At 44.8% G+C, this 143,466-nt stretch overlaps 4 protein-coding genes and 2 pseudogenes across 9 annotated transcripts; all 6 read left to right on the top strand.

Moving 5' to 3' along the window:
• Nucleotides 1-8,972: 8,972 nt before the first annotated feature.
• Nucleotides 8,973-33,428, top strand: LOC137340160 (interferon-induced protein with tetratricopeptide repeats 5-like). 3 transcript variants are annotated; one of them, XR_010966721.1, is made up of 3 exons: nt 8,973-9,058; nt 24,623-26,571; nt 30,236-33,428. XR_010966721.1 is itself a non-coding variant. In XM_068002512.1 (2 exons), the coding sequence occupies exons 1-2, from the start codon at nt 9,054-9,056 to the stop codon at nt 26,061-26,063; spliced, it is 1,446 nt and encodes a 481-aa protein (XP_067858613.1). In that variant the 5' UTR covers nt 8,973-9,053; the 3' UTR covers nt 26,064-27,202. The 3 variants fall into 3 exon arrangements, 1 of the variants encoding a protein (XP_067858613.1); XR_010966720.1 differs by lacking the exon at nt 30,236-33,428 and adding an exon at nt 26,823-27,202; XM_068002512.1 differs by lacking the exon at nt 30,236-33,428 and having other exon boundaries at nt 24,623-27,202.
• Nucleotides 33,429-41,783: 8,355 nt separating this feature from the next.
• LOC137340244 (interferon-induced protein with tetratricopeptide repeats 5-like) lies at nt 41,784-43,087 on the top strand (annotated as a pseudogene).
• An 11,096-nt stretch (nt 43,088-54,183) lies between these two features.
• LOC137340158 (interferon-induced protein with tetratricopeptide repeats 5-like) lies at nt 54,184-59,911 on the top strand. The gene is made up of 2 exons (XM_068002507.1): nt 54,184-54,297; nt 57,958-59,911. Exons 1-2 carry the CDS (start codon nt 54,194-54,196, stop codon nt 59,405-59,407), a joined length of 1,554 nt encoding a protein of 517 aa, XP_067858608.1. The 5' UTR covers nt 54,184-54,193; the 3' UTR covers nt 59,408-59,911.
• Nucleotides 59,912-67,605: 7,694 nt separating this feature from the next.
• On the top strand, nt 67,606-107,133 carry LOC137340159 (interferon-induced protein with tetratricopeptide repeats 5-like). Of its 3 annotated transcripts, none has more exons than XM_068002509.1 (5): nt 67,606-67,780; nt 75,395-75,457; nt 78,468-78,589; nt 96,051-96,175; nt 105,191-107,133. In XM_068002509.1, exons 4-5 carry the CDS (start codon nt 96,171-96,173, stop codon nt 106,641-106,643), a joined length of 1,458 nt encoding a protein of 485 aa, XP_067858610.1. In that variant the 5' UTR covers nt 67,606-67,780; nt 75,395-75,457; nt 78,468-78,589; nt 96,051-96,170; the 3' UTR covers nt 106,644-107,133. The 3 variants fall into 3 exon arrangements, with proteins under 3 accessions (XP_067858610.1, XP_067858609.1, XP_067858611.1); XM_068002508.1 differs by having other exon boundaries at nt 96,038-96,175; XM_068002510.1 differs by lacking the exons at nt 67,606-67,780; nt 75,395-75,457; nt 78,468-78,589 and adding an exon at nt 94,123-94,366 and having other exon boundaries at nt 96,038-96,175.
• LOC137340335 (interferon-induced protein with tetratricopeptide repeats 5-like) lies at nt 88,560-90,569 on the top strand (annotated as a pseudogene).
• A 5,747-nt stretch (nt 107,134-112,880) lies between the features above and the next one.
• On the top strand, nt 112,881-133,992 carry LOC137340156 (interferon-induced protein with tetratricopeptide repeats 1-like). 2 transcript variants are annotated; one of them, XM_068002506.1, is made up of 2 exons: nt 112,881-112,900; nt 132,049-133,992. In XM_068002506.1, exons 1-2 carry the CDS (start codon nt 112,896-112,898, stop codon nt 133,496-133,498), a joined length of 1,455 nt encoding a protein of 484 aa, XP_067858607.1. In that variant the 5' UTR covers nt 112,881-112,895; the 3' UTR covers nt 133,499-133,992. The 2 variants fall into 2 exon arrangements, with proteins under 2 accessions (XP_067858607.1, XP_067858606.1); XM_068002505.1 differs by lacking the exon at nt 112,881-112,900 and adding an exon at nt 121,691-122,999.
• Nucleotides 133,993-143,466: the final 9,474 nt, after the last annotated feature.

Raw genomic sequence — 143,466 nt, 5'->3', positions numbered from 1 at the left:
AGAGGATTAGGATATCATATCATCACATCATATTTAGACCTAATGAAAAAGCAGCACCTGGCAGGGGTCAGGCTTTCTGTGGAGGTGTTGTCTCAGGGACATGCAATGTTGGAAACTGGTATAGATGTATTGCAGGCTGTCCAGTGCCCATGGAACTGTATCGCTAATGAGTCAACACCTTCAGGAGAAGAATGGAAAAATAGGCAGAGGATATTAAATTAGAAACGAAAGTTTTTGAGGTTCTTGGGTCCTTCCAGGCACCGTATCCACCTCTAATCAGGAGGTCACTGAGTGTTATATATGTTTGATGCTCACATGTAGAGGTACAGGAACCATTAGACTTTTGTCTCCTCAATGTACATTGCAATGTAATGTCAGAAAGTTAACCTAATGCTGAATAGACAATGCACAGCTCCTTCACCCTGAGGCAGTAACGGGAGAGTGGTTTGTTTGAATTTTAACTTCTGGGAATCAAGATTTGCTCTGACTCCATGGCCTGTGGTCCCAGTAAGAAAACCAAAAATAGTAACAGAAGAAATGGGATTACACAAAGCAATGGAAACAATTATAGAATAAATCTTTTGTGTTCTCAAACAGTAATACCAAAATACGAAATTGATGGGCAGGAAAAGACCATCTGGTCCATCAAGCCTGCCCCACACCATGATGGCCGGGCCATCATGACTAAACACTTCTTCCCTCCCCCGACCTCTGCCCTTCACCCCCACCCCCACAGGCTTGTAATCTCCTGCCAGAGGCAAAAAACAGAAAAACCCAGGGCCAAAAATACTCTGTAAAATTCCTCTCCGATCCCCTCAGGCGATCAAAACCAGTCCAGTAGATCACATGGACCAAGGGTTATCTATAAATCCATATGATGCGATTTCTTCCCCTGTCAGGAACCGGTCCAGCTCCCTCTTGAAGGTATGCAGAGAGTCAGCACTCACCACACCAGCCGGCAATGTATTCCAGAGGGTCACAATGATCTGGGAAAAGAAGAACTGCCTAACACCCAGTCTATTCCTACTTTCCATGGTTTAAATTCATGTCCCCTGGTCCTCCCCAGTCTGTTAAACTGGAATAATCTATCAATAGAGACACTATCCAGCCCTTTAATTATTTTATAGACCTCTATCAGGCCACCTCTAAGTCTACGCTGCTCTAAAGTAAATGGACCAAGGTCCTTGAGCTTATCTGAGTAGCTGAGATTCTTTGAGCTAGGAATCAGTCTTGTAGCTCTCCGCTTGACCTTTTCCAAGGCCGCCTTTGTCCAAAAGAGCATTCTGCTGCTGACACCAACTTATACTGTCACCCCTCCCCTGTTGGTTGATGATACATCAGGTGGGGGGCAGGGAATTCGGCCTGCTTCCTACGCCCTGCCCTCCACCAACATATTAAATGCAGGAGGGCGGCCAAGTTGATGATGGTGGTTGGTGGGGGGGGAGGGATCTTTCCGGTGGTGCTCTGAGGAGTGAGGATCTGATGGTTGACTTCCTCTCCCCATTTTCATCCTTCTTCCATTTTCGGATGGTGAAGCAGAAGTAAATCCAGACCCTTGTTTCTCACTCAGTGGTGGATGTGTGAGTTGACTGTTGTTTCAATGTTAATTCTTTTGTCACCATTTCTAATTCTACCAATCTGGAGATCAGTGTGAGTGATATTACAAGCACTTAATGTGTTTCTATCAAATTCCTCTCCACTATTTTAAAATAAACAGGTTAACGCCTCTATTAAAATAATGGAGAGGATTTTGTTACAAGTGCGTTCAATGTTAGTGGAATAAAAACATTCAGACTAATTTCCAGGCTCTTGTGTTTTTTGGTGCCAAGGCAACGGAGACGACCTGAACCTCTTCATTCGATCAATCTCTCAGTGCAAAGCTCCTTTTGTGAAGAGGGTTCAAGGAAATAATTAATCCTTTTTAGAACAAACAACATGATTGATTTATGTCACCTACTGGTTCAGATATTATTATTTAGCACAGTGTGAGCTTTAATACTGTATTCCAACATTTATCTATTGTTATTATTTATCTTCTGGTCGCTTTCAGTTGGTTTTGATTCCTAGACATCTCATTGGCTCATAGGAATCACATGACCCACAACTCAGTTATTCTTCTGCCAATTTCTTTGGTCCATGGGATCATGTGACCCAAATCCTTAATCCTGCTCCAGTGATCTGATTGGTCTGTGGGAACATGTAACCTGCGGGTGGGGTCTGACTGGTTTCTTTTCTTTCAAGTAACATTCGCGCCAGACAAGTGCCAGGCAATGTCCATCTCCAACAAGAGAGAGTCTAACCACCTCCCTTTGACATTCAACGGCATCACCATCGTCGAATCCCCCACCATCAACATCCTGGGGGTCACCATTGACCAGAAACTTAACTGGACCAGCCATATAAATACTGTGGCTACGAGAGCAGGTCAGAGGCTGGGTATTCTGTGGCGAGTAACTCATCTCCTGACTCCCCAAAGCCTTTCCACCATCTACAAGGCACAAGTCAGGAGTGAGATGGAATATTCTCCATTTGCCTGGATGAGTGCAGCTCCAACAACACTCAAGAAGCTCGACACCATCCAGGACAAAGCAGCCCGCTTGATTGGCACCCCATCCACCACCCAAAACATTCACTCCCTTCACCACCGGCGCACAGTGGCTGCAGTGTGTACCATCCACAGGATGCACTGCAGCAACTCACTAAGGCTTCTTTGACAGCACCTCCCAAACCCGCGATCTCTACCACCCAGAAAGACAAGAGCAGCAGGCACATGGGAACAACACCACCTGCACGTTCCCCTCCAAGTCACACACCATCCCGACTTGGAAATATATCTCTGTTCCTTCATCGTCGCTGGGTCAAAATCCTGGAACTCCCTTCCTAACAGCACCATGGCAGAACCTTCACCACACGGACTGCAGCTGTTCAAGAAGGCGGCTCACCACCACCTTCTCAAGGGCAATTAGGGATGAGCAATAGCCCATGAACGAATAAAAAAAAATAATGACAGTCACTCTGATTCCTTGTTTTAACCGGGCCCTGTTCCCACCTTGACCTCACCAGTCTGGGGCCGGAAGTGTCCCCCTCGGGGGCTTTAGGCTGTTGGTCTCACGTTCACAGCCCTTGTTACTGTATCAAGGTAATTTTGTATATTTAAATTTTTTGAATACAGTTGTACTGAGCAGGCTGTAAAGGATCAGGAACTTTGGTCTTAGGGTTGGGGGGGAGGTGGGCGGTGCCCTGGAAGCATCCACCCCCTTTATACTAATGGCCCTAACCCCGGGATTGGGGATGGTGTCAGTGCTGGGGCAGACTGGTGGGCGGGAAGTCCTGCCACAGCCCAGTCCCAGTGGCTCAGCAGCCTGACTCGAATTTCCAGATTTCGGTGTAACAGACACTTAGATCATTTTATCATGGAGATGTCTTTGAAGCATTTCGTCTAAGTGGATTCCAGAGGTAGTGACTGAGGAATATGTTGAGAAAGCAGAGTTGAGATCAACCATGCAGGTTGGGTTTGTTGGGTCTTTCTCTGATGGTGAACAGGCCGATGTTGGTAATGGGACCATTGGAGTTCTGTGACATCATACACTGCTCATGTTCTGGCACCACTCCCCCTGGAGAGCAAAACAGTGGTGGTTAGTTTCGATTATCAGGTTCAGTTTCTAGTTTCACATTCAGGGAACAGATAAGCTGGAAATGATAACACACTGAGCTCTGTTCTTGATCAACTCACCATTGGTGGCAAATTTGACGAAGGAATTTGTCAAATTTTCTATCCAATCAGCATTATTAGGTATAGATCATTGGAATTCCTCCTGTATTTAAATTTACATGTAGGCTATTGAATAAGGTGCTTGTTTTTGTTACAAAGCAGTTGAAATGCATGGAGCTGGGACTGTTTGTTCACAGTAAGACATACAGATAAGGGTATACTGCTTCACCAAGACTGGTGATTGTCCGAAGAAATAAGAGACAAAAGGCAGATCTGCTTATAGTATTATATCAGGTAATATTTCAAATACAATTAAAATTAGTTTCCAATCTGACTTTGTCAAAAATACAACGTTCAACTTAAATTTTATCCTGTCATAATGTTGAATCAAGTATTCTGTGTGTATTCTCAGGCAGATATTGTAGCTCATGGATATCGACTAGGGATTTATTAATGTCAAACGGTGAGTTTCGGCACATCCAGCACAGCAAAGAAGGGGGTGGTATAGAAATTGGATAGGATAAAAATAGATCATAGAGTCACAGAATGATACAGCACACAGGAGGCCATTCGGCCCAACGTGCCTGTGCCAGCTCTTTGAGCTATTTAATTAGTATCATTCCCTTGCTCTTTCCCCATAGCCCTGTAAATTATCCAATATTTATCCAATTCCCTCTTGCAAGTTACTATTGAATCTGTTTCCACCACCCTTTCAGGCAGTGCGTTCCAGATCATATCAACTTGGTACATAACTTATTTTTTCCTCATGTCACCTCTGATTCTTTTACCAATCACCTTAAATCTGTTACCGACCCTTCTGCCACTTGTAACAGCTTCTCCTAATTTACTCTATTAAAACCGTTCATGATTTTGAACACCTCTATCAAATCTCCTCTTAACCTTCACTGTTCTAAGGAGAACAACCTCAGCTTCTCCAGTCTCTCCACATAACTGAAGTCCCTCAACCTGGTCCAGCATAGTAAATCTCTTCTGCATCCTCTCTAAGGTTTTGATATCCTTCCTAAAGTGTGGTGCCCAGAATTGAACACAGTACTCCAGCTGAGGCCTAACTAGTGTTTAATGAAGGTTTTGCATAACTTCCTTGCTTTTGTACTCTACGGCTCTATTGATAAAGCACAGGATCCCATTTGCCTTTTTAACAGCCTTCTCAACTTGTCCTGCCACCTTCAAAGACTTGTTTACGTACACCCCCAGGTCTCTCTGTTCCTGCACCCCCTTTAAAATTGTACCATTTAGTTTATATTGCTACACCTCATTCTTCCTACCAAAATGCATCACTTCACATTTCTCTGCGTTAAATGTCATCTGCCATGTGTCTGCCCATTTCACCAGTCTGTCTATGTCCTCCTGAAGTCTGTTATTATCCTGCTCATTGTTTATTTTACTTCCAAGTTTTGTGACATCTGCAAACTTTGAATTATGGCCTGTATACCCAAGTGCAGGTCATTAATATATATCAAAAAGAGCAGCAGTCCTAATACCGAACCCTGGGAAATACCACTGTATACTTCCCTCCAGTCCAAAACAACCGTTAAAGAGGAGGTACATGGTTGGCAGTGACCAAAGTAGAAAAGTTACCCAGTGGGAAAGGTTCGAATCGGATGCATCCCAGGTTGCTGAGGGAAGTAAGGGTAAAAATTGCGGTGGATCTGGCCACAATCTTCCAATCCTCCTTTCGATATGGGAGTGGTGCCAGAGAACTGGAGGATTGCAAATGTTACACCCCTGTTCAAAAAAGGGGATAGGGATAAACCCAGCAACTACAGGCCAGTCAGCCTAAAGTCAATAGTGGGCAAACCTTTAGAGACAATGATCTGGGACAAAATGAATTGGGACTTGGAAAAATATGGGTTAATTAATGAAAGCCGGCACAGACTTGTTAAATGCAAATAGTGTTTGACTAACATGATTGAGTTCTTTGATGAAGTAACGGAAAGGGTTGATGAGTGTACTGCAGTTGATGTGTATATGGACTTGCAAAAGGCGTTTGATAAAGTACCACACAACAGACGTTAGCAATATTGAAGCCCATGGGATTAAAGGGGCAGTGGCTACGTGGATATGAAATTGGCCAAGGGACAGAAAGCAGAGAGTAGTGGTGAGTGGTTGTTTTTCAAACTGGAGGGCGGTGTGCAGTGGGTGTCCCTCAGGGGTTGGTGTTGGGACTCCTGCTCTTTTTTATATTTATTAATGACCTGGACTTGGGTATACAGGGCATAATTTGAAAGTTTGCAGATGACATGAAACTCAGAAATGCAGTAAAAAATGAGGAGGATAATAACAGGCTGCAGGAGGACATAGACAGACTGGTGAAATGGGCAACCACGTGGCAGATAAAAGTTCTCGCAGAGAAGTGTGAAGTGATACATTTTGGTAGGAAGAATGAGGAGAGGCAATATAAAGTAAATGGTACAATTTTAAAGTGGGTGTAGGAACAGAGAGACCTGAGGGTGTATGTGCACAAGTCTTTGAAGGTGGCAGGACAAGTTGAGAAGGCTGTTAAAAAAGTATACGGGATCCTTGGCTTGATAAACAGATTTACAATTGTCAACCCCAGTCCATCACCGGCATCTCCACATCTTGATAAACAGAGGCATAGATTACAAAAGAAGGAAGTTATGCTAGACCTTTATAAATCATTGGTTAGGCCCCAGCTGGATTATTGTATCCAATTCTGGGCACCACACTTTAGGAAGGATGTCAAAGCCTATTAAAAAGGCATATGAGATCCTTGGCTTTATTAATAGAGACATAGAGTACAAAAGCTAAACCTTTATAAAACAATGGTTTGGCCCCAGTTGGACACCTATTTTAGGACTTAGAGAGGGTGTAGATGAGAATTACTAAAATGCTACCAGGGATGAAAGACTTCAGTTGTGTGGAGAAACTGGAGAAATTGGGATTGCTCTCCTTAAAGCAGGAGGTTAAGAGGAGATTTGATGAAGTTGTTCAAAATCATGAATGGTTTTGAAAGAGTAAATAAGGTGAAACTGTTTCCAGTGGCAGAAGATTTGGTAACCAGAGGACACAGATTTAAGGGAATTGGCAAAAGAACCAGAGGTGACATGAGTAAATAAAATTTTAGGCAGCGAGTAGTTAAGATCTGAAATGCACTGTCTGAAAGGGTGTTAGAAGCAGATTCAATAATGGCCCAGAGAAGCCTCAGTCGCTGACATTGTGAGTCTGAAATTCAGACATGTGCCGCCCATGATTTTCTGACCATTACAATGAAGACTCATCAAATTAACCCTCTACAAACAGGCTTCTCCTTCTCAACCCCTCTGCCAACCTGTCATCGATGGGCAGCCCCTTCACAAAACAAATGCCCCCATCAGGTGAAAGGCTTTCCATATATGACAGTTGAGAAAGGGTCAACGAGCACTGCAGGCCCTTCAAATAAATCATCAGCCCCAACAGGCTGGGCCTCTTTTCTCTAGAAAAGAGAAGATTGAGGGGGTGACCTGATGGAGCTCTTTAAGATTATGAAAGTGTTTGATGGGGTAGACAAAGAGAAGATGCTTCCATTTGTGGGGGAGACCAGAACCAGGGGCCATAAATAGAAGATGGTCACTAATAAATTCAATGGAGAATTCAGGAGAAACTTCTTTGCCCAGAGAGTCGTTATCATGTGGAACTCGCTACCGTAAGGAGTAGTTGAGGCGACGAGCATAGATACATTTAAGGGCAAGTTAGATGAACACCATAAGGGAGAAAGGAATAGAAAGATATGCTGATGGGGTTGGATGAAGTAGGGAGGGAGGAAGTTCGTGTGGAGCATAAACACCGACATGCGTCTGTTGGGCCGAATGTTTCTGTGCTGTAAATTCTACGTAATTCTGTTGCTCTGAAGCTTTGCTGTCAGGCGATTGAACTCCCATCCAGAGTGTTTATTCGGATCTCAGCCTCTGACACTGGGAGTCTCTCTGCCCTGTAACCTGTCAGATGCACCAGGTCTTCATCAAACCTTCTGAGTCCCTCGTTGGCCAACACCAGGCAGCTTGGACAATAACTGAAGAAGTCCATTTTCTTGATACTGACACCATCTCAGTGAAGGGAAACGCAGAAGAGGGAGGAAGGCATCAGGATATAAAAATGGTTATAAATAATAAAACTTTATAGTTGCAGATACAGATTTTCCAAAGAGAAATGTTAAATTACTCTAATATTTGTGTCTGAATGTTCAAAAGACCAATAAAAAGAAACTGTAGCTACGATTTTATTTGAGTCATTGATCTGTGCTAATGCTGACAGTAAGTGTCGTTCATAGTCCAACCTTTGAGATGGTGAACTGTACCAGCTCTGTAAGGAACATTCAGACCAACCTTTAACATTGGCAGTAAACTTAACAGCTGCTGCTTGTGGAGTGGAACATGACACTTGCACTGCTCGCAGTAGCCATAGTGCCATTAGAGAGAGGTTGGAAAGGAATGGTTTTGATGGTCCAGAGGATTAGGACAATGAGGGAACGTAACATTGGGAGAGGCTGCAGAGGCCTCACATCATATTTAGACCTATTGGAAAAGCAGCACCGGGAAGGGGTCGCCTTTCAGTGGAGGTGTTGTCTCAGGAACGTGCAATGCTGGAAACTGATTTGAAGAAACCACTGACACTCCAACTGCACTAACTGAACCTGTGAAGCTGACAGCAGCCATTAACTCTCTGAAATAAAAACTATATACTGCGAGTGCTGGAAATCTGAAATAAAAACAGAAAATGCTGGAAATACTCAGCAAGTCCCGGACACCTGATTATTGTCCAGCCCAATAAGACACCCTTGGGGCATGGGAGACAGCGCTGGGAAATTGATGCTTTTTCCCTCATTATATACCTGAAAAAATGGCTGCAGTGGGGTCCAATTTCTACCCGAATCACTACTGAAAGTACATTGATGTCTGTACACCTGGGGAACAGTTCATGGAAATGATCTCATCGCTCCCTGACCATTGTCATCCCAAAGCACTTCACATGTAATTAATTCTTTTATGAAGTTCAGCCATAGTTGCTATGCAGCAGAAGGTAATGTAAACAGAACAGCCAATATACACACAGCAAGTTCTAAACAACACATGAATCACAAATAATCCAGGGGGGTTCTTCTGTTTTGGTGACGTTGATTAACACATTTTCTGCAGCAGATAAGTTATCTGCTGTTTTTAACTTCTAATCTCAAGTGCAATTCTGCAAAATCACCTGACGAAAAAGGGTGTGGATGGTTTATAAATGTCTTGGAAGAGCCAAACGCAATTAGTTCTGTTTATCCAGCTGATCAGACAACGTAAGTGAAAATAAACAAGAAACTGGCCTATTCATTCAGAACATCATGAGGTAAGAGAGATTTTCCTGTGTAAATAGCATGTTTGATATAAGTGTCTGCCGTGGCTCAGTGGTGGCACTCTCGCCTCTGAATCATTTATGATTCAGAGACTATCTGTAATCACCATGCATTGTTCTGTGATTTATAAATGCGTAGGCTTCGAGGAGTTCCTGACATTTACCTGAGGAAGGAGGAAGCCTCCGCAAGCTTGTAAATTTCAAATAAAATCGTTGGACTATAACTTGGTGTTGTAAAATTATTTACAATTGTCAACCCCAGCCCATCACCGGCATCTCCACATCATGGCCTCTGAATCAGTGAGTTGTGAGCTCAAGTCCCACTCCAGAGAGTTGAGCACAAAATCCAGGCTGGTGTTCCATTGCAGTACTGAGGGAGTGCTGCATTGTTGGAGGTGTCGGATTTTGGATGAGACGTTAAACCGTGGCCTCTTATGCCCTCTCAGGTGGATGTAAAAGATCCCATGGCACTATTTCAAAGACGAGAGGTGGTGTTCTGGCCAATATTTATCTCTAAACAAAAATCACTAAAACAGATTATCTGGCCATTATCACATTGCTGTTTGTGGGACCTTGCTGCCTGCAAATTGGCTACCACGTTTCCTATATTACAACAGTGACGACAATTCAAAAGTACTTCATTGGCTGCAAAGAATTTTGGGATGCCCTGAGGTTGTGAAATATGCTATATAAATGCAAGTCTTTTCTTTCTTGATAAAATACAATTCTTTATATTACACTAATTAAACCATAGAAGTCCATGTCCTAAAGTCGCTTGCTCCCTCAGCTGATGAATCAGTCCTCCTCCATGTCGAACACCACTTGGAGGAAGCATTGAGGGTAGCAAGGCCACAGAATGTACTCTGGGTGGGGGACTTCAATGTCCATCACCAAGAGTGGCTCGGTAGCACCACTACTGACCGAGTTGGCCGAGTCCTGAAGGACATAACTGCTAGACTGGGCCTGTGGCAGGTGGTGAGCGAAACAACACGAGGGAAAAACTTACTTGACCTCGTCCTCACCAATCTACCTGTCACAGATGCATCTGTCCATGACAGCATTGGTAGGAGTGACCACCGCACAGTCCTCGTAGAAATGAAGTCCAGTCTTTGCACTGAGGACACCATCCAACGTGTTGTGTGGCACTACCACCGTGCTAAATGGGATAGATTCAGAACAGATTTAGCAGCTCAAAACTGGGCATCCATGAGGCGCTGTAGGCCGTCAGCAGCAGCAGAATTGTATTCCAGCACAATCTGTAACCTCATGGCCCGGCATATTCCTCACTCTACCATTACCAAGAAGCCAGGGGATCAACCCTGGTTCAATGAGGAGTGTAGAAGAGCATGCCAGGAGCAGCACCAGGCGTACCTAAAAATGAGGTGCCAACCTGGTGAAGCTACAACTCAGGACTACATGCATGCTAAACAGCGGAAGAAACATGCTATAGACAGAGCGAAGCGATTCCACAACCAACGGATCAGATCAAAGCTCTGCAGTCCTGCCACATCCAGTCGTGAATGGTGGTGGACAATTAAACAACTAACGGGAGGAGGAGGCTCTGCAAACATCCCCATCCTCAACGATGGCGGAGTCCAGCACGTGAGTGCAAAAGACAAGGCTGAAGCGTTTGCAACCATCTTCAGCCAGAAGTGCCGAGTGGAAGATCCATCTTGGCCTCCTCCCGATATCCCCACCATCACAGAAGCAAGTCTTCAGCAAATTCGATTCACTCCACGTGATATCAAGAAACGGCTGAGTGCACTCAATACAGCAAAGGCTATGGGCCCCGACAACATCCCAGCTGTAGTGCTGAAGACTTGTGCTCCGGAACTAGCTGCGCCTCTAGCCAAGCTGTTCCAGTACAGCTACAACACTGGCATCTACCCGACAATGTGGAAAATTGCCCAGGTATGTCCTGTCCACAAAAAAAGCAGGACATATCCAAGCCGGCCAATTGCCGCCCCATCAGTCTACTCTCAATCATCAGCAAAGTGAAGCAAGGTGTCGTCGACAGTGCTTTCAAGCGGCACTTACTCACCAATAACCTGCTCACCGATGCTCAGTTTGGGTTCCGCCAGAACTACTCGGCTCCAAACCTCATTACAGCCTTGGTCCAAACATAGACAAAAGAGCTGAATTCCAGAGGTGAGGTGAGAGTGACTGCCCTTGACATCAAGGCAGCATTTGACCGAGTGTGGCACCAAGGAGCCCTAGTAAAATTGAAGTCAATGGGAATCAGGGGAAAAACTCTCCAGTGGCTGGAGTCATACCTAGCACAAAGGAAGATGGTAGTGGTTGTTGGAGGCCAATCATCTCAGCCCCAGGACATTGCTGCAGGAGTTCCTCAGGGCAGTGTCCTAGGCCCAACCATCTTCAGCTGCTTCATTAATGACCTTCCCTCCATCATAAGATCAGAAATGGGGATGTTCGCTGATGATTACACAGTGTTCAGTTCCATTCGCAACCCCTCAGCTAATGAAGCAATCCGAGCCCGCATGCAGCAAGACCTGGACAACATCCAGGCTTGGGCTGATAAGTGGCAAGTAACATTCACGCCAGACAAGTGCCAGGCAATGACCATCTCCAACAAGAGAGAGTCTAACCACCTCCCCTTGACATTCAACGGCATTACCATCGCCGAATCCCCCACAATCAACATCCTGGGGGTCACCATTGACCAGAAACTTAACTGGACCAGCCATATAAATACTGTGGCTACAAGAGCAGGTCAGAGGCTGGGTATTCTGCGATGAGTGACTCACCTCCTGACTCCCCAAATCCCTTCCACCATCTACAAGGCACAAGTCAGGAGTGTGATGGAATACTCTCCACTTGCTGGATGAGTGCAGCTCCAACAACACTGAAGAAGCTCGATACCATCCAGGACAAAGCAGCCCGCTTGATTGGCACCCCATCCATCACCCTAAACATTCACTCCCTTCACCACCAGCGCACAGTGGCTGCAGTGTGTACCATCAACAGGATGCACTGCAGCAACTCGCCAAGGCTTCTTCGACAGCACCTCCCAAACTCGCGACCTCTACCACCTAGAAGGACAAGAGCAGCAGGCACATGGGAACAACACCACCTGCACGTTCCCCTCCAAGTCACTCGTCATCCCGACTTGGAAATATATCGCTGTTCCTTCATCGTCGCTGGGTCAAAATCCTGGAACTCCCTTCCTAACAGCACTGTGGGAGAACCTTCACCACACGAACTGCAGCGTTTCAAGAAGGCGGCTCACCACCACCTTCTCAAGGTCAATTAGGGATGGGCAATAAATGCCGGCCTTGCCAGCGACGCCCACACCCCATGTACGAATAAAAAAAAAATCACTCTTGGTCCATTTGCTTTCTATGTCTTCGGTCGTGTCAATGTAACATGTTGGAAAAAAGCTATTATTAATGCTACCAAGGGTTGTTAATCCTTCTTAATAATAACTTCCACAATGCTTTGGGCCCGAGTGTGACCGAACATGCAAGCTTTATTATAGACACAAGAACAACGTTCTAATGCATTTATACCAAACAAGAAAGTTCTCTCGATTCAGGAACTGTCCCTCTAAATTGGAAAATTGCACATGTCACTCCACATTTTAAGAAAGGAGAGAGAGGGAAACCGGGGAATTATAGACCAGTTAGCCTAACATCTGATGTGGGGAAAATGCTGGTGTCCATAATTAAGGATCGGGTGACTGAACACCTCGAGAATTTTCAGTTAATCACAGAGAGCCAGCATGGATTTGTGAAAGGTAGGTTGTGCCTGACAAACCTGATTGAATTTTTTGAAGAGGTGACTAAAGTAGTGGACAGGGGAATGTCAATGGATGTTATTTATATGGACTTCCAGAAGGCATTTGATAAAGTCTCACATAAGAGACTGTTAGCTAAGATAGAAGCCCATGGAATCGAGGGAAAAGTACGGACTTGGTTAGGAAGTTGGCTGAGCGAAAGGCGACAGAGAGTAGGGATAATGGGTAGGTACTCACATTGGCAGGATGTGACTAGTGGAGTCCCGCAGAGATCTGTCTTGGGGCCTCAATTATTCACAATATTTATTAACGACTTAGATGAAGGCATAGAAAGTCTCATATCTAAGTTTGCCGATGACACAAAGATTGGTGGCATTGTAAGCAGTGTAGATGAAAACATAAAATTACAAAGCGATATTAATAGATTAGGTGAATGGGCAAAACTGTGGCAAATGGAATTCAATGTAGGCAAATGTGAGGTCATCCACTTTGGATCAAAAAAGGATAGAACAGGGTACTTTCTAAATGGTAAAAAGTTAAAAACTGTGGATGTCCAAAGGGACTTTGGGGTTCAGGTACATAGATCATTGAAGTGTCATGAACAGGTGCAGAAAATAATCAATAAGGCTAATGGAATGCTGGCCTTTATATCTCGAGGACTAGAGTACAAGGGGGCAGAAGTTATGCTGCAGCTGTACAAAACCCTGGTTAGACCGCACCTGGAGTACTGTGAGCAGTTCTGGGCACCGCACCTTCGGAAGGACATATTGGCCTTGGAGGCAGTGCAGCGTAGGTTTACTGGAATGATACCCGGACTTCAAGGGTTAAGTTACGAGGAGAGATTACACAAATTGGGGTTGTATTCTCTCGAGTTTAGAAGGTTAAGGGGTGATCTGATCGAAATTTATAAGATATTAAGGGGAACGGATAGGGTGGATTGAGAGAAACTATTTCCACTGGTTGGGGATTCTAGGAGTAGGGGGCACAATCTAAAAATTAGAGCCAGACCTTTCAGGAGTGAGATCAGAAAACATTTCTACACACAAAGGGTGGTAGAAGTTTGGAACTCTCTTCCGCAAACGGCAATTGATACGAGCTCAATTGCTAAATTTAAATCTGAGATAGATAGCTTTTTGGCAACCAAAGATATTAAGGGATATGGGCCAAAGGCAGGTATATGGAGTTAGATCACAGACCAACCATGATCATATCAAATGGTGAAGCAGGCACGAGGGGCTGAATGGCCTACTCCTGTTCCTCTGTTCCTAATAAGTATTTATATAACAATGTTCTGATACAGTTATATCAAATAAACAAAGATGGTACAACCTGTCCCTGGAAAGTTTCAAGCTGATCAGGTTTCGTAGGGTGTGTGTGCCTCCGTCACCCCAGAAGCTGCTCCTACCTTTCGCGGGACAGTGTTTCAGTTTATATAACTTTCTGAAGCATATTTGCTTCTGGTAGCTTCACGACATTAGTCCCATGATGGAGTCTGTCCCAGACATCTCCTCTCCCCCAGGGTGCTCAATTTTCCAGACATCTTTATCCATTCTATGGTGTTAACTGTAGTCCATTCTATCCATCTTATTGGGAGGGACATGCCCTTATCTTTCTGTGTATTTTGATTGTTCCGATGCAGAAATTTAAAATGTCTCATCCTGTGTACCCCAATCGCTAAAGTTACCTAATTATCTGAACAAAGCTCCTGCAATTAACATACAGGATTAGTCTGTGTCCAAGCCCTGAGTCTTTGATTGTGCCTTGGGACATTTTGTTATCTGTTTCTGACAATTGGCCTTCAATGTGTCTGTTTCATGGTTTTATTGTCTGCAATATTCTCAATCACTTTGCCTGGTGTCAGGCATATCATTTCCTGTGGGATGCTGGCTCCCTCTGTATTCTCACAGACGCAAGGTCTGCCCACAGTCTCGCTTTTTAGCCAAGCGCCTAAAGCTTTGCAGGATGGGATACATGATTATGTCAAATTGTAACTGTAATTAGTGATACTTACAGTCACGGTCTGTCTGTGATTGAGTGGAGAGGAGGGAGAATGCCCGGGCACAGTGCCCCATGCTCTGGAAGTAGTGTGAACAGCTGCAGTCCGTCACTTCAGAAGGTGGAGTGTGAAGTGGGCAGGGGGGTGAAGTCAGCCAGAACATGGGAAGACAGGAGGGAGGGGGGGCAGTACATGCAGGAAGGGAAAGAGAGGCAAAAAAGCCCCGAATGCTGTTTGGAGAGGAGAAGAGTTCAAAAGAGAAACTCAAGAGAGCAGCGTAGAGATGACAAGAGCCCCGAGAGCAGCCTGGAGAAGGACAGGAGCTGAGAAGGAGAGAGGGAGAGAGAGACTCACAGCAGGATCAAGGCAGCTGAGCTGAATAGCCCTGCACTAGTCATTTGCAATAAAGCAAGATATTACCAGCCTATCCCTCCCCCTTCCCTCTCACTTTTTCTCTCACCATTTCCCTCTTTCTCTTCAAAAGCAGCTCTGACAGGAAAGGGAAGCGAGCGAAATGGAGGGCAATGAAGAGAATGTTTAGGGAATCGAGATTCCGCTCTCCATGTTCTCTAACATTTAAATCTGTAACTTTTGTCAGATAGCTCTGACCGTGGTAACCGGGCATGCACCGAGCTCTCTCCTAAACAGGACAGTTACAGCCAGGCGGTAGCTAATCAACGTAAACTGGGCTCTGCCTGACTGTAACTTGCTTCAGTTTAAAGGCACTCGAAGTGTCAACAGTCTCACTTGAATACTTTAACCTGCACTGACTAACTGTAGACCTGGAGCTCTGAGACACCAAGGGCCCGATTTTACCAGGGGTGCGGGTTCCCGGCGGGTAGGCCTGCGGGCGCGTTCAAAACGTGCCCGGTGAAATTAGTGGGTTGTCCGCGCGATCGCAGCAGGCAACACACTAATTACATAAGAACATAAGAACATAAAAGAACATAAGAAATTGGAGCAGGAGTAGGCCAATCGGCCCCTCGAGCCTGCTCCGCCATTCAATAAGATCATGGCTGATCTGATCCCAACCACAAATCTAAAGAACACAAGAAGTCGGAGCAGGACCCGGCCACACAGCCCCTGGGCCCTCTCCGCCACCCACAGGGCATTGACCGATCCGAACTCAGCTTCATGTCCAATTTCCTGCCCGCTCCCCATAACCCCTAATTCCCTTTACTTCTAGGAAACTGTCTATTTCTGTTTTAAATTTATCTAATGATGTAGCTTCCACAGCTTCCTGGGGCAGCAAATTCCACAGACCTACCACCCTCTGAGTGAAGAAGTTTCTCCTCATCTCAGTTTTGAAAGAGCAGCCCCTTATTCTAAGATTATGCCCCCTAGTTCTAGTTTCACCCATCTTTGGGAACATCCTTACTGCATCCACCCGATCAAGACCCTTCACAATCTTATATGTTTCAATAAGATCGCCTCTCATTCTTCTGAACTCCAATGAGTAGAGTCCCAATCTACTCAACCTCTCCTCATATGTCCGCCCCCTCATCCCCGGGATTAACCGAGTGAACCTTCTTTGTACTGCCTCGAGAGCAAGTATGTCTTTTCTTAAGTATGGAGACCAAAACTGTATGCAGTATTCCAGGTGCGGTCTCACCAATACCTTATATAACTGCAGCAATACCTCCTTGTTTTTATATTCTATCCCCCTAGCAATAAAAGCCAACATTCCGTTGGCTTTCTTGATCACCTGCTGCACCTGCATACCAACTTTTTGATTTTCTTGCACTAGGACCCCCAGATCCCTTTGTACTGCAGTACTTTCCAGTCTCTCGCCATTAAGAAAATAACTTGCTCTCTGATTTTTCCTGCCAAAGTGCATAACCTCACATTTTCCAATATTATATTGCATCTGCCAAATCTCCGCCCACTCACCCAGCCTGTCTATATCCCCTTGCAGGTTTTTTATGTCCTCCTCACTCTACTTTCCCTCCCATCTTTGTATCATCTGCAAATTTTGATATGTTGCACTCGGTCCCCTCCTCCAAATCGTTAATATAGATTGTAAAGAGTTGGGGACCCAGCACCGACCCCTGTGGAACACCACTGGTTACTGGTTGCCAGTCCGAAAATGAACCATTTATCCCAACTCTCTGCTTCCTGTTCGATAACCAATCCTCCACCCATGCCAGAATATTACCCCCAATCCCGTGATTTTTTATCTTAAGTAATAATCTTTTATGTGGCACCTTGTCGAATGCCTTCTGGAAGTCTAAATACACTATGTCCACTGGTTCCCCTTTATCCACCCTATACGTTATATCCTCGAAGAACTCAAGCAAATTTGTCAGACATGACTTCCCCTTCATAAAGCCATGCTGACTTTGTCCTATTAAATTATGCTTATCTAAATGTTCCGTTACTGTCTCCTTAATAATAGACTCCAAAATTTTACCCACCACAGATGTTAAGCTAACTGGCCTATAATTTCCAGCCTTCTGCCTACTACCCTTTTTAAATAACGGTGTTACATTAGCAGTTTTCCAATCTGCCGGGACCTGTCCTGAGTCCAGGGAATTTTGGAAAACTATCACCAAAGCATCCACAATCCCTACTGCCACTTCCCTCAAGACCCTAGGATGGAAGCCATCAGGTCCAGGGGATTTATCCGCCTTGAGTCCCATTATTTTACTGAGTACCATTGGATCCACTTACCTGCTCCTCCGGGTTCCCCGACGCTGATCTGCGCGTCGGGCGGGCTGCGCATGCGCAGTACGATCTGTCAGCTGGAGGCGCTCTATTTAAAGGGGCAGTCCTCAACTGACAGATGCTGCCACAAACAGTAAAAATTACAGCATGGAGCAGACCAGGGGGAAGGCTGCTCCCAGTTTAATGATGCCTCACCCCAGGGATCATTAGATGGGGTGAGGAGGAGGGAGAGGACAGAGATCATCCCCCCAGCGGCCGGGAGGAAGTGGCCTGCCTCTGCCACCAAGAAGGCCTGGCCCGAGGTGGCAGAGGGGGTCAGCTGCGCCACCAACATATCGCCCACCTGCATACAGTGCAGGAGGCGCACCAATGACCTCAGTAGGTCAGCCACAGTGAGAACACGTAGTCTTTCCCCTACACTCTCTCTGCCACAACACTGCCCCCACCCCACATCTCCTTCAGCACCGCCAACACTACTCTGTCACATCACCCCTCATACCCACTCAAACCCCATCCTCATCTTACCTGCACCTACTCACCTCGCGAGTACTCATCCCGCCACTAACACGCAACCCAATCCTCATACAATGTCATGGCTCTATCCCATACTCACCCTCTCGTGCATCTCTCTCACGGCCAGCCTCACTCAACCTGCCACCACCTGTGCTGCAGCCACAGGGCATGCATCGCATATGTGCAGTAGGCAGCGTAAGGCAAACGTGTCGTGAGCATGAAGGGGATGCACAAGGGTGTTTGAGGGTTTGTCATGGTTCCTACTTCTTTTGAATTGAAGAACAACTCACATCACACATTATATTGGCGCCACTAGTGCCATGTCTTCGCGAATCCTGTCCGGTTTGTGCAATAATGCCCGCTCCTGGGTATCCCTATGAGGACCCACCACTGATGCCACCCAGTGTGTCACTGCAGAGTGGGTGTAGGTGTATTTGCCGGGCCCATCTGCGCCGACGACTGAGAGACACTGGGGATGTCCCCGGTTGCAGCCTGGAAGGCTGTGGAGGTGCCCTCACGGGCACCGAAACACAGGGGGCGTCGGCCCAAAGCATCTCCCAGGTCAGGGCATGAACAGGAGCAACCTGCCACCACCTCTGCTGGAACCACAGGGGTAGCACCACGTAGGGGTACCAGGAAACGAAAACCCAAAGTTCCGTGAGCACACAGGGATTGCACCAGGGTGTTTGTCTATTTGTTATCTTTTTATTTCCAGTCTTTGAATGGCAACACGAAATAAAGTCACTTTTTCTCACCAATGCTGCCACCTCTTGTCCATACTTCTGCAGCTTGTGCAATATGTCCCTTCCGTGCACCTCATCATCATGACGACGACCACCCTGTCCCACCCATTGGGTATAATCCAGTGGGTGCAGGTGTACAGGCACCACTCTTCTGTGGAGGGAGCCTGTATGGACCCTCGTCTGTGCACGTTATGACATGTGAACGCCTCACACAGTGTGATGTTAGGAGAACCGTTGGCATATGAGTGCCTCCCTGGCCTGACGAGCACGCAGGTGAGCCGGTGTTTGGCCCATGGGTCGTTCCTCCTCCTCTCGCTCGTACTCCTCCTCTTCCTCCTCCTCCTCCTCCTCATTGTCGTCCTCAATGTGGGTGGCGGGTGTGCACGGGGCCTCCTCCAGCGGCACCCCTCTCTGTAGTGCCATGTTGTGCAGGGCACAGCAGACAACTATAATTCGTCCCACTCTGAATGGCGTGTATTGGAGCGCTCCCCCAGAACGATCAAGGCACCTGAAGCGCATCTTGAGCAGCCCTATGGCCTGCTCAATTGTAGACCTGGTCGCAATGTGGCTGTCATTATACCGACGCTGTGGCTCAGTAATGGGGTTCCTCAGAGGTGTCATAAGCCACGTGTGCAGGGGATATCCCTTGTCGCCGAGGAGCCAGCCGTTGCCGGTGTTGGGTGCGTGGAAGAGGGGCGGGACGGTGGACTCCCTGAGGACAAAGGCATCGTGGCAGCTGCCAGGGTATCTGGCGCATACGTGTAGGAATCTCTAGCGGTGGTCACAAATGTGCTGGGCGTTCATGGAGTGATACCCTTTCCTGTTGATGAACAGCCCTAGCTCATGTGGAGGTGCCTGTATTGCGATGTGGGTGCAATCGATTACACCCAGCCACAGCATGGAATCCAACCGCCCTCTCCGTCTGGCTGCGCTCATCCATGGCGAAGTTGATGTAGGTCGAGGCCCTGCGGAACAACCCATCGGTGACCTGCCTTATGCACTTGTGTGCAGACGACTGAAAGACCCCGGTGATGTCCCCCGTGGCACCCTGGAAGGATCCGGAGGCGAAGAAGTTGAGGGCAGTGGTGACTTTGACGGCGATGGGTAAGAAGATGCTGCTTGGTCCATCCGGGAGCAGCTTGTCATTGAGGAGGCTGCAGATGTCGGCGACTACCTGGCGAGTAACTCTGAGCCTACGTATGCACTGCTGCTCAGAGAGGTCCATGATGCTGAGCCTCGGTCTGTAGACCCTGTGCGGAGGGTAGTGCCTCCTGCGACGCATCTCTCTCTGCGGTTGCCCTCCATCCTGCTGTGCAGGTGGATGTGCCACAGCACCGTGTTGTGGGGATGCACGTCTCTGAGGCGGATGGCGTGGACTGCGAGGCTGCTGAGGCTGGTCATGCTGTTCGTCCTCCGAGGAGGTCAACGCAGCCCCCATCTGGCAGGTGTCGGTCTGCGGGGTTGTGCACGGTAGAAAAGTGTGTCCTCGCACAGGGGTTGCACTTCCACGCCGGTGAATCTTCTGGCTTGGAGGAGGGTGGTGGAGGGCAGGCGTTGCCCAATGTTACGGAGTGTCCTCCTGCGTTGGGGAAGGCTCTCCCCCTCCCCACCTGTGGAGTGCACCTTGGCAGCTGCCACAGGCTGCCCACTGCAACACGTCTGGTTGGAGTGAGAGTGTTTCCCCCAGTATGTGAAACAGTCTGGGTTGAAGGTAAAATCCCACACTTCCTAATAAGACAGCTGAATCAGGTCATTTAATGACCTGAACAAGCAAAGTAAATACACTCAAGTGGCATCCCGCTGGCTTTAATTGCCTGCGGGATTCCCACCAGCGGGGGCTGCGCACGCACCCCCGCACGTCAGCGCGGAACCCGGAAGTGGCCGGGATCGAGGCGCGATCCGGTCACAGACCTGGATATCGGGATTTTTGAGGCCCCCCCCCCCGCCGAGAACGCACTGGAAACCCGGTGCTAAAATCTGGCCCCAAATGTTGGTTTGCTGCCAGAACTTAATTTGCACATTTAATCAACAGACCAATATTTAATCAGCACACTGTTCAAACTATACAACATGCAGAAGGTTGACAATTCAGGTTAGGTAAAGAAAGAATGACTTGCATTTATATAGCACCTTTCACAACCTCAGGACATCCCAAAGTGTTTTACAGCCAATTAAATACTTTTGAAGTGTAGTCACTGTTTTACTGAAGGAAATGTGGCAGCCAATTTGCACACAGCAAGGTCCCAAAAACAGCACTGTGATAACGACCAGATAATCTATTTTTAGTGATGTTGGTTGAGGGACCCATTGGCTCATCTTCGAAAACAGAATATATTTGGTTAGAATTAAGGAATAATAGAAGAGCTATTATTCTGCTGGATGAGTACAACGGGCCACTAAATAGTGGGAAGGAGATAGAGGAGCAAATTTGCAGGCAAATTACAGAACGATGCAAGAACTTTGGAGTAATGATAATGGTTGGATTCAATTATCCTACTACAGGCTGGGCTAATAAGAGTGTAAAGGACAAAGAGGGGGAGAAATTCCTGAAATGTGTACAAGAGAACTTTCTTGATCAGCATGTCTCCAGCCAATTGAGGAAGGAAGCAGTGTTGGACCTAGTTCAGGGGAATGAATTTGGGCAAGTGCAGCATGTTTCAGTGAGGGAGCAATTAGGAAACAGTGATCACAATATCATTAGGCTTAGAGTAGTTATCGAAAATGATAAGAAATATACAAACGTGAAAACACTCAATTGGAGGAGAGCTATTTTCAGTGAGTTGTAAAGGGATCTGGCCATGGTCGATTGGAATCAAAGATTGACAGGTAAAACAGCAAATGAGCAATGGGAGGCTTTCAAAGAGAAGATGGTACGCATACAGACTAGACACATTCCCAGGAGGGGGAAAAGAAAAGCATCCAAAAACTAGAACTCCCTGGATGACTAAAGATATAGAGATTAAAATGAAACAGAAAAAGGAGGCTTGTGATAAATGTTTGGTTCATAATTCAGTAGAGAACCAAGCAGAATACAAAAAGTACAGGGGAGAACTGAAAAAGGAAATAAGACGGGCAAAGATAGTGTGTGAAAATAGATTAGCGGGTAACTTATGAAGGCACCCAAAAGTCTTTTATAAACATACGAATAGTAAAAGGAATGTGGAGGCAGAGGGCATGGTTGAGGTACTAAATGAATACTTTGCATCTGTCTTCACTAAAGAAGAGGATGCTGCCAATGGCACATAAAGGAGGGGGTAGTAGAGAAATTGGATAGGATAAAAATAGATAAAGAGGAGGCACTTAAAAGGTTGGCAGCGCTCAAAGTAGAAAAGTCACCCGGTCCAGATGGGATGCATCCTAGGTTGCTGAGGGAAGTAGGATGGAAATTGTGGAAGCTCTGGCCACAATCTTCCAATCCTCCTTGGATATGGGAGTGGTGCCAGAGGACTGGAGGATTGCAAATGTTTCATCCCTGTTCAAAAAAGGAGAGGGGGAGAAACCCAACAATTATAGGCCAGTCAGTCTAACATCGTTGGTGCGGAAACTTTTAGAGACACTAATTCGGGACAAAATTAATTGGCACTTAGAAAAATATGAGTGAATAATTGAAAGCCAGCACGAATTTGTTAAAGGCAAATCATGTTTGACTAACTTGATTGAGTTCTTTGATGAAGTAATGGAGAAGATTGATGAGCTTAGTTCAGTTGATGTTGTGTATATGGACTTTCTAAAGATGATTGATAAAATATCACACAATAAAACATGTTAGCAAAATTGAAGCCCATGGGATTAAATGGGGAGTGGCTACATGGATAAGACATTAGTTAAGGGACAGAATACAGAGAGTAGTGGTGAACGGTTGTTTTTCAGACCAGAGGGAAGTGTGCAGTAGTTTCCCCCACTGCTCTATTTGATGTATATAAATGACCTTGGGAATATGGGGCATAATTTCCAAATTTGCACATGACACAAAACTCAGAAATGTAGTAAACAGCGAGGAGGATGATAACAGAGTTCAGGAGGACATAACAGATTGGTGAAATGGGCAGACACATGGCAGATGAAATTTAACGCGGGGAAGTGTGAAGTTATTAATTTTGGAAGGAAGAATGAGGAGAGGCAATATAAATGAAATGGTACAATTTTAAAGGGAATGCAGGAACAGAGAGATCTGGGTGTACGTACACAAGCCTTTGAAGGTGGCAGGACAAGTTGAGAAGGCTGTTAAAGAGGCATACGGGAATCTTGCCTTTATAAATAGAGGCATTCAGTTCAAAAGCAAGGAAGTTATGCTAAACCTTTATAAAACACTTTCTGGGCACCAGCTGGAAGGTTGTGTCCTATTCTGGGTACCACACTTTAGGAAGGATGTCAAGGCCTTAGAGAGGGTGCAGAGGAGATTTACTAGAATGGTGCCAGCGATCAAAGTCTTCAGTTACGTGGAGAGACTAGAGAAACTGGGGTTGTTCTCCTCAGAGCAGAGAAAGTTAAGGGGAGATTTGATAGTGGTGTTCAAAATCATTAAGGGTTTTGATAGAGTAAATAAGGAGAAACTGTTTCCAATGGCAGAAGGGTCGATAACCAAAGGACACAGATTTATAGAACCAGATGCGATGTGAGGAACCATTTTTTACACAGCGAATTGTTATGATCTGGAATGCACTGCCTGAAAGGATGGTGGAAACAGATTAAATAATAACTTTCAAAAGGTAATTGGATAAATACTTGAAAAGGAAAAAGATGCAGGTGATAGGGAAAGAGCAGGGCAGTGGGATTAATTGGATAGCCCCTTCAAAGAGACAGCACAAGTCCAATGGGATGAATGGCCTGCTTCTGTGCTGTATCATTCTATGATTCTATGAAGTAGTGCCATGGGATTTTATGTTCACCTGACACCACTGACAGTACAGCACTCCCTCAGTATTGTGCTGAAGTGTCAGCCTAGATTTTGCACTCAAATCTCTGGCATGGGACTTGAACCTCACAACCTACTGACTCATAGGCCACAGTGCTACCACTGAGCCATGGCTGACATAGGTACTAGTTCAATTAAATGAGTTTGGTTTACCCGACGGCTCATCTGGTTAAAGCAATGAGTAGCTCAGCCATGTAAGCAGAAAGATCCCAGGATCCGATTCTGAATTCCTGCTGGCTGCAAGTTCTCTGGTATCAGCGGCTTGAGCCTTTGCCGATCTTTGCTGTGACCCTCCTGTGCTCAGCTCCTCTCCTGCGATATCCGACTCCTGCTGGCTGCTGACTTTGCTCCAGGGACAACCGTCCCAGCCTAAGATGTTCCCCTTGCCTCCAAACTGCACAGCAACCACCAGCTGCACAGAGGAAAATACTGAGCCATAAGATCCCCTCTGGAAACAGTCTCTAGGCACGACAGAAACAAACAGGTAACTCTATTCCATCTTGTGATCAAATCATAGGCAAAACCTTTAGGTTTTGTTTTCCACAGAAAAGGGGTCTAAATGATGAAATATGATCCTGAAACAATAGTGAAAATTCTGGACTGCCTTGTAATAAAAGAGAATTTACCTCATTCCGTTACTGTAAAGTAGTGGCCTTAATCATAAGCTTATTTTCGGGGAGGCTGCGAGGCTGGCTGGTGGGGAGGGGCAATGAAGGTTGTGGTGTTAATTTGCACCATGACAGTATGGGACAGACTCCATGGTCCAGCTGGTCTTTTCCTGTCTGTTATTTTTGTATGTTCGTGTGTTTGAACTTCTGGTTATTATTTGAATTGCCAGCTTTTTTGGGACTGCTTATTAGCTTTACTGAGTTTCTTGAGTTTCTATGTTGGACTGTACATAATAATTTCCCCATAGCTATTTCTTTCTGAATGTTTAACAAAACTATTAAATATTTAAACATATTTCTTACAGTGATACTGAAAGGAACTCCCTGAAAATGAAATTACTTCAGCTACAATGTCACTTCACGTGGAATCTACAGATGGAAGATGTTGAGTGGGATGATTTGCAGGAACGGCTAAATTATATAATAGAGTCTGATATTGTGAAATATCAAGCCATGCCTTACAATCTACTCGCTTTTGTAAACTGTATGAAAGGAAACCGCGAGGAGTCAATCAACAATTTATGGGAAGCTGAAGAGATTTTGATGAAGAATCACAAACATGAAATTGGAAAAAGAAGCATCATCACATATGGAAACTATGCCTGGGTATATTATCACGTGGGTGAACTGACAGAGGCCCAGTCCTACCTCGACAAGCTGGAGATGATCTGTCAACAATTTCCTAATGGTTCTCGGTACACAGCAATGATACCTGAAGTATACGGAGAGAAGAGTTGGTCGCTGTTGAAATTTAGCAGGAAATATTACGAAGAGGCAAATGAGTGTATTGAGAAGGCACTGGAGGGGGATCCTGATGACATTGAATGGAATGCAGCTCATGCAACTGCTCTGTTTCGACTTAAAGAAACCTTTGGAGACCCACAGTGTCCTGAACACTGCAAAGCAGTGAATCAGTTACACCGCGCCTTAGCACTGAACCCAAATGACACTTTTGTCAAGATCATGTTGGCTCTAAGACTACAGGAATTCAATCAAACTGAGAAATGTTGTAGATTAGTTGAAGAAGTACTGCTGAAATCTCCTGATGATCCATATATAATTCAGTATGCAGGCAAATTTTTAAGAAAACAAGGGTCTGTTGAATATTCCTTACAGCTATTGAAAAAGGCACTGAAGATTAAATCGTCTTCAGCACTCCTTCACCACCAGATTGGCTTATGTTACAAAACTAAGCTGATTGTACTGAAGAAAACACGTCCGAAATACATTAATCATGAAGAAAGAAAAGAATTGATTGAACTTTGCAAATACCATTTCCAAACAGCGTTTGATCAGAAACCCTCACTTATTTTTGCAATATTTGATTTGGCAGAAATCTTTGCAGAATCCGGAGAATATTCCAAAGCCGATGACATCTACGTCAACCTACTTAGAAATGAAGATTACAGCCTTTTGAATAAACAATTAATACGTTGGAACTATGGACAGTACGAGCTGCATGAGAAGAGATCCCAGCTGAATGCCATTCATCTTTTCAAGGAATGCTTAAAACTCAAAGTTAACACCAAGAAAAACGAGAAATGCCGTGCAAAATTGAAACAAATTGCTGAAGATCGAATGAATAGATATTCAAGAGACAGTGTAGCCTTTGGTATATTGGGGCTAATACACCAGGTTGATGGCAAGAAATCAGAAGCCATTGAATTCTTTAAGAAAGCCCTGGAGGGTGATCCTGAGAATGAAGAATATCGAAGTGCTCTACGAGAGCTGCATCAGGTTACATAGGGCAATGTTAAAATGTGTCTCCGATTTACCTGAGGAAATTGAATCCCGTTTTCAATGTGTTGTTTTGCAGTAAATAGTTCAAAAATAATCTTAACATTAGTTGACAGACTTCCCATTTGACATAGGGTTGTGTTGCTACTCATCGACCCTATCATGCTGCATTCACGTTCCCACTTGCTATGGTTACAGTAACGATAAGTATAAATTTCTGAGCTAATGACAAGATTTCAACTCATTTTTTTGCTGATTTCAACAGCTGAAACTGAAATGGACATAGTTAGTAATTTTAGCTTTGGCCGATGGTGTAAAACAGGTGATCCAATCCCCATCAGCCTGCTCTCAATCATCAGCAAAGTGATGGAAGGTGTCGTCGACAGTGCTATCAAACGGCACTTACTCACCAATAACCTGCTCACCGATGCTCAGTTTGGGTTCCGCCAGAACCACTCTGCTCCAGACCTCATTACAGCCTTGGTCCAAACATAGACAAAAGAGTTGAATTCCAGAGGTGAGGTGAGAGTGACTGCCCTTGACATTGAGAATCCCTACGTGGTCAGTTTTCGGTAAAATATTAAAATGCCTACGTGGCAAAGAAGCAGAATGCAAAATGGTTAGAAAGGGTTAATTAGTTAGTAACTGAGATTGGTACAGGTGGCCTGGCCATATGTTTGCGTAGTCAGCAGGTTTGCATTGTCTTATCAATGTAGAGTCTTTGATGTGATTCAAGGACTGGTCTGAATGTCTCCATGTTTATGGCAGATCAATATAGGTAACGAGCTTAGCCAAAGTTGAAAGACATTCCAAGTTGGGAGATAAGGAACAGAAGGAACAGGAAAGAACATTCCAGGTTGGAAGGTGAGGAAGTATCCCCTTTGATGTCTAACAGCAGCTTGATCAGCACATGGACGATCTATGATTGGCCGGCAATAATGTAACCTCGCATGGCAACCTATGCCCGGCTTATGATTGGCGTTGACCCTCGTTAAGTATGTTCCAACCCCTATTGATCTGTATAAAAACGTGTGGATTTCTGTATGTTTCTTGTTCTTGCTCTGCCAGCATAGAGGGACTCTATCAGGAGTCCAAATCAATGCTGCAGACTAAGAACCCTGCTATTAAAGTTGTGTTGAACTTTAAAATGTATTCGACTCAGTTTTTACTGAACTAGACTGAGGGGAAAGAATCCGGATCGTCATTTGGTGGCCTGTACGGGGATATTAACGGTCGTTCACCGAGAGTTCGCGGAGTAAGAGACGGATTGTCTCAGACACAGAGGAAGGAAATAGCGCCCCGATGTAAGTAGTCTTAATTTACTACGTCGGTTTTCCTCCAATCCGTCAGTCTGATGACGAATCGTCCAATCACTAACACTCGTGTGGCCTCCTTACAAGATTCAGGTCAGTCTGGCGAATACACAGAAATAGCAGGAATAGGTCAGTGGTCGAATATCACTGAGGGTCAGCTCCGGCTGAGGGTCAGCGTACGTACTGAGGGAATAACTTGTAAGCGGTAGGTCAGTGGTTAATATCACTGAGGGTAGTCAGGGTTTAAGATCCTGGTGATTGGATATAAACAGGAACTAGTGATCAAAATATCACTGAGTCAGGGTTCGAATTCCTGGTGATTGGGTATAAACAGGAACTTCGAGTCCCTGGGGATTGGGTATGAACGGGAACTGATTGCTTGTGCTGATCGACTACAGAAGGAAGTGCCTGTCTCAACGTGCAGCCTTAGACCGGTTGTTAAGAGGGGAAATCCCCCACGTGAAAGTCAGGACCTTGAAGTGGGCGTAGGGACCAAGGGCACTTAGGATTGTGAGGCACAAGCATCAGTACCGTCCTCAAATTCTGTAATAAGCAACTGAGTGGCGATAATACGGTTGTGTTGACTAGTTGAATAAGAATAAAAGACTGGGGAATGGTCAATGGCCATTGGGAGGAACTAAAAACTTCGATGACGCCAAAACGGCTCAGGAATTAATTTGGAAAAATAACAGAGGTACCACAGCCAAAGAACTAATTGCTTTATGGAGACAGTACTGTAAAAAAAAAATATGGATAGAATTAAGTGACTAGACAAATGTTTGAAAGACAGAGACCCGAAAAAGAGAGGTTTTGTTGTTTAAGTGTACTGTCCCTTTAAAAAGCCTGTCTTGATCAGCGTTTTTTTTTGTCGGTGTTGTGGGCCACGCCCCCTTCTTACTGTGTCTTACGTGTTTTCTTCCTTTGTGTAATGTATCTGTCTTGTCATGTGTTTAATTCTGATACTGCTGAATTAAAATTGGAGTTATTTAGGTTAAGTGACCTATTAAATTCTGGTTCTTATAAAGTGTGGGCATGTTAAATTCCAGACATGGGATCTTCAAAAAATTGGCATTTTGAATGTTTATTTTGTGATTGGCTGTGGTTTAAAGAGAGGTTAAAAATTAACGGGATACATTAAAAAAACTATCTGGTATCATTGTGACAGGAAAAGTCGGAAAGCTGGAACAGCTCAGAGCATTGATTATAATCACATCCACTAAAAGTATGTGAAAAAATAGTGTGCAAAAGTATAGTATAAAGCAATCCACAAATGTGAGAAGTAAAAAAATCAGTCAAACCTGTGTGAAGAGAAATTTTGAAGGTGGGAACATAATCTCAAAGGGAGAAGGATCAAAATACTCCGACCACAAGAGCAAGTTAATATTAACCCCTTCCATCCCAAGAAGCCAGACTGTCATGCCAAGAGCAGTTCAAACAGATAGAAATGACCCAGTCGGTTGAGAACTGTCTGAGGCTTGCCCAGAACACAGGTGAACATGAGGTAACAATTTGTATAGGTTATATTAGTAAAATTGTCCCAATCACTCGGAAATGCCAAAGGCTACAATTGACTGAGATATAAGTTTTCACGCTACAGTGAAAAATTGATAAGAAAGGAATGTAAAACAAATCATATGAAAAGGAAGCATAGGTTAGACAATTGGAAGTCCATTACTTGAGCTATGTACTGACACAGGGTACTAAATGCCTATCAGTTTTACCCTGCCACAGTATGATAAGGAAGTTTTGACAAGTTCTGGGGCTATTCAATTTTATTTGAAATTAATAGTAGAATACAAGATCTGACCAAAGAGGGGAGACCTTCCCTGACAAATTATATAACTCGCATTGAGAATGCTAAGAAAACTCAACAATTAGATCAACACCTCCTAACTCAAGTGTTAAAACAAAGAGCGACATGGAATGGAGGTGGACATCGTAAAAAGAGATAGGCAAATATGGAGACGTAAAGATCTGTGATAAGTGATATAGCAACTGCCTTTGCCTCAGTTGTTAACTGTAAACAATTTTACAACACCAAGTTATAGTCCAGCAATTTTATTTTAAATTCACAAGCTTTCGGAGGCTACCCCCTTCCTCAGGTGAACGATGTGGAAAATCTGATCTTCCACTGAAAATCTGATTTTGACTGATTTTCCACATCTGATCTTCCACTGAAAATCTGATCTTGACTGATTTTCCACATCGTTCACCTGAGGAAGGGGGTAGCCTCCGAAAGCTTGTGAATTTAAAATAAAATTGCTGGACTATAACTTGGTGTTGTAAAATTGTTTACAATTGTCAACCCCAGTCCATCACCGGCATCTCCACATCAGTTGTTAACACCATTGATTTGACAACATTAGATCAAAAGGTCAGAGATTTAGGGTTTCGCATTAAAGATATATTAAAAGATAAATGAAAATACAGATAAGGAATTGTCTGAGGATCAAATGCTGACCATATATTTGCAAAGGATAGCTACAGTGCTAGAAACACATGCCCAAACCATTAATAAATTAATAAAAGAGGAATATAACGTATCTTAGCAGGCGGCTGCTAATGATATCTGCTTAATGTGGTTACATCTTGAAAACACAGAGATTAGGACTTGGAGTTAGAAATTCCAGTCTGCAGCCCTGCGTACATGTGGGAGAGACAGTGTTTATTTCAGACAGGCTGCGTGCTTCAGAGAGAGAGCGAGAGAGGGACTATGCAATTTCTCTCTCCTGTTTTGTTTTCTGAATTTGTTTCGGGTAAAGGGATTATTCCTTTGGATAAATAAATAATAAATGAAGATTTGACAAATTAATCACTTGGGCTCTCAAGAAGAGCCGCAATGGATTTTCTGTGTTTCTTTTAAAACAGGTGACCCTGGTTTTTTTTTGGGACCACGTGAGTGTTGATGGTGCAGGATTACCAAGAGTAGTTACAAAGTTACGGTGCAACCTTTGCTGGAGAAATTTGGTGCAGGAAACGATCCAGTGGTGTTAAAGATTTAAGACTTTAGCTGCAGACATCAGCGGATACCAAATGTCACAGCGTGGTGATATCAACCTGATTCTCTTCTTTTGAAAACATTTTGATTTGTTTTGTTTTAACCTATTTATTGTCGTCCGAGACAGAGTGCTCGAGGTGGGGAGAAATGGGAATTTTTCTCTAAAGTCATTGAATTGGGCATGATAAAAAAATCAATCTGGCATAAATATACAATCTAGTGGAAGTCAGGAAAGTGTAGTTAAGAATAGTAAATTGATAGCTTTCTCGTGGAGATATTTGTGTCCTTGCCTATAATGAATAATGAGAAAACTACACTCAATAGCCTGGCCACTACCCTGACATCGGGACCATGCAGAGGGAGATAAGCACTCTAGACACCCCTGATCTTTTTGATAAGATAACCTGAAAACCTAAGAATGGCTACAGTGGACATAAAAGATACAAATGTATGTTGCCATCATCTGAAACGGAGATCAGGATGAAGAACATGATTACAAAGGCCTATGGTCTGGTGAGCTATTGCAACCACTCTTTAAACAAACCAGTTGCTTTTACAGGACTGAATCCTACAGGACATATGATGTGTGCCATGGAAAATGTTCGGAAATACCATGAGGAAGCAGAGACTGGCCAGCAGAAAGTTAATATCTAAGAACACTAAGCTCATTCCTATGAGATGCTGCTAGTATGCGGAGATACATGAAGAAGATACAGTGAAGAATGAGTCTCAGACAGGCTCAGTTACTTGACAACAGCACAACAGGAAAATGGTTAATGTGGTCCAGGCGAGTGAGAAATCCTTTTAAACAAGGCACTGACACATGGTCCATAGAGAAACCAACTAATTAATGAAACAGTCAGGAAACACTGGTATCAATCAAAAGGACTGAAATTAAAGTAAAGAGGGACACAGTAATTTGGATTTCCAAAATTCAGGGTTAGGTTCCCATCAGTTAACAATAAAATTGGGAGAAACAATATTTAGAAGATATCCGCACGATGGATACAAAATTACAAGATTATGAGGGGCCCAGATAAAGTAGACAGGAAGTACCTGTTTCCCCTAGCAGAGGGTTCAAGAACTAGAGGATGTAGATTTAGGCTGATTGGCTGGAACAAAATTAAAGGGATGTGTTACTAGACATGCTGTCACTGTGTGTCCACATAGTGTTGGACACAGCCTAGAAGCACAGTGTGGGTTTAATAATACCGGTACCAATCCGGATATTAACTGTACCATGGAGGCCCTAGAGGCGGATCTAAAACCCACTTAAGTGGCATATGCCGGAGAGGACGAATACTGTGTTACAACTAATTTGAAAACGTTTAAATATGCCAATCTAACTTGTGATATTTTAAGTCCAGAATTCTACTCCATTTCTGAAGTCCTGGTTCGGATTGGACCCGAGGAACTGGTAGAGATACACCGGCATAACCTCACCACCTTACAAGTTTCTGAGAATGTCAGAAAGGACTTGAAAGCATATCAGGACACATTTGGGTATCTGACACCCCTGTTGCCTAAATACTTGAAAGCATTGCGAATGGAGATACGCCTCTCCCAGAAGGTTTATTATAACCTACAACAGGACAATAACAACATTAAGCATGACATTGACCAAATTAAAGTCACCACCTGGTGAAATGACCTCTGGAATTTGGGACTGAATATACAGATCCATCTTTGGATTAGATTAATTTCATATGTATTAGTCGCAGTGCAGTTTGTTGTAATGTGCTTCTTGATTTTCATTGCATGTAATAAATGTAAGCAGAGGATGAAGGGTTTGGCAAAGATAATGAAACAGAGCCTGGGTAAGAATGTCCCCATTGTCTCTGTGGTTTCAACTAAGAACACATCTTAATGGTACCGGGAGTAGCACCCGCTGGGGTAAGGTGCATGTAAAAGGGAAGACAATTATAGTTTGATAGGATTATCAGATGCTCTGCCTCTCTTCCACCCGGACTGGTGGCCAACACGAAGGGAACCTGGTTAAGATGAGGTACAGCATCTAACGGGATATTGTAGGGAGAATTTGGATTAAGGGATATAATGGGGAGGGCACCAATTCACAGGTGTAAAATGGTCTGAAAGGTACCATTCAGTCTAGTTAGGCTGGAAACAAAATAGAAAGCACCATAGGATATTTGACTCTGTTAGCCTTTTCAAACTAACATGAATAGGTTTAGCTGACCAAGGACATTCGCAGCTTACTTGAGAGATGTTTAGAAGGAGTCTGTTCCTGAGAACAGATAAGAGTACAAAGGCGTATTGATGAAACATGTCTGTGTTCTATTGGGACTTCTCCAGTTCAAGGGCTAGTCATATTCATTGTTATAAATCTTATAGTTTATTGCTTACTTAAATGTTGCTGCGCTGCAGAACCTGCAGAACCAGTGAGCACCGTAATAATTGGTTATCATGAAATGATAAAAGGGGGGAATGAGAATCCCTACGTGGTCAGTTTTCGGTAAAATATTAAAATGCCTACGTGGCAAAGAAGCAGAATGCAAAATGGTTAGAAAGGGTTAATTAGTTAGTAACTGAGATTGGTACAGGTGGCCTGGCCTCCTGCTGGGCCATATGTTTGCGTAGTCAGCAGGTTTGCATTGTCTTATCAATGTAGAGTCTTTGATGTGATTCAAGGACTGGTCTGAATGTCTCCATGTTTATGGCAGATCAATATAGGTAACGAGCTTAGCCAAAGTTGAAAGACATTCCAAGTTGGGAGATAAGGAACAGAAGGAACAGGAAAGAACATTCCAGGTTGGAAGGTGAGGAAGTATCCCCTTTGATGTCTAACAGCAGCATGATCAGCACATGGACGATCTATGATTGGCCGGCAATAATGTAACCTCGCATGGCAACCTATGCCCGGCTTATGATTGGTGTTGAGCCTCGTTAAGTATGTTCCAACCCCTATTGATCTGTATAAAAACGTGTGGATTTCTGTATGTTTCTTGTTCTTGCTCTGCCAGCATAGAGGGGCTCTATCAGGAGTCCAAATCAATGCTGCAGACTAAGAACCCTGCTATATTAAAGTTGTGTTGAACTTTAAAATGTATTCGACTCAGTTTTTACTGAACCAGACTGAGGGGAAAGAATCCGGATCGTCAACATCAAGGCAGCATTTGACCGAGTGTGGCACCAAAGAGCCCTAGTAAAATTGAAGTCATTGGGAATCAGGGGGAAAACTCTTCAGTGGCTGGAGTCATACCTAGCACAAAGGAAGATGGTAGTGCTTGTTGGAGGCCAATCATCTCAGCCCCAGGACTTTGCTGCAGGAGTTCCTCAGGGCAGTGTCCTCGGCCCAACCATCTTCAGCTGCTTCATCAATGACCTTCCCTCCATCATAAGATCAGAAATGGGGATGTTCACTGATGATTGCACAGTGTTCAGTTCCATTCGCAACCCCTCAGATAATGAAGCAGTCCGAGCCCGCATGCAGCAAGACCTGGACAACATCCAGGCTTGGGCTCATAAGTGGCAAGTAACATTCGCGCCAGATAAGTGCCAGGCAATGACCATCTCCAACAAGAGAGAGTCTAACCACCTCCCCTTGACATTCAACGGCATTACCCCCGCCAAATCCCCCACCATCAACATCCTGGGGGTCGCCATTGACCAGAAACTTAACTGGACCAGCCATATAAATACCGTGGCTACGAGAGCAGGTCAGAGGCTGGGTATTCTGCGGCGAGTGACTCACCTCCTGACTCCCCAAAGCCTTTCCACCATCTACAAGGCACAAGTCAGCAGTGTGATGGAATACTCTCCACTTGCTTGGATGAGTGCAGCTCCAACAACACTCAAGAAGCTCGACACCATCCGAGATAAAGCAGCCCGCTTGATTGGCACCCCATCCACCACCCTAAACATTCACTCCCTTCACCACCGGAGCACTGTGCCTGCAGTGTGTACCATCCACAGGATGCACTGCAGCAACTCGCCAAGGCTTCTTCGACAGCACCTCCCAAACCTGCGACCTCTATCATCTAGAAGGACAAGAGCAGCAGGCACATGGGAACAACACCACCTGCACGTTCCCCTCCAAGTCACACACCATCCCGACTTGGAAATATATCGCCGTTCCTTCATCGTCGCTGGGTCAAAATCCTGGAACTCCCTTCCTAACAGCACTGTGGGAGAACCGTCACCACACGGACTGCAGCGGTTCAAGAAGGCGGCTCACCACCACCTTCTCAAGGGCAATTAGGGATGGGCACACATCCCATGTACGAATAAAAAAAAATATCGAATTAGACTTCCATTTTTACACCATTCCTGATTTTCCTTTCCATTGAAATTAAATAAATTCTAATTGCCCCATTTTATCCCATCTCCCATAGTTAGAATTACCCATTGTGAGTTTATATGTGTTCCAACTTTTATAAAAGAAAAATCCAGACAGCAGTGGTGAGTCGCACGTTAATTGATTGAGGTGCACTGTCAGTTTGTGAAGTTTAAAGTAAGTTCTTTGAACCATTTTTAAAACAGTTTAGTGACTAATTGCACCATTGTCCTTTATTAATGAAAGGCGTTTCTGTAGAAGTGTGAACCTTGTGTGAGCCATCACTGTTGTTCAGGTTGTTTCAATATATTTTGAATGTTTATGATTTCATATCCTGTTTTAGATGGGTTGATAATATGATACGATTTGCTGTGGATGGAAATTTGTAAATATCTGAGAGGAGCCAAACGTGTGTGCCTGCCACTTGACTCTGTGTGAAAATTCCTCATTAACATTCGACAGTATTTCTTCTAACATTGTATTTAATTGTAGAGTTCTATTAGAAGGGGTTACACCAATGTTACCATCAAAAATAGGATGGTTTCAAACTTGTCTGGCAACCTTAATTTCTCCTCCCCTTCTTCCTCAAGAAAGTACAAATAGAGGAACATTCCGCTAAGGAAACCCTTTATCCAAATTTCTATGACCAATCCAAAATATGGGTCTGATTACATAAATCCAATTACATAAATCTGACACTACACATAAAAATGAGATAAACTGTTAAGATTCACAATGTTTGAATCATGACTGTTTTCCATATTGCCCTGATATTTACAGGGAGGCGGGGAGGGAGTGGGGGTGCAGGTGTCGCAACTTGGAAACCTGGAATGACGGGTTTCCTGGAGGCCCTGCTGAATTGCCAGAATGCTTGCTAGATAGTGTTCTCACCAACTAAGTTGGCCAAAAACACAGACAATATCACGGACAGAAGTGCTTAGAAAGTATTTTACAAAACCTGGACCGTATCGTCCTCTGGCCCTTTAAATGACCACTTCTGCACCTTACAGCTGCCTAGCAATCCTGATTGGCCCTTGTACATGGGATTCTTTTTATGAATGAACACAGATCTGGCGTAAAGGCTCGGGAATAGCAGGTAGTCTAGATGAGGTCAACACCCTCATTAAAATATTGAAATGAAGCTCCTGCTTTTTTCTGGTGGGAGATTTCTGTGTCGTTCCACATGCCTGCCAGAAATAAAAGAACTTACATTTCCACAGTGCCTTTCACAACCTCAGGGCGTCCCAAAGCCGATGAAATACTTTTGAAGTGTAGTCACTGTTGTAATGTAGGAAACATGGCAGACAATTTGCACACAGCAAGATCTCACAAACAGCAATGATGTAATGACCAGGTAACCTGTTGTAGTGGTGTTGGTAGAGGGATAAATATTGGCCAGGACAGCAGGGTGAACTCCCCTGCTCTTGTTTGAAATAGTGCCATGGGATCTTTTACGTCCACTGATCAGCAGACAGGGCCTCGGTTTAATGTCTCATCCAAAAGATGGTACCTCTGACAGTCTGGTGCTCCCTCAGTACTGCACTGAAGCATCAGCCTAGTCTTTGTGCTCAAGTTTCTGGAGTGGGACTTGAACTCACAACCTTCTGACTCAGAGGTGAGAGTGCTACCGCTAAAACATGCACATGATGCGTCTCACGGGTGGAGATTGCGTCCAACTGATCACCACCCATATTCCCATTCCATTATGTCCCTACTATGTGCACTTATGGGGTATAACAAAGCCTAAAATTGGGGCTCATGCATCAATACAGTTGTGGAACTAGGATGCTGTCCTCACTGACTCCTGGGGGCCTGATGGTGCTGTATTTGCTTCGAGGTCACGGGAAATACATGACAATTAGTAATGGTGGCAGCTAATGTGTTAAAGCAGAATATGGATCTGATTACAAAACTCCAATTACATACATCTGACGCAATGAGATAAATTGTTAAGATTCACAATGTTTGAATCATTACCGTTTTACATATTGGCCCCGATATTTACGGAGAGGCGGGGAGGGGAGTTGTAGCAGCTGGGAAACCTGGAATTACGTGCTTCCCGGAGGCTGTGCTGAATTTAATGACAGGACCTGATTTAAATTTTTGGACTCTGTTTCCTGGCCGCAGGAAACAGAGTCCAGATTGAGAGGACGGCTGTCGGATGGGAAGGCCTGTGGCACCAGGCTGCAGTGGGGTAGCGGTGAGGAGATGGGGAGGAAGAGACCGTCGGTTGGTGAGACATCGAAGGGTGGCCCAGAGAGATCGGTCTGGGGCCGTGGTGGTGGGTCAAAGGTCGGTGAGATCCCACAGCTTTCCCTTGATTTTAACTCCCGTGTTTTGGAGAGCATGGCGAACGTCCACCATGGACAAGTCCTCATAAATATTGAAATGTCACCCGACGTAATTTTGAGGAACTTTTGAGGCCCTCATTCCCCATCTCTCCACACGAGCCCCCATTCCCTAGTCTCCCACTCCCACCAATCCTCCATTCCCCCGTCTCCCATCAATCTCCCTAATCCCCCATTCCCCGCCCCTCCACCGCACCCCCCTCCACCAACACCTCCCTCCCCCCTCTGTGATTTTAACTCCTGGGTTTTGGGAGTGCAAAGGCTTTTTCATAATGCAACTAACTTCCAGTTGCAAAATATCAGATACAGTCAGTTTCACTTTCCAGTTTCACCTTCAAGCAGCAATGATCCAAATGTCATAAAAATTCCCGGGAAACGAAACTCAGCAACTGTGTTTCAGTTGAGCACATCACTCCTTACACCTACTTAAGTTTCAGCACCACCCTTCGTTCCATTTCAATGCACATCCTCACCTCTCCCTTCCTCCATCCACCACTGCCACTCACTCCAATCCTCATTTAATCTGACACCACCTCAGTTTTTCCCCTGATTCTCAGCACACATCCTCAAATGGCACCATCAACACATTCCTCAAATGCATGCCAGTGCCACTCGTGATGCATCTGCCTGATTCCCACCCTCACTGAATGCACGGCATCCATTGGATTCACACATACCTTACAGACACTCATAGGCCTGCCGTGCCACCCTTGCAGGTGAAGAGAGCACAGAATACAAGGGAGCGGGTGAGGACCTGAGGCGGACCCCCACAGATCGTGGAGAGGAGACATTGGAGATAAGCAGCATCTCTGCCTCCCTCAGCACTGGAGTAGGCGAGATTGGGAGTGCATTGCTGCAGGGTGACAGAATTAATCTCTCAGACCCACATCTCCTACAAGACAAATTCATCTTGAATTGACTTCAGCGCTTGATCAAATATGATCACCTTAATCATGGGCATTTCAACATTTGTACAGTTCCATGATTAAATCATATATGTCTCTTCTCTCCTCCAGGCCCATCATGGGAAGAACAGGAGCTCCTGTGATGATGAGATTCCTCAGAGGAGCTCATTCCTACTGAGGGTGCACTGTCACAGGATACATGAGTAACAGGCACCAGCGCAGATTTGAGCACTTCAATGGGTCCTCTTAGAGAGTTAGGTGAGATGTGGGTTGAATTGCACGTCACAAGTGAGCACGCGCAGAGTGTGCTTGTAGGGACAGCTGTGGAGAGTCTGCGTCGGAGGGCGTGGTCCTCTCCAAACTCTGCTCAGCTGGACAGAGATCCAGAACTCAGGGGGCCATCAATGGAAAAGAGAATTATAGAAGGTCAGCAACAACTGTGTGCGATATTGGCAGTCCTGCCAGGCAAATTCACCACAATGTCCCAGAGGATAGAGGAGACCAGCCGAAACATTTGTGGAGTGATGTCGCAGGTCCTTGCGAAGATACAATCTTCCATTGAGAGACTGGCCTCCTCTGTGGATGTTGAATCACGGAGCAGTAATGAGTCCCTGCAGGCCCAGACGGCAGCCTTGCAAATTCTGAACACTAACATGTCCACCGCCTTACACAGGCTGACCGATAGATTAAACATGAGCTTCCAAGGAATCACTGATCTCTTCCAAGCTTTTCTCCCACAGAGAGGCAGGAGTGATGTACCACTGGCCCAGGGGAGGGAGGATGGTGATAAAGGAGATGAAAGTGCAGCCTCCTCTCAAAGCATTCCCACGTTCCACCCCCTCCCCCCCTCAACCAGTACTCGACACGCTGCCTCCTCTCCCGCTGGCCCGGTCTGCCCCCTGCACAGGTGCAGGTGGAGCAGTCTTTGGCGAGGCCCTCACGGGCTCCAACACCCAGAGGTTGGCGGTGAGCTTCACAGCTGCTGGTAATTTGTGGCCACTCCGACCACAGATGTCTGCGGCCACCTGACGTGACAATTTCAGCCTTTGGAAGCACTGCTTCTCCGACAGGTCGAGGAAGCTGAGCCTCTGTCTGTAGACCCTGTTAGGTGGGTAGTGCCTCCTGCGACCTCGCCCCCCTCCCCGTTGCTCCTTTCTCTGCTGGCCTCCTGCAGCTCCCTCCACAGCACGCCCTTGCTGATGATGAAGCTGATTCTCTTCCTCGTCCGAAGTCCAATCAAAAGCAGCCATGGTGCCACCCATCATGACCTTGTCTGTCTGAACACCTCAAAACTCTAAAAATAAGTCCCTCACAACAAGTACTCTCACCAAACCGTGTCCCAGAGGGAACTGAGAAAGCAGCAGTGAGCACTGAACCATTATTCAGATCGGGCCTCCTGACCTTTAACCGCCCCGATAAATTGCTGCTCAATCTCGCCTCGGTTTCACTGCCGAGTTCAGTTTATTCCAAATCAGGCTTCAAATCACATTATAGGAGCTGGATATACATGCGTTAATGACCGTCCCACTGCTCCATGACGGGATACTCGGATGCCCCGATATCCACTGCCATCAAAAAGGTGGTGTGTGCGGCGGGTTAGGGTCGCGTTTCATGTATTTGACCGTTTAACCACTCCACCGACCCTCTCCCGCCCGTCATTGGTGGTTAATATTGAGGCCATTGTTTTCAAACCCACTAAAATTAAAGGAGCTGCAGCTATTTATTTACAGCAGAAGGACATTCATAGCAAGGTAGCTGCCTCAGGGCAAGCTTCTTCCTAAACCTCCCTGCCAAAGAAATAGAACATTTCTTAAAGCCAGGAATTGGTGATGTGGAATTGCTCTCTCTCTCTCTCTCTTTATCTGTCTCCACTGTATCTCCCTGTATTCCCTCCCTCTCTGTGAGTGCTGGGAATGGTGCATACACTAGATTTCAGAGGGTGACAGTGTAGAGTTATTAGTTGCACGCATTATTACTGTACAAAGAGATTGTGTGTTTTTACATAAGAGACAGTCAGGAATCTCCAAGTGCGTTGCTAATGGTTACTCGATGGATATCCTGTTTTATAACAATAATCATGTATCATTGTCAGGGGCCACTGATTTATGATAATAAAATCTGTCAAATTTAATTTTTGTTATCTGCTGTTGTTGAGTTTTTAATCAGTGTTTTGGGGATGGAGATCTGGTAGAAGAAGAAAGGGTGTGTCTAGGTTTGGGAGAACTTCATGGGATATGGGAGCCATGGGAGTTGTGTCCTGAAGTCTGGGATTTGGGATCTGTCTCCATGTGTGAGCACTTAGGGGAAGGGTTTGGGATCTGTGAACTTTGGGGTGATCCTGAGATATCAGAAGACTGGGAGAGATGGGGGTGGGATGGGAACTAGGGTATGGGAGCACTGGAAGTGGGATCCCAGGATCTGGTAATAGCTTGAGGCAGGGCCTGTTGTCTTGGAGCTTTGAAGAATAAGGAATTTGTTAGGAGCTAGGAGACAGAGAGTAGGGACAATTGATATGTACTCCAATTGGCAGGATGTGATTAGCGGGGTCCCTCAGAGATCTATACTGGGGCCTCAGCTTTTCACTATAGTTATCATTGATTTCGATAAAGCGATAGAGAGCTGTATATCCAAGTTTGTTAACACACCAAGTTAGGTGGCACAGTAAGTAGTGCAGATGGGAGTAGAAAGTTGCAAAGGGACATTGATAGATTAAGTGAGTGGGCAAAACTGTGGCAGATGGAGTTCAGTGTGGGGAAATGTGAGGTCATCCATTTTGGAACTAAGAAAGATAGATCAGTGTATTATCTAAATGGTGAGAAGCTAGGAACTGTGGAGGAGCAGAGAGATTTAAGGGTCCATGTACAGAAATCACTAAAAACTAGTGGACAGGTACAAAAAATAAACAAAGAGGCTAATGGAATTTTGGCCTTTATCTCAAAGGGGCTGGAATATAAGGGGATGGAAGTTATGGTACAGTTGCATAAAGCTCTGGGTAGAGCACATCTGGAGCACGGCATTCAGTTCTGGGCACCGCACCTCAGGAAGGATATATTGGCCTTGGAGAGGGTGCAACACAGATTCATCAGAATGACACCGGGTCTAAAAGGATTAAATTATGAGGACAGGTTGCATAGACTAGGCTTGTATTGCCGTGAGTGTAGAGGATTAAGGTATTTAAGATGTTTAAAGGATTTGATAGGGTAGATAGAAAGAAACTATTTCCCCTGGAGTTAAGATACAGATCAGCCATGATCTAAGTGAATGGAGGAACAGGCTCGAAGGGCTGAATGGCCTACTCCTGTTTCTCTGTTCCTAAGAGGGATCTTGGATCTCAGAGGATTGAGGTATGAGACTTTGTGGGGTGAGAGCACTATGGGTGATCCTGGGATCTGAGAGCTCTGGCAGAGGGCTGGATGGGGTAGGATGTACTGGGGAGGGTGTCTGGAATGACTGGGCAGAGGGGTCCTGGCAGCATTCAGAGGGCAGCGTCTGGCAGAACTGTGGGAAAAAGCTAGTTTAATAACCCAGGACACAACGTGTAACACCCAAAGTTTGTAACAATGATCAGGCTCAGGATGGAAATGTTAATGAAGGCTCGGTAAAATATAATAGAAAGTTCTAGAGGTAATTTTAATTCTGCGATTGAGTTACCTTTACATGTTTTAAGGCAGTGTATTCTTGTAATTTTTTTAAAAAGAGACTCTGCGATGATAGGTAGTTAACATGTTAATGATTCAGCTTTGATAATCTTTCTCCATGGACCTTGAACACAGAATGGAATGCTGGCTATGCGATTGCTCTGTTTCATCTGGAAGCGTTTTCTTGTACCTCAGAGAGTGGTGAACACAGTCAATCAATGAAACAGTTGTGACGTGTGCTGGAGCTTGATCCAGATGACTCTGTAGCCATGGTGCTGTTGGCTCTAAAACTACAAGAGTTCAACCAAAAGCAGTAAGCAAGCAAACTAGTTGAACGAGCATTGCAGAAGTCCCCTGATCTTCCATATGTAACTCCGTATACATCAACATTTTTGAGAAGAGCAGGAGCTGTTAAAAAATCTTTGGATCTGTTGAAGAAAGCATTAGAAATTATCCCAAACTCTGCCTTCTTACACCACCAAATAGGTGTGTGTTACAGAAGCAAACTATTTCAAATGATCAAAAATCCAGGCAGCAAAGACCCTCGCAATCCTGCTTTTCAACAGAAAGTGGAGTTGAACAAACTATGCAAGTTTTATTTTAATAAGGAATTGAGCACCGCCCCTTAACGTTTATTATTGCGCAACTGGATTTTGCAGGAATCTGTTCATTAAATGGAGAATATCTCAAAGCAGAGGAGATCTACAGCAATCTACTGAAATTAGAGGATAATCGCCCTGATAATAAGCAGGCAGTATGTTTCCAGGCTGGCAAAAGATCTGAATCAAATGCCATCACCCATTTTCTGGAAGGACTTAAAATCCAAAGTGGCACAAAAGAATGGGAAAAGTGTCGCACCAACTTGAGAAAGATTGCAGCAAAACAAATTGACAGGAATCGAAGCGACAGCAAGGCCTTTGGTATTCTTGGGTTACTGCACCAGCTGGATGGGGAGAAGCGTGAAGCTATTGAATGCTTCGAAAAGGCCTTGGAGTTTGATGGTGATAATGAAGAATATCGAAGTGCTCTTTGTGAATTACGCCTTTCTATCGAGGTCAACACTGACTTTCCCAGCTAAAAATAAACACTTAGTTTCATCTCTGATCTGTGAACAAGTTTGGCAGGGTACTCATCTGACTTAACTTATTTAACAAACACTGTTAATACTTTAATTCTAAGCAACCTTGTGTTTGTACATGCATAAATATTCGTGAGTACAGTCCCCACCGCTTATAGTGGGCGTGTTTGTGCGAATGCGATTTGCCAAATATACATGATGGCCGGAATAACATCTGAAGAAAGTTTATTTTCTCTCTCTCTCCCTGTAATGAGCTACCTGTAGCTCTCCAATTTGCCTCTTCAATGGAAATGGTTAAGTTCCACCGGGTGACTAATGGCTAAAGGATATAAAAATAGATTGACATTGTTACAAATAATAAAGTTTTACAGTTGCAGATACAGATTTTCCAACCAGAAATGTTAATTTGCTGTAATATCAGAGACTGAGTGTTAAAATAACCAATAAAAAGAAACTGTAGCTACAATCTTATTTGTGTCATTGATCTGTGCTAATGCTGACAGTAAGTGCTGTTCATAGTCCAACCTTTGAGATGGTGAACTGTATCAGCTCTGTAAGGAACATTCAGACCAGCCTTTAACACTGGCAGTAAACTTAACAGCTGTTGTTTGTGGAGTGAAACATGGCACTTGCAGTGCTAGCTGTAGTCATAACGCTGTTAGAGAAAGGTTAGAAAGGAATGGTAGGGAAGGTCCAGAGGATTAGGATATCATATCATCACATCATATTTAGACCTAATGAAAAAGCAGCACCTGGCAGGGGTCAGGCTTTCTGTGGAGGTGTTGTCTCAGGTACATACAATGTTGGAAACTGATATAGATGTATTGCAGGATGTCCAGTGCCCATGGAACTGTATCGCTAATGAGTCAACACCTTCAGGAGAAGAATGGAAAAATAGGCAGAGGATATTAAATTAGAAACGAAAGTTTTTGAGGTTCTTGGGTCCTTCCAGGCACCGTATCCACCTCTAATCAGGAGGTCACTGAGTGTTATATATGTTTGATGCTCACATGTAGAGGTACAGGAACCATTAGACTTTTGTCTCCTCAATGTACATTGCAATGTAATGTCAGAAAGTTAACCTAATGCTGAATAGACAATGCACAGCTCCTTCACCCTGAGGCAGTAACGGGAGAGTGGTTTGTTTGAATTTTAACTTCTGGGAATCAAGATTTGCTCTGACTCCATGGCCTGTGGTCCCAGTAAGAAAACCAAAAATAGTAACAGAAGAGATGGGGTTACACAAAGCAATGGAAACAATTATAGAATAAATCTTTTGTGTTCTCAAACAGTAATACCAAAATACGAAATTGATGGGCAGGAAAAGACCATCTGGTCCATCAAGCCTGCCCCACACCATAATGGCCGGGCCATCATGACTAAACACTTCTTCCCTCCCCCGACCTCTGCCCTTCACCCCCACCCCCACAGGCTTGTAATCTCCTGCCAGAGGCAAAAAACAGAAAAACCCAGGGCCAAAAATACTCTGTAAAATTCCTCTCCGATCCCCTCAGGCGATCAAAACCAGTCCAGTAGATCACATGGACCAAGGGTTATCTATAAATCCATATGATGCGATTTCTTCCCCTGTCAGGAACCAGTCCAGCTCCCTCTTGAAGGTATGCAGAGAGTCAGCACTCACCACACCAGCCGGCAATGTATTCCAGAGGCTCACAATGATCTGGGAAAAGAAGAATTACCTAACACCCAGTCTATTCCTACTTTCCATGGTTTAAATTCGTGTCCCCTGGTCCTCCCCAGTCTGTTAAACTGGAATAATCTATCAATAGAGACACGATCCAGCCCTTTAATTATTTTATAGACCTCTATCAGGCCACCTCTAAGTCTACGCTGCTCTAAAGTAAATGGACCAAGGTCCTTGAGCTTATCTGAGTAGCTGAGATTCTTTGAGCTAGGAATCAGTCTTGTAGCTCTCCTCTTGACCTTTTCCAAGGCCGCCTTTGTCCAAAAGAGCATTCTGCTGCTGACACCAACTTATACTGTCACCCCTCCCCTGTTGGTTGGTGATACATCAGGTGGGGGGCAGGGAATTCGGCCTGCTTCCTACGCCCTGCCCTCCACCAACATATTAAATGCAGGAGGGCGGCCAAGTTGATGATGGTGGTTGGTGGGGGGGGAGGGATCTTTCCGGTGGTGCTCTGAGGAGTGAGGATCTGATGGTTGACTTCCTCTCCCCATTTTCATCCTTCTTCCATTTTCGGATGGTGAAGCAGAAGTAAATCCAGACCCTTGTTTCTCACTCAGTGGTGGATGTGTGAGTTGACTGTTGTTTCAATGTTAATTCTTTTGTCACCATTTCTTATTCTACCAATCTGGAGATCAGTGTGAGTGATGTTACAAGCACTTAATGTGTTTCTATCAAATTCCTCTCCACTTTTTCAAAATAAACAGGTTAACGCCTCTATTAAAATAATGGAGAGAGGATTTTGTGACAAGTGCGTGCAATAAAAACATTCAGACTAATTTCCAGGCTCTTGTGTTTTTCTGGCGCCAAGACAACGGAGACGACCTGAATCTCTTCATTCGATCAATCTCTCAGTGCAAGCTCCTTACGCGAGGAGGATTTAAGAGGAATAATTAATCCTTTTTAGAACAAAAATCATGATTGATTTATGTAACCTATTGGTTCAGATGCAATTATTTAGCACATTGTGAGCTTTACTACTGTATTCCAACATTTATCTATTGTTATTATTTTTATCTTCTGGTCGCTTTCAGTTGATTTTGATTCCTAGAAATCTGATTGGTCGATAGGAATCACATGACCCACAACTCTGTTATTCTTCTGCCAATGTCTTTGGTCCATGGGATCATGTGACCCAAATCCTTAATCCTGCTCTCGTGATCTGATTGGTCTGTGGGAACATGTAACCGATGGGTGGGGTCTGACTGGTTTCTTTTCTTTCAATAATGACAGTCACTGTGATTCCTTATTTTAACCGGGCCCTGCTCCCACCTCGACCTCACCAGTCTGGGGCCGGAAGTGTCCCCCTCGGGGGCTTCAGGCTGTTGGTCTCACGTTCACTGCCCTTGTTACTGTATCAAGATAATTTTCTATATTTAAAATGTTGAATACAGCTATACTGAGTGGGCTGCAAAGGACCAGGTACTTTGGCCTTAGGGTGGGTGATGCCCTGGAAGCATCCACCCCCTTTATACTAATGGCCCTGTCCCCGGGATTGGGAATGGTGTCAGTGCTGGGGCAGACTGGTGGGCGGGAAGTCCTGCCACAGCCCAGTTCTGGTGGCTCAGCAGCCTGACTTGATTTTCCAGTTTTCGGCGTAACAGACACTTAGATCAATTTATCATGGAGATGTCATTGAAGAATGTTGTATAAGTGGATTGCAGAGGAGGTGACTGAGGAATATGGTGAGAAGGCAGAGAGCAAAACAGTGGTGGTTAGTTTCGATTATCAGGTTCAGTTTCTAGTTTCACATTCAGGAAACAGATAAGCTGGAAATGATAACACACTGAGCACTGTTCTTGATCCATTGGTGATAAAGTTGAAAAAGGAATCTGTTGCATTTTCTATCCGGTCAGAAATATGAGGTATAGATCATTGGAATTCCTCCTATATTTAAATTTACATGTAGGCTATTGAACGAGGGGCTTGTTTTCAGAAACAAAATTACATATTTTACAAAGCAGTTGAAACACACAGAGCTGGGATTATTTGTTCATAGTGAGATATACAGATAAGAGTATACAGCTGCACTAAAACTGGTTATTGTCAGAAGAAATAAGAGACAAAAGGCAGATATGATTATAATATTATGTCAGGTAATATTTCAAATGAAATTAAAATTAGTTTCTACTCATACTTTGTGGAAAATATAAAGTTAAACTTAAATGTTACTGTCTTAATGTTGAATCAATTATTCTATAAGTGCCCTCAAGCAAATATTATGGCTTATGATTATCTAGAAGGGATTTATTAATGTAAAACAGTGAGTTTCAGCACATCGTGATGAACAGATTAAAAAAATCAGAACTATAATTCACACCACAACAGAAAATGGACAAAATTGCAGAATGAAATTGGCCATCTTGAATCTGAATTAGGAATGAGAGGTCACTCAGCTGGTCAGAAGGTGGTGGCTTTAAAAACTTTCTGCATTCGCCGTTGCCTGTTTGCATTACGCTGCTGCTGGTTGGTACAAGACTCTGGTCCAGTGACTGCTCTCTGCAGGTCTCTGCTCCGGCCTATCAATTTGACCAGCTACCAGGCAGGAAACAGATCAAAAAAAATGATGATGTGGTCCTGCCGTTAAGTTTGGCAGGACCTCCGCATCACCAGCCGGATTCTTCTGCCATGTTCGGCCTCTCCTGCACCCTCCACGCCTCCCTGTAAATATTGGGGCAGTGGAGTGAGGAGAGATGCGGGGCTGAGCAGGGGATTGAGATTTGGGTGATTGGGACTGGGGAGGGGGGATTTGGGTGATTGGGACTGAGGGAGGGGGGATTCGGGTGATTGGGACTGAGGGAGGGGGATTCGGGTGATTGGGACTGAGGGAGGGGGGATTCGGGAGATTGGGACTTGTGGAAGGGGTATGGGAGAGGGAGAGGGTGATGGGACTTGGGGTCGGGGCACGGGGGTTAGAAAGGAAGACTGAGGAATGGGGGTTGGGAGATTGGGGTTCGGGCGGGGGTAGAGTGGGAATCTTGGGGTTGGAGATAGTTTCTCTGTGAAGGGGTTAAAACCCTAAGCATTGTGAACTTAAATGAAAAACAGCGTGTGCAGAAATCGCTGGTCAAGTGCATGATGGAACATAGCTAATACAAGTGATAAGCACGCAATGAGTCAGACATCTCATGATAGAACAATGTTGACAAAAACTGCTAAAACAGGGTTTCTGGCTGGGGACATAGCAAGGTATTAAAAATGGAAGCAGCAATATAAAAGTACATAGAGAAGAGGTTATCAAGGAGTGAGGAATGGTTCCCAATAGAGGACCATCAAGGAGACCACTTCATAGCATACATTGATAGGTGGTTATGTATGTTGGAAGAACGGCTTAACCTAAAGAAACAGGCTAAAGTTATATGGTTCCTTGCCCTCAGTAAACAAGAGCTAAAAATAGAGATAGATAACCTAAAAAAGGGAAGTGGAGAAAGTAAAAGAGCAGTTGATAAAGACGCTCGATAATTGGAAGAGGGAAGGCCAAAATAATGATAAACATCCCCAAACCCTAGAAAGTCATGTGGAATATTTCTGGAGTCAGGCCCTGGATAAAGACAGCAATTTGACCCTAAATCAGGCTGAGAAACAAAGGGATGATTTGAAGGCAGCCATACGGGTGCAGCTGAGTACCAATAAAGAAAGCCGTCGAGGATCAGAGGTATCCCATTCTCATTGTTAACGTAAGATCACTCACTTAGAAAAAGCCCTACAAGTCAAACAAGGAATTATATGTACGATGAAAGGGGATAGTAGTGACAGTGAATTAGACGATCGAGATTTGGTGATGTATACAGTACAGGCACCACGATGACTATCTGCCATGGGAAGCGGGTCCTCTAATGGCAGCAATGGAACAGGTTAAATATAATGTGGATCCTGCAGCGGGTATCAGAACAACCGTAGCCCAGCGATTCGATGTACCGTATACCCCCCAACAACTACAAGAAATGGCTAAAGTAACACTTAAATGCGAGGTAAATGTAAAAGTGAGGTCATTTAACACTTTACAGACGTAGAACAGACTGCGGAGCTTAGTGATAGGTGAGGCAGAAAAGGTATGGTTACAACTGTGGACTTTAGGGTTGGTGGTATTTAGAGCACTACCCCAAGACAGGAAACATGGCCAAGGAACAGGGCCACAAATGAAAGAGTCAGTGATTATGTCTATTGGATTCGAAAGGGGAAATCCTAGTGAGGGCTTAACAAATCGCAGGCAGGAAGCCAGTGAACATCCCAAAGTATATGCCAATTGATTAAGGCAGTATTATGACAGGCTGTACAGGCCAGACCTAAATCAGGGCCAATTGAACCATCCCGGTGCGACTGAGGCTAGATGATTAGTCATGTGCAGCCATATTTACAAGCGGCTTGGGGAGACTTTGATGCAACAGGCGTGTAACACACAGAAGGGCGAGTCCTGAGAAAAATGGTACTCAAGTGGGAAAATAGGAAACTGTTGGGAAAAACAAAACTGCCAGTTTATACCATGCAAGCCCCAGCATGGAAAAATGAGAGCCCCAAAAGAGAGGAACCTCAGCCCCAGAGAATGAGCCCTAATGTAAAATGTTACAACTGCGATAAATTGGGACATATCGTCAGACAGTGTAAAGCGCCCCAATGTAAAAGACCAACAGCCCCTTACGGGAGACAGGACCCGGGTGGGAAGGAACCAGTCACGCTTTACCCGAGTTTAACAGACGTTGCAAATTGTGTAAGGGTTGCATTAAAGGGGGTGAAACCCACTGCCCCTCCTGAGTGTGAATAGAGCAGCAAGGGGTTCCGGAAGTCAATTCCTCTCCTGGTCCCCAATGACGGGGACAGGCCTCTCCCAAGTATTTGTGCCCGTTACAGTACGACTCATATGGACGACCGTGTGTGGTCGCCAAGGTAGGAGGCCATGGCGGCATTTTTTGGTTAACACAGGAGCATCCAGAACTGTCATATCTGTACGAGAACCGAGGGAATCTCCCTTTTCCATAGAGGAGCCCTTGAGTTTAAGTCGGTTCACGGGAAATTCCCAAACGGGTGTGGAATCTCGACCAATTCCGATAAAAGTAGGATCTAGTGAGGGTACGTGGGTGTGCATACTCATGAACCTGCCATAGCAAACACAAGGAGTATTCAGAGCAGATGCACTGGTGGGTAGGTGTTCAATTGTGGACTTAGCAAAAAGCACCCTTTGACAAGCTGAGGAGACATAGATAGAGAAACCTGTAGTGATTCCAGGATACGGGGAGATGCGTGATCATAGAGGTACAAGAGTATGATTTGGATGACCTGAGGTACAACAAGTAGTAAAGGAAAAGGAGGCTGCGTTCGCCGAACGTAAACATGATTGTGGTGGAATGAGAGGAGTAGCAGATATGCAGGGTCCTGACCTGCCCCACCCACTAAAACAGTATTGTTTTCCCCAAGAAGCAAATGAGCACATTAGAAGGGCAATAGATTTGCTCCTCCGGCAATGTGCCTTGGACCAATAACAACCGAAACAAACTCGCCTATTTGGCCTGTTAAGAAGCCAGATGGCTCATGGTGATTGACCATCGATTACCGGCAGCTAAATAAGGCAACGCCCTTATTCACCCCAACAGTAGTGTCGGCGCCAAAGGTACTAATAAGACCCACAGCAAAATCCACTGAGTTCACGGTGTTGGACATATCAAAAGGATTTTGGTCGATTCTCCTTAATCTGGAACAGTACAAGTTTGCCTTTACATTCCAGGACCAACAGCTGTTAAGGCGGTACGATCGTTTTTGGGATTGGTCGGGTACTGCCAGGATTTTATAAAGGATTTTGCCTCGTTAAGTGTGCATCTCTATGCTTTGTTGACAAAGAATGCTGGTTGGGAATGAACACTCACCTGTATAGAAATGGTTACACAGTTAAAGGAAGCTTTACAGAAAGCGCCTGTCCTAGCCCCAGCTGACCCAAAAAAGCCCTTCTACCTAGAAACAGCAGCCAGTGAATATTCTATATCAGCGGTTCTAACCCAAAAAACCCATGAGAAAAATTGACCGGATGCTTATGCGTCCCAAGTCCTTACCCCAGTGGATGTCAACTACTTCACACATGTAAAGCATCTGCTTGCAGCCTTTTGGGCCATTAAACACTTTGTTTACATAGTGGGATTAGCACCATTGGACCTACTTACCAACCATATTCCCCAGAGCCCTGGGCAGCTAAGTCCAAGAGCAGTTCCCCTGCCACAATGGTTTGGCAGCCCCACAATGCCCAGGAAACAGAGGTGGGGATGGAAAAAGAAAAATATGGTAATTATTAAGATATTAACAAAGAACAGATGTTACCCAAAGTTTTCTTCCTTTATGTTAATTGTATCCATGTGATTTATATCAATTAATGTTAAATGTATTCAGGTGGTGTGTATCAATTAGGGCTCTCTTGTATCCATATATCAGAGAGCTTATCTAGGATGTGGGGTGGGTGTAATGTGGATCTCTGTGAATAAAGGCTTGGAAGCAACTGAAGACCAGGATTTAGTATTCTATCTTTCACCACCTGGCTATCCAGTTTATGACACTTTGCAGTACTCGGTTGATCTGCGGGAAGAAATGCATGTTGAACAAAATGAAGATATTATGGTGATGGACTCTATGTCTGATTGTTATGTGTAGTGTATGTATGTGTGAGATAAAAAGAAGAGAAAAGGAGGATGGGTACGATTGGGAATGTGTCTTAACCGCCTATACACCGACGTTCCCAGATGGGATAACATGGCAAAAACCCATAGAGAACCAAAACAGAAATGATTCTGTTAAAATATCGGAGGAGTGTGTGTAACATGTAAATGTACGGGGAGCAGACCAGCAACTGCAAAATTGATATGGTACTGAAGGCCATTTTGGTCCTGCCCCGAGGGAACAGTTAGTGGCTTTGCTTTACCTGTGGGACGTCAGGAGATACCATATGGAGTAGATGGACACCTGAGACAAGGAGAATTGGAATCTAGCCTCAACTGGCCCCAGTTCAGACCATGACATGCGGATTGGTATTAATGCGCCATCGACTGGTCCACTCTTGGCTGGAATGGGTATAGGAAACCAGGATATATCAACTTACAAATAGTCAATAAATGGGAAAAGCAAGAAATAAAGAAAACCTAACCAAAGAGTGCCCCCTACAAGAAATAGGCCCCACGAACGGTTTAGTCGTCACCGGCACTCACAAAGCATTTCATAATGATGTAAGATTTGAAATGGTTAGAATCATAGGGTCATAGAATCTCACAGCACAGAGGAGGCCATTTGGCCCATCGTGCCTGTGCCAGCTCTTTGAAACAGCTGTCGAATTTAGTCCCACATCTCAGCTTTTTCCCCATAACTCTGCAAATTAATCCTCTTCAGGTACATGTCCAGTTGCCTTTTGAAAGTTCCTATGGAATCTGCTTCCACCACCCTTTCAGGTAGCGCGTTCCAGATCTGAGCAACCCTCTGTGTGTGAAAAAAATTCTCCTCATTTCCCCTCTAGTTCTTTTGCCAATTATTTTACATCTAAAACCTCTGGTTACTGACCCACTTACCAGAGGAAACAGTTTCTCTCTATTTGCTCTATCAAAACCCCTCATTACTTTGAATACCTCTATTAGGTCTCCTCTTAACCTTCCCTGCTCTAAGGAGAACAATCCCAGTTTCTCCAATCTCTCCACATAACTGAAGTCCCTCATCCCTGGAATCATCCCGGTAAACCTCCTCTGTACCCTCTCCAAGGCCTTGACATCCTTCCTAAAGTGTGGTGCCCAGAATTGTACACCGTACTCCAGCTGAGGCCTAACCAGTGATTTGTAAAAGTTTAGCATGACATCTTTGTTTTTGGATTCAATATACAAAGCCAAGAATCCCATATGCTTCTTAATCACCTTATCAACTTGCCCTGCCACCTTCAAAGATTTGTGAATATGCACTCCCAGGTTCCTCTGCTCTTGCACCCCCCTCAAAATAGTACCATTTACATTATACAGCCTCTCCATGTGTTCCTCCCAAAGTGCATCACTTCACACTTATCCACATATTGCATCTGCAATGTGTCTGCCCATTTCCCCAGTCTGTCTATGTCCCCCTGAAGTCTATTACTATCCTCCTCACTATTTACTACATTCCCATAATATATGACCTAAGTACCACACACCTGCCGCCAGGGCTATGTCATCACATCTACGAGGAGCTGTATGCTAAGATGATGAGGGAATTAGCCGAGGATTTTATAAGTCAGAATGTGGGAAAGGGCCTAGATGAACAATGCTCGCCCAATAGCCAAGGCCCTCGAGTCAAGGTGGCTTGGGAAACCACTCCAATCACCCCCGTGATAGTCACACCCAGTAAACAGGGTCGACGAAAGAGAGGGATAGGTGAATGGATTGGAATGGAGGCAGCAGCAGGTACTGCGGTATTGAACCAATTCGATATAGAATCAATGTGGGAACATGATGAGGCTATGAGACAACAAATGAAAGGTATCCTAACAAAAATGGTGGATGGGGACCATGATTTGGTAGTAGAACAGAAGGAGAGCTTTTCCTCCCTGTCAGATATGGTAGAAGGAATGAAAACCCTTGGGCGGGAGATCAATAGTATCATTCTGGAACATAACAGGGAAGTCACTTCTCCGAAAGTGTCAAAAGCCATCACCTGTGCGATTTATGTTAAAGCAAATACAAAACAGTCGAATGACATTGAAAATAACCGTATACCAAACTTTAGTACTGAGAGGAACATTGACAAATGGTATTGAGGCAAAGAGAGGTTCACAGGAGCGATTTTCAAATAAAATTTGACACTGAGCCACATGAGATAATAGGACTGGTGACCAAGGGCTTGGTCAAAGAGGTAGGTTTTAAGGACCATCTTAAAGGAGGAGAGAGAGGTAGAGAGGCGGAGATGTTTAGGGAGGGAATTCCAGAGCTTAGGGTCTAGGCAGCTGAAGGCACGGCTGCCAATGGTGGAGCGATTAAAATCGGGGATACACAAGAGGCAAGAATTGGAGGAGCGCAGAGATCTCGGGCAGTTGTAGGGCTGGAAGAGGGTACAGAGATAAGGAGGGGGGAGGACATGGAGGGATAGGTAGTGCCTATTTAGAAAGGGGAAAGTATTGTTTGCATACCACCAGTAAAACATATCAATATGGCACAAGGCGGTGTCCGGTGATGTATCCCACCTTTTGCTTCACCCCAGCAGAAAAAAACTTCAAAGGGTTCTTTGGTTAAATAAACTGCTCCAAACATAATTTTCCGTCCATCTAATTGCTGCTGTAAAAAAGAATACCTGCCTGGTTAGTGTGTGCTAAGGGTTAAGGAATCTCATTGATCATTTCTCCTGATTCCTTAAATAGAGGAAATAGGATACAACACACACACCAATACAATATCAACTTATAAACACGGCCTTTACTGTTTCCTTCAATAGCACCATTCTGGAGCAGAAGAGGGAAGTCACCTCTCAGAATGTGCCAAAAGCCATCGCCTGTGCGGTGTATGGGGGATTGCAAAGAGTAAAATTATAACTTTAAAAAACTGACCCGTGTACATTGGGGTAAATTTTTAACTTTGCTGCTTGGCCGATCCCCCACCCAATATAGAAACCTATGAAACAATATTGAAATCAACTTACTGCCCAAGCCATGAAGTTGAAAATTTAACCCATTGACTTGTGAATGGGCTACGGATTTATTTGCTCTTCGGATCTTACTTAAAAGGCCACAGTTTAGGATCATTCAGTTATATTCATCAGCTTGGCTATCCTGTTTGGATAAAACGTTCGTTCTTAGTTTCATTTTCCTGCTTAAGTTCCTATTCATGTTCAGGCAACATTTCCTGGAAATCACATGACTGGACAGTATAAATGTGCTGGGAATGATAACAAACCAAATCCTGTTTACGATCAGCTCACCACTGGAAGTAAAGTTAAAGCTGAAAAAGGAAATCAACAGCATTTTCCATCCGATCAGCATCATGAGGTACAGTTTATTGAGAATTCCTTCTGTATTTGAATTTACATGAGGACTATTGAACAAGGAGCTTATTTTCAGAAATAGAATAGCATACATTACAAAGCAGTTGAAATGCATAGAGCTGGGATTATTTGTTCACAGTGAGATGTATAGATAAGGGTATACTGCTTCACCAAGACTGGTGATTGTCCGAAGAAATAAGAGACAAAAGGCAGATCTGTTTATTGTATTATATCAGGTAACATTTCAAATAATCAATAAAATAAGTTTCCACTCAGACTTTGCAGAAAGTACCAAGATAAATTAGAATGTTGTACTGTCGTAGAAACGAGGGGTATGATTTTAGCCTGGAAAAACAGGTGAGTTGGGGACAGGCAGAAAAAATTGCAAAAATCTAAAAACCGCCCCCAACCCACCCACTTCTGGTTTTCACGGGGGTGGGATGAGGGTCTGGCAACCGACCTGCTCTCAGGAGGCGGGTCAGGCATTTTAAGGAGGCTGCGGGCCTCCATTTTCAAAGCTTTTTTGATTTTAGCCCCTGGGGACTGGAATTCTCAGGCGAGGGGAGGCGAGAAGGCCCGAAACTGCAGGTAAGTGCCTTTATAGCACAGCTTATAGCTCAGAGGAGCTTCTCCCAGGCCCAACAAGCCGACCTGCAGCGACCCCCCCATGGACCGCTGACCCCCGCGATGACCCCAACCCACCCAACGATCACCGACTCCCCAGTGACTGACCCTACCCCGCTGACTGACCCCCAACCCATGATGACTGACGCCACGATGACCCCCGATGTCTGACCCTCGATGACCCCCAATCCCTCGATGACTGACCCCTCCCCCTGATGACTGACCCCCCCCGCAGTAACCCTGATGCCCCCCATGCGCCCTCCCCCCCACCATCCATCTCATCTAACACTTACCTGAACACGTCCTCTTCCTTCCTCTTCTCCCGTCGGACTGAGACCAGCCTGTCAATCAGGCCGGCCTGTCGGGCGGGAAACCGTCAAAAAATAAATAAAACACGTCCTTACGTCAAAATCATAAGGACACCCATATTTCTGGGTTTCCTGTCCGCAATTCGATACCCCCCACCCCGCCCCCTACTCAGCTCCAGGCTAAAATTATGCCCACGTATCCTATAAGTGCATTCAGGCTGTATGCAGACTTTGAAGAAAGAAAGTTTTACTTTGTGTCCTTTGGTAATCTAGAAAAGATTTACAAATTTAAAATCGTGATTTTCAGCATATATACAAACTAAAGCAATCAGAAGTATAAAGCAAAGGGAGAGAACAGCATGAACTAGGATGGGGGGATGAATGTAGCATGAAATGCAGGAGAAGAGTGTCAGGTTAAAGTGGGCAGGAGAAGGGGAAGTGATTACTTAAATTGAGAATGGGGGGAGGGGGAGAAGAGTGCCCACATGAACTGGGGAAAAGGACAGGTGTACCAGTTTGAACTGGGTGGCAAAAGGAGGAATGCCACCATGAACTGGGGCAGGGGGGTAAGAACGACAGCTTGGATTAACAGGGAAAGGAAGAAGAGTATCAACATGAGCAAGAGGCAGGTGGAGTAGAGTGCAAGAATGAGCTGGGTTGGGTGGGAGATGAAGTGAGCTGGTGTGAATTGAACAGGAAGAAAGCAAGGAAGAATTTGTATTGATATAACACTTTATCACACCTCTCAGAAATGTCCCAAAGTGCTTCATACTCAGTGAATTATTTTGAAGTGCCGTCACTGTTGTTTTGTACGGAAATGTGACAGCTCAATTTGCACGACTACAACAACTTGCATTTATATAGCGCCTTTAACATAGTAAAACATCCCAGGCACCTCACAGGAACGTAATCAGACAAAAATTGATACCGAGCTAAAGACGATATTTTGAGGGGTTAGTCAAAGAGGTAGGTTTTAGGGGGAGTCTTAAAGGAGGAGAGTGAGGTGGAGAGGTTTAGCGAGGGAAATCCAATGTTTTGGGACTATCTGGGCTGAAGACACGGCCGCTAATGGTGGATAAAGGAAGTGGGGGATGGTCACTAGGCCAGAGTTAGAGGAATACAGAGTTCTCAGAGGATTGTAGGGCTGGAGGAGATTACAGAGACAGGGAGGGGTGGGGCCATGAAGGGATTTGAAAACCAGAATGAGAATTTTAAACTTGTGGCTTTGATGGACTGGGACCCAAAGTAGGTCAGTGAACACAAGGGTGATGGGTGAGTGGGACTTGGTACGGGTAGCAGAGTTTTAGATGAGCTGAAGTTTATGAAGGGTGGAGGATGGGAAGCCGGCCAGGAGAACATCGGAATAATCGTGTGGTGACAAAAGCATGGATGAGGGTTTCAGCAGCAGATGGGCTAAGACAGGGGTGGGTCAGGCAGTGGTACAGAGGTGGATGTAAACTGTCTTTGTGATGGAGGACTTTGTGGGGTCAGGAGCTCAGCACACAACAAGGTCCTAAAAATAGCAGCAAGATGAAAGACCACCTGAACCACTGGAACAGGCAGATGCTGCCTTGGTTTAACACCTCACCTGGAGGATGGCATGGTGGAAGATTTTCAGCAGGATAAGGGTCAGTTCAGGAAACATGGTCTTTTAGAACGCTGAGGGGTTCCTTTGTGATGGGCCTTCCTTTCTACTTTAAGGATAGGTGCTCCTTCTGCATGTTGGAGTGGGGAAATCATCTGGCTCATGGCTAGCAGGGTCCCTGTGGAGCACTAGGTTGGAGGTCCAGTTTAGTAGAGAGTTACTTGGACTGCCAATATGAGAGGGAGATCGTTTTAGAATTAGCAATCACCTTTTTAGTGAGGAGACCACTAATAAGCCCATAAAAAAGCAAACCAAGCACTGAGGTTTATTTCTAGAGGGATCATAGAATCATAGCTGGGGCTCTTTTCTCTAGAAAAGAGAGGACTGAGGGGTGACCTGATAGAGGTCTTTAAGATTATGAAAGGGATTGATAGGGTAGAGGTAGAGAAGATGTTTCCACTTGCAAGGGAGATCAGAACTAGGGGCCATAAATATAAGATGGTCTCTAATAATCCAATAGGGAATTCAGAAGAAACGTCTTTACCCAGAGAATGGTTAGAATATGGAACTCAGTACCACGAGAAATAATTGAGGTGACTAGCATAGATGCATTTAAGGGGAAGCTAGATAAACACATGAGGGTGAAAGGAATAGAAGGATATGCTGATAGGGTGAGATGAAGTAGGGAGGGAGGAGGCTCGTGTGGAGCATAAACACCGGCATGAACCTATTGGATCGAATTGCCTGTATCTGTGCTGTACATTCTATGTAAATAGACTCCCATTTTGGAATGTAATGGGCAAACCAACAGGCAGGATGAGTATTTCAACCAATGCTCCAGTTCATGTCATTAGGGGTGGGGTGGTTGAGGTGTTGCTGTGTGTTGGGTGAGAAGACTAAATGGCCAGGAGCTAATACATCAGCCGGCATGATGGAGACAAGTGTAAGTACAGCTGAGATTTTGCAGTCATGCCATTTCCTTTTGCAGGGAGTTTTGCAGAAGTTATCTTTGTGTGACTAGCGTCTTCATGGTCAATGGGTTCAGGAGTCAGGAGCAGGCCTTAGTTAAACAAGTTAAAGGAGATAGAGGGAAGTGTGTGCCTCAACCAGTCTAAGATGGATTTTGATGAATTTTGTTCTCTTGCAGCAACGCACGGAAGGATTTGTTGAAAGAGAAGCTCGATCAGCTTCAATGTCAATTCACGTGGGGCCCACAGAAAGAAATCATTGACTTGGATGATATGAAGCATAGATTGCAAGATTCAATACAGGCTGGTGTGAAATATCAAGCCATGTCTTACAACCAACTCGCTTTTGTAAACTGTCTGCAAGGAAACTGTGACGAGGCAATTCAAAACTTAAAGGAAGCTGAAAAGATTCTGTGGGAGAATCATGAACATGAATTTGAGAAAAGAAGCATCATCACCTATGGAAACTATGCCTGGGTATATTATCACATGGGCCAACTGACAGAGGTCCAGTCCTACCTCGACAAGCTGGAGATGATCTGTAAACGATTTACTAATGGCTCTCGGTATACAGCAATGATACCTGAAGTATACGGGGAGAAGGGTTGGTCACTGTTGAAATCTTGCAGGAAATATTATGAAGAGGCAAAGGAATGTTTTGAGAAGGCTCTGGAGGAAGATCCTGATGACACAGAATGGAATGTTGGCTATGCGATTGCTCTGTTTCGTCTGGAAGGGTTTTCTTGTACCTCAGAGAGTGGTGAACACAGTCAATCAATGAAACAGTTGCGACGTGTGCTGGAGCTTGATCCAGATGACTCTGTAGCCATGGTGCTGTTGGCTCTAAAACTACAAGAGTTCAAACAAAAGGAAGAAGCATTCAAATTAGTTGAACAAGCATTGCAGAAGTCCCCTGATCTTCCATATGTAACTCGATATGCAGCAAAACTTTTGAGAAGAGAAGGAGCTGTGGAAAAATCTCTGCAGCTGTTGAAGAAAGCATTAGAAATTACCCCAAACTCTACCTTCTTACACCACCAAATAGGTCTGTGTTACAGAAGCAAACTATTTCAACTGAACAAAAATCCAGGCAGCAAAGACCCTCGCAATCCTGCTTTTCAACAGAGAGCCGAGTTGATCAAACAATGCAAGTTCTATTTTCAAAAAGCATTTCAGCTAAAGCCTTCGTTTATTATTGCACAATTGGATTTTGCAGGAATCTGTTCGTTAAATGGTGAATATCTCAAATCAGAGGAAATCTACAGCAATCTCCTGAAATTTAAAGATCTTCATCCACAAAATAAACAATCAATATGTTTACAGGTTGGGTTATTTGAACTGCATCACAAAAGATCTGAATCAAATGCCATCACCCATTTTCTGGAAGGACTTAAAATCCAACGTGGAACAAGAGAATGGGAATTGTTTCGCACAAACTTGAGAAAGATTGCAGCAAAACAAATTGACAGGAATCGAAGAGACAGCAAGGCCTTTGGTATTCTTGGGTTACTGCACCAGCTGGATGGGGAGAAGCGTGAAGCTATTGAATGCTTTGAAAAGGCCTTGGAGTTTGATGGTGATAATGAAGAATATCTAAGTGCTCTTTGTGAATTACGCCTTTCTATCTAGATCAACGCTGACTTTCCCAGCTAAAAATAAACACAGAGTTTGAAAGATACATTAATACTCTCTGATCTGTGAACAAGTTTGGCAGGGTACTCATCTGACTTAACTTATTTAACAAACACTGTTCATACTTTCATTCTAAGCAACCTTTTGTTTGTACATGTATAAATACTTGTGAGTACAGTCCCCACCGCTTATAGTGGGCGTGTTTGTGCAAATGCGATTTGCCCATTATACACGATGGCCGGAATAACATCTGAAGAAAGTTTATTTTCTCTCTCCCTGTAACGAGTCGCCCGCAGCTCCCCGATTTTGCAGCCTCTTCAGTGGAAGCCGTTAAATTCCATCGGGTGACTTATGACTGAAGCATATAAAAATAGTTTAAATTGGCTAAAAATAATAAAGCTTTTAGTTGCAGATACAGATTTTCCAACCAGAAATATTAATTTGCTGTATTATCAGAGACTGAGTGTTAAAATAACCAATAAAAAGAAACTGTAGCTACGATTTTATTTGTGTCATTGATCTGTGCTAATGCTGACAGTAAGTGCCGTTCATAGTCCAACCTTTGAGATGGTGAACTGTACCAGCTCTGTAAGGAACATTCAGACCAGCCTTTAACACTGGCAGTAAACTTAACAGCGGTTGTTTGTGAAGTGAAACATGGCACTTGCACTGCTAGCTGTAGTCATAGTGTTATTGGAGAAAGGTTAGAAAGGAATGGTTGGGAAGGTCCGGAGGATTATGACAATGGAAGAGCATAACTTTGGGGGAGGCTGCAGAGGCCTCACATCATATTTAGACCTATTGGAAAACCAGAACCTGGAAGTAGTCAGGCTTTCTATGGAGGTGTTGTCTCAGGTTTGTACAATGCTGGAAACTGATTTAAAGATATTGCAGGATGTCCAGTGCCCATGGGACAGTACCACTAATGAGTCAACACCTTCAGGAGAGGAGAAGAATGGAAAAATAGACAGAAGATATTAAATGAGCAACAAAAATCTTTGAGGCTCTTGAGTCCTTTCAGGCCCCCGGCTGTGCTTTTTGTTAGTGGGAGGGTTTATAACCACCTCTAATCAAGAGGTCACTGAGTGTTACATAGGTTTGATGCTCACATGTAGAGATATAGCACCCATAAGACCTTTGTCTCCTCAATGTACAGAGCGCTGTGATGCCAGAAAATTAACCTAATGCTGAATAGACAATGCACAGCTCCTTCACCCTGAGACAATCACGTGAGTGTGGTTTGTTTGAATTTTAACTTCTGGGAATTAAGGTTTGTTCTGACTCCATGGCCCGTGGTCCCAGTAAGAAAACCAAAAATAGTAACAGAAAAGATGGGGTTACACAAAGCAATGGAAACAATTATAGAATAAATCTTTGGCGTTCTCACATAGTAATTTTGGTGTCTAGTTCACACTGGGGTGCTTTACATTATGAAGTATCAAAAGAATGTCAAATTGTCTCCTTGATAGTCTTCCCTCTTTCACCAAAATCCACACTGAAAGAAAATTCCACAAACCTTGATAAATTAGCTGACAGGACTTAATTTTAACCTTGTACGTACTGTGATTGCCTTCAACCTAGGGTTACCGACCCTCCAGGATTTCCTAGAGTCTCCAGGAATTGAAGATTAATCTCCAGGACACTGCAGTGAGCAACCCGGGAGAAAACTTATGGGGACATTAAATAAATTGTGTGTTTTTCATTTTCTTTGAATACTTTTTTTGGTAATCATTAAAATATTGAAGATGGGGGAAAAACGCTGTTTGACTAACAGTTAAGAATCAGCCAATCAAATAATGAAGAGTCTGCTCGCTTTCCAATGGGTGTAGGAAGGCGGGGCGTCGTGAGGATGGTCGTGTCTGACGACCAATGGTGGGAGAGAGGGGGCGGGGCTGTTGGGGGTGGGAGACCATGTGATTGAAGCCTCCAGGCATACATCCAACCAGAGTTGGCAACCCTGCTTCAACCATCCCTGCCGCTTTTTTTCATGATATCTTTGTTATATCATTATACTTTCCTGGGCTGGGTTTTCCTTTGGGACTGGTTCGATGTTGGATGTGAGTTAAGCGGAACTCATTCATTTTCCTGGGTTGGGGCTGAGTAGAACTGCAGATTCCCAGCGGGATCTCCGCTACACTTCATGCAGCCCACCACTGCCAGCCAGGGAATTGTGGCATTGCACAGCAGAGCCAGAAAGAGGAAGGGCCACCATTAACGGGAGCAGAAGTGCCCCAAAGATTAGCAGTGCAATTTTATTTATGACTCGTTAATGAGCAGAGGTTAATATAAACTTAGTGACTGGGGACAGAAGAGAGAGAGAGAAGTGTCCACTATTAGTGCCATCACTGTCCAAAAGGGCATTCTGCTGCTTCCCCAGCTTGTACTGCCACCCCCCCTCCCCTGTTGTTTGGTGATACATCAGGTGGGAGGCTGGGAATTCGGCCTGCTACCCACGCCCTGCACCCCTCACCCCACAAACATATTAAATGCAGGAGGGCAGCCATGTTGGCGGTGGTGGCGGGAGGGATCTTTCCGGTGGTGCTCTGAGGAGTGAGGATCTGATGGTTGACTTCCTCTCCCCATTTTCATCCTTCTTCCATTTTCGGATGGTGAAGCAGAAGTAAATCCAGACCCTTGTATCTCACTCAGTGGTGGATGTGTGAGTTGACTGTTGTTTCAATGTTAATTCTTTTGTCACATTTCTAATTCTACCAATCTGGAGATCAGTGTGAGTGATGTTACAAACACTTAATGCGTTTCTATCAAATTCCTCTCTGCTATTTTAAAATAAACAGGTTAACGCCTTTATTAAAATAATGGAGAGAGGATTTTGTTACAAGTTCATTCAATAAAAACATTCAGACTAATTTCCAGGCTCTTGTTTTTTTTGCTCCAAGACAATGGAGACGACCTGAATCTCTTCATTCGATCAATCTCTCAGTGCAAAGCTCCTTACGCGAGGAGGATTCAAGGGGAATAATTAATTGTTTTTAGAACAAACATCATGCTTGATTTATGTAACCTACTGGTTCAGATACAATTATTTAGCACAGTGCGAGCTTTAATACTGTATTCCAACATTTATCTATTGTTATTATTTATCTTCTGGTCCCTTTCAGTTGGAGTTTATTCCTAGAAATCTGATTGATCCCGTAGGAATCACATGATCCACAACTCAGTTATTCTTCTGCCAATTTCTTTGGTCCATGGGATCATGTGACCCAAATCCTTAATGCTGCTCTCGTGATCTGATTGGTCTGTGGGAATGTGTAACCTACGGGTGGGGTCTGACTGGTTTCTTTTCTTTCAATAATGACAGTCACTCTGATTCCTTGTTTTAACCAGGCCCTGCTCCCACCTCGACCTCACCAGTCTGGGGCCGGAAGTGTCCCCCTCGGGGGCTTCAGGCTGTTGGTCTCACGTTCACTGCCCTTGTTACTGTATCAAGATAACTTTGTATATTTAAAAATTTTGAATACAGCCTTGTTTAAACGTCTCATCCAAAAGTCGGCAGCTCCGAAATGCAGCACTCCCTCAGTATTGTACAGAAGTGCCAGCCCAGATTATGCACCCAAGTCTCAAGAGTGGGGCTTGAGCCCACAACCTCCTGACTTAGAGGAGAGACATACAAGCTCATGAAGGGCGATGATGACTAGGGACAGCTGAGAAAAGTTGGGAATATTGTTCCCAGTCTTCATAGTCCTGTGGTGCTTGTTTTACAGAGTTCTATGGATATTGTACAGTTTGGATTATTGCATCGTGGCAGGGTTTTAGGGCAGTTTATAATGCAAAAGAAACACTGCTGGGAGTACAGTGACTGTACATGATTGTGAAAAATTATAATGTTCTCAGTCACCATGGCTTGGATAACGTGAAATTTTTTCTACGTTAAGGATGATTTCCTCCATCTCCGGACTCTTGTGCCTACCTCACTTCCTTTGCCCCACCATTGGCGGCCGTGCATCCAGCTGCCTAGGCCCTAAGTTCTGGAATTCCCTCCGTAAACCTCTCTGCCTCTCGACCTCTCTCTCCTCCTTTAAGACGCTCCTTAAAACCTACCTCATTGACCAAGCTTTTGGTCACCTGTCCTAATATCTCCTTATGTGACTCGGTGTCAGATTTTGTCTGTTAATGCTCCTGTGCAGCACCTTGGAACGTTTCACTGTGTTAAAGGCACTATATAAAGGCAAGTTGTTGTTGTTGGTGTAAACTCTCAACGTGGTGTAAATCAGCAATGACACCCAGTGCTTGTGATACTCAGGAAATGCTAAAGCTGACACAATGTGTCCCTGCCCCATCATACTCGTGTGATATCTCTCTATCTAATCCAGGGGTGTCAAACGTATGGCCCGCGGAACAGTTCCACCCGGCCCACGGTGCGCTTTACTTATTGCTGCCAAGTTTGAAGCAGTGCCCGGGAGAACTGCGCCTTTTAAATTTTGCCCCTCCCTTCCCACCCCGCTCCATGACCTCATCACCTCCTCCCTCGCTCCGTGACCTCACCAACCCCACTCCTCTGCTCTGTGACCTCACCACCCCCTCCCCCGCTCTGTGACCTCACCACTCCCTCCCCCGCTCCGTGACCCCACCACTCCCCAACTCCATCCAGCTCCATGACCTCACTGCCCCCTCCCCCACTCAGTGACCTCGCCACCCCCCTCCCCCACTCAGTGACCTCACCACCCCCGTCCCCCGTTCCGTGACCTCACCAGCCTCTCCCCTGCCCACCTGCTGGCGCCCCCCTCGGGAGTAACCAGACTGGTTTGTGGAGGGGAGAGAGACACATGGAGCGAGAAGAGATGTGGTGTTGAGCAGGAGATTGGGATTCGGGAGATTGAGATTGGGAAGGGGAGGCATCATGAGATTGGGACTGGGAAGGGGTGACACCAGGAGTTTGGGACTGGGGAGGGGGGATTTCAGGAGATGGGGAATGGGTGTGGGGGGGGCTTCTGGAGATTGGGAGTAGGGAGGGGGATAAGAGAGGGAGGGGGTGACGGGACTCGGGAGGCGCTTGAGGGAAAAAGGGAGACTGGGGAATGAAGGTCGGGAGATCAGGGTTTGGATGGAGGGAGAGTGGGAAAGTTGGGTTTGGGGGATAGTTTCTCTGTTCTACCCTATCAAATCCCTTTATCAAATTAAAGTCCTCAATTAGATCAGCACTTTAAAACTCAGGGGAATACAAGCCAAGTTCATGCACGCTGGCTTCATAATTTAACCTTTTAAGCTCTGGTATGCTTCTGGTGAGTTTGTACTGTACCCCCTCTAAGGCCAAGATATCTTTCCTGAGGTTTGGTGTCCAAATCTGAATGCAGTTCTCCAGATGGGGTCTGACCAAGGCTCTGTACAACTGAAACATCACTTCCTCACTTTTGAATTCCAACCCCAACATTCCAATAGACTTTTTGATTACTTTTTGTATCCGTGCAGTAGCTTTTAGTGATTTGTGTACATGGACACCTAAATCCCTTTGCTCCTCCACAGCTCCTAGTCTCTCACTATTAAGAAAATATTCTGAATTGTCTTTCTCAGATCTAAAGTGTGTGACCTCACACTCCCCCACATTGAACTCCATCTGCTGTAGTTTTACCCACTCACTTAGTCTGTCTATGTCGCTTTGTAAATTCCTGCTCCCATCTACCCAATTTACTGTGCCTCCTAACTTAATGTCATCTGTAAACATTGATGTACAACTCTCCATTCCTTCATCCAAGTCATTAATACACGATGAAAAGCTGAGGCTCCAGCACAGATGCCTGAGGAACACTGCTTATCACAGCCCGCCAAGCACAGATCTTTCCCTTTCTCCCTACTTTCTGTCTCCTATCTCCCAACTAATTACCAACCCATGTCACAAGGTTACATCCAATTCAATGCACTCTCAATTTTGCTAATAATGTCTTATTTGGAACCTTATCAAATTTCTTCTGGAAGTCCATTTCGTCAACATCCATAGACACTCCCCTATTCACCATGTTACTGACCTCCACAAAAAATTCAACTAGATTAGTCGGACATGACCTGGTCCTTCACAAATCCATGCTAACTCCATTTGATCAGCTTATAGTTCCAAATGCTCAGTCGCTCCACCTCTGATGGTAGATTCCTGTTTATCCCATTTTCTGCTGATTTTCTGTTCTCTGCAGTGATGATTTTAAGTAGAACTCATTCCCATTGCATGTTTGTTGAATGCAAAGTTAAATGTAATTTTTAAAATTTGCTGGACCTCCTGCACTCCTTGTGGGACACTGGGCTGCAGCAATTCAGTTGCCAGCTCTGTTCCCCCTTTGTAACTGACTTTGCGGCCCCAACTTTAACTTTCCTGTCCTGATCTGACTGTCTGCAATTTTAAATTGTAGGCAGCGGGGACACTCGTCCCAAGCTGGGCATCATGGGGTCCCGATCTGCTATTTTAACTGGAGGCCTGAGCGCGGTAGCAGTGACTGCTTCCCCACTAGGACAAACTTGACAGAAGCTGGATCGTGGACCAGAGAACCTTTGTAAGGTAAATTCTGGTATGCTCCTCTGGGCCCCACAAGGAAATCATGGGCCTCCCTTGCCCCAGGACTTACTTGACTGTCGAGGACTGTTCCCACTGATCCCCAGCAGCAGCCTCCTGCCATTCAAATTTTCGCTCCCATCCGCCGGCCAGGTAGAGATTCAAGCCGGGTTTGGGCGGGAGTTGGGGCCTGGGTATGGAAATGAGACCCGGGAGTTAAAATCTCTCTGGGCCTCGACATGTGAGCTTATTGCTCTCCCTGGCCCCCCACACAGAAGGATCCCGCCCCGCAATAAAATCGAGGCCTGTAAGTCAGGATGCCTTGTTGTTTGAAGCACTGATTCTACTCATCTCCATGGGCTCCTCCTCCTCCACTGCTTCTTAATTCTTTTAATACTGCATTTTTCATTTGACAAGGTCGCTATTTTTAATAGTTAATAATATGCATTTTCAAAGTCTTGCCTCCCTCTCCCTCTCTCTGTCTGTTCAAACTCCACAGACCTGACTTGCTTTAGCACAATTCGTAAAGCAAGGTTGCTGTTGTTGGAGTTGGTGGAGAACTGTTGTATTTTTTTGACAGTGAGCATTTTACTTTTCCATATAGCATTTTGCCTCTACATTGCATTTTTGCAACGGTTTCACTTTGTAAGGCAAAACTCTCCTTCAGTCTTTTCATTGATGCTGCATTATAAATTGCAGCAAACAATGTTGGAAGGATGGGAATCCCTTGGGCATTTCCATAGTGCTACATTAATTCAAGGAGGAAGATGCTTTCATGAGGGGCCAAAGTTTTCAGGTTCAACTACACCTCAATTGGTCTAATGGCCCCTGTTAATACCCAAGGACCTGTATTTATAGACTACACCACTTCTCCCTGGGTATGTCAGAGCAAACCTTTCTTCAGAACTTGCACTTCACTACAGAGGCAACAATTGGGCTATGGCATCTGCTGCAGACAGTGGCATTGATCCTTTGGGTACAGGGTCACAATAAGGTTCTGAACAACTGCAGTCATGCCAGATAACAGCGGCCTGCCTGCTCTCTGGCATTTCATCAATTGTCTGTGGGGTTGGGTGGAGTCAGTGGACATGGGGACAACCTGAGAAGAAGTTACATCAACTGTTCCTTCTCCCAGCTGCACTACCACTGATCGCCATGAAAGCAGTCTATAAGGTAAATCCAACATAGGTGAAGCTTGCCATCAAAGCTCTTTCCAGACAACCCCACAGTTCGCCAATTCCAGTAGCAATTGATTTGTACGAGTGGGAACCCAAAGTCTCAATCATGCCACTCACGCAGTTTGTGAAAGAAAATTGTTTTCTGCTTGTTCTCACTGTAATTTGACGCTCTCCTGCAGAGGGCAGTGAAGCTTCCACTTGTTCCATGGTACTCTGGGTTTGATTAAATCTCTTACACGTGACTGCAGTGATGTCGGAGGTGCACTCCTGCGCATTCTCTGCCAGCTGCTACAGGCTGCTAATGACAGACTCAAGGGTTATCATGAAGGTCTCTTTTTCCTGCATTAGCCTCCATCTGAAGGCAGGCCCAGTAGAGTGCCAATCCCTTGCCCATCCAGCAGAGGATCCCCTTGGGCTCTTTGCCTGGTTTGCTCTTTGACTGTTCCACTCCGATCACCCCCACTTGCTCCTCCTCACTCGTGACTGGTGAATCACCTGATGTGCCTTCCTCAAACTCACTACCTGCATTCTCCACGGTGCTAGGATCAGTGCTGGTGTGTTGGAGAGGTGGAGTTCTTTTAATGCAAGTTGCTGTGATGTGCCAGGGCCGGTGGTGCCACTTGCTGTGCCCTCATCGTCTCGTGAAGAATTTATAAGAAAAGGAAGAAGAATTACAATGAATCCCCCATACAAAGGGTAAGGGCATAAGATATTTGGTGCCGCATAACCTTGTTGACCAAAGTTTGCCCCTGCCATGAGGATTGAGAAAGTGAGTCAATGTAGGAAGGATAATAATAAATGGGGAATGCTTGCTGTGTGGTGACTCCATGTGCATTAATGCGGTTCCTGCTGCACTTTTGGTGAATTGACGGTGACGCGGCAATTGAAAGTCTGAGGAGATTCAGGAGTTTGATTTGACCCAATAAGTAGACTCTGAATAGTGAATTCCAAAATTAGAGGCCTAGATTAATAATCCAGAGACCATGGTCTTGATATTAACCCCCCATGATGGGCAGAAGGGGGTCGGGGGTGGGGGGGGCTGTAAAAGGATTAAATACGGGGAACGTGTCCCCTACACACTGTGCACACGCCCTCTGCCTTTTTTTACAGTGCAATTGGGGGGAGCCGGATTTAAAATTCCTTGCTGCTACACAGGTTTCCCAAGGTTTCCTTTTGCCGAATCTGGCGAGCTGCGTTGGGACATCTGTTTCGTAACATGCAGCTCACCCAGTGAATGTAAATGAGACCAGAGCCTCAAAATCACGGGGCGGGGGGGGCGGGGCCACTTCACCGCCGGAATGGGCGGTCGACCAGCGTACTCCCACGGTCGGTCGCCCAAAAGTCAAAATAGACCCCATAGTGCCTGGTCTCCACCCCAGTTGCACTGCCCAAACTCTTCCTGCCAGCCTTCAGATGACAGGACAGATACATTGTGCCACAAAGAGGTGATTTCTATTTAAATTTGATGTTCATTGTGCCCAAGTGACATCATACTGATCTGCGACCTGTTTACCTTCCTTTCTGCTGGTAGTAGGGCAGCTCAAACCAGCATTTCAAACACAAGACGCACTGAGGACATTGCTCATCACAAAACCCTTTGTGGAGCACTGAGCGTTTCCTAGAGCTTTACCTTGCGTAGTCAGATTGTTTTGTGGCATCTGGGAGTTTAAGGAAGGCACCATCCTCTGTAGCATATGGGGGGGGGTCCCTTCTTTGTATCCCCTATACATGTGGGTCCTGAAGTTCAATGGGGGTTTCCCCCATCTCCCACTGCAGTAAACTGGGGAAATCCTGGGTAAACAGCAGAGACCCAGCGTTATGGCTGAGTTATGGCAGAAGACAGAGGAAACCCCCTCACCGTGGTATTTAGAGGAAGAGGCGGAGGATGAATAGGAAACCATCTTGGATGCCAGGGTGGGTGAGGCAGCACCATAGCAGGAGGGCACCTTTCCAGCGTTACCCTGTTGAAGTCAAAGGAAGTAAAATCGGGAGAGATGGAAAACACTGCCAATTCGCTATCACCCTTTTTACACTATTGCACAATGTCAAGATCTACCCCTTTGTCTTCAGGTTTACGCAACTAACTGTGCTCAATTTGTTTCTCATCCAGTTGAGCAAGTTTGCCTGGCTTAAATTTAAAATCCTGGTTTGTGACGCTTCCTTCTTCTCAAACCTAACATCAAATTCAGTCATATTATGGTCACTATTTGCAAGCTATTTCCTTACCGTCAGATTGTTAACTAATTCTGGTTCAATGCTCATCACTAAAACTACTATGGCCTGTTGCCTCATTGGTTCTAAAACATATTGGGGGTAATTTTAACTTCTGGCGATGGTATAAAACAGGTGATATCGGATTGGCCGCTTGTGATACATCTCTCCCGATTTTCCTTTCCAATGACATCAATCCAATAATTCAATTCGATCTGATATCACCCATTTTACACTATTGTCAAGAGTTAACATTAACCCTATTGTTCCAGAAAACTGTCCCTAATACATTCTAGAAATTCCTTGCCTTTGAGCTGTTCTGCTTCTCCCAATCTATGTGAAAATTAATATCTCCCATTATAAGCACATTTTCTGCTAAATGCTTCCCTAATCTCCATATTTATACATCTGCCCATGACATCACTAGTATCAGGTGGTCTGTCGACAACTCCTACCAGAGTCTTGCATCAATTACTGTTCCTTAATTCTACCCACATAATTTCTATTGTCTGTTCACCCTGAAATCCTCTCTTTCTACTGCTGTAATAAAATCTTTTATTAATATGTCTACTCCTCCTCCTGTCCCAATTTCCCTGTCCTTTCTAAAGATCTTGTAGTCTGGAATATTTAGATCCCAGTCATGCCCAGCTTGTAGCTGGGTCTCTGTAATGGCAACTACATCAGACCCTTTGAGCTGAATTTGTACTTCTAGTTCATTTGTTTTAATTTTATGCCCATGCTTTGCACAGATAATATTTCCTCATTCAGGAATCACAGAGAGATATATTCTCCTCCATTTTATTGAAGAAATTGACACACGTATAAAGCGGGAAACATTGTTTCCATAATATCATAGTAGGTACAGCACAGGAGGAGGCCATTCAGCCCATCATGCCTGTGCCTGCCCTTTAAAAGAGCTATCCAATTAGTCCCATTCCCCTGCTCTTTCCCCATGCTCACATTTATTTTTTTCACCAAAATCACCAAATGGAGGAATATGTACCTCGGAGAGCTTGATTATCTTTGTCTATACTCATCCTTTTAATCATAAATCCATTCCCAATCAGTTATTTAACTCATTTAAAGGGCGCAATTAATGCAGCATTGACTGCTCTTGTTGTTAATTTATTAAATTCAGAATTTGATTAATAAATTGACCTTGTATTATAATAATAATTTTAAATTATATCATTGTTTTTCCTTGGCTTAGTTTGAGATCTGTTAAATGAATTGTGATCTATTGTTCTTGACATCTTGAAGTTCAACATTGATAAACAGTGCCATCTTGTACAAATTAGAGTCAAAAGAATCAATTTAGTTTTCTAAAGCACATGATCATAAATGTCAATACAACTCAAAAAGATTAACAGCTTCCCCAAAAAAGGTGACAATTTAAAATACAATGTGCAAGTGAGAAACATCCCTGAGTAAAGGCTTCAGGGTGACTACATTACAACAGTGACTACACTTCAAAAGTACTTCATTGGCTGTGAATCGCTCTGTGATGTCCTGAGGTCGTGAAAGGCGTGACATAAATGCAAGTCTTTCTTTCTTTGACTTATTAAGTGGCCTCACGTAAAGGAGGAGGTAGTGGAGAAATTTTATAGGATAAAAATAGATAAAGAGGAGGTACTTAAAAGGTTTTTTTAATTCATTCTTGGGATGTGGGCATCGCTGGCAAGGCCAGCACTTATTCCCATCCCTAATTGCCCTTGAGAAGGTGGTGGTGAGCCGCCTTCTTGAACCGCTGCAGTCCGGGTGGTGATGGTTCTTCCACAGTTAAGTAGGGAGTTCCAGGATTTTGACCCAGCGACGCTGAAGGAACGGCGGTATATTTCCAAGTCGGGATGGTGTGTGACTTGGAAGGGAACGTGCAGGTGGTGTTGTTCCCATGTGCCTGCTGCCCTTGTCCTTCTAGGTGGTAGAGGTCGCAGGTTTGGGAGGTGCTGTCGAAGAAGCCTTGGCGAGTTGCTGCAGTGCATCCTGTGGATGGTACACACTGCAGCCACTGTGCGCCGGTGGTGAAGGGAGTGAATGTTTAGGGTGATGGATGGGGTGCCAATCAAGAGAGCTGCTTTGTCCTGGATGGTGTCGAGCTTCTTGAGTGTTGTTGGAGCTGCACTCATCCAAGCAAGTGGAGAGTATTCCATCACACTCCTGACTTGTGCCTTGTAGATGGTGGAAAGGCTTTGGGGAATCGGGAGGTGAATCACTTGCCGCAGAATACCCAGCCTCTGACCTGCTCTTGTAGCCACAGTATTTATGTGGTTGGTCCAGTTAAGTTTCTGGTCAATGGTGACCCCCAGGATGTTGATGGTGGAGGATTCGGCGATGGTAATGCCGTTGAATGTCAAAGGGAGGTGGTTAGACTCTCTCTTGTTGGAGATGGTCATTGCCTGGCACTTGTCTGGCGCGAATGTTACTTGCCACTTATCTGCCCAAGTTGGTAGGTTGGGCTAATAAGATTGACAGCGGTTGACAAAAGGTTGACAGCGCTCAAAGTAGAAAAGTCACCTGGTCCAGATGGAATGCATCCTAGGTTGTTGAGGGAAGTAAGGGTGGAGATAGCGGAGACTCTGACCGTAATCTTCCAATCCTCCTTAGATATGAGAATGGTGCCAGAGGACTGGAGGATTGGAAATGTTACACCCCTGTTCACAAAAGGAGAAAGAGATAAACAACAACAACTTGCATTTATATAGCGCCTTTAACGCAGTAAAACGTCCCAAGGTGCTTCACAGGAGCGTTATCAAACAAAATTTGACACCAAGCTACATAAGGACAGTTTTGACAGTTGAGGTAAGTTTCAAGGAGCATCTTAAAGGAGGAGAGAGGTAGAGAGGTTTAGGGAGGGAATTCCAGAGCTTAGGGCCAAGACAGTTGAAGGCACGGCTGCCAATGGTGGAGCAATTAAAATTGGGGATGAACAAGAGGCCAGAATTGGAGGAGCGCAGAGATCTCAGAGGGTTGTAGGGCTGAAGGAGGTTACAGAGATAGGGAGGGACAAGGCCACGAAGGGATTTGAAAACAAGGATGAGAATTTTAAAATCGAGGTGTTGCTGGACCGGGAGCCAATGTAGGTCAGCGAGCACAGGGGTGATGGGAGAAAGGGACTTGATGCGAGTTAGAATACGGGCAGCAGAGCTTTGGATGATGTAGGAATATAGTTTATACCAAAACACAGTCAAGTATCCCGACAAGCCCCAGGTTTGGGAGGGAGTTGGGGCCTGGGTATGGAAATGAGACCCGGGAGTTAAAATCTCTCTGGGCCTCAACATGTGAGCTTATTGCTTGCCCTGGCCTCTCACACAGAATAAAATCGAGGCCGGTAAGTCAGGATCCCTTGTTGTTTGAAGTACTGATTCTACTCATCTCCATGGGCTCCTCCTCCTCCACTGCTTCTTAATTCTTTTAATACTGCATTTTTCATTTGACACAGTCGCTATTTTTAATAGTTAATAATATGCATCTTCAAAGTCTTGCCTCCCTCTCCCTCTCTCTGTCTGTTCAAACTCCACAGGCCTGACAATCCGGCCGGGTGCCGGGTGGGAAACTTCCCTGCTCTTCAAATAGTGTCCTGGAATCTTTTATGTCCACCTAAGAGAGCAGAAGAGGCCCTGGTTTAAAGTCTCATCTGAACGATGGCACCTCTGACAGTGCAGCAGTCCCTCAGTACTGCACTGAACTGTCAGTCTAGATTATGTGCTCAGGTCTCTGAAATGGGACTTGAATCCACAACCTTCTGACTGAGAGGTGAGAGTGCTTCCACTGAGCCAAGTTTGCTTCAGATTGTCTTGGTTTATCCTTTATTTTGAGATTTTTATTATTTTTTAAGCCCAATGAGCTGGTTTTACTCTCATCAGAAACATTGGTCACTTATTTATATTTTGGGTCAACCCAGATAGTTTGATCCATTGAAGTTGCTCGTATTTTGTTGGGGATTAAAGATTATCCCCTTTTCTGTTCATAGATTTCACCAATTTCTACAGCTCTATCTCCATGAAATATAACAGTCATTTCTCTATCTTCGGTCTTGGATGCTGTTTTCTGCACTTTGACTGTCTGGTATTAACCGCACTAGTTAAAGTTCAGATTAATGTTGTGAATTTGGTGTTAGTTTAACTCTAGTTAGAAAATAACATTCTGAACAGCTCAGCAGTACATCAATGCAGTCAGCACACACTGGCCTGGAAATTGGTTTCGGCCCGTTTTCAGATGCAGAATAGTCGGTGCACTCAGGCCCGTGCCAGACGCCTGAGACTCGAGGCTCGGGCTCGACTGACATTGGACCTTGGGCCTCAGCAACATATTTCTGACCAGCTGCAGACATCATTCGGGTGTCAAAAGGAAATTTGTCAGACTCGAGCACCAATTCAGGTCTGCTGCCTCGCCAGGCAGTGACCCTCAGGGTGGTCCTGGGAAGGGGGAGGGGAGGAGTTTGGGAGAGGGGGTGAACACGGGCCAGCAGCGGCCCACAATAGTGCTGTGAAACTGGGGGAAACAATCCTGCTTCTCCTGGCTCCACATTAAGTTAAGTTAAAAAAAAACGTTATTTTTTGGTGACTTCCTCCAGCGGTCTCTTTAAGGACAGCTGGATAGGCCGCAGAAGGAATCAAAATGCTGACGCCTGCTCCGTTCAGCGCTGATGATCTTCCAGGAACGGTCTTAAAACAGCTGCTATGCCCCTCATTAACATATGCGAGGGGCCTAACGCCTGGACGCCTGAATATTGTTTGGCCCAATAAGGCACCCTTGGGGCATGGGAGACAGCGCTGGGAAATTGATGCTTTTTTCCCCCATTATATACCCAAAAAAAGAGCGCAGTGGGGTCCAATTTCTACCCCACTCATTACTGAAAGTATGGGGAACAGTTCATGGAAATGATCTCATCGCTCCCCGATCATTGTCATCCCAAAACACTTCACATGTAATTAATTTCTGAGGAGGAATCCCTTCGACTGCAAGGCCGTCAGACAGTGGTCGACATGAAACGTTCTGTGAGCTCTGCAGGGAAAGGAGAGGGTGGATCCGATCGGGCAGTTCCCCGATCAGACAGCCGACACAATTTGACAGAACGTCTTGTCGCCAGAACTGACCAACAGGCAACAGGATGTAGCCTGGTTGGTGGTGAGAAGGGCCCTCCCAGTGCAGTCCTTCCAACACACACGGTATCTCAGTGCCACTGTGAGCTGCCCCCGAGGCTGTGGCGGGGGTGAGACTGTCGTCCACCTCCCGATGGACTGCCCCTTCACGCAGAAGGTGTGCAGAAGGATGCGTTGGTTTCTATCCCAGTTCATCCCCACCAGTTTGGTAACACAGGACACTGTGCTCAATGGGCTGTTCCCCAGGACGCACACCGAGACAGATATCAACTGCTGCTGGAAGATCATCAACTCGGTGAAGGAGGCCCTTTGGTCCACCCGATACCTGCTGGTCTTCCACCTAAAGGAGCTGCCCACAATCGATTGTTGCTGATTGGTACAGTCCAAGGCCCAGGAATACGTGCTGCGGGACGCACTGAAGCAAGGTGCGACCAACGCAAGGGCTCTATGGTGAAAAGCCTATGATGGCCCTGTAAGGCTATCTCACCTTGTATTGTACAGCATGTATTATAAGATATGTACTGTGTTTAAACAGTAATAGTGGAATCCAATATTACAATTTCAAACACAGTATATATCTTATAATCTTACTTTCTTATTGCGTACGATCCGTGTTGTATTGTTTTGAATTGTATTGCATTGGAATTGTGGTATCTTTAAATTTTATGAACTAAAGTGTATTTTGAAATTAAAAAAACATGCAATTAATTACTTTATAAAGTCCAGCCATTGTTGTGATGCAGAAGAAGATAATGTCAACAGAACAGTCAATGTACACACAGTAAGTTCTAAACAACACATGAATAAGCAAATAATCCGGGAGGGGCTCTTTTGGTTTGGTGACATTGATCAACACATTGTCTGCAGATTATAAATTACCTTTTGGTTTCATCTTCCAGCCTTAAGCACAATTTTCCAAAATCACCTGACTCTAAAGGGGGTGGATGGTGTATAAATATCTTGGAAGAGCCGAACAAACTTATTTCTGTTTTTCCAGCTGATCAGACAACGTAAGTGAAATTAAACAAGAAACTGGCCTATTCGTTCAGAGCATCATAAGGTAAGAGAGATTTTCATGTGTCAGCCATGGCTCAGTGGTAGCACTCTTGCCTCTGGGATCGATGAGTTATGGGTTCAAGTCTCACTCCAGAGGCTTAAGTACACAATCCAGGCTGACACTCCAGTGCAGTACTGAGGGAGTGCTGTGCTGTCTTTCGGGTGAGACGTTAAACCTATCTGCGCTCTCAGGTGGATGTAAAAGATCCTATAGCACTAGGTCAAAGAAGAACAGAGGAGCTCTAGTGTCCTGGGCAATATTTATCTCTTAACCAACATCACTAAAACAGATTACCTGGCCATTATCACATTGCAGTTAGGGGGACCTTGCTGTACCCAAATTGGCTGCAGCATTTCCTATATTACAACAGTGACTACACTTCAAAAGTATTTCTTTGGCTGTAAAGCACTTTGGGATGTCCTGAGGTCATGAAAGGTGTGATATAAATGGAAGTCTTTCTTTGTTTAAAAGATACTATCCTTTATATTACACTAATTCAACCATAGAAATCAGTATTCTAAAGTCTCTTGTTCACTCTGGGATTGAAGGCTTTCATTGTTTTAGTTAGTATCAATGAAACAAGTCAAAATGAATCAAGAGCCTGGAGAAGGACAGCAGCTGAGAAGGAGAGAGAGAGAGAGACTCACAGCAAGATCAAGGTAGCTGTGCAGAAAAGCCCTGCACTAGTCATTTGCAATAAAGCAAGATATTACCAGCCTATCACTCCCCCTTCCCTCTCACTTTTTCTCTCACCATTTCCCCCTTTCTCTCCAACAGCAGCTCTGACAGGAAAGGGAAGGGAGTGAAATGGAGGGCAATGAAAGGGAGGTGAAGGGGAGAGATCAGGGGTAATGGAGGGCAATGAAGAGATAAGGATGGAATGGAGGGCAATGTAGGGGAGTGATGAGGGGGAAATGGAGGGCAGTGAAGAGGAGAGGGAAGTGTGGTGTCAAATCTGGTTTGTGAAGCACTCAGGGGGTCTGTTGAATCTCCTGAATATTTTCCAAACCGACCGAACCTTAATCTCAATGTTTGGGGAATCGAGATTCCACTCTCCACATTCTCTGACATTTAAATCTGTAACTTTTGTCAGACAGCTCTGACCGTGGTAACCTGACATGCACAGAGCTCTCTCCTAAACAGGACAGTTACAGCCAGGCGGTAGCTAATCAATGTAAACTGGGCTCTGCCTGACTATGACTTGCTTCAGTTTAAAGGCACTCGAAGTGTCAACAGACTCACTTGAATACTTTAACCTGCACTGACTAACTGTAGACCTGGAGCTCTGAGACACCAAATGCTGGTTTGCTGCCAGAACTTAATTTGCACATTTAATCAACAGACCAATATTTAATCAGCACACTGTTCAAACTATACAACATGCAGAAAGTTGACAATTCAGATTAACCTGATTGGGTAAAGAAAGAAAAAATGACTTGCATTAATATAGCACCTTTCACAACCTCAGGACATCATAAAGTGTTTTACAGACAATGAAATACTTTTGAAGTGTAGTCACTGTTGTACTGAAGCAAATGCAGCAGCCAATTTGTGTACAGCAAGGTCCCAAAAACAGCAACGTGATAATGACCAGATAATCTATTTTTAGTGACGTTGGTTGAGGGATAAATATTGGTCAGGACACCGGGGGGATCACCTCTTATCTTCTTCAAAATGGGTTCAAAAACAGAATTTATTTGGTTAGAATTAAGGAACAATAGAGGAGCTATTATTCTGCTGGGTGTACACTATAGGCCACTAAATAGTGGAAAGGAGATAGAGGAGCAAATTTGCAGGCAAATTGCAGAAAGATGCCAGAACTATAGAGTAGAGATAATGGGGGACTTCAATTATCCTATTATAGACTGAGATAGTAACAGTGTAAAGGGGAAAGAGGGGGAAGAATTCCTGAAATATGTGCAAGAGAATTTTCTTGATCAGCATATATCCAGCCCAACAAGGAAGGAAGCAGTGCTGGATCCAGTTCTGGGGAATGAAATGGGGCAAGTTTTCATTTTATTCATTTATGGGATGTGGGCATCACTGGCAAGGCCAGCACTTATTGGCCATTATTAATTGCCCTTGAGGAGGTTGTGGTGAGCCGCCTTCTTGAACAGCTGCAGTCCGTGTGGTGAAGGTTCTCCCACAGTGCTATTAGGTAGGGAGTTCCAGGATTTTGACCCAGCGACGATGAATGAATGGCAATATATTTCCAAGTCAGGATGGTGTATGCCTTGGAGGGGAACGTGCAGATAGTGTTGTTTCCATCTGCCTGCTGCCCTTGTCCTTCTCGGTGGTCGAGGTCGCGGGTTTGGGAGGTTCTGTCGAAGAAGCCTTGGTGAGTTGCTGCAGTGCATCTTGTAGATGGTACACACTGCAGCCAAGGTGCACCAGTGGTGGAGGGAATGAATGTTTAAGGTAGTGGATGGGGTGTCAATCAAGCAGGCTGCTTTGTCCTGGATGGTGTCAAGCTTCTTGAGTGTTGTTGGAGTCTTCGCACTGAGGACACCTTCCATTGTGTTGTGTGGCACTATCACCGTGCTAAATGTCATAGATTCAGAACAGATCTAGCAGCTCAAAACTGGGCATCCATGAGGCAATGTGGGCCATCAGCAGCAGCGGAATTGTATTCCACCACAATCTGTAACCTCATGGCCTGGCATATCCTTCACTCTACCATTACCAACAAGCCAGGGGATCAACCCTGGTTCAATGATGAGTGTAGAAGAGGATGCCAGGAGCAGCACCAGGCATACCTAAAAATGAGGTGCTAACCTGGTGAAAACTGTAAATGGGTGGGTTGGAGGCGGGTTGGGGGCAGGTCTGATATTGTTGCAATTTTCAATGACCCCCTGCCCTCAACTCACCCATTTTCCCTGTTAAAATCCTGCCCATGGAGTTTGCAAACCACGATTGAAGCAAGGATACAATTAACAGAAATTAATTTAAGAAACATTTGTTTATTGTTTATTGTTTTTGTTTACAATTCCAAAAACCTGTTGCTACTTGCCAGGTTCTTGGTGTTTGGAAGGAGTGCTGATCGGGGTAGATTTACCATTACGATCTTGGTATCCTTCTTGGCACTGACGGAAAAGCAGTTTCTTAAAAACAGCAACAACTGATCAGCACCATGAGGTAAGAGTTCCATCCACAAGAAACTAACATTGATTGAACTTTGCAGGTATATTGGAATATAATGAGAACCTGAATGAGAACTTTACTGGGACCAATCTTCCTGTAATGGTATAAGTCAGTGGGTTAAATTATGAGGACAGGCTGCATAAACTAGCTTGAATATAGAAGATTGACGGGTGATCTGATCAAGGTGTTTAAAATGTTAAAAGGATTTGATAGGGTAGATACGGAAAAACTATTTCCTCTGGGTGAGGGATTCAGGAACAAGGGGAGATAATTTTAAAATTAGAGCCAGGCCATTCAGAAGAGAAATCAGGATCCACTTTTACACACAAAGGGTGGTAGAAATCTGGAACTCTCTCCCCCCCCCCCCACAACCCCACCAAAAGGCTGTGGTGCTGGGACATTTGGAGCTTTCAAGACTGAGGTAGATAGATTTTTGTTAGGTACGGCTATCAAGGGATATGCAGCAAAGGCGAGTAAATAGAGTTGTGTTGCAGGTCAGCCTGGATCTAATTGAACGGCGGAACAGGTCTGAAGGGATGAATGCCCTACTCCTGTTCCTAATGTTCCTGTGTCAGTTCTAAATGGTGCAAATCTCCCCAGAAGGGCAATGTTCTAATAACACTCAATTTTCTGGGGTCAGCCCCTTTTCACAGCTTGAAATAAAAACTTGGACAGGTGAGAGGAGATAGTCCTAGTGTGGGGCTGGAAATTTGTGTGTAAGGGGAAATTTAAAGGGATGCAGACAATTGAAGGGAATTGGCAGAATAGGGGAGAGAGATAAATCCTTTGCCACCTTTGGAAAGGCTCAAAAGGCATGTTAATCCATCGGCTATCTTTTGCTTAAGGCTGAATGGGGAGAGGGTTAAGAAGCAACAGGTAAGAACAAAAGGAAAACAAACCCCAATGTGTAAGCAAAGAGCCTACAGGCTAGTGACAGAGCAGCCCAGCACCCAACCCCTGTTTGAAGGCTGCTACGGTGGAGTTGGTGCTACCTGAGGTGTTTGTCATTCCATGCCACCATCCCCAGAGCTTGTTGATAATCTTCAGTTACTTGACCCTGCATCAATGCGCATGAGCTTCTAACTAGGAAAATATGGGAATATTTGCAAATGTTTTATGTATTGGTTTTGCAAAGTAATGCAAACTAGTATTTGTATTAAAATTACTTGCACACTGTACTTTTGTTTAGTGTGAATTATATGGGATTTCCATAAGAACCAAATAGGAAATATTTGAACAATATTGGTTGGCATGTGCCTAGTTTGCCAACTCTGGTTGGTCATATTCCTGGAGGTATCATCACATGACCCTCCTGCCTTCAACCACCCCACACCCACACTCCTAACACTGATCGCCTGACACATCCATTATCGAGGGAGAGTGGTTGCGGGGGGGGGATCCCCGGAAATACCGGGAACACGGAGGTCCTGCCGAATTTAACGAGTTGGCTTGGGGCCGTTACGCGATTTAACATTTTTAACCTCCCCCCCAACTCTCTCCCACCCGCCGTGCGGGATTAATATCGACCCCTTTGTAACCTGAATGGATGATTCTTGACTGGCAGTCAAACAGCCTGTTCCCCCCATCTCTAATATTTTTATGATGTGGAGATGCCGGTGATGGACTGGGGTTAACAATTGTAAACAATTTTACAACACCAAGTTATAGTCCAACGATTTTATTTTTAATCCCACAAGCTTTCGGGGGCTTTCCCCTTCCTCAGGCGGTGTGGAGGGGAAAGCCCCCGAAAGCTTGTGGGATTAAAAATAAAATCGTTGGACTATAACTTGGTGTTGTAAAATTGTTTACAATTAATATTTTTATAACTAACAAACAAAAGGGCTCAAAGTAAATGGGGAAAAAAACACATTTTTAATGCCCCTATGATTTTTCTCCAGAGTTGCTGGAAGCAGTGCCCAGGAGATCAATCATTAATTCCAGTAGACTTCAGGACAATCCTAGAGGGTTGGCAACCTAACATGTGCTCCCCCCCACAAACCATTCAGGAGTCTGCCTTGGCTTAGTGGGTAGCACCTTGATTGTGGATTCAAATCCCACAGAATCTATGCTGCCCACTTGGAGGTGCTGTCCTTCAGATGAGATGTTAAACCAAAGCCCCATCTATCCTCTTAGGTGGATGTATAAGATCCCATGGCTCTATTTCAAAGAAGAACAGGGGAGTTCTACCTGGTGTCCTGGTCAATATTTATCCCTCAACCAACTTCAGTAGCACAGATTATTTGGTCAATTTCTAGTTGTTGTGGGACCTTGCTGTGCTCATATCGTCTGCTGCCTTTCCCTGCATTACAACAGTGACTCGGCTTCAAAAGTACTTCATTGGCTGTAAAGCGCTTTGGGATGTCCTGAGGTTGTGAAAGATGCTATATAAATGCAAGTTTTTTCTTTCTTGAAAAAATACAATCCTTTATATTACACTAATTAAACCATAGAAGTCCGTGTTCTAAAGTCTCTTGCTCACTTTGGGTCCGTTCACTTTCTTTGTCTTAGGTCGTGTCAATGTAACATGTTGGAAACATGCTTTTGTTGATGCTACCAAGGGTTGTTAATTCTTCTTAATAATAACTTCCACAATGATTCGGGCCCGAGTGTGACTGAACATGCAAGCTTTATTATAGACACAAGAACAGCGTTCTAATGCAGTTATACCAAACACAAAGTATTTATATAACAATGTTCTAATACAGTTATATCAAATAAACAAAGATGGTACAACCTGTCCCTGGAAAGTTTCAAGCTGATCAGGCCTGGTTCGTCGGGTGTGTGGGCCTCCGTCGCCCCAGAAACTGCTTCTAACTTTAGTGGGACAGTGTTTCAGTTTATATGTCTTTCTTAAGCATATTTGCTTCTGTTAGCTTCTGCTGGCTTAACGACATTAGTCCCATGATGTAGTCTGTCCCGGACATCTCCTCTCCCCCAGGGTGCCCGTTGTTCCAGACATCTTTATCCATTCTATGGTGTTAACTGTAGTCCATTCTATCCATCTTATGAGGGAGGGACATGCCCTTATCTTTCTGCGCATTTGGATTGTTCGGATGCAGAAATTTAAAATGTCTCATCCTGTATTTGCCAATCGCTGAAGTTACCTAATTATATGAACAAAGCTCCTGCAATTAACATACAGGATTAGTCTGTGTCCAAGCCCTCAGTCTTTGATTGGGCCTTGGGACATTTTGTTATCTGTTTCTGACAATTGGTCTTCAATGTGTCTGTTTCATGGTTTTATTGTCTGCAATATTCTCAATCACTTTGCCTGGTGTCAGGCACATCATTTCCTGTGGGATGCTGGCTCCCTCTGTATTCTCACAGACGCAAGGTCTGCCCACAGTCTCGCTTTTTAGCCAAGCGCCTAAAGCTTTGCAGGATGGGATACATGATTATGTCAAATTGTAACTGTTATCAGTGATACTTATAGTCACGGTCTGTCCATGATTGAGTGGAGATGAGGGAGAATGCCCGGGCACAGTGCCCCACAATCTGGAAGTAGTGTGAACAGCTGCAGTGGGTCACTTCAGAAGGTGGAGTGTGAAGTGGGCAGGGGGGTGAAGTCAGCCGGATCATGGGAAGACAGGAGGGAGGGGGGGCAGTACATGCAGGAAAGGAAAGAGAGGCAAAAAAGCTCCGAATGCTGTTTGGAGAGGAGAAGAGTTCAAGAGAGAAACTCAAGAGAGCAGCGTAGAGATGATAAGAGTCCCGAGAGCAGCCTGGAGAAGGACAGGAGCTGAGAAGGAGAGAGAGAGAGAGAGACTCACAGCAGGATCAAGGCAGCTGAGCTGAATAGCCCTGCACTAGTCATTTGCAATAAAGCAAGATATTACCAGCCTATCCCTCCCCCTTCCCTCTCACTTTTTCTCTCACCATTTCCCCCTTTCTCTCCAACAGAAGCTCTGTCAGGAATGGGAAGCGAGCGAAATGGAGGGCAATGAAGAGAATGTTTGGGGAATCGAGATTCCGCTCTCCATGTTCTCTAACATTTAAATCTGTAACTTTTGTCAGACAGCTCTGACTGTGGTAACCTGACATGCACAGAGCTCTCTCCTAAACAGGACAGTTACAGCCGGGCGGTAGCTAATCAATGTAAACTGGGCTCTGCCTGACTGTGACTTGCTTCAGTTTAAAGGCACTCGAAGTGTCAACAGACTCACTTGAATACTTTAACCTGCACTGACTAACTGTAGACCTGGAGCTCTGAGACACCAAATGATGGTTTGCTGCCAAAACTTAATTTGCACATTTAATCAACAGACCAATATTTAATCAGCACACTGTTCAAACGATACAACATGCAGAAAGTTGACAATTCAGATTAACCTGATTAGATAAAGAAAGAAAAAATGACTTGCATTTATATAGCACCTTTCACAACCTGAGGACATCCCAAAGTGTTTCACAGCCAATGAAGTACTTTTGAAGTGTAGTCACTGTTGTAATGAAGGAAATGCGGCAGCTAATTTGTGCACAGAAAGGTCCCAAAAACAGCAATATGATAATGACCAGATAATCTATTTTTAGTGATGTTGGTTGAGGGGTGATTATTGCTCAAGACACTGGAAGGAACTCCCCTGCTCTTCTTCGAAATGGGTTCAAAAACAGAATCTATTTGGTCAGAATTAAGGAACAATAGAGGAGCTATTATTCTGCTGGGTGTCTACAACGGCCACTAAATAGTGGGAAGGGGATAAAGGAGCAAATTTGCAGGCAAATTATAAAAAGATGCAATAATTTAAGAGTGGTGATAATGGTTGGCTTCAATTATCCTATTTTAGACTGGGAAAATAACAGTGTAAAGGGCAAAGAGGGGGAGGAATTCCTCAAATGTGTACAAGAGAACTTTCTTGATCAATATGTCTCCAGCTGAATGAGGAAGGAAGCAGTCTTGGATCTAGTTCAGAGGAATGAAGTGGGGCAAGTGGAGCATGTTTCAGTGAGGGAGCATTTAGGAAACAGTGATCACAATATCATTAGGTTTAAAGTAGTTATCGAAAAGGACAAGAAACGTGAAAACACTCTATTAGAGGAGAATTATTTTCAGTGAGTTGAAAAGGGATCTGGCCATGGTCGATTGGAATCAAAGATTGGCAGGTAAATCAGCAAATGAGCAATGGGAGGCCTTCAAGGAGGAGTTGGTTCGGGTACAGACTGGACACATTCCCATGAGGGCAAAAGGAAGAGCATGAAAAACTAGGGGGCCGATTTTCGGATGGCGTTGGGGGTGGGGGGGTGCTCCTAAAATCGTAGAAATCCGGAGCGGGTTCGGAGCCCGGCTCCAACCTGCTGACTTCTGGGTTCCCGGGTAACGCGTTAGGGTGCGTGTGCGCCTCCCGAATGCGGGACTCCCACCGGAAATTAAAGCAGGTGGGATGATAATTTAAATACCTGTCCACGTGGCTGAAGTACTTGAGAGACCTCATTGAGTGGACATTTTGGCAGGGGTGCAATTTTGAAGGATCCTCAGCGTGTTTCCCGTGCTGTGGGAAGCACTCCCTGTTGCAACAGACGTATTTCAGCGAGCAGCCAGTGGGAGATGCAAATGAGTATTTGACAGGTGGGGGGAAAACCTCATTTATTGCAGCAGAGCACTCTGTCACTTCAGACAAAGGCCTTTGTGTTTTCACTCAAAATTCTTACTTTCCACCCAAAACTCTGCTGTGCAAACATTTACCTACTTTGCGGACCCCCTCAAACTCATACCGTCAGGATGGGGGGGGCGCCATGGCTGCATTCATCACTTCATCTGAGGACGAGCAACATCACCAGCCTCGCCAGGCACGGCGTCCACCTCCGCCACGTGGAGCTCCACAACACAGTGCTGCGCCACAGGCACCTGCACAACAGCACGGAGGGCAACAACAGAGAGAGCGCCGTCGCAGGAGGCACTACCCTCGTCACAGGGTCTACAGTCCGAGGCTCAGCTTCCTGGACCTCTCTGAGGAGCAGCACATACGAAGGCTCAGAGTGAGTCGCCAGGTAGTCGCAGACATCTGCAGCCTCCTTCATGCTGAGCTGCTCCCGGCTGGGCCGAGCAGCATCTCCTTACCTGTCGCTGTAAAAGTCACCACTGCCCTCAACTTCTTTGCCTCCGGATCGTTCCAGGGTGCCACCGGGGACATCGCCAGGGTCTCTCAGTCATCTGCGCACAAGTGCACAAGGCAGGTCACCGACAGCTTGTTTCGCAGGGTCTCGCACTACGTCAACTTCCCGATGGACGACCTCAGCCAGACGGAGAGGGCAGTGGGATTCCACGCTGTGGCTGGCTTCCCACGGGTGCAGGGTGTAATCGATTGCACCCATATAGTAATACGAGCACCTCCACATGAGCCAAGACTGTTCATCAACAGGAAGGGCTATCGCTCCATCAACACTCAGCTCATTTATGACCACCACAAGAGATTCCTTCACGTGTGTGCCAGATACCCTGGCAGCTGCCACAATTCCTTCATCCTCTGGGAGTCCAACATCCCGTCCCTCTTCCACGCACCCAACACTCGCAAGGGCTGGCTCCTTGGGGACAAGGGATATCCCCTGCACACGTGGCTTATGACACCTCTGAGGAATCCCTCAACAGCGTCGATATAACAACAGCCACATCGCTACCAGGTCTATAACTGAGCATGTTATAGGGCTGCTCAAGATGCGCTTCAGGTGCCTTGATCATTCTGGGGGAGCACTTCAGTACGCACCAGACAGAGTGGGACGCATTATAGTCGTGTGTTGTGCCCTGCATAACATGGCACAACATAGAGGGGTGCCGCTGGAGAGGGCCTCATCCACATCTGCCACCCATGCTGAGGAGGAGGAGGAGGCAGAGGAGAGGGAGGAGGAGGAGAAGGAGGCGGAGGAGGAGGAGCAACCCATGGGCAGAACAGCAGCTCACCTGGCTACTTGTAAGGCCAGGAGTCACTGATATGTGAGCGGCTCTCCTAATATCAGACAGTGTGAAGACTCCAGTCCTCACCACCTGGATCGAGCAGCAGCTACACCAGCCCCCCCACCCCCCTCCTGGCATAAAACAGTCTTGCAATTACACATGCACCCACTTTAGAGTGACCCAACGGGTGGCATCAAGTGTGGGCGTTCATGGTGAACCTCATGAATGGGCCTTATTACAGAAGCCAGTCAAGAATGGCCAAGACGTGGCAGTAGTGGTGACATTAATATTATTTAATGTGCGTTTAGCAAAAATACAAATATAAATAAAAACATGACCAACCGTCAAACACCCTTGTGCATCCCCTTTGTGCTTAAAAAACCTTTGCCTTTCACTTCCGACTACTTCTACGTGGTGCATCCCCTGTGGCTGCAGCAGAGGTAGTGGCAGGTTGCTCATGTTCATGCCCTGACTGCTTAGATGCTTTGGGCCTACGCCCTATGGGTTTTGGCGCCGTGAGGGCCCCTCCAAAGACTGCTCCACCTGCATCTGTGCAGGTGCAGACTCGGCCACCTGGAGAGGAGGCAGCATTGCGGATACTGGTTAAGAGGGGCATAACGGGTGAGACATAGGGGCACTTTGAGTGGTGTCCCCACTTCCATGTCCCCTTTCGTCATCATCCCTCCCCTGGGCCAGGCCCACACCACTCCTACCACTCTGCTGTACGACAGTTTGGAGGACATATGTGAAGTCTTGTAAGGCCAGTGCTGGAGTATATGCCTGCCTGTATAAGACAGCAGAATGTTGTTTACCCAGAGTCCGAAGGGCCGTTGTCAGGGCCTGAATGGACTCCTTTGTGAGCTGTGCTTGAAGCTCCATGGAGGCTAGTCTTCCCTCCATCACAGACATTCCCGCACTTACCCGCGACACTACCTCAGAGATGCCCTCACGTCCCTGTGACAGTATCTCAGAGATTCCCTCCTGTACCTGCGTCACCATTCCACTCAAGCAGGAGTTGGACTCCTCCATCCTCTGCGTGATTGTGGAGAGTGCGCGTGGCACCTGTTCCAGCACCTCGTAAATGTGCTGCTGCCCCTCGATCATTCTCCTTTTAATGGATGGCCCCCAGGGTTCAGCATCTGTGTCCAGCTGAGCAGAGCCTGGAGAAGAGTGCTCCCACCGACACGGACTCTCCACAGCTGCCCCTGCCACCAGTGTCTGTTCATGCTCACATGTGTGTGCTTGCTCACCATGTGCGACCCCAACTAACTGCAGATGGTGACCCACTGAGTTGTGTGTATTTGCGCTGGTGGATGGTTCGCTCAGATGTGACGGTGCACCCTCAGAGGCTGGCAGGTCCTCTGAGGAATCGCCCTTTGCCGTCACAGCGGCCGCTGAAGTCCCTGTGAGAGAACGGAAGGCAATATTAAGCATGATGACAGATGGTGAGGTGCTGAAGATGGCAAAGCATGTTAACATCAATTGGTATTGTGTGTGCTGAATGTTAAAGTTCTGTCACCACACATTTGTTGGGTGCCAGTCTTGGCGTCCCTGACGGACAGGCACTCGAGGGTGCGGCTCAGCTCCAGCGCCTCCTGCTCCGCGTCTGTAAGCACGACTACCTATTGCAGTCTCACTCCAGTCCTCACTCTCTCCCGTGCATTCTGGGCTCTCTTCTCCTATAAGGGGAGAAAGTAGAGAGGCGTGAGTGAGTGATAGTGATGTGGCCAACCGCTGAATGCATTGGTTTGGGTGTGGCTGACCATGAAAGAGATGCATCAGAGGGTGAGTATGAGACAGAGCCATGATATTGTATGAGGATTGGGTTGAGTCGTAGTGGCAGGGTGAGTACTGGGAGGTGAGGAAGTGGCGAGGAAATGCAGGTAAGTTGAGAATCAGCTTTGAGTGGGTGTGAGGAGTGATGTGATAGAGTAGTGTTGGCAGTGCAGAATGAGTTGTGGGGTGGGGGCAGTGATGTGGAAGACGGTATGTAGGAGAATGAGTAAGTGTACTCACTTTGGCTGACCTAGTTAGGTCATTGAAGCGCTTCCTGCACTGGATCCAGGTGCGGGAGATGTTGCTGCTGCTGGTGACCTCCTCTGCCACCTCGAGCCACGCTTTCTTGGTGGCAGAGGCAGGCCACTTCCTCCCATCCACCGGGTAGAACACATCCCTCCTCCTCCTCACCCCATCCAGTAGCACCTGGAGTGAGACATCACTGAATCTCGGGGCAGCTTTTCCCCTGTGCTACTCCATTGTGCTGTGTGGATGTTTCCTCCAGGAGCAGCCATTGGAGGACTGCCCCTTTAAATAGAGCTCCTCCAGCTGACAGCCTGTGATACGGGTGTGCAGTCCGCCCGCTGCGCAGGTTTCGGACTCCAAACCCGGAAGCCACGTTAAGTGGCTCCAATTTACCCGTGATTGCGTGGGGAACGTACAGATTTTATTGGACAGGTTAACCACGCGCCCAATCACCCTCCCGCTGCCGTCCCGCCTCCCTGCTAATATCAGGGCCCAGAACTCCTTGGATGACTAAAGATATAGCGATCAAAATGAAACAGAAAAAGGAGGCTTATGATAAATTTTAGGCTCACAATTCATTATAGAACCAAGCAGAATACAAAAAATACAGGTGAGAACTGAAAAAGGAAATAAGGGCAAAGATCGTGTGTGAGATTAGATTAGCGGGTAACTTATGAAGGAACCCAAAAGTCTTTTGTAAACATACAAATAGTGAAAGGGTAGTTGAAGGAAGGGTGGGACTGACTAGGGACCAAAAAGTAGATTTCCGTGTGGAGGCTGAGGGCATGGTTGAGGTACTAAATGAATACTTTGCATCTGTCTTCACTAAAGAAGAGGACGCTGCCAATGTCACAATAAAGGAGGAGGCAGTTGAGAAATTGGATAGGATAAAAATAGATAAAGAGGAGGCACTTAAAAGGTTGGCAGCGCTCAAAGGAGAAAAGTCACCCGGTCCGGATGGGATGCATCCTAGGTTGCTGAGGGAAGTAAGGGTGGAAATTGCAGAGACTCTGGCCACAATCTTCAAATCCTCCTTAAATATGGGAGTGGTGCCAGAGGACCGGAGGATTGCAAATGTTACATCCCTGTTCAAAAAAGGGGAGAGGGAGAAACCCGACAATTATAGGCCAGTTAGTCTAATGTCGTTGGTGGAGAAACTTTTAGAGACACTGGAGGGGGATCCTGATGACATTGAATGGAATGCAGCTCATGCAACTGCTCTGTTTCGACTTAAAGAAACCTTTGGAGACCCACAGCGTCCTGAACACTGCAAAGTAGTGAATCAGTTACACCGTGCGTTAGCACTGAACCCAAATGACACTTTTGTCAAGATCATGTTGGCTCTAAGACTACAGGAATTCAATCAAACTGAGGAATGTTTCAGATTAGTTGAAGAAGTACTGCTGAAATCTCCTGATGATCCATATATAATTCAGTAGGCAGCCAAATTTTTAAGAAAACAAAGATCTGTTGAATATTCCTTACAGCTATTGAAAAAGGCACTGAAGATTAAATCGTCTTCAGCACTCCTTCACCACCAGATTGGCTTATGTTACAAAACTAAGCTGATTGCACTGAAGAAAACACGTCCTAAATACATTAATCATGGAGAAAGAAAAGAATTGATTGAACTTTGCAAATACCATTTCCAAACAGCGTTTGATCAGAAACCCTCACTTATTTTTGCAATATTTGATTTGGCTGAAATCCTTGCAGAATCCGGAGAACATTCCAAAGCCGATGACATCTACGTCAACCTACTTAGAAATGAAGATTGCAGCCTTTACTATAAACAATTAATACGTTGGAACTATGGACAGTACGAGCTGCATGAGAAGAGATCCCAGCTGAATGCCATTCATCTTTTCAAGGAATGCTCAAAACTCAAAGTTAACAATAAGAAAAACGAGGAATGCCGTGCAAAATTGAAACAAATTGCTGAAGATCGAATGAATAGATATTCAAGAGACAGTGTAGCCTTTGGTATATTGGGGCTAATACACCAGGTTGATGGCAAGAAATCAGAAGCCATTGAATTCTTTAAGAAAGCCCTGGAGGGTGATCCTGAGAATGAAGAATATCGAAGTGCTCTACGAGAGCTGCATCAGGTTACATCGGGCAATGTTAAAATGTGTCTCCGATTGACCTGAGGAAATTGAATCCCGTTTTCAATGTGTTGTTTTGTGGTAAATAGTTCAAAAATAATCTTAACATTAGTTGACAGACTTCCCATTTGACATAGGGTTGTGTTGCTACTCATCTACCCTATCATTCTGCATTCACGTTCCCACTTGCTATGGTTACAGTAATGATAAGTATAAATTTCTGAGCTAATGACAAGGTCTCAACTCATTTTTTTTACTGATTTCAACAGCTGAAACTGAAAGGGACATAGTTAGAAACTGTGGGGTAATTTTGACTTTGGCCGATGGTGTAAAACGGGCGATAGCGAATGAAGTGGGATCGTGAGTTGTAAGGAGGATGCAAAGAGGCGTCAAGGCGATTTAGACAAGTTGAGTGAGTGGGCAAATACATGGCAGATGCAGTATAATGTGGATAAATGTGAAGTTATCCACTTTGGAAGGAAAAACTGAAAGGCAGAGTATTATTTAAATGGTGATAGATTGGGAAATGTTGATGTACAAAGGGACCTGGGTGTCCTTGTACACCAGGTGCAACAAGCAGTTAGGAAGCCAAATGTTGGCCTTCATTGCAAGAGGATTTGAGTACAGGAGCAAGGATGTCTTACTGCAGTTATACAGGGCCTTGGTGAGACCACACCTGGAGTATTGTGTGCAGTTTTGGTCTCCTTACCTAAGAAAGGATATACTTGCCATAGTGGGCGTGCAGCGAAGGTTCACCAGACTGATTCCTGGGATGGCAGGACTGTCATATGAGGAGGGAGTGAGTTGACTCAGCCTGTCTTCACTCGAGTTTAGAAGAATGAGAGGGGATCTCATTGAAATGTATAAAATTCTGACAGGGCTAGACAGACTGGATGCAGGGAGGATGTTTCCCCTGGCTGGGGGGTCCAGAACAAGGGGTCACAGTCTCAGGATACGGGGTAGGACATTTAGGACTGAGATGAGGAGAAATTTCTTCACTCAGTGGGTGGTGAACCTGTGGAATTCTCTACTACAGATGGCTGCGGAGGCCAAGTCACTGAATATATTTAAGAAGGAGCTAGATAGATTTCTAGACGCAAAAGGCATCAAGGGATATGGGGAGAGAGTGGGAATATAGTATTGAGATAGAGATTCAGCCATGATCATATTCAATGGTGGAGCAGTGTCGAAGGGATGAATGGCCTACTCCTGCTCCTATTTTCTATGTTTCTATGTTTCTATAGACGTCCATTATACACCATTCCCGATTTTCCTTTTCATTGAAATCAACTGAATTCTAATTGCCCCGTTTTATCCCATCTCCCATGGTTAGATTTTCCCATTGTGAGTTTATAGGTGTTCCAACTTCTATAAAAGGGAAATCCAGACAGCAGTGGTTAGTCAAGGGTTAGTTGATTGAGGTGCACTGTCAGTTTGTGTAGTTTAAAGTAATTTCTTCGAACCATTGTTAAAACAGTTTAGTGACTAATTGCACCATTGTCCTCTAATAATGAAAGGCATTTCTGTAGAAGTGTGAACCTTGTGTGGGCCATCACTGTTGTTCAGGTTGTTTCAATATATTTTGAATGTTTATGATTTCATATCCTGTTTTAGATGGGTTGATAATATGATACGATTTGCTGTGGATGGAAATTTGTAAATATCTGAGAGGAGCCAAACGTGTGTGCCTGCCACTTGACTCTGTGTGAATATTCCTTATTAACATTCGACAGTATTTCTTCGAACATTGTATTTAATTGTAGAGTTCTATTAGAAGGGGTTACACCAATGTTACCATCAAAAATAGGATGGTTTCAAACTTGACGTGCAGGAGAATTTGAGCTTAAGAGCTGACCCTTGAACTTGTGATGGGGGAGAGATCATCTGACCTTTCATTCAAAAGAGAAGCTCCAGCAGCAGGAAGAAGAGTATTTGATGAAAGAAATATTTTGAAGATAAATTGACTATAATTATGTTCTTTGGTGGCAAAATCACCGGAGAAAATGAACTAATCCCTTGTGATCTCTGTAAAGGGCAGTTATAATTAATCGTTGTGTTCTATTGTTATTGCCTAATTATGAATTTGCTTTAAATTGTAAATAAATGTGTGAATGATTCTTAGTCTCTTAAAACTCAGAGCTGTCTGAATAGGTTCCATTGCCTGAAGATCCACTGCGAAGGTGGACATTATGTTGCACGAGGGTTGCGTTGTCTGGTAGGGCACCCAACCCATAGGAAAACAGAGCAATATACCTCGAGTGAGCCTGAGGCCTAAAAGTTAAGGGCAAAGTGATCTTCACAGCTACCGGCAGTAACCTGCCTGCCCTCAAGTTTGCCTACACAGCAGATTACAGCATGTGACACATCTCTGGCACTGCCTCCTTGGTGAATCAGAGCCGACACATGCCAAGTTCCACAGAGAAGTTCAGGCAATTCAGATTCTGCCTGTATTTGCAGGTGGACACAGGCCTCTGTGATACAGAGATACTCCCAATGGAAAGGTGATGTCGCAAAAATAAAGCAGAAAAAGAAAGAACTTGCATTTTACACAGCACCTTTTAAATCCTTGGGACATCCTAAAGCACTACATAGCTAATGAAGTACTTTTGAAGTGTAGCCACTATAGTAACGTAGAGAAACACAGCAGCCAACAGCAATGAGATAAATAACCAGATAAGCTGTTTTAGTGATGTTGCATGTTGAGTGGCAACAATTTTACATTCACAGTTCTAATTCAGATCCGTTTCTTCTTTCCTCTTCTCTCATGCGTAGAGCAGCAGTCCATCAATTTTCTTGACGATGATTCCTCAGAGGACATGATTCCATCTGAGGGTGCACCGTCACAGGATTAATACCATTCACCAGTGCAAATACTCACACTTCGGTGAGTCCAGTTACACAGCTAGTTGGATTTTCACCTGGTGATTCACATTTCACAAGTGAGCACGAGCAGAGAGTGGTGACAGGGACAGGTGTGGAGAGTCCGGGTCAGAGGCAGCACTCCTTTCCAAGCTCTGCTGGACACAGATGCTGAACCCTTGGGGCCATCGATGAAAAGGAGAATTATAGAAGGACAGCAGCAAATTTGTGAAGTACTGGTAAACATGCCACTCACACTGTCCACAATAGCTGAGAGGATGGAGGAGTCCAGCTCGAACCTTGGTCACAGGCCATTGTGAGAATGTTTACCACGGAGAGAGTGGCCGTCTCCATGGAACTTCAATCATGACAATCAAACCAGTCCAGGCAGGCAATGTCCATGGCCGTGCAAACTTTGGATGCCAGCATGTCCGGGAGAGGGATGATGTTGAAAGGGGACATGGCAGTGGGAACTCCACTCAGAGCACTCCCACGTTTCACCCGTTGCGGCCCCCCTCCCCCAACCTGTACCTAACATGCTGCCTCCTCTCTTGATGGCCGAGTCTGCCCCTGCACTGGTGCAGGTTGAGCAGTCTTTGGCGAGGCCCTCACAGGCTCCAACACCCAGAGGCTCCAGGCCAAGAGCATCTCAGCAGTCCGAGCAGGGATCTGAACAGCCTGCCTCTACCTCTGCTGAAGCCACAGGGGTTGCAACAAGTAGGAGCACAAGGTAAACTAAGGAAAATAAATGTTAATTTACCATGGGTATGCACATGGGTGTTTGTGAACATTTTGTGTTAATAAGTTTCCTTTTGTTATTACCTCACATAAAGTATATTAATTTGCACCAATTCCCCGTATTGCCCATTCTTGTGTTCCAAGTGGCAACTTTTCAGTGGCTTGGCGATGAATGTGAATACATGATTTGATGGGACCAATTGGGGCATGTGCAATGGGTAGATGTTTGGTTAGAGGAATTGGTGAGTGGTTTGGGGAGGAGGGGGGGGGGTTCCGGGTGATGTGATAATTACTTTGGTCCAGTGTGAATGATTAACTGAACCTTTGAGCTATTAGGGCATCCCTGGCATCCTGAGCAGCAATGTGAATGACTGTACTGAGGTAAGGTGCCCCATCTTCATCTTCCTTCTCCTCTTCTTCATTGGAATCATCATCAGATGATGATTGATGAGGGCCTTCCTCGTCCTCAACCTCTAATCCTCACCGCTGTGCAATGTTGTGCAGAACTCAGCAAACCACGATCATTCTGGAGACCCTCACTGGTGACTACTGAAGGGCATCTCCAGACTTGTCCAGCACCTGATGTGCATCTTCAACATGTCGATGGCTGGCTTAATGACAAAACTGGTGGTGATATGGCTCTCATTGAACTGCTCTTGGACTTCATTGGTGGGGCTCCTCATAGGTATCATCAGCCAAGTTTGAAGTGGGTGGCCTTTGTCTCCTAACAGCCACCCCTTAAGTCTGGTTCCAGGTACGAAGAGCTCAGGGATGTTGGACTACCTGCGGGAAGCCAGCCAGAGATGTGAATCTGAGTGCCTGCTTATTCTGGCTATTGTCGTCACAGGGGAAGTTGACATAAATGGATGCCCTGATAAACAACCCATTCATCACCTGCATTATGAATTTATGTGCAGCCGACTGAGAGACCCTCGTTATGTCTCCGGTTTCGCATTGGAAGGTGCCAGATTCAAAAATATTGAGGGCAGTGTTGACTTTCACAGCGACTGGCAATGTGTGATCACCAGGTCAAGCAGGGAGCAGCTCTTCATCTAGGAGGCTACATGTCTGCGACCACCTGAGGTGTCAATCTGAGCCTCTGGAAGTACTGTTCTCCAGAGAGGTCAAGGAAGCTGAGCCTCTGTCTGTACACCCTGTTAGGTGGGTAGTGCCTCCTGCAAATTCAACCCCTCTATTGTCCGCCTCTCTGTTGTCCACCTCTCTGTTGCCCACCCCTCTGCTGTCCACCCCTCTGTTGTCCACCCCTCTGATCTCCACCTCTCTGTTGTCCACCTCTTTGTTGTCCACCCTCTGTTGCCCACCTCTCTGCTGTCCACCCCTCTGTTGTCCACCTGCAGCTCCCACCAGAGCACAACCTTGCTGCTGATTCTCTTCCTCGTCCGAAGCCAATCTAAAGCAGCCATAGTGCCACTCATTGTGATGTCCACTGTTTGAAAATCTCTAAAGCTCTCCAATACATCTGTCACCATGAGAACTCTCAGCAAACCATTTACCAGAGGGTTCCGAGAAAGCAGCTGTGAGCACTGAGCCTTTATTCATATCGGGACACCTGACATTTACCATCCCATGAAGTGCTGCTCAATCTCGCCTCCGTTTCATTGACAAGTTTCCCGGGAAACTCGTGCAGGAGGCGTTAATTTCAAATTGCTGCCAAAATCTCATGAAAGTACCCTCATTAACATATTACAATAAGGGACCCGCCTCTCGAGAGCAGGTTACTCAAACCCGTCTCCGTTAAACCGGAAGTGAGCAAGTTGGAGGCGGGTTGGGTTCGGGTTTCCTATTTTTGATATTTTAACCGTGACCCCTCCACCCACCGCAAGCCTTGGCCGTCCTGGGGAGTTAAAATTACCCCCACTGTCACCAGGTTTACACCATCCGTCAAAGTCAAGATCTACCCCACCGTGTTCCCACAGCGTTCCTGGGATTTTAACTCCCGTGATTTGGGAGTGTGGAGTCTGTCCACCACAGGCAGACTGGGACCTTGTAAATATTGAAATGTCCCGGCCCAATGAGGAAATTCAGACCCCGATCTAATTTTAACTCTGAAATGTGCGATTTGTGCAGAGTCTCTGAACTGCCAGTGAAAGCAGCATCGAGCCAGAAGAGGTCCACGTAAGTAAGAATTTGTTAAATTTTGGTACAGTTCCTTGTGGCCCAGGAGGAGCAGGAGTTCATTTCCTGGCCCAACAAGGAAACCATGGGCCTCCTCTGCCCCGGGCTTTACAGCCCCCACCCCGCACCCCCCAACCTCCTCCAGCCCCAATCAGCCCAGATTCCCTCTGCTGCATGTCTTACTTTGCCGGGGGCCGTTTCTTTTGGTCCCTGGCGGCTTGTGGTTCCCATCGGTTTCGGGCGGGAGACAGAGTTGAACTATTGAAATACGGCCTGGGAGTTAAAAGGCCCAGGCCTCACACTATGGAGTGTGTGGGGGTTTCCCTCTCGCCTCACACTCCAGGCCCCGAGTTAAAATCAGGACTCCAGTTTCCGAATTGAATACTGTTACAATGTGGACAAGAATATGCTGTAAGTACCCTCAGCCCCTTTTCAGACTTTAAAGGAGGGTTTATTTTGTGACCCATGGTAATCTAGAAGGGACTTACTAATGTAAACTAGTGAGTTTTAGCATATTGTGATGAAGAGATTAAAGCAATCACCGCCCATGGGAACAGAAAATAAACAAAGCTGTAAAATCCTGCGGAAGGACCCATGGAAATTGACTGCAATTTCTGCTGGTTTACTAATACAACCAACCTTCAGATGGAAGGATATGAGATATGGTCAGTTTCACTTTCCAGTTTCACTTTCCAGTTTCACTTTCCAGTTGCAATTCCTCAAAATCAGATGATTCCAGATGGTATAAAAATACCCGGGAAGCCAAACTCAGCAACTGTGTTTCAGTTACTGGACTGTCCGAAGTACAGGTGAAATCCAGACCAGCATCATGAGGTTAGTGATCACTTCACTTTACACAGCATTATTAGAGTATTGACATTTTTAAGAAAATCGGCCCCGATATTGACGCAGAGACAGGATCGGAGCGGAGCGGGGCCGGGTGGAAGGGAGGAGGGGGAAGCAGCGGGGGACGAACTTGCAGTATCGTGGGACAGGGGTGCCTCATTATCATTTTGTTTCTGAGTTTTGTGTCTCCACTGTGTGTGAACGGGTTTGATGTGGACCTGCCTGAAGCGAATTCACCTCGACTATTTAAAGGCCCACTTCACAGATGCAATGGAGGAGGAGGTTTAGAGGAGGAGTACATGCAGAATTATGGAAGGAAAGAGGGCAAAGGCTGTGCCCAGGTTTAATGAGGAGTCTCTGGATGTACTGCTGGGTGCAGTACGGGTGAGGAAGGAGGTCCTGTTTCCCAGCAATGGGGAAAAGAAGTCTGCAACCATGACAAAAAGGCATGGCTGGAGGTGGCCCAAGAAGTAAGCAGCAGGAGTGTGATAACGAGGATATGGATATAGTGCAGGAAATGTTTTAAAGACCTAACCAGGTCAGGAAAGATAAGCAAAGTTGCAGATTCACCTACATCATGTAGTGCCCGCCTGCCTCACTCTGTCCTGTCGAGCGTACTCCATTCACATCACTCCTGACACCCATTTAAGTCTCAGCACCACCCTTCGTTCCATTTCAATCCACATCCTCACCTCTCCCTTCCTCCATCCACCACTGCCACTCGCCCCAATCCTCATTTAATCTGACACCACCTCAGTTTGCTCCCCCGATTCTCAGCACACGTCCTCAAATGGCACCATCAACACATTCCTCAAATGCATGCGAGTGTCACTCGTGATGCATCTGCCTGATTCTCACCCTCACCGAATGCACGGCATCCATTGGATTCACACATGCCTTACAGACACTCAGGCCTGCCGTGCCACCCTTGCAGGTGAAGAGAGCACAGAATACAAGGGAGCGGGTGAGGACCTGAGGTGGACCCCCACAGATCGTGGAGCTCACCACAGCGGGAGAGGAGACATTAGAGATAAGCAGCATCTCTGCTTCCCTCAGCACTGGAGTAGGCGAGATTGGGAGTGCATTGCTGCAGGGTGACAGAATTAATCTCTCAGACCCACATCTCCTACAAGACAAATTCATCTTGAGTTGACTTCAGCGCTTGATCAAATATGATCACCTTAATCATGGGCATTTCAACATTTGTACCGTCCCATAACTAAATCATATCCTAAATCATATCTAAATCAAGGATGGTAACAGGTTAAAAGAAAAAGCATACAACATAGCAAAGATGACTGGTAAGCCCGAAGATTGGGAAAACTTTAAAAACCAGCAAAGGATGACCAAAAGAATAATAAAAGAATATGACAGTAAACTAGCAAGAAATATAAAAACTGACAGTGAAAGCTTCTACAAGTATATAAAAAGGAAGAGGGTAGTTAAAGTAAACATTGGTCCCTTAGAAGATGAGACTGGGGAAATAATAATGGAAAACAAGGAAATGGCAGAGGAATTGAACAGATATTTTGGGGTCGATTTTCGCACCCACGATCGGGTGCGTTGGTGGCGGGGAGGCTACGAAAATCAGCGATTCCCAGGGCGGTTCGGGAGCCCGGCTCCAACCCGCCCCATTTCCAGGTTTCCCACTGACGCACTCACAAGAGCGCACAGCCCCCGCATGTGGGACTCCCGCCGGCAATGAAAGCCGACGGGGTGCCACTTAAGGTATTTATTTAGGTATTTCAGGTCGTTTACAGACCTGATTAACATGACATTTTAGGAGGGGTGGGATTTTGAAAACAACTGGGACTGTTTCCTGTACAGGGGGAAACACTCCCAGTTCAAATGGACGTGTTGCAGCCATCAGCCTGTGGCAGCTGCAAAGGTCCATTTGACAGGTGGGGGGAGGACCCTCACTCATTGCAGGAGGCCACTCTGTCACTTTGGACAAAGTTTGGACTCCACCACCCTCCTCCTAACAATAAAATTCACCAACTTGCACACTTACCCTGGTGTCCAGACACCTTGCGGACCCCCTCAGATGTACATCTTCCGGATGGGGGCCGCCGTAGCTGCAGTCATGACCTCCTCAGAGGGCGAACAGCATCACCAGCCTCGCTGGCCACGCCGTCCACCTCTGACACGTGGAGCCCCACAACACAGTGCTGTGACACATCCACCTGCACAGCAGGAGGGAGGGCAACCGCAGAGAGAGATGCGTTGCAGAGGGCACTACCCTCGCCACAGAGTCCACAGACTGATGCTCAGCTTCCTGGACCTCTCTGAGCAGCAGTGCACACGGAGGCTCAGAGTCACTCGACATGTAGTCGTGGACATCTGCAGCCTCCTTCATGCCGAGCTGCTCCAGGCTGGCCCGAGCACCATCTTCTTACCTGTCGCTGTCAAAGTCACCACTGCCCTCAACAACTTCTCCTCCGCATCCTTCCAGGGTGCCACCAGGGACATCGCCGACGTCTCTCAGTCGTCTGCACAAAAGAGCCCTGCAAATACACCTACACCCACTCTGCAGTGACACAATGGGTGGCATCAGGTGTGGGTCTTCATAGTGATCCTCAGGAAAGGGCATTATTGCACAAACCAGACAAGATTCGCAAAAACATGGCAGTAGTGGTGCCAATATAATATGTAATGTGAGTTGATCAGAAATTAAATATAAGTAAAAACCATGACAAACCCTCAAACACCCTTGTGCATCCCCTTCATGCTCACGACAAGTTTGCCTTACGCTACCTACTGCACATATGTGATGCATGCCCTGTGGCTGCAGCACAGGTAGTGGCAGGTTGAGTGAGGCTGACCGTGAAAGAGATGCATGAGAGGGTGAGTATGAGATAGAGCCATGAGATTGTATGAGGATTGGGTTGAGTGGTAGTGGCGGGATGAGTACTGGCGAGGTGAGTAGGTGCAGGTAAGATGAGGATGAGTTTTGAGTGGGTATGAGGAGTGATGTGACAGAGTAGTGTTGGCAGTGCAGAAGGAGATGTGGGTTGGGGGCGGTGATGTGGCAGACGGAGTGTAGGGGAATGAGTAAGTGTACTCACTTCGGCTGACCTACTGAGGTCATTGCAGGTGCGCGATATGTTGGTGGTGCTGGTGACCTCCTCTGCCACCTCGAGCCAGGCCTTCTTGGTGGCAGAGGCAGGCCGCTTCCTCCCGCCCGCCGGGGGGAAGATCTCTGTCCACCCCCTCCTCCTCACCCCATCCAATGATACCTGGAGTGTGGCATCATTAACATGGGAGCAGCCTTCCCCCAGGGCTGCTCCATGCTGTAATTTTTCCTATTTGTTGCAGCATCAGTCAGTGGAGGACTGCCCCTTTAAATAGAGCTCCTCCAGCTGATAGACCTTACTGCGCATGCTCAGTCCGCCCGACGCGCAGCTCAGCAGCGGGGAACCCGGAACAAGAGGTAAGTGGATCCAATCAACCTGCGATCACGCACGGGGCAGACTGATTACACCGGGCGCATTACCCACGCGCCCAATCTACCCCCCGCCGCGAACCCGCCACCAGGGACAGCTGTGGAGAGTCTGCGTCGGAGGGCGTGGTCCTCTCCAAACTCTGCTCAGCTGGACAGAGATCCAGAACTCGGGGGGCCATCAATGGAAAAGAGAATTATAGAAGGTCAGCAACAACTGTGTGAGATATTGGCAGTCCTGCCAGGCAAATTCACCACAATGTCCCAGAGGATAGAGGAGACCAGCCCAAACATTTGTGGAGTGATGTCGCAGGTCCTTGCGAAGATACAATCTTCCATTGGGAGACTGGCCTCCTCTGTGGAAGTTGAATCACGGAGCAGTAATGAGTCCCTGCAGGCCCAGACGGCAGCCTTGCAAATTCTGAACACTAACATGTCCACCGCCTTACACAGGCTGACCGATAGATTAGACATGAGCTTCCAAGGAATCACTGATCTCTTCTAAGCTGCTCTCCTGCAGAGAGGCAGGAATGATGTGCCCATGACCCAGGGGAGGGAGGCTGGTGATAAGGGAGATGAAAGTGCAGCCTCCTCTCAAAGCGTTCCCATGTACTCGGCACGCTGCCTCCTCTCCCCCTGGCCCGGTCTGCCCCTGAACAGGTGCAGATGGAGCAGTCTTTGGCGGGGCCCTTTGGCTCTAAAATCCAGTGGTTTTCGGCTGCGAGCACCTCAAAGGTCAGAGCAGGGATCAGAGCAGCCTGCCTCAACCTCTGCTGAAGCCATGTGGATTGCACCATGTAGAAATGCCAGAGTTAGAAAGAGAAAGAGAAAAGCTTCATAGTTCACTTAGGGTATTTTTCAATATTTGTTAATATATTTAATTTCTTAAATCACATTAAATTTATTACTTTGCTACACTTTCCCCACTCTTGAATGGCGAGGGCCAACTCTGCTTTTTATTTGTTTGGTGCTGAAAGCGAAGACATGAATTGACTGAGACCAATTGGTGGATGTGGAATAAGTGGATGGATGGTTACAGGACTTCTTGTGTAAGTGGGGGGTCCAGGGGATGTTATAGTTACTTTGGTCCAGTGTGAGTGACTAACTGAACCTTCGAGCTATTAGGGCATCTCGAGCAGCAATGTGATCGGCTGGTCTGGTGTTGGGCACCCAATCTTCCTCTTCCTCTTCCTCCTCGCCATTGAAATCCACATCAGATGAGGAGTGCTGAGCGGCTTGTTCCTCCGGCACCTCTAATCCTCACTGCTGTGCTACGTTGTGCAGAGCGCAGCGCACCACGATTATCCTAGAGTCCCTCGCTGGAGATTACTGACGGGCGCCTCCAGACCTGTCCAGACCACCTGAAGAACAACTTGAGTATGTCAATGCCTTGCTTGATGACACATCTGGTTGTCATATGGCTCGTATTGTAGCACTCCTGGTGTTCATCAGTGGGATTCCTCAGAGGTGTCATCAGCCCGGTTTGAAGGGGATACACTTTGTCACCTAGCAGCCACCTTTTAAGGCTGGTTCCAGGTCTGAACATGTTGGGGATGTTGGACTGCCCCAGTAGGAAAGCATCATGGCAGCTCCCAGGGAATCTGGCGTAGACCTACATGAACCTTTTTTTGTGGTTGCACTAGGTGGCAGGCGCATGCACGGTGGGTTAGGATCGCGTTTCACCTATTTGACTGTTTACTCCCCAATCCCCGTCCCTCTCCTGTCTGTCGTTAATATCGAGGCCATTGTTTTCAAATCCACTGAAATGAAGGGAGCCGGAGCTATTTATTTACAGCAGAAGGATGTTTATAGCAAGGTAACTGCCTCAGGGCAAGCGCCTTCCTAAACCTGCCTCCCTATGCCTGCTGCAAGGAAGATAGGACATTTCTTAAAGCTGGGGATTGGTGATGTGGAATTTCTCTCTCTTTACCTCTCTCCATTGTATCTCCCTGTATTCCCTCCCTCTCTGTGAGTGCTGGGAATGGTGCATACACTCGGTTCCAGAGGGTGACAGTGTAGAGTTATTAGTTGCACGCATTATTACTGTACAAACAGATTGTGCGTTTTTTTTAAGACACAGTCAGGAATCTCCAAGTACGTTGCTAATGGTTACTTGAAGGATATCCTGTTTTATAACAATAATCATGTATCATTGTCAGGAGCCATTGATTTATGATAATAGGATCCGTCAAATTACATTTTTGTTACCTGCTATTGTGGAGTTTTTAATCAGTGTTTTGGGGATGGAGATCTGGTAGAAGGAGAAAGGGTGTGTCTAGGTTTGGGAGAACTTCATGGGATACGGGAGCCATGGGAGTTGTGTCCTGAAGTCTGGCAATATTGGAAAGAGGAATGGGGTGAGGGAGCATGGGGAGGGGACTGGTGGAAAGGAGGGATCTCTGGGTCTATGAGCACTTAGAGGAAGGGTTTGCGATCTTTGGGGTGATCCTGAAATATCAGATGACTGGGAGAGATGGGGGTGGGATGGGAACTAGGGTATGGGAGCATTGAAAGATCAATCCCAGGATCTGCTAATACTTTGAGGCAGGGCCTGTGGTCTTACAGCTTTGAAGGATAAGGAATTGGTTAGGAGGTAGGAGACAGGGAGTAGGGACAATGGGTATGTACTCCAATTGGCAGGATGTAATTATCAGTGTCCCCCTGAGATCTGTACTGGGACCTCAGCTTTTCACCCAATTAGATGAAGGAATTTAGAGTTGTATATATGAACATAAGAATATAAGAATTGGAGATGGAGTAAGCCATAGGGCCATTCGAGCCTGCTCCACCATTCAATAAGATCATGGCTGATCTTCGATTTGAACTCCACTGACCTTCCCGATCCCCATATTCCTTGATTCCCTTAGGGTCCAAAAATCTATCGATCTCAGTCTTGAATATACTCAATGACTCAGCATCCACAGCCCTCTGGGGTAGAGAATTCCAAATATTCACAACCCTCTGAATGAAGAAATTCCTCCTCATCTCAGTCCTAAATGTCTGACCCCTTATCCTGAGGCTATGTCCCCTAGTTCGAGACTCTCCAGTCAGAGGAAACAGCCTCTCAGCATTTACCCTGTCAAGCTCTCTTAGGATCTTACATGTTTCAATGAGATCACCTCTCATTCTTCTAAACTCCAGAGAGTTTAAGCCCATTCTACTCAATCTTTCCTCATGGGACAACCCTCTCATCCCAGGAATCAATCTAGTGAACCTTCGTTGCACCACCTCTGAGGCAAGTATATCCTTCCTTAGATAAGGAGACCAAAACTGCACACAGTACTCCAGGTGTGGTCTCGCCATATCCCTGTACAATTGTAGCAAAACTTCCTTACTCTTGTACTCCAACTCCCTTGCAATAAAGGCCAACATACCATTTGCCTTCCTAATTACTTGCTGTACCTGCATGTTAACTTCCTGTGTTTCGTGTACAAGACACCCAAATCCCTCTGAACACCATCCAATTTAATAGCCTCTTGCCATTTAAAAAATGTTCCGTTTTTCTATTCTTCCTACCAAAGTGAATAACCTCACATTTTCCCACATTATACCTCATTTGCCACTTTCTTGCCCACTCACTTAACCTGTCGATATCCCTTTGCAGACTCTTTGCATCCTCCTCACAGCTTAATTTCCCACCTAGCTTTGTATCATTAGCAAACTTGGATACATTACACTCAGATCCTTCATCTAAGTCATTAATATAGATTGTAAATACTGAGGCCCAAGTACCGACCTCCCATCCTCGATCGCTGACCTTCCCTCCCCCCGATTGCAGGGGACGGTCCCCATGGGTCCGCGTCTGCGGCCTCCTGCTGCTGTTCGGTTGCCGGGAAGGAAACGGATCAAAAAAATGATAATCTGGCACTGCCGTTAAGTTCGGCAGGACCGCCCCGCCCTCGACCTTGTTCCTCGGCCATTATCGGCCTTCCCTGCATCCATCCCACCTCCCCGTAAATATTGGGCTGTGGAGCGAAGAGAGGTGCGGGGTTGAATAGGATATTGGGATTCGGGATATTGGTACTGGGGGAGGGGGTCTTTGGGAGATTGGGGCTAGGGGAGGGGAGATTCGAGAGATTGGGACAGAGGGAGGGGAGGGGTTCGGGAGTTAGGAACTGGGGAGGGGGGACAAGAGAGGGAGAGGGTATCGGGAGTCAGGGGAGGGGCATGACGGAAGAAGGGAACACTGGGGAATGGGGGTTGGGAGATTGAAGTTCGGGCAGGGGAGAGAGGGAATCTTGGGGTTGGGGGATACTTTCTCTGTTCTACCTTATCAAGTCCCTTCACCACTTTAAAGACCTCAATTAGATCACCCCTTCTAAACTCAAGGGAATATAAGCCAAGTTTGTGCAACCTGACCTCATAATTTAACCCATTAAGCCCGGTATGCTTCTGGTGAGTTTGTGCTGTACCCCCTCCAAGGCCAAGATATCTTTCCTGAGGTTTGGCGCCAAATCTGAATGCAGTTCTCCAGATGGGGTCTGACCAAGGCTCTGTACATGGACACCTAAATCCCTTTGCTCCTCCATAGCTCCTAGTCTCTCACTATTAAGAAAATATTCTGAATTGTCTTTCACAGATCCAAAGTGGATGACCTCACACTCCCCCACATTGAACTCCATCTGCTATAGTTTTACCCACTCACTTAGTCTCTTTATGTCGCTTTGTAAATTTCTGCTCCTCATCTAACCAATTCACTGTGCCTCCTAACTTAGTATCATCTGCAAAGTTGGATATAAAATTCTCTATTCCTTCATCCAAGTCACTGATGTATATGGTGAACAGCTGAGTCCCCAGAACAGATGCCTGAGGAACACCACTTGTCACATCTCACCAATCAGAGATCATTCCCTTTCTCCCTACTTTCTGTCTCCTATCTCCCAACCAATTAACAACCCATGACACAAGGTTACATCCAATTCCGTGCATTCTCAGTTTTGTTAATAATCTTTTGTGTGGAACCTTATCAAATATCTCTGGACGTCCATATAGACAATATCCATAGACACTCCCCTATTCACCATGTTAGTGATCTGCTCAAAAAATTGAACTAAATTAGTCAGACATGCCCTTTCTTTCACAAATCCATGCTGTCTCTTTTTGGTCAGCTTTTATTTGTCCAAGTGCTCAGTCACTCTATCTCTGATGATAGATTCCCATGCATCCTATTTTCTGATGATTTTCTGATCTCCACAGTGGTGATTTTAAGTAGAACTCATTCCCACCATTCAGAACTCTAAGCCTAAGTAACTGGTTCATTCAGGAAATCAATAGAAGTTCTCAGATTCATAGTGAAAGTATAATATGAACAAGTGACATTACACAAGTGATGTTGACTATAATTCACTTGTAACTTCAATACTTGAGAGTCACCAGCACAGTCCACTACTGGAATATAATTAAATGCCGTAGATTAATAATGTACCATTGGTAAATATCCCTTCTCTGTCATCTAGTACTAATCAAAGGTCAGTGTTAGAATTAATCACAAGGATCAAAAATGTAAAATGGACGAGTTACAGTTGCAGCTAAAAGAGTTGATGAAAGATGTTTTTCTCTTGCAGCAACGCACGGAAGGATTTGTTGAAAGAGAAGCTCGATCAGCTCCAATGTCACTTCACGTGGGGCCCACAGATAGACAGTATTGACTTGGACGACATGAAGCATAGATTGCAAGATTTGATACATGTTGGTGTGAAATATCAAGCCATGTCTCACAACCAACTCGCTTTTGTAAACTGTCTGCAAGGAAACTGTGATGAGGCAATTCAAAACTTAAAGGAAGCTGAAAAGATTCTGAGGGAGAATCATGAACATGAATTTGAAGAAAGAAGCATCATCACCAATGGAAACTATGCCTGGGTATATTATCACATGGGCCAACTGACAGAGGTCCAGTCCTACCTCGACAAGCTGGAGATGATCTGTAAACGATTTACTAATGGCTCTCGGTATACAGCAATGATACCTGAAGTATACGGGGAGAAGGGTTGGTCACTGTTGAAATCTTGCAGGAAATATTATGACGAGGCAAAAGAATGTTTTGAGAAGGCTCTGGAGGAAGATCCTGATGACACAGAATGGAATGCTGGCTATGCGATTGCTCTGTTTCGTCTGGAAGGGTTTTCTTGTACCTCAGAGAGTGGTGAACACAGTCAATCAATGAAACAGTTGCGACGTGTGCTGGAGCTTGATCCAGATGACTCTGTCGCCATGGTGCTGTTGGCTCTAAAACTACAAGAGTTCAACCAAAAGGAAGAAGCATTCAAATTAGTTGAACGAGCATTGCAGATGTCCCCTGATCTTCCATATGTAACTCGTTATGCAGCAAAATTTTTGAGAAGAGAAGGATCTGTGGAAAAATCTCTGCAGCTGTTGAAAAAAGCATTAGAAATTACCCCAAACTCTACCTTCTTACACCACCAAATAGGTCTGTGTTACAGAAGCAAACTATTTCAACTGAACAAAAATCCGGGGAGCAGAAACCCTCGCAATCCTGCTTTTCAACAGAAAGCTAAGTTGATCAAACTATGCAAGCATTATTTTGAAAGGTCATTTGAGCACCGTCCATTAACATTTATTACTGCACAACTGGATTTTGCAGGAATCTGTTCATTAAATGGAGAATATCACAAAGCAGAGGAGATCTACAGCAATCTCCTGAAATTAGAGGATATTTGCCCTGGTAATAAGCAGGCAGTATGTTTCCAGGCTGGATTATTTCAACTCCAACATAAAAGATCTGAATCAAATGCCATCACCCATTTTCTGGAAGGACTTAAAATCCAAAGTGGCACAAGAGAATGGGAAAAGTGTCGCACCAACTTGAGAAAGATTGCAAAAAAACAAATTGACAGGAATCGAAGAGACAGCAAGGCCTTTGGTATTCTTGGGTTACTGCACCAGCTGGATGGGGAGAAGCGTGAAGCTATTGGATGCTTTGAAAAGGCCTTGGAGTTTGATGGTGATAATGATGAATATCTAAGTGCTCTTTGTGAATTACGCCTTTCTATCTAGATCAACGCTGACTTTCCCAGCTAAAAATAAACACAGAGTTTGAAAGATACAGTAATAATCTCTGATCTGTGAACAAGTTTGGCAGGGTACTCATCTGACTTAACTTATTTAATATACGCTGTTCATACTTTCATTCTAAGCAACCTTTTGTTTGTAAATGTATAAATATTCGTGAGTACAGTCCCCACTACTTATAACGGGCGCGTTGGTGCGAATTCGATTTGTCAGCTATACACGATGGCCAGAATAACGTCTGAAGAAAGTTTATTTTCATTGTCGCCCTGTAACGAGCCCCCCGCAGCTTCATGATTTCCAGCCTCAATGGAAGTGGTTAAATTCCATGGCTAAAGGATATAAAAATAGATTAAAATGGTTACAAATAATAAAGCTTTTAGTTGCAGATACAGATTTTCCAACCAGAAATGTTAATTTGCTGTAATATCAGAGACTGAGTGTTAAAATAACCAATAAAATGAAACTGTAGCTACGATTTTATTTGTGTCATTGATCTGTGCTAATGCTGACAGTAAGTGCTGTTCATAGTTCAACCTTTGAGATGGTGAACTGTACCAGCTCTGTAAGGAACATTCAGACCAGCCTTTAACACTGGCAGTAAACTTAACAGCTGTTGTTTGTGAAGTGAAACATGGCACTTGCACTGCTAGCTGTAGTCATAACGCTGTTAGAGAAAGGTTAGAAAGGAATGGTAGGGAAGGTCCAGAGGATTAGGACAATGGAAGAGCATAACTTTGGGGGAGGCTGCAGAGGCCTCACATCATATTTAGATCTGTTGGAAAACCAGCACCGGGCAGGGCTCAGCCTTTCTATGGAGGTGTTGTCTCGGGTTTGTACAATGCTGGAAACAGATTTAAAGGTATTGGAAGTTGTCCAGTGCCCATTGGACTGTACCACGAATGAGTCAACACCTTCAGGAGAGGAGAAGAATGGAAGAATAAGCAGAGGATAGTAAATGAGAAACAAAAGTTTTTGAGGCTCTTGGATCCTTCCAGGCACCGTAATCACCTCTATCAGGAGGTCACTGAGTGTTATCTATGTTTGATGAGGTACAGGAACCATTAGACCTTTGTCTCCTCAATCGACATTGCAATGTGATGCCAGAAAATTAACCTAATGCTGAATAGACAATGCACAGCTCCTTCACTCTGAGGCAATAATGTGAGAGTGGTTTGTTTGAATTTTAACTTCTGGGAATCAAGATTTGCTCTGACTCCATGGCCCGTGGCCCCAGTGAGAAAAACAAAATAGTAACAGAAGAGATGGGATTACACAAAGCAATGGAAACAATTATAGAATAAATCTTTCATGTTCTCAAACAGTAATACCAAAATATGAAATTGATGGACAGGAAAAGACCATCTGGTCCATCAAGCCTGCCCCACACCATGATGGCCGGGCCATCATGGCTAAACACTTCTTCTCTCCCCCGACCTCTGCCCTTCACACCTGCCCCACAGGTATGTTATCTCCTGCGAGAGGCAAAAAACAGAAAAACCCAGGGCCAAAAATAAGAACATAAGAAATAGGAGCAGGAGTAGGCCAATCGGCCCCTCGAGCCTGCTCCGCCATTCAATAAGATCATGGCTGATCTGATCCTAACCTCAAATCTAAAGAACACAAGAAGTAGGAGCAGGACCCGGCCACTCAGCCCCTGGGCCCGCTCCACCACCCACAGGGCCTTGACCGATCCAAACTTAGCTTCATGTCCAATTTCCTGCCCACTCCCCGTAATCCCTAATTCCCTTTACTTCTAGGAAACTGTCTATTTCTGTTTTAAATTTATTTAATGATGTAGCTTCCACAGCTTCCTGGGGCAGCAAATTCCACAGACCTACTACCCTCTGAGTGAAGAAGTTGCTCCTCATCTCAGTTTTGAAAGAGCAGCCCCTTATTCTAAGATTATGTCCCCTAGTTCTAGTTTCACCCATCTTTGGGAACATCCTTACCGCATCCACCCGATCAAGCCCCTTCACAATCTTATATGTTTCAATAAGATCGCCTCTCATTCTTCTGAACTCCAGTGAGTAGAGTCCCAATCTACTCAACCTCTCCTCATATGTCCGCCCCCTCATCCCCGGGATTAACCGAGTGAACCTTCTTTGTACTGCCTCGAGAGCAAGTATGTCTTTTCTTAAGTATGGACACCAAAACTGTATGCAGTATTCCAGGTGCGGTCTCACCAATACCTTATATAACTGCAGCAATACCTCCCTGTTTTTATATTCTATCCCCCTAGCAATAAAAGCCAACATTCCATTGGCCTTCTTGATCACCTGCTGCACCTGCATACTAACTTTTTGATTTTCTTGCACTAGGACCCCCAGATCCCTTTGTACTGCAGTACTTTCCAGTTTCTCGCCATTAAGATAATAACTTGCTCTCTCATTTTTCCTGCCAAAGTGCATAACCTCACATTTCCCAATATTGTATTGCATCTGCCAAATCTCCGCCCACTCACCCAGCCTGTCTATATCCCCTTGTAGGTTTTTTATGTCCTCCTCACTCTCTACTTTCCCTCCCATCTTTGTATCATCTGCAAACTTTGATATGTTACACTCGGTCCCCTCCTCCAAATCGTTAATATAGATTGTAAAGGGTTGGGGACCCAGCACCGACCCCTGTGGAACACCACTGGCTACAGGTTGCCAGTCCGAGAATGAATCATTTATCCCAACTCTCTGCTTCCTGTTAGATAACCAATCCTCCACCCATGCCAGAATATTACCCCCAATCCAGTGATTCTTTATCTTGAGCAATAATCTTTTATGTGGCACCTTGCCGAATGCCTTCTGGAAGTCTAAATGCACTACGTCCACTGGTTCCTCTTTATCCACCCTGTACGTTATGTCCTCAAAGAACTCAAGCAAATTTGTCACACATGACTTCCCCTTCTTAAAGCCATGTTGGCTTTGTCCTATTAAATTATGTTTATCTAAATGTTCCATTACTGTCTCCTTAATAATAGACTCCAAAATTTTACCCACCACAGATGTTAGGCTAACTGGTCTATAATTTCCAGCCTTCTGCCTACTACCCTTTTTAAATAAGGGTGTTACATTAGCAGTTTTCCAATCTGCCGGGACCTTTCCTGAGTCCAGAGAATTTTGGAAAATTATTACCAAAGCATCCACAATCCCTACTGCCACTTCCCTCAAGACCCTAGGATGTAAGCCATCAGGTCTGTTTGAGAGGGGGATGGGCACAGGGAACCTCTGCACTACCTGCCTGCACCTCTTACACTGCCTGGTGGTCACCCATTCACTTCCTGCCTGTACACCCTTTACCTGCGGTGTGACCAACTCGCTAAAAATGCTATCCACGTGGTTCTCAGCATCGCGAATGCACCAGTATGTATCCATCTGCAGCTCCAGTGCCACAATGCGGTCTGTCAGTAGCTGCAACTGGATACATTTCCCGCACAGGAGGTCGTCAGGGACACAGAAAGTGTCCCTGATTTCCCACATAGAGCAGGAGGAGCATGCCACGAGGCCGAGCTGTCCTGCCATGACTTACCCTTTAATTGATTTAAATTAAATTAAAATTAAATGGATCCCACCAATCACACTGGAATTAAGTGATATACTCAAGGGCCCCTGCTTAACAGTCGTCCCTGCTGCACAAAGAGACCGTAGTAACCACAAAATATATTAGATTAACATAAACCAAGCAAAAACAAATTAAGCCTCAAATACAGTTATTTTTGAATATATTACTCCAGTTAAGTAGTTTAAGCTTTAATTTTAATAAGATACCAGTAGTTTTACGCTTCTAGTTTTTAATTCAATTTTACCCAATTCCCTAACTCAGAGAAAAAAACTAATACTCACCAGCCAATCACCTACTTGCTGTCCTGTGACGGCACTCCTTGTTTTTTTCACCAATTGCCTCTCGTCTCCAAGTCCCGCGCTCTCTCCCAGGTCCGCTCCCGCCTGTAGCTCCGCTCCGAGTGCGGATAGGCCCTCGAGCCTGGGCCTTTAGTAGTCTCCAAGTCCCGCGCTCTCTCCTAGGTCCGCTCCCGCCTGTAGCTCAGCTCTGAGTCTATAAATTTCCTCTCCGATCCCCTCAGGCGATCGATACCAGTCCAGTAGATCACATGGACCAAGGGTTATCTATAAATCCATATGATGCTATCTCTTCCCCAGTCAGGAACCAGTCCAGCTCCCTCTTGAAGGTATGCAGAGAGTCAGCACTCACCACACCAGCCGGCAATGTATTCCAGAGGCTCACAATGATCTGGGAAAAGAAGAATTGCCTAACACCCAGTCTATTCCTATTTTCCATGGTTTAAATTCGTGTCCCCTGGTCCTCCCCAGTCTGTTAAACTGGAATAATCTATCAATAGAGACACTATCCAGCCCTTTAATTATTTTATAGACCTCTATCAGGCCACCTCGAAGTCTACGCTGCTCTAAAGTAAATGAACCAAGGTCCTTGAGCCTATCTGAATAGCTGAGATTCTTTGAGCTAGGAATCAGTCTTGTAGCTCTCCGCTTGACCTTTTCCAAGGCCGCCTTTGTCCAAAAGAGCATTCTGCTGCTGACACCAACTTATACTGTCACCCCTCCCCTGTTGGTTGATGATACATCAGGTGGGGGGCAGGGAATTCGGCCTGCTTCCCACGCTTTGCACCCCTCACCCCACAAACATATTAAATGCAGGAGGGCATCCACATTGGTGGCGGGGGGATGAGGGGGGCATGGGAGATTTTCTGGTGGTGCTTCCCCTCCCAATTTTCATCCTTCATCCATTTCCGGATGGTAAAGCGGAAGTAAATCCAGACCCTTGTTTCTCACTCAGTGGTGGATGTGTGAGTTGACTGTTGTTTCATTGTTAATTCTTTTGTCACATTTCTAATTCTACCAATCTGGAGATCAGTGTGAGTGATGTTACAAACACTTAATGCGTTTCTATCAAATTCCTCTCCACTATTTTAAAATAAACAGGTTAACGCCTTTATTAAAATAATGGAGAGAGGATTTTGTTACAAGTGCGTTCAATGTTAGTGCAATAACAACATTCAGACTAATTTCCAGGATTTTTGTTTTTTTGGCTCCAAGGCAACGGAGACGACCTGAATCTCTTCATTCGATCAATCTCTCAGTGCAAAGCTCCTTATGAGAGGATGGTTCAAGGAAATAATTAACCCTTTTTAGAATAAACAACATGCTTGATTTATGTAACCTACTGGTTCAGATATAATTATTTAGCACATTGTGAGCTTTAATACTGTATTCCAACATTTATCTATTGTTATTATTTATCTTTTGGTCGCTTTCAGTTGGTGTTTATTCTAGAGATCTGATTGGTCGATTGGAATCACATGATCCACAACTCAGTTATTCTTCTGCCAATTTCTTTGGTCCATGGGATCATGTGACCCAAATCCTTAATACTGCTCTAGTGATCTGATTGGTCTGTGGGAACATGTAACCGATGGGTGGGGTCTGACTGGTTTCTTTTCTTTCAATAATGACAGTCACTGTGATTCCTTGTTTTAACCGGGCCCTGCTCCCACCTCGACCTCACCAGTCTGGGGCCGGAAGTGTCCCCCTCGGGGGCTTCAGGCTGTTGGTGTCACGTTCACTGCCCTTTTTGCTGTATCAAGATAATTTTCTATATTTAAAAATGTTGAATACAGCTATACTGAGTGGGCTGCAAAGGACCAGGAACTTTGATCTTAGGGTGGGTGATGCCCTGGAAGCATCCTCCCCCTTTATACTAATGGCCCTGTCCCTGAGATTGGGAATGGTGTCAGTGCTGGGGCAGACTGGTGGGCGGGAAGTCCTGCCACAGCCCAGTCCCAGTGGCTCAGCAGCCTGACTCGAATTTCGGTGTAACAGACACTTAGATCATTTTATCATGGAGATGTATTTGAAGCATTTTGTCTAAGTGGATTTCAGAAGCGGTGACTGAGGAATATGTTGAGAAAGCAGAGTTGAGATCAACCATGCAGGTTGGGTTTGTTGGGTCTTTCTCTGATGGTGAACAGGCCGATGTTGGTAATGGGACCATTGGAGTTCTGTGACATCATACACTGCTCATGTTCTGGCACCACTCCCCCTGGAGAGCAAAACAGTGGTGGTTAGTTTCGATTATCAGGTTCAGTTTCTAGTTTCACATTCAGGAAACAGATAAGCTGGAAATGATAACACACTGAGCACTGTTCTTGATCAACTCACCATTGGAGGTAAATTTGAAGAAGGAATTCATTGAATTTTCCATCTGATCACAATTATGAGGTAAAGATTATTGGAATTCCTTCTGTATTTAAATTTACGTGTAGACTATTGAATAAGGTGCTTGTTTTGAGAAATTCAATAGTATACGTTACAAAGCAGTTGAAAAGCATAGAGCTGGAATTATTTGTGCAGTGAGACATACAGATAAGAGTATAGTGCTTCACCAAGGCTGGTGATTATCAGAAGAAATAAGAGACAAAAGGCAGATCTGTTTATAGTATTTTAACAGGTAATATTTCAAATACAATTAAAATTCAATTCCACTCTGACTTTGTAGAAAATACAAAGTTAAACTTAAATTTTATACTGTCATATTGTTGAATCAAGTATTCTGTAAGTGCTCTGAGGCAGATATTGTGGCTTATGATCATCTAGAAGGGATGTACTAATGTAAAATGATGAGTTTCATCACAGTAAAGGAGGAGGTAGTAGGGAAATTGGATAGGATAAAAATAGATAAAGAGAAAATGCTTAAAAGATTGGTAGTACTCAAAGTAGAAAAGTTACCCGGTCCAGATAGCATGCATCCTAGGTTCCTGAGGGAAGTAAGGGTAGAAATTGTGCAGGCTCTGACCACAATCTTCTAATTCTCTTTAGATACAGGAGTGGTGCCAGAGGACTCGAGCATTACAAATGTTAAACCCCTGTTCAAAAAAGGGGAGAGAAATAAACCCGGCAACTATAGGCCAGTCAGCCTAAAGTCGGTGGTGGGGAAAGTTTTAGAGACAAAAAACTAGGGCCAAATTAACTGGCACTTGGAAAAATATGGGTTAATAAATGAAAGCCAGCATGGATTTGTTAAAGGCAAATCATGTTTGACCAACTTGGTTGAGTTTTTTGATGAAGTAACATAAAGAGTTGATGAGGGTAGTGCAGTTGATATTGTGTATTTGAACTTTCAAAAGGCGTTTGATAAACGACAGCATAAGACACTCGTTATCAAAATTGAAGCCCATGGGATTAAAGGGGCAGTGACAGCTTGGATACATAATTGGCTAAGGGACAGAAAGCAGAGAGTAATGGTGAACGGTTGTTTTTCAGACTGGGAGGGAAGTATACCGTGGTGTCCCCCTGGGTTAGTGCTGGGACCACTGCTTTTTGATATATGTTAATGACCTGTACTTGAGTATACAGGGCATAATTTCAAAGTTTGCAGATGACACAAAACTTGGAAATATAGTAAACTGTGAGGAGGAGGAGAGTAACAGACTTCAGGAGGACATAGACAGACTGGTGAAATGGGCAGACACATGGCAGATGAAATTTAATGTGGAGAAGTGTGAAGCAATTCATTTTGGTTGGAAGAAAGAGGAGAGGCAATATAAACTAAATGGTACAATTTTAAAGTGGGGTGGGGGCGGCAGCAACAGAGAGACCTGGGGGTGAATCTACACAAATCTTTGAAGGTGGTAGGACAAATTGAGAAGGCTGTTAAAAAAGCCTATGATATCCTGGGCATCATTAATAGAGACATGGGGCTTGATATTACCAGGGCAGCGGGTTCACGGCGGGGGGTCTATTGAGCGCGTGGGTAACGCGTCCGGTGAAATCAGTCTGCCCCGCGCGCAATCGCAGGCTGATTGGATCCACTTACCTGTTGTTCCGGGTTCCCTGCTGCTGATCTGCGCGTCGGGCGGGCTGCGCATGCGCAGTAAGGTCTGTCAGCTGGAGGAGCTCTATTTAAAGGGGCAGTCCTCCACTGACTGATGCTGCAAGAAATAGGAAAAATTACAGCATGGAGCAGCCCAGGGGGAAGGCTGCTCCCAGTTTAATGATGCCTCACTCCAGGTATCATTGGATGGGGTGAGGAGGAGGGGGAGGACAGAGATCTTCCCCCCGGCGGGCGGGAGGAAGCGGCCTGCCTCTGCCACCAAGAAGGCCTGGCTCGAGGTGGTGGAGGAGGTCACCTGAACCACCAACATATCGCGCACCTGCATACAGTGCAGGAGGCGCTGCAATGACCTAAGTAGGTCAGCCAAAGTGAGTACACTTACTCATTCCCCTACACTCTGTCTGCCACATCACCGCCCCCACCCCACACCTCCTTCTGCACTGCCAACACTACTGTATCACATCACTCCTCACACACACTCAAACCTCATCCTCATCTTACCTGCACTTACTCAACTCGCCAGTACTCATCCCACCACTACCACTCAACCCAATCCTCATACAATCTCATGGCTCTATCTCATACTCACCCTCTCATGCATCTCTTTCACAGTCAGCCTCACTCAACCTGCCACTACCTGTGCTGCAGCCACAGGGCATGCATCACATATGTGCAGTAGGCAGCGTAAGGCAAACGTGTCGTGAGCATGAAGGGGATGCACAAGGGTGTTTGAGGGTTTGTCATGGTTGTTACTTATATTGAATTTCTGACCAACTCACATCACATATTATATTGGCACCACTACTGCCACGTCTTTGCGAATCCTGTCAGGTTTGTGCAATAATGCCCTTTCCTGAGGATCACAATGAAGACCCACAACTGATGACACCCATTGTGTCACTGCAGAGTGGGTGTAGGTGTATTTGCAGGGCTCTTTTGTGCAGACGACTGAGAGACGTCGGCGATGTCCCCGGTGGCACCCTGGAAGGATGCGGAGGAGAAGTTGTTGAGGGCAGTGATGACTTTGAGAGCGACAGGTAAGAAGATGGTGCTCGGGCCAGCCGGGAGCAGCTCGGCATGAAGGAGGCTGCAGATGTCCACGACTACATGTCGAGTGACTCTGAGCCTCCGTGTGGACTGCTGCTCAGAGAGGTCCAGGAAGCTGAGCCTCGGTCTGTAGACCCTGTGGCGAGGGTAGTGCCCTCTGCGACGCATCTCTCTCTGCCGTTGCCCTCCCTCCTGCTGTGCAGGTGGATGTGTCACAGCACTGTGTTGTGTCAGAGGTGGCCGGCGAGGCTGGTGATGCTGTTCGCCTTCCGAGGAGGTCATGACTGCAGCTATGGCGGTCCCCATCCAGAAGATGTACATCTGAGGGGGTCCACAAGATAGGTACATGTGTCTGGACACCAGGGTAAGTGTGCAAGTTGATGAATTTTGTTGTTAGGAGGAGGGTGGTGGAGGCCAAACTTTGTCCAAAGTGACAGAGTGGCCTCCTGCAATGAGTGAGGGTCTCCCCCCACCACCTGTCAAATGGACCTTTGCAGCTGCCACAGGCTGATGGCTGCAACACGACCTGAAATACCTAAATATAGCTTAAGTGGCACCCCGCCGGCTTTAATTGCCTGCGGGAGTCCCACATGCGGAGGCTGCGCGCGCACATCAGCGCATCTGTGGGGAACCCGGAAGTGGGCGGGTTGGAGCCGGGCTCCCGACCCGCTCCGGGAATCCCCGATTTTCGGAGCCCCCCCTGCCAGGAACGCACCCGATAGCGGGTGCTAAAATGAAGCCCATAGAGTACAAAAGCAAGGAAGTTATGATAAACCTTTATAAAACACTGGTTAGGCCTCAGCTGGGGTATGGTGTTCAATTCTGGGCACCACACTTTAGGAAGGATGTCAAAACCTTAGAGAGGATGCAGAAGAGATTTACTATGCTGGTACCAGGGATGAAGGACTTCAGTTATGTGGAGTGAATGGAGAAACTGGGGTTGCTCTCCTTAGAGCAGAGAAGGGTAAGAGGAGATTTGATGGATGTGTTAAAAATCATGAACTGTTTTTAAAGTAAATAAGGAGAAACTGTTTCCAGTGGCAGAAAGGTTGGTAATCAGAGGATACAGATTTAAAGTGATTGGCAGAAGAACCAGAGGCGACATGATGAAACATTTTTTTACGCAGCAAATTGTTATGATCTGGAATGCACTGCCTGAAAGGATGGTGGAAACAAAATTAATAATAACTTTCAAAAGGGGATTCGATAAATACTTGAAGGGAAAAATTTTACAAGGCTATGGGGAAAGAGCAGGGGAGTGAGACTAATTGAATAGCTCTTTCAAAGAGGCGGCACAGGCACGATAGGCTGAATGGCCTCCTTCTGTGCTGTATCATACTATGAAATTATGATTCTATGATCCCGATGAACAGACTAAAACAATCAAGAACTATAATTCCCATAGCAACAGAAAATTCACAAAATTGCAGAATGAAATTGGCCATCTTGAATCTGAATTAGGAACCAGAGGTCATTAAGCTGATCAGCAAATTGTGGCATTGAAAACTTTCTGCATTTGCCGCTGTCTGTTTCCATTACTCTGCTGCTGTTTGGTACAGGTCTCTGTTCCAGTGCCTGCTATATGCTGGTTGGTACAGGTCTCTGTTCCAGTGCCTGCTATATGCTGGTTGGTACAGGTCTCTGTTCCAGTGCCTGCTATATGCTGGTTGGTACAGGTCTCTGGTACAGTGCCTGCTATATGCTGGTTGGTGCTGGTCTCTGCTCCAGTGCCTGCCATATGCTGGTTGGTACAGGTCTCTGGTACAGTGCCTGCTGTATGCTGGTTGGTACAGGTCTCTGTTCCAGTGCCTGCCATATGCTGGTTGGTACAGGTCTCTGGTACAGTGCCTGCTATATGCTGGTTGGTACAGGTCTCTGTTCCAGTGCCTGCTATATGCTGGTTGGTACAGGTCTCTGGTACAGTGACTGTTCTGCTGCTTCAATCTCCTTGTCTCCCATTCTTTCCTCATTACCAGGTACTATAAGTAGCAGTAAATATTATTAAATTGCAAAACATATACTTTTAAAAAAAAAAAATACAAAGTGTGTAATTGTTCCTAGTCCAGGGGCCCTAAAGGTATATGTCTGATGATGCTTCAGGGCATTAACAATTACATAAAAAGAAAGACTTGTATTTATATAGCACGTTTCACAAACTCAGGACAACCCAAAGTTGTTAATCTCGATAACATCATTTTCAGAGTGCCCATGGAAGCTGCAATATGATCCTTAAAATGCACATTCCAAAGGCCTGCCTAATAAAAACAGATTTTGTGATATTCAGTGGCCGAGCTGATTATTCACCCACATGAAGGCTGTCTCTTGTGACCTCCCGCCTATTACAATTTAGGCCCAATACTCTTTATTTGTGCTCGCTGTGAATGTCAGTCTCCATAGGCAAGCCTGTGCTTCCTAAGAACCAGAAATATCTGGGATTGCAGGTCACAGGGCGACCAACAAACCTTTCTTCCATTGGGGGATGAAATGCTCTGGAAAGTTTGGCCTTCCCACTGTATTATCTAGATACCAACAGATCATAGAATCGTAGAAGAATCATAGAAAATTTACGGCACAGAAGGATCCTCTCTAATCGAGACAGATCCTCTCTAATCTGGCAAAAAACCCACACTGGAAGCATTATCAGGCAAAAAACTGCTAATCAAATTCATTATAATAAATAAAATTATGTAGAAACAATTGGATAAACCAGCTGTTGGAATGCTAATACAATGCTTAATTTCTTACTGGTTCTTTTAAAGCTGCTATGTACTATTAATAGTCTTTTGATAATCTTTATGATGAAATGGGGGAAACCAAACTAAATAACCAGAAAAAATTGTCACATTTATTTCCCAGATCAGGCAATTTTGAGCTATCGAACTGTTAATAAAAGTCAGAACAAAAGCACAAAGGTTTTATATTCTGTGTAAATCAGCGATGACAACCAGTGCTTGTGATACTCAGGAAATGCTGAAGCTGACACAATGTGTCCCTACCCCATCATACTCGTGTGATATCTCTCTATCTAATCCAGGGGTGTCAAATGTACGGCCCGCGGAACAGTTCCACCCGGCCCACGGTGCGCTTTACTTATTGCTGCCGAGTTTGAAGCAGTGCCCAGGAGAACTGCGCCTTTTAAATTTCACGCTGCAGAGGCCTCACATCATATTTAGACCTATTGGAAAAGCAGCACCGGGAAGGGGTCGGCCTTTCAGTGGAGGTGTTGTCTCAGGAACGTGCAATGCTGGAAACTGATTTGAAGAAACCACTGACACTCCAACTGCACTAACTGAACCTGTGAAGCTGACAGCAGCCATTAACTCTGATACTGAATTAGCTCAGCTTAGCTCGAGAACCAGGTGGGGTAATACAGTTACCCTCGCACCCTTGTGTTAGGGAATGGATGTTCTTACTTATAAGTTTATAAGTAATTCCTCAAGATAATAGGCTTCAAAGGCATTTATTGTCTTTCATCGGAAATAAGTAAACAATGATAACTACTATTAATAATAATTACACGCTTATGGAACAAGTTACCGGAGAATTCACATTTTAGAGGTTTTGCGTTCGAACGGTTAACGTCTGATCAGGCCTTGTCAAATTCTGGAGATTCTGTTCTAACACCCTTCTTTATATATTTTTTCTCTAGTTCGGATTCATATGTTATCAAAGAATTACCTCATCCTGTTTCTCAGTTAATGGATTTCAGTTTTAACAATGTTCTCTGAGGAGTTGGCCGTCCCAACTACAACTTCTTGAAAGGGTGGAACCATTAACCTGTCAACTATCTGACAGCTGCACAACTTATGGAGGTCGCTGCAGCCAACTAACAAAGAGAGTCTGTTTTTGCCCCTGCTGAACTCTTATCAGCTACATATCTCTGTTCTTGCTTCATTTCACTGGAAACGAAATTGAAACTGACATTTCCAGCCTTCTAACAGAGGCTTATTCAGCAGGCAAAAGTCAGAAATTAAAGAAATTAATATAAAAAAATCAATATTAACCCATTTCTTACACTCGGGTGCAGGAAATCAAAACTAACCAGAATTCTACTTTGGATTATTGTCCAGTGATGCCACCTGGAAGTATCTGTGGTTGTCCATTTTGTGAGGGTGAAACTCTGGTGGGTGGCCAGTGCCCATGGGTCTGTGCCCTCTAAGGATTCAAGATACTAGAATCGGCAGCATAGTGAGTGAGTGAGAAAATGTTAATCAGTAGAGGTTTGGCTCTCCAACATCACTTGGAATACTGAAACCATCGATAACAGCACGAAGCAGCATTGAATTAGAATCAGCCGTGATACCAACTGGGAGGTCTCTAAATCCAATACAGCTCATTTTAAGCAGTGGGAATACCACAATCATCGAATCTCATCATTCAATGGCAGCCCTATTGTAATAAAATTCACTCTCCCATGTCTGCAAATGATATTCATAAAAAACACACCCTAGAGGGGATTTTAATTCCTTCCACCCAGTGGAAACCGAACAGTAGGGGAGTTGATATTAAATAGTACGCACTTATTCCCCCCCTCCGCGGCCATTTTAATGCAGCTGTTTTCTTGTGCGGCTGAAGCGCTCCCCTGACTTAGGTGGTAGCCTCCTAAATGCATGTTAATCGGAGTTCTATTATGTAGATCGGACCCCAAAGTTAGTTCATGGCTTTGCTGTCTGACTTCTTCTTCGATAATTATCAAGAAGGGGTTCATTAATTCACTCAGTCGCTCGTGTGGATCCTAATTGGAGGCTGTTAGTGTAAATGCTAATATAATCTGAACTGATTGATGTTCGGTAGTTTGGTGAGCCAAATTCAGGCATCATTAACTTCTAGACATAGACTTGCAGGAGTTAAGGTGAAGGGTCAAGGATTTGTCTCGTGCCCTTGATTCATATTCTTGTCAGGGTACATATCCCAATGTTCTTACAATTCCCAATCTTATTTCTTCCATTTCTCACTCCAACATCCTCTAAGTGAGATTTGCAAAACTGTTCAATTAGGGACAGTTTTGTACTGTGGGCCCTTCCCTACTAGGATCTGGATTGAAATTGCTGAACTTATTTCACAGAGGACCCTCACAGGCAGTAAACAGAGCAGACTATCATCCCATTGGTCTGGGCTGGATTTGAACCCAAGTACCTGAAATGAAAGGCCAGTGTCTGCTGCACTGTACCGTCCAGCTCTGCAACTTGCATTTATATAGCGTTCCTCATGTGTGGGAGACATGTCGGAGTACTTTACATTAAGGAAAAGAGAGTTTTAAGGGGAAGCTAGATAAGTGCATGAGGGAGAAAGGAATCAAAGGTTATTCTGATAGGGTTAGTCGAAGTAGGGTGGGAGAAGGCTCGTGTGAAGCGTAAACACTGGCATAGACCAGTTGGGCAGAATGGCCTGATTCTATGATATAACTGCTGTGTGTATTGAAACAATCTTCAGCCATTTGATGCTTCAAAAATTCTTATAATCAACAATCTCTTCAGATGATGCTTTACATTTTTGAGTTTTTATGTTAGATATTTCCTTGGGTTCACTATCGCTGGCCACTCTCGTAAGCAGGATGAGTGTGCCTTTCCCCCTCCCATATTAAGGTAAATATCGCAAGATTCAGTGGGTTGAACAGAGTACCCTTATCGCAGTACTCTGCCTTACTAGGTATTATGCCATGTGCTGCCATGAGATCTCGTCGGTAAGTGGAAGAATAATACAATCAGATCACAGCTCAGCCTGTGTATGCAGCCTGTGAATAATACAATCAGATCACAGCTCAGCCTGTGTATGCAGCCTGTGAATAATACAATCAGATCACAGCTCAGCCTGTGTATGCAGCCTGTGAATAATACAATCAGATCACAGCTCAGCCTGTGTATGCAGCCTGTGAATAATACAATCAGATCACAGCTCAGCCTGTGTATGCAGCCTGTGAATAATACAATCAGATCACAGCTCAGCCTGTGTATGCAGCCTGTGAATAATACAATCAGATCACAGCTCAGCCTGTGTATGAAGCCTGTGAATAATACAATCAGATCACAGCTCAGCCTGTGAATAATACAATCAGATCACAGCTCAGCCTGTGTATGAAGCCTGTGAATAATACAATCAGATCACAGCTCAGCCTGTGAATAATACAATCAGATCACAGCTCAGCCTGTGTATGAAGCCTGTGAATAATACAATCAGATCACAGCTCAGCCTGTGAATAATAAAATCAGATCACAGCTCAGCCTGTGTATGAAGCCTGTGAATAATACAATCAGATCACAGCTCAGGACAAATTAAATGAAATATATGATCAGTACTGAACATAAAGAATAGATTTATAATAAATGTAAAAGTTATTCTTCCTCTCGGAATCAAAACAGGGAGGAATCTTCTCCTGCACTCTTAACATTAAATGAGCTTTTGACATCCACTTCCTCTATTTCTTGCATACCTCAGGGTTCTCTGAATAGCCCTGTATTTCTACTGGCGTCAGACTGGGCAGGCGGCCAAACATAAGACTTCATTCAGAAACCCTGGAGATTCCGACATTGGGCTTATACTTGGCCACCTGCGCTCAGTTCAACAGTCAGCCTGAAGCCAGCAGAGATACAGAGCTGTCCATCAAAGGTCTACAAAGGTTCATGGCCTTGACCCTCTCACACACCGGGCTCAAGTCTTCAATGCAAAATGGCTGTCAGTCAAACCTATTACTTGAGGAACATCTTCCAGAATATCAATTGCACTGAATGTCTGAATTGAATGGAATGATTCATCTCATCGATCTGCGCTAACAAGGGGAATAATGAATCCCTTTGTATTTTTAGATCATAGGAACATAGGAACAGGAGTAGGCCATTCAGCCCCTCATGCCTGCTCCGCCATTTGAGAAGATCATGATAAGATATAAAGGCCAACATTCCATTTGCCTTCTTGATTATTTTCTGCACCTGTTCAAACAACATGATTGATTTCTGTAACCTACTGGTTCAGATACAATCATTTAGCACAGTGCGAGCTTTTCTAATTCATTCCAACATTTATCTATTATTATATTATTAAAGTTGTCGACTTTTAGGCCACGTCAGTGTTAATTCCTAGAGGTTCGATTGGCCCATTGGAATCACATGACCCACAACTCTGTTACTCTTCTGTCAATTTCTTTGGTCCATGGAATCATGTGACCTAGATCCTTATTACTGCTCTTGTAATCTGATGGTCTGTGGGAACATGCAACCTGCTGGGCTTAACACATTTTCTGCAGCAGATAAGTTATCTGTTGTTTTCACCGTCCAATGTCCAATCTCAAGTGCAATTCTGCAAAATCACCTGACGAAAAAGGGTGTGGATGGATTATAAACGTCTTGGAAGAGCTGAACGCACTTAGTTCTGTTTTTCCAGCAGATCAGACAACAGACGTGAAAATTAACAAGAAACTGGCCTATTAATTCAAAACATCATGAGGTAAGAGAGATTTTCATGTCTAACTAACATATATGGTATAGTTGTCAGCTGTGGCTCAGTGGTAGCACCCTCGCCTCTGAGTCACGACGGTTGTGGGTTCAAGTCCCACTCTAGAGGCTTGAGCACAAAATCTATGCTGACGCTCCAGTGCACTATTGAGGGAGTGCTGCGGTGTCGTCTTTTGGACGAAACATTAAACCAAGGCTCTGTCTGCCTTCTCAGGTGGACATAAAAGACCCCAAGGCACTATTTTGAAGAAGAGCAGGGGAGGTCTCCTCTACATGCTTCCCCTCAGCCATGTCATGCGAAAACACAACGTCAGATTCCACATGCATGTTGACGACACCCAGCTCTACCTCACCACCACCTCTCTCGACCCCTCCACTGTCTCTCATTTGTGACACTGTTTGTCCGACATCCAGTACTGGATGAGCAAAAATTTCCTCCAACTAAATATTGGAAAGAATGAAGCCATTTGTCTTTTGACTCCATCATGCCAGAAATAATTGTGAATCAAAAGGTGAAAGGGAGGGAGGAACTTAAAACATTTATAATCACCAGGGAAAGGGTTCTGAAAAAATTAAAAGCTGACAAGTCCCCAGGTCCTGACGGACTTCATCCTAGGGTCTTAAAAGAAGTGGCTGCAGAGATAATAGATGCATTAGTATTAATTTTGCAAAATTCCCTAGATTCTGGAAGGGTCCCATCAGATTGGAAAATAGTGAATGTAACTCCGCAATTCAAGAAAGGAGGGAGACAGAAAGCAGGAAACTACTGGCCAGTTAGCTTAACATCTGTCATAGGGAAAATGCTAGAATCTATCACTAAGGAAGTTATAGCAGGGTATTTAGAAAATCTCAATGCAATCAGGCAGAGTCAACACGGCTTTGTGAAAGGGAAATCGTGTTTGACTAATTTACGAGATTTTTTAAGGGAATAACAAGCAACATGGATAAAGGCGATCCTGTGGATGTGGTGTACTTGGATTTCTAGAAGGCACTTGACAAGGTGCCACATCAAAGGCTACGGCACAAAATAAGAGCTCATGATGTAGGGGGTAACATATTAGCATGGATAAAGGATTAGTTAGCTAACAGGAAACAGAGAGTAGGCATAAATGGGTCATTTTCAGGTTGGCAAGATGTAATGAGTGGAGTGCCACAGGGATCAGTGCTGGGGCCTCAACTATTTACAATCTATATCAATGACTTGGATGAAGGGACCGAATGTATGGTTGCTAAATTTGCTGATGACACAAAGGTAGGTAGGAAAGTAAGTTGTGAAGAGGACATAAGAAGTCTGCAAAGGGATATAGATAGGTTAAGTGAGTGGGCAAAAATTTGGCAGATGGAGTATAATGTGGGAAAATGTGAACTTGTCCACTTTGGCAGGAGGAATAGAAAAGCAGTATATTATTTAAATGGAGAGAGATTCCAGAACTCTGAGGTACAGAGGGATCTGGGTGTCCTGGAAAATGAATCACAAAAAGTTAGTATGCAGGAATAGCAAGTGATTTGGAAGGCAAATGGAATGTTGTCATTTATTGCAAGGGGAATGGAATATAAAAGTAGAGATGTTTTGCTGCAGTTGTACAGGGCATTGGTGAGACTGCATCGAGAATACCGTGTGCAGTTTTGGTCTCCTTATTTAAGAAAGGATATAATTGCTTTAGAGGCGGTTCAGAGAAGGTTCACTCGACTGATTCCTTGGATGAGGGGGTTATCTTATGAGGAAAGGTTGGATAAGTTGGGCCTTTATACATTGGAGTTTAGAAGAATGAAAGGTGATCTTATTGAAACATATAAGATCCTGAGGGGACTTGAAGGGGTAGATGCTGAGAGGATGTTTCCCCTTGTGGGAGAGTCGAGTTTAAAAATAAGGGGTCTCCCATTTAAGATGGAGATGAGGAGAAATTTTTTCTCTCAGAGGGTCGTGAGTCTGTGGAACTCCCTTCCCCAGAGAGCGGTGGAGGCAGGGTCATTGAATATTTTTAAGGCTGAGTTAGATAGATTCCTGATTAAGAAGGGAGTCAAAGGTTATAGTAGGTGGACGGGAAAGTAGGGTTGTGGTCACAATCAGATCAGCCATGATCTTATCAAATGGCAGAGCAGGCTCGAGGGGCCGAATGGCCTACTCCTGCTCTTAATTCGTATGTTCGTATGTCTAAGGCTGAACCAGAACGTTCACAACCTTCATATCCTATTTGACCCTGAGATGAGCTTTCAACAACAAATCTGCTCCATCACCAAGACCGCCTACTTCCTCCTCTGTAACATCGCCCGTCTCTGCCCATGCCTCAGCTCATCTGCTGCTGAAACCCTCATTCCATGCCTCTGTTACCTCTAGACTCGACTATTCCAATGCTCCCCTGGCCAGTCTTCCATCTTCCACCCTCAATAATGTCCATCCTCCATCAGCTCATCCAAAACACTGCTGCCCGTTTCCTAACTCGCAGCAACTCCCGTTCACCCATCATCCATGTGCTTGCTGACCTACATTGGCTCTCGATCCAGGAACACCTCGATTTTAAAATTCTCATCCTCATTTTTAAATCCCTCCATGGCCTCGCCCCTACTTTTATCTGTAACCTCCTCCAGCCCTACAACCCTCCGAGATTTCTGAGCTCCTCCAATTCTTGCCTCTTGCACGTCCCCGATTTTAATCGCTCCACCATTGGCGGCCGTGCTTTCAGCTGCTTAGGCCCTAAGCTCTGGAATTACCTCCCTCAACCTCTCCGTCTCTCTACCTCTCCCTCCTCCTTGAAGACGCTTCTTAAAACTTGCTTCTTTGATCAACCTTTTGGTCACCTGTCCTAATATCTCCTTACGTGGCTCGGGGTCAAATTTTGTTTGATGACGCTCCTGCAAAGCCTTGGGACGTTTTACTACATTAAAGGCAGTGTTTAAATGAAAGTTGTTTTTGTTGTTGTTGGTGTCCTGGCCAATATTTATTCTTCAACCAACATCACTGAAGCAGATTATCTGGCCATTATCACATTGCTGTTTGTGGGATCTTGCTGTGCTCAAATTGGCTGCTGCATTTCCTACATTACAACAGTGACTACACTTCAAAAGTACTTCATTGGTTGTAAAGCGCTTTGGGATTTTCTGAGGTCGTGAAAGGTGCTATATAAATGCAAGTCTTTCTATAAAAAATACAACCCTTTATATTACACTAATTAAACCAAAGAAGTCCATGTTCCAAAGTCTCTTGCTCACTCTGGGTCTGTTCACTTTCTTTGTCTTAGGTAGTGTCAATGTAACAAGTCAAAATGTAACTGTTAACAGTGACACATACAGTCACGGTCTGTCCGTGATTGAGTGGAGAGGAGGGAGAATGCCCCACTCTCTGGAAGTAGTGTGAACAGCTGCAGTGGGTCACTTCAGAAGGTGGAGTGTGAAGTGGGCAGCGGGGTGAAGTCAGCCAGAGCATGGGAAGACAGGAGGGAGGGGGGGCAGTACATGCAGGAAGGCAAAGAGAGGCAAAAAAGCCCCGAATGCTGTTTGGAGAGGAGAAGAGTTCAAGAGAGAAACTCAAGAGAGCAGCGGAGAGATGATAAGAGTCCCGAGAGCAGCCTGGAGAAGGACAGGAGCTGAGAAGGAGAGAGAGAGACTCACAGCAAGATCAAGGAAGCTGAGCTGAATAGCCCTGCACTAGTCATTTGCAATAAAGCAAGATATTACCAGCCTATCCCTCCCCCTTCCCTCTCACTTTTTCTCTCACCATTTCCCCCTTTCTCTCCAACAACAACTCTGACAGGAAAGGGAAGGGAGAGAAATGGAGGGCAATGAAGGGGAGGTGAAGGGGAGAGATCAGGGGTAATGGAGGGCAATGAAGAAGAGGTGAAGGGGAGAGATCAGGGGGAAATGGAAGGCAGTGAAGAGGAGAGGGAAGTGTGGTGTCAAATCTGGTTTGTGAAGCACTCAGGGGGTCTGTTGAATCTCCTGAATATTTTCCAAACCGACCGAACCTTAATCTCAATGTTTGGGGAATCGAGATTCCACTCTCCACATTCTCTGACATTTAAATCTGTAACTTTTGTCAGACAGCTCTGACCGTGGTAACCTGACATGCACAGAGCTCTCTCCTAAACAGGACAGTTACAGCCGGGCGGTAGCTAATCAATGTAAACTGGGCTCTGCCTGACTGTAACTTGCTTCAGTTTAAAGGTACTCGAAGTGTCAACAGACTCACTTGAATACTTTAACCTGCACTGACTAACTGTAGACCTGGAGCTCTGAGACACCAAATGCTGATTTGCTGCCAGAACTTAATTTGCACATTTAATCAACAGACCAATATTTAATCAGCACGCTGTTCAAACTATACAACATGCAGAAAGTTGACAATTCAGATTAACCTGATTAGGTAAAGAAAGAAAGAATGACTTGCATTTATATAGCACCTTTCACAACCTCAGGACATCCCAAAGTGTTTTACAGCCAATGAAGTACCTTTGAAGTGTAGTCACTGCTGTACTGAAGGAAATGCGGCAGCCAATTTGCACACAGCAAGGTCCCAAAAACAGCAATGTGATAATGACCAGATAATCTATTTGTAGTGATGTTAGTTAATTAATCACAACACTGGGGAGAGCACCTCTGCTCTTCTTCGTAATCGGTTCAAAGACAGAATCGATTTGGTTAGAAGCCATGGCGCCACCCGTCATGACCTTGTCTGTCGGAACACCTCAAAACTCTACAAATAAATCTCTCACATCAAGTACTCTTCCCAAACTATGTCCCAGAGGGAACTGAGAAAGCAGCAGTGAGCACTGAACCTTTATTCAGATCGGGCCTCCTGACCTTTAACCGCCCCGATAAATTGCTGCTCAATCTCGCCTCGGTTTCACTGCCGAGTTTCCCGAACCCGGATGCCCCGATATCCACTGCCCTAAAAAAGGCGGCAGGTGTGTTCGCGGAGGGTTAGGGTCGCGTTTCACAAAATTGACTGTTTAACCAACACCCCCCCGCCTCTCGTTCGTGGGTTAATATCGAAGTCATTGTTTTCAAACCCACTGAAATGAAGGGAGATGGAGCTATTTGTTTACAGCAGCAGGATATTTCGAGCAAGGTACCTGCCTCAGCGCGAGCTCCTTCCCAAACCTGGCTCCCTACGTCTGCCGCAAAGAAAATCGAGCATTTCTTAAAGCAGGAGATTGGTGACAGTGGAATTGCTCTCTCTCTCTCTCTCTCTTTTTATCTCTCTCCACTGCATCTCCCTGTATTCCCTCCCTCTCTGTGAGTGCTGGGAATGGTGCATACACTCGGTTCCAGAGGGTGACAGTGTAGAGTTGTTAGTTGCACGCATTATTACTGTACAAACAGATTGTACATTTTTATATAAGACACAATGAGGAATCTCCAAGTGTGTTGCTAATGGTTACTCGATGGATATCCTGTTTCATAACAATAATCATGTATCATTGTCAGGGGCCACTGATTTATGAAAACAGATTCTGTCAAATTTCATTTTTGTTACCTGCTTTATGGAGTTTTTAATCAGTGTTTTGGGGATGGAGATCTGGTAGAAGGAGAAAGGGTGTGTCTAGGTTTGGGAGAACTTCATGGAATATGGGAGCCATGGGAATTGTGTCCTGAAGTCTGGCAATATTGGAAAAGGGACCTGGAATGCGGGAGGACGAGGAAGGGACTGGTGCAAAAGAGGGGTCTCTGGATCTGTGAGGACTTAGGGGAAAGGGTTTGGAATCTGTCTCCGTCTGTTAGCACTTAGGGGGTGGGTTTAGAATCTGTCTCTTGGTCTGTGGGCACTTAGGAACCTAGAAACTTTGGGGTGATCCTGAGATACATTACCGTTCCTTCATCATCGCTGGGTCAAAATCCTGGAACTCCCTACCTAACAGCATTGTGGGAGAACCTTCACCACACGGACTGCAGCAGTTCAAGAAGGCGGCTCACCACCACCTTCTCAAGGACAATTAGGGATGGGCAATAAATGCCGGCCTCGCCAGCGACGCCCACATCCAATGAATGAATAAAAAAAAAGATATCAGAAGACTGGGAGGGATGGGGTTGGGATGTAAATTAGGGTATGGGAGCATTGAAAGTGGGATCCCAGGATCTGGTAATACCTTGAGGTAGGGCCTGTGGTCTTACAGCTTTGAAGGGTAAGGAATTGGTTAGGAGGTAGGAGACAGAGAGTAGGGATAATGGGTATTTACTGTAATTGGCAGGATGTGATTAGCCATGTCCTTCAGAAATCTATACTGGAGCCTTAGCTTTTCATGATAGTTATCATTGATTTAGATAAAGGAATCGGGAGCTGTTTATCCAAGTTTGTTAACACACCAAGTTAGGTGGCACAGTAAGTAGTGCAGATGGGAGTAGAAAGTTGCAAAGGGACATTGATAGATTAAGTGAGTGGGCAAAACTGTGACAGATGGAGTTCAGTGCGGAGAAATGTGAGGTCGTTCACTTAGGATCAAAGAAAGATAGATCAGTGTATTATCTAAATGGTGAGAAGCTAGGAACTGTGGAGGAGCAGAGAGATTTAAGGGTCCATGTACAGAAATCACTAACAACTCGTGTACAGGTACAAAAAATAAATCAAAGAAGCTAATGGAACGTTGGCCTTTATCTCAGGGACTGGAATACAAAGGGGTAGAAGTTATGCTACAGTTGTATAAAGTTCTGATTAGACCACATCTGGAGCACTGCATTCAGTTCTGGGCACCGCCCCTCAGGAAGGATATAGTGGCCTTGGAGTGGGTCAACGCAAATTCACCAGAATGATACCGGGGTTAAAAGGGTTATATTATGAGGACAGGTTTCATAGACTAGGTTTGGATTCTCCAGAGTATAGAAGATTAAAGGGTGATATAATTGAGTTGTTTAAGATGATTAATGTATTTCTTAGGGTAGGTAGAGAGAAACTATTTCCCCTGGTGGAAGTGTCCAGAACAATGGGGCATAACATTAAAATTAGAGCTAGGCCGTTCAGGGGTGAAGTCAGGAAGCACTTTTTCACACAAAGGATATTGGAAATATGGAACTCGCTCCCCCAAAAACTTAGAGGCTAGGTCAGTTGAAAATTTCAACACTGAGATTGATAGATTATTAACCAAGGCAGGTAAATGGAGTTAAGATACAGATCAGTCATGATCAAATTGAATGGCGGAACAGGCTCAAGGGGCTGAATGGCCTACTCCTGTTCCTGGGATCTGAAAGCTCTGGCAGAGGGCTGGATGGGGTAGGATGTACTGGGGAGGGTGTCTGGAATGAGTGGGCAGAGGGGTCCTGGCAGCGTTCCGAGGGCAGAGTCTGGCAGAACTATGGGAAAAAGATAGTTTAATAACCCAGGACACAACGTGTAACACCCAAAGTTTCTAACAATGATCAGGCTCAGGATGGAAACGTTAATGAAGGCTCGGTAAAATATAAAAGAAAATTCTATAGGTAATTATAATTCTGCGATTGAGTTACCTTTAAATGTTGTGTTTTAAAGCACAGTGCATTCTTGCAAATTAAAATAAAAGACTCTGAGATGATAGGCAGCTAACCTGCTCAAGAGTCGCCTTTGATAATGTTTCTCCATGGATTATGTTAGTTTGCATTATGAATTGATCCAGTGACTCACACCCAGTATGTTGGCGAGCCATTGGTCCCAGGCAGGAAGTCTCGTGGGCCTTCCCTTTCTGGCTGAGAATAGCAAGGGATAAATACACAGACAGGCAGGAGATACCAAGGGCTATGAGAAGGTTGGAATGCATCAAAAATAGTTAGGAGTGATCCTGTTTAAGTCAAGCACTGATGTGTGGCCACATAAAGTGTTCAATATTTTGTGTTATTCCTCAAAGCCAAGTTCTATCAATTGGAATAAATAAATTCAATCGTAACTGTTGCTTTGTTTTTTTAATTCGCTGTAAAATAAAGTGAGCTTAATGATGTGCAATGAGTCTCATCTTGCACAGTGTTTGCTCAAATAGATTGAAGAGGTCCCAATGGGAAAGACACAAATATCTGATTCAGGTCACAAGGGGGTGCTATTGTTATGTCCCTGGGCCCTGCCATCATACAAGTAGATATGGGGCAGTGTAGGACAACTCCCATAAATTTAAGATGTGCTGAACAGTTACGGGAATGAGTGACAGGAAGTATCTACAGCAGAGTGGAATTTGTAACAGTGCCAGGGTTGGGGGTGGGGGGGCGACGGGGGGGATTTACGGTATAGGAATTATATGAGGGGGGTGGTGGGGTCTGGAATTATTGGGAGGGGAGATACAATGAGTGGCCTGGCTGGCAGTCAAGGGTACAATGTTACAACTCCTAAAACCCCAGAAAAGAACTCCTTAAAATCAGAACGTCAATGTAGAAAAGAGAGTAATACTAATTTGCTGGACTTTTGTTCTTAAATCACCTCAACAACCAATACGTCACTGCCTTGTGATACTCTCCAGCTCGATTGTTATCCACAATTGCTCCCTTCCTCTTCTGATACCTGACGGCAGTAGCCCCAATTTTAACTTGGAGCACTATTCATGTGGGTGGGCAAAGAGCAGGCATGAAGCCCCCATTTCGTGCCCTGACTTTGATGATGCCTCCGTTGTCCAGCTGCAGTGGGGTAGTCACTCTGCTTTGTGCAATGTAATTCCTCCTTTCGTTTTGCCACCTTGCCATCTCCTCCTGTGCTTTCAAAAACCACTCAAAATCCTTTGTGACTTTGGCTGCACCAAACTTTTTCCCTCCTTCCCACCGTTTTCCCACTTCAAGGTAAAGTGCTTTGAGACAAATTCATTGAAGTCATTTCTTAAACATTATTCGTCATTGTTTTTCTGTTGGCACCCATGAGCCAATTGTTCATTTTTTGTTGCTTGAAGGAACATTACTGGATTCCAATGGGTTTCCCCCTGGCTGAGGGATGTCAGGCTGGTCAAACTACTACAGAGGTCTTCTGTGCCCACTTGCACTTACCCGCACACCTGCTCTGCTATTAAGACTTTGCCAGCATTGCAACATTGATTATATACGAGCTAAAAATGTAAGTTAGATACACATAAGATGGGCTTTGATGATTTTGTGCTTTCTTGCAGCAACAAAGTGAAGGATTCCTTAAAAGCAAAACTTGATCAGCTTCAATGTCACTTCACGTGGGGCCCACAGATAGACAGTATTGACTTGGACGACATGAAGCATAGAGTACAAGATTCAATACAGGCTGGTGTGAAATATCAAGCCATGTCTTACAACCAACTCGCTTTTGTAAACTGTCTGCAAGGAAACTGTGACGAGGCAATTCAAAACTTAAAGGAAGCTGAAAAGATTCTGAGGGAGAATCATGAACATGAATTTGAAAAAAGAAGCATCATCACCTATGGAAACTATGCCTGGGTATATTATCACATGGGCCAACTGACAGAGGTCCAGTCCTACCTCGACAAGCTGGAGATGATCTGTAAACGATTTACTAATGGCTCTCGGTATACAGCAATGATACCTGAAGTATACGGGGAGAAGGGTTGGTCACTGTTGAAATCTTGCAGGAAATATTATGACGAGGCAAAGGAATGTTTTGAGAAGGCTCTGGAGGAAGATCCTGATGACACAGAATGGAATGTTGGCTATGCGATTGCTCTGTTTCGTCTGGAAGGGTTTTCTTGTACCTCAGAGAGTGGTGAACACAGTCAATCAATGAAACAGTTGCGACGTGTGCTGGAGCTTGATCCAGATGACTCTGTCGCCATGGTGCTATTGGCTCTAAAACTACAAGAGTTCAACCAAAAGGAGGAAGCATTCAAATTAGTTGAACGAGCATTGCAGATGTCCCCTGATCTTCCATATGTAACTCGATATGCAGCAAAACTTTTGAGAAAGAACGGAGATGTGGAAAAATCTATGAAGCTGTTGAAGAAAGCATTAGAAATTACCCCAAACTCTACCTTCTTACACCACCAAATAGGTCTGTGTTACAGAAGCAAACTATTTCAACTGAACGAAAATCCAGGCAGCACAGACCCTCGCAATCCTGCTTTTCAACAGAAAGCCGAGTTGGTCAAACAATGCAAGTTCTATTTTCAAAAGTCATTTGAGCTCAAGCCATCGTTTATTATTGCACATCTGGATTTTGCAAGAATCTGTTCAATTAATGCAGAATATCGAAAAGCAGAAGAGACCTACAGCAATCTCCTGAAATTAGAGGATATTCGCCCTGATAATAAGCAGGCAGTATGTTGCCAGGCTGGATTATTTCAACTGCATCACCAAAGATCTGAATCAAATGCCATCACCCATTTTCTGGAAGGACTTAAAATCCAACGTGGCACAAAAGAATGGGAAATGTGTCGCACAAACTTGAGAAAGATTGCAGCAAAACAAATTGACAGGAATCCAAGAGACAGCAAGGCCTTTGGTATTCTTGGGTTACTGCACCAGCTGGATGGGGAGAAGCGTGAAGCTATTGGATGCTTTGAAAAGGCCTTGGAGTTTGATGGTGATAATGAAGAATATCTAAGTGCTCTTTGTGAATTACGCCTTTCTATCTAGATCAACGCTGACTTTCCCAGCTAAAACAAAACACAGCTTTGAAAAATAAATGAATGCTCTCTGACCAATGAACAAGTTTGTCAGCATACTCATCTGACTTAATTTACTTAATATACACTGTTAATACTTTCATTCGAAGCAACCTTTTGTTTGTACATGCATAAATATTTGTGAGTACAGTCCCCACCATGAATTGCGGGTGTGTTTATGTGAATGTGATTTGCCCGCTGTACGCGATGGCTGGAATAATGCCTGAGGAAAGTTTATTTTCGCTCTCTCTCTCCCTGTAACGAGCCCCCCGCAGCTCCCCCATTTGCAGCCTCTTTAATTCCACCGGGTGACTAATAGCTAAAGGATATAAAAATAAATTAAAATGGTTACAAATAAGAAAGCTTTTAGTTGCAGATACAGATTTTCCAACCAGAAATGTTAATTTGCTGTATTATCAGAGACTGAGTGTTAAAATAACCAATAAAAAGAAACTGTAGCTACGATTTTATTTGTGTCATTGATCTGTGCTAATGCTGACAGTAAGTGCTGTTCATAGTCCAACCTTTGAGATGGTGAACTGTACCAGCTCTGTAAGGAACATTCAGACCAGCCTTTAACACTGGCAGTAAACTTAACAGCTGTTGTTTGTGGAGTGAAACATGACACTTGCACTGCTAGCTGTAGCCATAACGCTGTTAGAGAAAGGTTAGAAAGGAATGGTTGGGAAGGTCCAGAGGATTCGGACAATGGAGGAACTTAACATTAGGAGAGTTTGCAGAGGCCTCACATCATATTTAGACCTATTGGAAAATCAGCACCGGGAAGGGCTCAGCCTTTCTATGGAGGTGTTGGCTCAGATTTGTACAATGCTGGAAACTGATTTAAATGTATTGCAGGATGTCCAGTGCCCATTGGACTGTACCACTAATGAGTCAACACCTTCAGGAGAGGAGAAGAATGGAAAAATAGGCAGAGGATATTAAATTAGAAACAAAACCTTTGAGGCTCTTGGGTCCTTCCAGGCACCGTATCCACCTCTAATCAGGAGGTCACTGAGTGTTATATATGTTTGATGCTCACATGTAGAGGAACAGCACCCATAAGACTTTTGGCTCCTCAATGTACAGTGCACTGAAATGCCAGAAAATGGTCCCAATGATGAATGGACAATGAACAGCTCTTTCACCCTTAGGCATTCATGTGAGAGTGGTTTGTTTGAATTTCAACTTCTGGGAATCACGGTTTGTTCTGATTCCATGGCCCGTGGCCCCAGAGAGAAAACCAAAAATAGTAACAAAAGAAATGGGGTATCACAAAGCAATGGAAACAATTATAGAATACATTTTTTGGCATTCTCAAACAGTAATTTTGGTCCCTAGTTGACACAGGGGTGCTTTAGACTATGAAGTACCTAAAGTATGTCAAATTGTCTCCTCGATAGTTTTCCCTCTTCCACCATAAACCTCAGTGAAAGAAAATTCGAAAAAACTTGATAAATCAACTGACAGGACTTAATCTTAACCCTGTACATAACGTGACTGCCTTCAACCATCGCTGCAGCTTTTTCTCATGGTATCTTTTTTATATCATTATATCTTCCTGGGCTGGGTTTTCCACCAGGACGGTTTCATTGCTGGAGGTGAGCCAAGTGGAACTGCCACTGAACGTTCTGAACCCGCTGTGAACTGAACTGAGCTCAATAGAACTGCAGGGCAGGCTCCCAGCGGGATCTCTGCCATACTTCAAGAAGCTGACCTCTGCCAGCCAGGGAATTGTGGCATTGTGGCATTGCATAGCAGTGCCAGAAAGAGGAAGAGTCACCATTAATGGTGGAAGAAACTCCCCAAAGATTAGGGCCATTTTTGGGCGCGGGTAGCGTGATGCGCTATTACCGCACGCCCAATGACCGCTGCGCAGGTAGGACGTGAGTTTCGGCTGGCCTGAGTACTAAACTACAATCAGCATTCCATTCCAGGCCTTGCACATGGAATCAATGCAATTCGCAATTTCCACCAGAAGGGAAGCCTAATTTCTTAAAGGGAGGATGTTTCTTAGCAAACTCTTAAAGGTAGCTGGTACCTGTTATTTGCTGAAAATAACAGTCTACTGTCTGCACGGAGTCTGAACAGAGATCAAACATCGCATACGTAAAACACAGATGCAGGTCCCATCCCCCATGTTTACACACTGATGAGTCATGTTAAAACATTGAATAAAGGTTGCGCAACACTAAATCCCACATCCTCCAATCTGCACGCCAGACCTCACCAATCTGCCAATCTAAGTTGATACCAGGCTTGCGAGAGTGCATGCACCAAGGTTCTCTGCTGATACACGAGAGGCCTTGGTGCAAGAAGTGTGGACAGAAGGAGGGATATCCTATATCCTCAGGGTGGGGAGGAGTGGCAAGAGGCCCTCCAGACATTTTTCCATATGGCAGTGGCAGGCAGCAGGGGACGAAGTCAATGCCAGGCGCACAGTATCATGAACATGGATGCAGTGCAGGAAGAAGTTCAATGCCTTGACATGAGTGGTCAAAGTGAGTGAGGTCATCTGTCAAGTGGCCTCTCCTACCATCTGCACCACGCACTACACCCCCATCACCCACATACCAATAAACTCTTTCCATCAGTACTCAACTCTTCCAACCAAATGCTTCCTCTCACCCTCACATATTACCACTGTATCAAGCTGCCCACCCACAACTCACAGGCCACATACACTGGCAGCTATTCAACCATGATAGGCTTATCATCCAGACACACGTTCCGGTTTCTTGCAGGTGAAGATGGCACATATCAGGAGGCAGCGAGTGAAAGTGGCATTTAGCCCCTCGAGCCTGTTCCACCATTCGATGAGATCATGGTGGACCTGTGACCTAAATCCATATACCCGCCTGAGCCCCATATCCCTGAATACCCTTGGTTCACAGAAATCTATCAATCTCGGATTTAACATTCACAAGTGAGCGAGCATCAACTGCTGTCTGCAGAAAAGCGTTCCAAATGTCTCCCAGCCTTTGCATGTAGAAGCATTTCCTAACTTCACTCCTGCATGTCCTGGCACTAAATGTTAGGGTATGTCCCCGCGTCCTAGTATTCAAGTGTAGGAGACCTCCAAAAACAATTACAAATGTCTTGGCAGCCAGAAGCAATAATCCAGCCTCACATCTCACTACAAAAAGTCATAATAAGAATAAAACCGGATGGACCACCCGGCATCGGACCACTAGGCACCGGACACGACAAAGGCAAACCAAGCCCAGTCGACCCTGCAAAGTCCTCCTCAATAACATCTGGGGACTTATGCCAAAATTGGGAGAGCTGTCCCACAGACTAGTCAAGTAACATCCTGACGTAGCCATACTCACAGAATCATACCTTTCAGCCAACGTCCCAGACTCTTCCATCACCATCCCTGGGTATGTCCTGTCCCACTGGCAGAACATGCCCACCAGGAGTGGCGGTACAGTCATATACAGTCAGGAGGGAGTGGCCCTGGGAGTCCTCAACATTGACTCTGGACCCCATGAAATCTCATAGCATCAGGTCAAACATAGGCAAGGAAACCTCCTGCTGATTACCACCTACCGTCCTCCCTCGGCTGATGAATCAGTCCTCCTCCATGTTGAGCACCATTTGGAGGAAGCACTGAGGGTAGCAAGGGCACAGAATGTAATCTGGGTGGGGGAACTTCAATGTCCATCACCAAGAGTGGCTCGGTAGCACCACTACTGACAGAGCTGGCCGAGTCCTGAAGGACATAGCTGCCAGAATGGGCCTATGGCAGGTGGTGAGCGAACCAACACGAGGGAAAAACCTACTTGACCTCGTCCTCAGCAATCTACCTGTCGCAGATGCATCTGTCCATGACAGTAGTGGTAGATTTGTGCTCCAGAACTAGCCACGCCTCTAGCCAAACTGTTCCAGTACAGCTACAACACCCCTTGGCATCTACCCGACAATATGGAAAATTGTCCAGTTATGTCCTGTCCTCAAAAAGCAGGACAAATCTAATCCAGCCAATTACCGCCCCATCAGCCTACTCCCAATCATCAGCAAAGTGATGGACAATGTCATCAACAGTGCTATCAAGCAGCACTTTCTCACCAGTAACCTGCTTATCGATGCTCAGTTTGGGTTCTGCCAGGACTACTCGGCTCCAGACCTCAATACAGCCTTGGTGCAAACATAGACAAAAGAGCTGAATTCCAGAGGTGAGGTGAGAGTGACTGCCCTTGATATCAAGGCAGCATTTGACCGAGTGTGGTACCAAGGAGCCCAAGTAAAATTGAAGTCAATGGGAATCAGGGGGAAAACTGTCCAGTGGCTGGAGTCATACCTAGCACACAGGAAGATGGCAATGGTTGTTGGAGGCCAATCATCTCAGCCCAAGTACATTGCTGCAGGAGTTCCTCAGGGCAGTGTCCTAGGCCCAACCATCTTCAGCTGCTTCATCAATGAGCTTCCCTCCATGCCCGTGCTCGCATGCAGCAAGACTTGGATAACAACCAGGCTTGGGCTGATAAGTGGCAAGTAACATTCGTGCCAGACAAGTGCCAGGCAATGACCACCTTCAACAAAAGAGAGTCTAACCACCTCCCCTTGACATTCAACGGCATTACCATCGCCGAATCCCCCACCATCAACATCCTGGGGGTCATCATTGACCAGAAACTTAACTGGACCAGCCACATAAATATTGTGGCTACAAGAGCAGGTCAGAGGCTGGGTATTCTGCGGTGAGTGACTCACCTCCTGACTCCCCAAAGCCTTTCCACCATCGAAAAGGAACAAGTCAGGAGTGTGATGGAATACTCTCCACTTGCTTGGATGAGTGCAGCTCCAACAACACTCAAGAAGCTTGACACCACCCAGGAACAAAGCAGCCCACTTGATTGGCACCCCATCCACCACCCTAAACATTCACTCCCTTCACCACCAGTGCACCATGGCTGCAGTGTGTACCATCCACAGGATGCACTGCAGCAACTCGCCAAGGCTTCTTCGACAGCACCTCCCAAACCCGCGATCTCTACTACCTAGAAGGAAAAGGGCAGCAGGTACATGGGAACAACACGACCTGCACGTTCCCCTCCAAGTCTCACTCCATCCCGTCTTGGAAATATATCGCCGTTCCTTCATCGTTGCTGGGTCAAAATCCTGGAACTCCCTACCTAACAGCACCGTGGGAGAACCTTCACCACACGGACTGCAGTGGTTCAAGAAGGCGACTCACCACCACCTTCTCAGGTGCAATTAGGGATGGGCAATAAATGCTAGCCTTGCCACGACGCCCACATCCCATGAACGAATAAAAAAAACTCTGTAAATCCTGCATGGTCCCTATAAATAGCGCTGGTTGGGAGTCCTCCAGGCACTCTGAGACACATTCAGATGGTTGGGGTTAAGACTGTGTGTTGAGTTGAGCATTAAGTCCCAAAATGGTGTCTATCACTTTAAATCAGCATTGCACACTGATTGTATCCATTTTCTGCCTACTTTACATGATTCCAGTGTTCATTATCTGCGCCTACCATAACTCCTATACCAAGATGATGTCCAGCGGACATTACGCTGGAAACGTGCGTACGCATCCAAGACACCATCTTGGATGTCAAAAATGCCGTGTAGCTCCAAAACAACGGGCGCTACATAGCCCAATTTAGCGCCCATAATGGAAGTGCAGTTCAAATCAAATCAAACCCACATGTCCAGTTCAACTCAATTCAAGTCAAATCAAATCAAAACAACCACTTGATTTCAGTTCAGTTCAAATCAAATCAAATCAAATCAAATCAGACCTAACAGTCCTGAGCAGATCAGATCAAATCAGCAAAATGCAATCAAATCAAATACTATCAAATCAAATCTACCACTTCAGTTCAGATCAAATCAAATCAAATCAAATCACATCCACATGTCCAGTTCAAATCAAATCAAGTCAAATCAAACAAGATCAAATCAAACCCTTCAGTCCAGTTCAAATTAAATCAAATCAAATTAAATCAATTCAAATCAAATCAAAGCTAGCAGATCAGTTCAGTTCAAATCAAATCAAATCAAACCAACCAGTCCTGTTCATATGAAATCAAATCAAATCAAAACCACAACTTGAGATCAGTTCAGTTCAAATCGAATCAAATCAAATCAAATCAAAAGAAACCCACCAATCCAGTACAGATCAATTCAATTCAAATCAAATCAAATCAATTCCACCAGTCCTGTCAGATCAAATCAAATCAAATCAAACCCACCAGCCCAGTTTGGTTCAGATCAGTTCAATTCTGTACAATTCAAATCAAATCATATCAAATCAAATTAAACCTAACCCAGCAGTCCAGGTCAGTTCAATAACAAATACAATCAAGTCAATTTAAATCAAATCAAATCAAATCAAATCAAATCAGTTCAATTCAAACCAAATCAAATCAAGTCAAAACAAATCAAATCAAACCAACTCTAAACAAACTCTCCAAACCTGTTCAGATCAATTCAAATCAAATCAATCCGACCATTCCAGTTCAAGTTCGTTCAGATCAAATCAAATCCACCAGCCCAGTTCAGTTCAGATCAGTTCAATTCAGTACAATTGAAATCAAATAAAGGAAATCAAATCAAAACAAACCCAGCAGTCCAGTTCATTTCAAAACAAATCAAATCAAACACACCAGTCGTGTTCAGATCAAATCAAATCATCTCAAAACAAATCAAATTAAATCAAATCAAATCAAAACAACCAGTCCAGTTCAGTTTAGTTCAGGTCAAATCAAATCAAATCAAATCACATCAAATCAAATCGGGCCAACAAGTCCAGCTCAGTTCATAGCAAAACAAATCAAATCAAATCTAATCAAATCAATTAAACCCTCCAACCCAGTTCGGTTCAGGTCAGTTCAATTCAGTACAATTCAAATCAAATCAAATCAAAACTAGCAGTCTAGTGCAGTTCAAAACAAATCAATTAGAATCAAATCAAATCAAATCAAAACTAGCAGTCCAGTGCAGTTCCAAACAAATCAAATCATATCATATCAAATCAAATCAAATCATATCATATCAAATCAAATCAAATTGAACCCAACAGTCTAGTGCAGTTCCAAATAAATCAAATCAAATCAACACAAATCTAAACAAATCCACCAACCCTGTTCAGATCAAATCAAATCAAATCAAATCAAGTCAAAACAAATTAATTCAAACCAAATCTAAACAAACACACCAACCCTGTTCAGGTCAAATCATATCAAAACAAAACAATCAGTTGAGATCAGTTTAGTTAAGTTCAAATCCAATCTAATCAAATCAATCAAATCAAATCAAACCCACCAGCACAGTTCGGTTCAGATTAGTTCAATTCAGTACAATTCATATCAAATAATATCAAATCAAATCAAATCAACTCAAACACAGCAGCCCTGTTCAGTTCAAAACAAATCAAATCAAGTCAATTTAAATTGAATTAAATCAAGTCAAAACAAATAAAATCAAACCCACCAATCATGTTCAGATCAAATCAAGTCAAAACAATCAAATCGAACCAAACCAAACCCACCTGTCATGTTCAGGTCAAATCAAATCGATCAATTACAACAGTCCTGTTCAAATCAAATCCATTCAAAACACATCAAATCAATCCTATTCCAAGCAAGCCATTCAACCCTGTTCACAACAAATCAAATCAAGCCAAATCAAATCAAAACAACCAGTCCAGTTCAGATTAGTTGAGATCAAATCAAATCAAACCAAATCAAAACTAATCAAATCAAATCAGACACACCAGTCCAGCTCAATTCATATCAAAACAAATCAAATCTAATCTAATCAAATGAAAACAAACTCTCCAGCCCAGTTCAGTTCAGCTCAGTTCAATTCAATACAATTCAAATCAAATCAATCCCAGCAGTCCAGTTCAGTTCAAAACAAACTAAATCAAATTATCCCACCAGTCATGTTCAGATCAAATCCAATCAGATCAGATCAAATCAAATCAAACACACCAGTACTGTTCAAATCAATTCAAATCAAATCAAATCAAATCAAGGCAAAATAAATCAAATCAAACCAAATCTAAACAAACCCACCAACCCTGTTCAGATCAAATCAAATCAATCAAATCAATCCCACCAGTCCTGTTCAGGTCAAATCAAATCAAATCAAATCAAATCAAATCAAAGGAAATCAATTCAAATCAAATCAAAACAACCAGTCCAGCTCAGTTCATATCAAATCAAATCAAATTGAATGAAATCCAATCAATTCAAACACACCTGTCCAGTTCAGTTCAGTTCATTCAAATCAAATCAAACCAAATAGCGCAGTTCAGTTTAGTTCAGATCAAATCAAATCAACTCAAATCAAGTAAAAACAAATGAAATTAAACCAAATCTAAATAAACCCACTAACCCTGTTCAGATCAAATCAAATCAAAAAAACCAGTCCAATTCAGTTTAGGTCACATCAAATCAAATCAAATTAAATCCAATCAAATGAGACACACCAGTCCAGCACAGTTCATGTCAAATCCAATCAATGAAATCAAATCAATTCAAACCCACCTGTCCAGTTCAGTTCAGTTCATTCAAATCAAATCAAATGAAATCAAAACAAATCAAATCTGATCAAATCAGCACCACCTGTTCAGCTCAAATATATATCAGATCAAATCAAATCAAATCCACCAGCCCAGTTTGGTTCAGAGCAGTTCAATGCAGTACAATTCAAATAAAATCAGATCAAATCAAGTCAAATCAAAACAAATCAAATCCAATCCAATCCAATCCAATCCAATCCAATCAAATTAAATGAAATGAAATCAAATCAAATCAGATGCACCTGTTCAGCTCAGTATATATCAAATCAGGTGCACCAGTTCAGCTCAGTTCATATCAAATCAAATAAAATTCAATCAAACCAACTAGTCCAGTTCAGTTTAGTTCTGAACAAATCAAATCAAATCAACCACCGTAGCCCTGTTCAGATCAAATCAAATCAAATTAAATCAAACCCCCCAGCCCAGTTCGGTTCAGATCAGTTTGATTCAAATCATATCAAATCAAATCAAAACCACTTGTCATGTTCAGGTCAAATCAAATAAAATCAAACACATCATTCCTGTTCAAAGCAAACAAAGTCAAAACAAATCAAATCAAACCAAATATGAACAAACACACCAACCCTGTTCAGATCAATTCAAATCAAAGCAAATCAATCCCAACAGTCCTGTCAGATCAAATCAAATCAAATCAAATCAAACCAACCAGTCCAGTTCAGTTTAGTTCAGATCAAATTAAATCTAATCAAATCAAATCAAATCCATCCCACTTATACGGTTCAGATCAAATCAAATCAAATCAATCAAATCCTCCAGCCCAGATCAGTTCAGGTCAGTTCAATTCAGTACAATTCAAACCAAATCATATCAAATCAAATCAAATCAAACCCACCAGTCATGTTCAGGTCAAATCAAATCAAATCAAACCCACCAGCCCAAATTGGTTCAGATCAGTTCAATTCAAATCATATCAATCAAATCAAATCAAATCAAACCCAGCAGTTCAGTTCAATAACAAATCAAATCAAGTCAATTTAAATTGAATCCAATCAAGTCAAAACAAATCAAACCAAAACACATCAATTCAAATCAGACCCACCAGTCCAGCTCAGGTCATGTCAATTCAAATCAAATCAAATCAAGTCAAAACAAATCAAATCAAACCAAGTCGAAACAAACTCACCAACCCTGTTCAGATCAATTCAAATCAAATCAAATCAATCTGACCAGTCCAGTTCAGATCAAATTAAATCAAATCAAATCAAATCAATCACGGTCGTCCTGTTCAGATTAAATCAAATCAAATTAAAACAAACCCTCCAGCCCAATTGGGTTCAGATCAGTTCAATTCAAATCATATCAAATCAAATCAAAACCACCTGTCATGTTCAGCTCAAATCAAATCAAATCAAAGACATCATTCC

The sequence above is a fragment of the Heptranchias perlo genome, chromosome 21 (assembly GCF_035084215.1).
Source record: "Heptranchias perlo isolate sHepPer1 chromosome 21, sHepPer1.hap1, whole genome shotgun sequence".
Lineage (NCBI taxonomy): Eukaryota > Metazoa > Chordata > Chondrichthyes > Hexanchiformes > Hexanchidae > Heptranchias > Heptranchias perlo.
This window is presented reverse-complemented; position numbering and strand designations above follow the sequence as displayed.

Excerpts from the sequence above, each read along its gene's own strand:
- LOC137340158 (XM_068002507.1), top strand. The coding sequence starts at position 54,194 with ATGATAACAAACCAAATCCTGTTTACGATCAGCTCACCACTGGAAGTA. Across the intron at positions 54,298-57,957 it reads CATCCGATCAGCATCATGAG|CAACGCACGGAAGGATTTGT; the intron begins GTACAGTTTATT and ends GTTCTCTTGCAG.